General features: G+C 38.5%; 1 protein-coding gene and 1 long non-coding RNA gene across 4 annotated transcripts; one reads left to right on the top strand and one right to left on the bottom strand.

Moving 5' to 3' along the window:
• Positions 1–46,375: 46,375 nt before the first annotated feature.
• etaa1b (ETAA1 activator of ATR kinase b) lies at positions 46,376–57,324 on the bottom strand. 2 transcript variants are annotated; one of them, XM_079855376.1, is made up of 6 exons: positions 56,986–57,324; positions 56,557–56,685; positions 55,608–55,666; positions 55,388–55,494; positions 52,102–53,522; positions 46,376–49,258 (listed from the first exon to the last, which is right to left on the bottom strand). In XM_079855376.1, exons 1-6 carry the CDS (start codon positions 57,149–57,151, stop codon positions 49,134–49,136), a joined length of 2,007 nt encoding a protein of 668 aa, XP_079711502.1. In that variant the 5' UTR covers positions 57,152–57,324; the 3' UTR covers positions 46,376–49,133. The 2 variants fall into 2 exon arrangements, with proteins under 2 accessions (XP_079711502.1, XP_079711503.1); XM_079855377.1 differs by having other exon boundaries at positions 55,608–55,663.
• Positions 56,624–139,802, top strand: LOC307149220. Of its 2 annotated transcripts, none has more exons than XR_013819539.1 (3): positions 56,624–56,697; positions 62,812–62,961; positions 139,702–139,802. It is a non-coding gene; the product is annotated as an uncharacterized lncRNA (long non-coding RNA). The 2 variants fall into 2 exon arrangements; XR_013819540.1 differs by lacking the exon at positions 139,702–139,802 and adding an exon at positions 63,997–64,535.
• The last annotated feature ends 4,377 nt before the right edge of the window (positions 139,803–144,179 follow it).

Below are 144,179 nucleotides of genomic sequence, written 5' to 3'. Positions count from 1 at the left end.
TTACATGCTTAATTTCAGTCATTTTAAAGGTACAGAAAAGCTTATACAAAAATATAAAGTTTTCACAATGAGTTCTCTGCTTTATGAAAACTAATTATTTTTGTATAAATAAGCAATAGATATAAATAATTTTCATCATTTTGAATTCATATGGTTATTTTATTGTTCACAAAATAGTTATGTTTTGCTTAGGTTGTTTCCGTGTTATGTTTCTGACTTCAATGTGTGACGTTGTAGTACCGAATCCGAGGTACACACCGCTATCTCGTGACCAATTCGTACAAATTCGTACGAGTGAGTATAAGGTGGATATTTCGTACGAATTTGTACGATTTGTCTAAACCCCAGTGATGGGTAGGTTTAGGGGCGGGGTCAGGGGTAGGTCATTCATACAAATTCATACTAATTAGCCAACTCGTAAAATATGTACGATTTAGCAAAAATCTTACGAATTCATAGGAGTGAGATCATATGAATTCATACGAATTAGCCTCCTCGTAATTTCTTATGAATTATCGTGAGATCGGGTTGGATTATCAGGTGCACTTGAAGGCAGCGCATGACTGTGGAATATGAGAGAAGAATTTTTTGGGCAGATAATTCAATTTCAGTCTGTTCCTAGCACAAAGCTCGACTCGTATGGATTGCTTTTATGGGGACTCTTTGATAAATGCCAAAATGCCAGTCCACAGTGTTCATCAAGATCATTCAAATTCTTTCATGGGATAAAAACAGGGTTTGGCAGAATTTTTATTTTGTGGTGCAATATTTCTTTATTGTCTCACATTAATACTATTAATCATCCCCTAATACTAAAGCTCATTTAATCTTATGTGGACGTGTATTTGACAATAATACTTGCTTCTACTTTAAATGAATACCGTTTCAGTACAGAGAGGACCTCTGTTGAGCACTGCCAGTTAGTTATGTACTGGCACTGTCTCTTCGGATCAGTGCGGAGAGATTCCAGGCATTTTTAATGGATTATACATTAAACAAAGTGAAGATGAGTTACGTTCTCAAACATGAAATGTCCCGCAGTCTCCTCTGCGTGCTGGATGAGCTTTAGAAGTTGTGATGCTCAGATTACACATTCCCCTGCTCATCAGAAAAGAGCATCGAAAGAATGAGGACTTATTTCTCTTTCATGCACGTATGAATGAACAATCAGTGCAGGTCTTCCTCCTCGACTCTTTGTACTGAGGAATCAGATACATCTCAGACAAATAAGAGGAGCCCCCTTAGTCCCCTCTCTTTGGCCTGGTATCCTCCCTCTCGGCCTACAGTCGCTCCATTCTTCTGCGGGCCTGTCTAAAGCACGGTCCTACCGCAGGCTTCAATGGGCGGCAGTGATGGGGCTGAAGCTCTGCGCTTTAATAAGGCCTGTCTGTCAGCGCTGGATTCCAGCGGTCACACAACCCCACCCTAATCCTGCCAGTCATCTCTTTCCCTCTCTCTCTCATTTCTCAGAAACATGTCTGTTGTTTATGATTTCGCCCGGTCAGTGTAGAAGATCAACTTCCCAATGGTGAGGGATCAAGAACATTTTAGTAGTCTTTGAAACTCCATTTTTGAAGAAAGATATATTGAGAAAATATATTTTGGCCCTATGATATTTTAAGTAGGCTACTTTATTGGCATGATTGTATTTACATACAATATTGCCAAATCATACACAAAACAAGTAATGAAAAATATATACAATATAACAATCACAAATAATATTATTAAAAGTACTGAATAGTTGAATTGTTTCTACTAAAATTGTACTTCTCACCAAAAACATGATGACCCACCATGATATAGTTTCTCAAAAATTTCCTTTATGCTGGTTTGTTCATTTGTTTTGTTTATTTTTTCTCCTTTTGGAGCTTGATGGTAACTATGCACATTTTTTTTATTTTGGGGGAAAAAGAGTGCACATTTAAATTTGTGTCTACAGTGAAAATAAAGTTGTATGTGTTTGGAACAACATAATAAGCACATATGCTATCTGTCCCTGATAGTGCAGATACATTCAAGATGTCTTTTTGAAGTGTTTTTTTTTTTTTGAGAGTCCATTTTCAAAGGATGACAATCACATCTTTAAGAGAAGCTGCTGGGCATGGATAAGATTCAATGGACACATTCACATTCTACATTTAAGTTGTTTATCAGATGTTTGTATTCAAACGAGATTTTTAAAATAGGATACAATGCTATCCAGATGCACCCTTTCATAGGCAATATTGATGGGATTCTTGTTCTATCTCAGCTTCTTCAACTTTAAATACACGCTGGCATAGCTAAAATACCTTATTAGCAATTGGCTTACAGTAACATAAAGTTATCACTTATAACTCTGGCAACAACCAAACAATTTTATTCCAAACAATTTTTATTTCATCTGGTCACAATTAGCAGTATGGTACAAGTGGTATATAGTGAGAAAATTATATAAGCCTGAACCTGAAACTCCATGTAAATGATGACATGATAGGAGATTTGACACATCCTTATATATTCAGTAATCTTCTCAAAATGCAAAAAAGGGCAACTTATCCTCAGGGCAACTTAAGGTGATGTGTTTGTATTTTTCTGACAGTCACTTGATCTGGCATGGTTTGTTGTGGGTATGCAGGGCCTGCTGTTTCACTACCTGTGTGATATGCATTATTCCACAGCATGTGTCTAAGCCTGTGGACTGAGAGAGTGAACACACAGGTGTGTCATCCCTCTTCAGAATAGGATACATCACTCCTGTGGCTATAACCACAGGAAACGTGTGCTAACTTGGCAAAGAAAAACTAAACGTTCTGACACAGGATGTGAGACAGGCAAATACAGGAATGAATCATCACCCTTTCTCATCCCTGACCTCATCCAGGTATCACAGAGAAGTTGCCTTTAGAGACAGTGGAAGATGGATATGAACCACTTGAATAGTAGAAATTGCAACACTTAATATGGCAGCCTAGGAAATGACGTCCTGCCTTAAAAGAACCATTTGTCTTATTGGTAAATACAGCACCTTGTCTTATTTCTCTAGAACACACAAGTGCATTAACTATACTAACACTAAATTGTGTTTTGTCCTCATTTTAACTCAAGAGGATACATTTATGATTCCATTTTGTCAGATTGGACATAAGAAAACATAAGAAATTTTTGTCTTTTCACATTCAAGTAGATAGGAATTTCAAGTAAGTTGCATCATCGCATACCTATTTTTAAGACAGGGGCTGTTTACATGACAATGACAGAACCTTTAGGAACCCTGTTCAGGGTGCCTGAAATATCATATTGTGTTCTCAAGGAAATGCAACATATATGTCAAGTGCCTCAAAATCCTTTCTCTTGTAATCAGGTTACTGGTACAACTATTGACAGTATTTAAAGTTCTTGCAGGAACTTATGGGTTCCATCTTGTAAGTTCTTTAATAACTGGGTGTTGTTTAACTGCACGAATTGTTTGGTTCAATTGAATCAAACTCGAGTTCATTTCCCCCCTTGGTGCAGATCTTTTGGGCAGGTATGAAAACAGCAATCGCACTAGGGTGCGGACCAAACAACCGTACCGAGACCCAGCTGAGGAGGTGGATCTCGGTCCAGTTCCAAACGAACGGTTTGAATGGTTCAAATTTCTGTCCAATGAATGGATGACCTTAACACACGTGTGGTTTTGTTTACAAATTTTGGTTCACTTGCAAAAAGGGCACTGTGAAAGCGAACCACACCAAACCAAAAATAATAATAATAATAATAAAATAAAATAAACATTGTATTTGGTCCAGACGACTTTCCTGATGTGACTACACCCTTCTGTGTGGTTCTCCAAAGGTTTCCGCTGGTGTGGCAATTTGAGGGATCCCAAATAGTGCCAGAGTATGTTTTAGTTTTAACAGTGCATGCTGAGGACCACCATCCGAAACACAATGGATGCTGGTGACTAACTATGCTGGTATATTCTGCTGGTAGTTTGAACCACTAGGAGAAGCCTCCGATCCTTGTGCCTCAGACCAAAGAGAAAGACTTGACCACCGCCAGACTCCCCCGCTACCAGGTCAACCCCTCTGCACTTCCCCAACCGTTAATGTACCTAGCAAAACAGCTATCACTGAAGTCTCACTACTCTACCTGGGACAAAGAGGAGGTTTGAGGGCCACAAATTCCTGGCTTTGACACCACAAAGCCTTCAGATCTTTGCTCCCACAAATATGTCACTTCTAGTGTTTCATGTCAGTGGTTTGTGGTGGCAGTACAGTGTGAACATGATTTGGGGTTGGGTAAGTCTGGACTCATGGTGTGACAAAGCAAAGTGATTTCACAACCAAGTCCTACCCGTAGGGAAGGATATCTAACAAAGTACATTCCCCTCTATACCTCTGGCACCCCGTCAGTCCTCAGAGTAATTGAAATGCGAGGAAGGCTTGGTGGTTAATTAATGACATTCATTAGGCTGCGTCTAACTGATACCATTAACCTTCACAAACAGAGGGACAGCAAGTCTCTTTGCTCCCATAATTCCCTGCATTCCCAGAGTCAACCAGACACATGCCTTCCAGTGGAAACATAGTGTGCCCCCTAAAATAGTTCCACTCCAGATGGACTTTCACTCAGCTAAATGCCACTGAATCGGCTGCTTAAAGGTTTGAGGTTAATTTACACCATTTCGTATCATATCAGAGCTTTTAATATGATTTACACAGCACACTGTGCTTAAACTTCTCTCTGTTTTGAAGGCAGGAAAACACAGGATGAGGGAAAAGGGGGAAATTTATTCGGGTCTCGGCTGACCAAGCCGAGCACTTAGTGTTCATTTATCACCACTGTCCACACGGTAGCTGTCACGCATGCATTTAGTGTTGGAATTTACCTTTGCAGTTTTGCATGGAAGTCTATTTGTCATACTCATTAGCACTCTGCATTCATCTCCCTGTGGTCAGTTTAATGTACAGTGTGGTTGTGGCAGCATGTCATTTTGCCTGCATTAGTTATCAGCGTCAGCCCAAAGACCTATTCTTCACCACAGCCACCAGCACAAGCCATTGCATCAATCTCATGGTTTGAAATGCTGCACATTTTCCAGGCCACAATGGGTTCTGTTTGAAGAAATAAGTGAGTGGAAACTTTAATTTTATGATGTCACCCTGTCAGCACATTTCCATTTTAATTCATTTGTAAGCACCTTTATAGTTACAAAGATAAATAAAAGATCAATTAAAAAAAAAAAATGGAAAAGAAAAAGAAAAAGACACCCATCTACAGTGGGCAGACACAAAAATACTTTCGGTGTTTGTTCTCTGTGTTCTTTAGCAGGCTATTGCAATGCTTTCTAGTTTACTGACTGAGAAAAGGCTTCAGCTGATTCTGTGAGAGAGTGATCTAACATAATGTGAATTGATTCAGACTGTTTTGCAAAGCCGTTTGGTCAATTCATTGAAAAGAAAGAACCAACTCAAAATAATTATTAATTCACAAATGATTGGCATTGCTGGTTGAGTCGACGGCAATGCTGAACACAAATAACTTTTGAAATCCTCCACCTTCCCCAGCTCCACCTGTATAGATCTGCTATGGGTAATTAATGTACGCTATATTGTATACAACATGTCTTACTTGCTCACTGCAGCATGTCGGTATTGGCAGTAGCAAGTCCTGTACTTGCTCTGCAGAAGCAGCAACGTAGCAGATCTATTCCGCCAAGACCAAACATACAACATTGTCATACCCGATTGTCAGTCACTCCAAGAGTTGTCATGACAGAAATATACTTAAAATTGCACTTATGTATACATGACTTATACTGACAGAAAGTATATTTGGCCTGTACTTGTACTCAATCTTTTGATCGAGATATACTTAAAGGTATAATTAAGTATACTTGGCTTGCAGTTGTGTTTACTCTTTTGATTGAGAAGCCTATTAACTATCAGTATACCTATAAGTCCACTTGTAGTATAGTCGCAGTACAAATGAAAAACTTAGCTGTAAACTAATTGTGTACTCAGTTTACTACTGTTACACTTAAAGTATCCTTAAAAGTATACTTGCATTGCATACACTAAAAAGTGGGCCAATTTAGTAGTATTGAAAGTATAGTACTTACAAGTATACTTCTAGTACATTGATATTAGTATACTTACTACATAAAGTCTTAAAAAATATATATATAAAGATATACTTTACTTAAGTATACTTATTTTTGTAAGGGCTGTGCTAAAGCTATATGGGTTTATCAAAGCAAGCTACATTGTGGGTTTAGTAATAATTTGCAGTAGGGTTAGGCTAGTATAAGAATTACGTACGTTCAACATTGTGGGTTAGGTTATGTTTTAAATAAGGATTAAGTCAGTATCAGTGTTGGGGTAAAAGTTAGGTCAAGTTTATCTTCATTGTCTTTTTCATCAGTAGGGCTCAATATTACAATGTAAGGCCTGTTAGGGCTTAGCAAAAGTTTGATTTTATGAAGCATTTAAGATGACAGCATTGGAACCTGTATTGTTTTAATGGCTTTTCTTTATCCAAATAAAAAACTAGGTTAACAATAGACTGCCTTTATACTAAAACACACCTGATTCCAACCCTCTTTCCTATTATGCATCTGTCTCTGAATCTTTTATTTATATGCCTAATACTAATAGTGATATAATATATTTGCAACGTGCTAAAATAAGTCAGGCAACACTACCAGAGCATTCAGTTGAAGGAGATGGAAAACAAAGCATTATAGGATCAAGTCTACAAATACAGCTCCACCACACATTTTACAAATGAAGGAAATAACTCACTTTCTGACATGCAGGAGATCACTCATTGTACACTGAGTTTCGAGCATACAGTGCAGATCAGTTTATACACTATCCTAAACTATAGATGGGAAATTGTATTATGCACTTGGTCATAAGAACTTTAACATTTATTTGGTATGTATTTTTTTTAACCAAGAATCGCTGTGGATCATGCAAAGAGAACAATTAAGATTTTAGGACTTGTGTCAAGTTTTTCTACAAAATGTGAAAAATGTCATTACAATCTCATGTTATTATGATCACATACAATACCAAAAATTAACACTATTGTACAAAAACCACTTGAAGGCTGATCAAGGTCAATATCAGACTTTTATTCCAAGACATGTAGCAAATAATAAATTCTAGTTGCAAAAATTGCCCTTAATGTTGAAGGTTCCAGACCCCTTCTCTAGAGTTTTGAGGATAAAGGTTCAGTTAGTCAGGGTTCAAACTAAACAAAATAAAGGACTTGATTTAAATGAAACAAGGCTTGATTTGTTTAGCTAAGTATATGTGATGATTTTCATGGAGTGCTCAATTTTACGTGTTGTCTCTCTCTCACAAACTCTGGACCTTTTAACACCTTCTCAGTAGCGTCAACAGCTGCCATGCTCTGTGGAACTATGACATGCCTGTGTATGCATGTGAACATGAAGGTTCCACATGTGCCAGAGCGTTTGATTATGCTGTTCCTGTTGGTTTGATCTCCTGTCACTGTCAGGAAGCAGTGTTGATTTTAACAAGTCAGACTTGTAAATCACTGTTGAGATATGGGCTCTACTTCACCCCACACATTCTACCGCCTCTCCCTGTTACTCTTCCTTTCAGACTCTTTCAGCGGATTGGTAGTTTAATACCTATAGCAAGTAAAAACATGAAAACTCATTCCAAGGAGAGAAGGTAGGACAGAACGAAAGAAAAAGAGAGAAGGAAAATAGTAATAAGCTCAAAGCCTAGTGTTGCTGTTCAATGCCTACATAAGCAGTTGGCTTGTAAGGGGGTAAGAGGAGAGGTATGTTTAGCATTTAATGACAGCAGTGACGAGGAACTGTTACCTTCTGGCATATCCCACTCTCAGTATGTACTTTAAAGGTGCTGTATGTAAGTTTTTGACTGTACTAAAGCATAAAAATACCATATTATGTTTGCAGATATTTAGGAAACATGCTGAGAACATACTTGTTTCTCTGAAAAACAATGCTACAGCGTGTTATTTTACTTTGAAACATGTCGGAATGTCTGTTTTTGTTTTGGTCTGTGCGATATCGCACGTTGCCAATTTACCCAATAGTATTTTGCCACCACAGCTTGCCAGTTGGCGGAAAACACAGCATGTTGCAGCCATGGAAGCTAGCGAACAAACTGGGTCAAAGATCGCAGATTCTACCCGACCTAAAAAGCCTCCGCACCCATCTAAAAATCTCTATGAATGGGAGAAAATTAAAACACGATATCAATTCATCATAAATCAATAAATCAACTCATCAACTTACAGTGTGTAAGTCTCCTCGCATTCCATTGTCAATTGCTTTGTTCCTGTTGCGTGTCCTCAATCTGGCAACCAGCGTGAGCGTCGAGTCTGAGCAGGAGGGGACAGGGGAAACAACTCTTTCCAATATTTTAAATTTGGACTGCAGTACCCATTTCAGCCACTAGCTGTCAATCTCGCATACTGCAACTTTAATAAAATAATTGAAACTTAAACAAAATTTTGAAATCGCACCAGTCCATTTTTTGCAAAGTCTTAACGATTAACAGACCTAGATCAGGGGTAGGCAACGTCAGTCCTAGAGAGTCGCTGTCCTGCAGAGTTTAGCTCCAACCCTAAAAAAAAAAAAACCTCAAAGGCCTATAGCCTTAGTAATCCTGAAGACATTGGTTAGCTTGTTCAGGTGTGTTGGATTAGGGTTGGAGCTAAACTCTGCAGGACAGTGGCGCTTTAGGACCAACGTTGCCTACCCCTGAATTAGATAATACTTTGTGTAGCTTGGCAGAATGTTAACACGTTAATACAATGTGGCAAAATTTCTGCTAAATGATAACTGTATGTTGCTTATTGAATGTTACGTGACACTTTCAAAGTCAAATGTCCAGTGCTTGGCTCTAAAAACAATTTAAATTTCCCCCGAAACAGAATGTGAAAGTGGCAGCATTTCATTACCTTGGCTGTCGTAAGTATCACAGCAGTTTGAGATTGAAATGTCAGGTGAGTGGCACTAAAAGGTTAATACTCTATCACGTTTGAAAATGAAGTGCCACCTACACTAAACCCTTCAATAAACCTAAATGATAGCGTTAACAAAAGCAAACGTGAGATAAAAATACATTTGCTAAAGCAACCACGCCAATTTAGCTTACAAAAAGTCTTTGAGCTGTTTTATCAAGAGTCATGACTTGCAAAAATATAGGTAGAGGCATGTGGTTCCAATGAGCCTATGTTGAGCTTCTTGGAATTGGCCTTGCCATTGTTTACATACCACGAAAAACAGACGGGCAGTGATCATGTACACTGCACGACATGTGGTGAAATGAAGTCATGGCTGCAAATTAAGAATTTGCTCTCACAATATATATTTTTTGTTTGCTCCCTCATTTCCTCGCATATTGTGTCTGTGTCATATACTTGGACAGCCAGACAAAGACTGTAGCTCGACTATGCCAAAAAATTCTTTATAAATGCTTTGGTTTTGGTTATAACTGTGAGTCCCTTGTCTCTCATGTCCACTAGAATGTTGCTACAAATGTGTTGCATCACACCTAGAAGTGTTCAATTTTGGTACAGTCTTTGTGACATTAACGCACCAATGATGCATTAAAATGTTGCCTATAGGCAGTTCACTAGGTACAACAGACTGATAGTGTTCACTCGAGACGTGCAGATTTATCTGGTCTAGCCTTGAGAGTGGCGTGTTTTCGGGACAGGTGGAGAAAGGCAGTGAAGAGCAGGCAGCTGCCGAGTGAGTGAGGAGGTCACGTCTGAACTGCTGCCATAACATGAATGTCAGCCATAAATTCTGCTGCTGCCGCTCTCATTTCACACTATGGCCCCTTGCATCTCTTCTCCTCACACTTTTTCTCTTCCTGCACAACCCACCGCTGTTTATTTTCAGCCCGCTGCATACTCCAAAGGCCAGTGAAGTAATTATTTCATAAAGTTACACCTCGGCCCCAGCAGATGACTGATCTTGGCTTGCACTTTAAAGGCTGAGGTGTGATCGAGTGTGGCCGGCAGGCAGCCAGGAGAGAATAACATGTCTACATCAAATTGTATGAACACTCGGCATGGCCAAGCGATGGGTACACCAGCAGGCACCTGACACTGAGACATCCTGCCTCTCAACCAGAATTAATTAATCAGTTATTGTCCAGAAAGGCAACTGCCTATTTTAGCAGCTCTGTCCGCAGTACAAATTATATCCGTATGTAAAAATGTGAAGAATTTCAGGCCACACTGGACATCACAGCTCAGGCCCTAAGAGCAATGGGTGTGATCACATTTTTACATTTATTCCTTTCGCAGACGCTTTTATCCATAGCGACTTACAGTTGAGTAGTACAAGAAGTGATTCATCTTAAGAAGGCAATAAACATAAGAAGTGCTAGTAATACAAAGTTTCAGTCATCGTTCAAGATATAGTAGAAACAAGAACAGGGAGAGATTAAGGAATAGTGAAAGCATAGAAGAAGAAATAGAGGAGAGCAGGATACAGTTAAGTGCTCATGCAAGAGATGAGTTTTCAGCTAGTTCTTGAAAACTGAGGGATTCGGCTGTCCGAATGGTGTTGGGAGGATCATTCCACCAGCAAGGAACGGTGAACGAAAATGTCCTTGAGAGTGATTTTGTGGCTCTCTACGATGGAACCACGAGCCGCCGCTCACTTACCAACCGCAGGCTTCTGGAGGGAGTGAGAGATGGAGAGTGAACAGTGAGAGTGGAGGTGGGAGGTTGCAGAGCCTGTGGCTGTTCTGTAGGCAAACACCAATGTCTTGAACTGGAAGCAGTGCATCAAAGCTGGGAACTTGTGATATGCTTGTTGTTTCCTCCATGAAGGCCAGAACACTGCAGCATCCCTTCCATTTTAGTGCAATTTAGTGGTTGCACATGAAGCCAGCTGCTACACGTTTACGCCTGGTTCCCTTCCAGAGGCCTCTCTCTGCTTTAACACTGCGTTCCATTCAAGGCTGGTTGTGGGATCTCCAACTTCCGACCACAAAGGTCTTGCATTGACTGATGCCTGAATGATATGGAAACAAAATGGCTATGCTACTGTTAGCTTTGCAGTAGTTTGATTATCATCTAAGAAGTTTCCTTGCTACTGAATTGTGCAAGATAAACAATGCCTCGCAATAATATCATTTATTTTGCAGTTATACAATTACATTAGCCTAAGGTGGTTTGCTACTCTTATTAGCATAATAGCTAGCTTATGCTGGTCTCCATGGTGGAGCTTAGCAGTCTCCCAGCATGACCAGTTGACAAATAGACCAAACCTCCGCTTGGTTAAACTAGCTATCTAAACTAGCTTTGGTTGGGGTTTTTTTTTTTTTAATAATTTGCTTTAACGTTAATGTTTATCATTAACTGCACATTGATGCTGTTATGTTTGTGTGACATGATGCATATTGGTGAAATGTAATTTGTCCTTCAAAGTTGGACCAACAGATGTTCTAATGCACTTTTCCTAGATGGAAGCTGGAAATTCGGACTTTCCGAGTTAAGTGGAATGTAGCGTGTGCGTACACCATACAGAGCTAGGCTTAGCTTAAAACCACACAACAGCATGAGGCTCTGTTCTGGAAGGATTACGTCCGACCCCACAATGACATGTATCTGTGATCCCGAGACATGCAAAATTATGAATGCCTCCCATTGGGACTACATCCCATTTCCTACAGGGGAATCATTAGGACAATGTCATTCCAATGGGGCTTTTTAGCTTGGCCACACTCTGGCTCAAATTAGATACGCATACTCGATTTGGTCCTTGAGGAAACATGTCCACTACTGCAACGTCAGCTTGTCACGCATGCATGCACAGATCTTGTGTCATATGCATTTTCAGATGGTTTTTGATGACAGGACTTTGATGAAAGCTTAGGTAGCTGACTTGTTGCCATTACTCTATAAGCCAGGCAATGATTTCTCAGGCAGGATTTGCGTTTGAAGGTACTTTCCCTAAACTGATTTCGGAACGGGATTTTGAGGCAGCATAATGATCTAATGCACTACAACAATATAGAGAGAACTTTGGTGATAACCAAGTGAATATTTACATGTACTAATGTCTGACTAGAAGTGAACTAATTTTATTTATACACAAATTGACAGACAAACGGAAGTTTCAGATGGCCTTTTTTTTCATGGGCCTGCACGCACATGATTGTGGGATATCATCAATGCTGCCTTAAAAAAAAATCAACAAAAATCAGATGACAGGATGTGATATGATCATTTGATATGGATGTGCCTAGTTGGTGTCACTTAATTTAGATGGTCCCTTTAACACATTTTGTTGACTATAAGTAATGTTACACCTACTAACGCGCATTAAAGGTTTGGTATTTAGTATTTGGGTATTAGTAGACTGGTAGGGTTAGAATAAGTTGACATGTAGTTGCAAAGTTACATATTGTGGGGATCACAATAAAGTGTTAGCAGCTATACAGTCTACTAATACTCTAATGAGAGTTAGTTGACATGTAGTTGCAAAGTTACCTATAGTGAACATAATGTTTAAAAGGGACCATCAAAATAAAGTGTTACTGCCTTGTTTCCTTCCAACCTCCTTAATACAAATGACACCCCTCACACAAAGTGCATGATTTTAAAGGAGTTTACAGTTAGCATGTTGCTAAGCTAACAATGCGACACTCTAATAAGTATAAAAATACATGAATATATTTGGTTAATAGTCTGTTTTACATTATATTGAACTTACACTAAAACTTTTAATTGATACTTTTTAGTTTTTAATTAATTATATTTAGAATGGCTTAGTCTGCCTTCTTGGATGGAGTGTCACAATGCATTATGGGATTGAATTATCTGCCAACAATAGTGATGCTACCTCCAGAATCTTGCCAAAAGGAGGTTCCTTACCCTTTAGAATAGACTTTGCATCGCGAGAGTGCCTATTATGCCTTAAAATTCTGCCTACATCAACAGCTAACAGAGGTGCTACAGTATATTTTTTTTTTTGGCCCCAAACTATGTCCGTGCATTAGCTTTGACCTTATTGTTAACTGCCCCCTCAGCTTCTCTTAGAACACACTGACGTGTGAGAACATGAGTATTTCCAGCAAGGTTAACATCTGAAGGAGTGTGTTTGGGGCTGCCCAGAGGCCTGCTGTTTCCTGCTGATGTACAGCTTGAATGATTTACCGGCTCTCAGATAAAAGACAGTCATAGGCCCAGTGTGTCTTAAATCAAATCTGTGCTCTCTCTCTTTTTCACCACAGTTACTGGCCTCTGTGCGGCACAGCAGAGCTCACACATGCTCACTAAGAAGGCTCCAGAGGAGCGGGGCCTGCTATGCGCACAGATCATAAAAAGACCAAAGACACACAGACGCACTGAGAGCTGTCTCCGTTTTTTCAAGTTATAAATAGAAAAATGCTAATAAACATTTATGGTGTGGTCATAAATTCCCTCCAGTATAAATGGTTGACAATAAGTTCCGTTATCTTCTGCAATGTCATTTCAATGCCCTGTGGAGCTCAACACATTACTCATATGGCTGCCATGCGATCACTCCCCATGGCAGTCATGCCCTCTCATCTCCACCAATCAGCTGACTGAAGTGGGACAGGCTATGACCCTGTGTGTCCTCTTCATGACTTCCTAAACAGGCTCATTCATCTGCAGCCCTGGTCTCCAAGCACTTCAAGCAGGCAGATGCAAAACATTAATTTCTATTATTACCTGGCTCTTTGGAATACCCGATTCTGATTGGTCATTGAATTGTATAATTAATTGTTGTCAACTGATTCTTACACGGCTAGTATGCTAATAGATGGCTGGTAGTCTCTTCTCACATAATAAAATATGCACAAATTAAAAACACATGAACTGACCAATTTTGGACTTAATATTAATTTGGAATGTGTGTCATCCAATGAGAATTTTTCGTCATACCTATTCATTTTCTATCAGCCATTTTTGCAGTGCATGCCATGAATAGAGAAAATATTATCTACATGCTTATTAATATTTTGTAGTAACTTCTTGAATCTGATATCTGCTGAATCACTACAAAATCACTCCTTCAAAACCAGCCCAGAGAGAGTTTAGATTCGATTAGACTGGATTACAGGGAGTCTGCATTTAGCATTATAGCCATGCTGAGGATTCTGATAAGTAGAGTGGATTTTACTTGAATTTTAGTGCACATTGTATACCGTAAGTACATACTGTAATGATTTAAACGTTTCTTAATTAATTCGATTTTTTTATGCTGTTGGGGAGAGTAAGAATATACGTTTTGTGTGTATATGTGATTCTGTTTGTGTGTGTCTACGTCTGTGTCGGTGTGTGTCGCTGTAACAATCACAAGCAGTGATGGATTGTGTTATGTTTTTAAAGCTAATTAGCGTCTGGGCCAGTATCTGGCCTCATTAATCTTCTGCCCAGTAAATAACCAAAATTGACAAAATAACTGAGTTTGGCTAATGATGGTGGATGTTGCCTTTGTTTCTAATGATGGTCATTAACCTCTCAATGGCTAAATAATAGCATCTTAATTAATTTGTTTCAAAGGGAAAGTTTTTAGTGCAATTTAATTATATTAATGGACAGCCACAAGGTGCATGGCAAACGGCATCAGAACCCGCCTGCCTACATGAACGCTTGCATACTCTCGCACGTGTACGGTTGCTTTTGCAGCTGACGCACCTGTCGCCTGCCAAACGGCATTGCAGCTCGGCACTGAACTGTGACGAACACACTTTACTCAACCATGAAGCACAAAACACAATACCTCTTTGCACAAGACTGCACACTCTACACCGCAAATCACAAGCTAAGTCTATGCAAGCCTATGCAAGCCTATGTATTAAAGAAATGACAGCATTTCTTACAGCAAGCAAACATTTTTACATTTTCTTCCCCAAATCTGTCAGTCAGTGTCTCTGCAGATTGTAAAACATTGCATTAAGATATGCAAATGAAAGTTCTGACATTGAAATGCAATGCATGGATTATGCAGTTTAACTGGTGAAGTAGTCAATCTAATATTGCATTATTATGCACCATTAAAAATACAAGTCTTGAGCTATATTCAATCAAAAATTCAGTCACCAAATCTACTTCAAGGGTGCACATGTACAATCTGGTAAATATGTCAATATTAAAATACAATAAAATGTCCCTTATTTACATTTGTCTATTTTTTATTAGATAATACATAAAAATTGTGAGTAAACTGAGATTCAGGGTGCATTATACTGTATCTAATCATTTATGTATCGTTTTAAGTAAAGAAAAACAATCAAATTGAATAATTGTCAAAGCAAATTAGCAAAGTAAATAGCAAAGTAAGCAAGCAAAGTCAGCAAAGTAAATATTTCAATTCAAATGAAATAAATGAATGTAAAAAAAAACAAAAAAACAACAGAACAAGGAACCAGTACACATGAGACATAGATAAATAGTCCACAGAGAAGGTAACTTGTGATTGCATATTAATATTTATACATAATATTTATTATAATACTTATAATATAATATAATATCATATTTATTAATACAAAAATAATTATTGTTGGAACATTGTTTTTAACACAAAACAAAAGCACACACATCACTGGCAGATTGTACAAAGTGAGTGCTCGGACAAAAATATAAAAAAATATATAAAATATATTCATCTGATGTGCCTGTGTGCTCAAAACGTCACCTTTGTAAAAGTCTGTCAAATTTCTATATTTATGGAGCAGTGGTGTGTAGACTGTAACGTTGTTGTAATATCTAACATATAGAAGATAATTTAAAAAAAAGCTGGACCTGGGTGTTAAAAACACACATCTTGACCAGTTAAACTCTAATCCTAGATCAGCACAGAAAAGTCTCAACACTGCTCCTAAATAATGCTGTAGAATGTGGCTGCTAAGTGAAATGAAAGTGCAGATTCAGCATTCTCAGAGCGCTAGGCCTCTGTAATGGCTTCCTCTCTCTGGTCTCGCTCTTAACTGGATAAGAACACAGTAATGAAGTAAATCCTGGAGCAATCAGCCCCAGCCTGAATGCTGCACTGACTCATTCGTCTCCTTCTCTCCCCCAACCACCCGTCTCTCTCCGGATGTAAGCGTGGATTTATCATTCTGCCCTGTGGAGTTAAAGGAAGAGGACTTTGATTTTGTAATGCAATTACACTGTGAGAGGAGAAAGGCCCTCGTCCTGCTGTACGAGTCAATAAGGGAGATGAGTCTGAACTTATAACTCCAAACAGAAGTACAAAATCAATCAGCTGATTGAATAATGGTATTACGGGCCATACATTTGGCTGTTTTTATGTCAAGACATGAAGGGCATGCTCTCCCCGTCGTCAATCCTTTGTGACACCGAACAACCTGCGTCTGACATATAGCTCAGTAGATCAACAGTGTTTTATATTAAATCACCAGCCATGGGTCGGCCAATGAGAATCACTGGATACGTGCTAACCACATTTCACATTTTCCTTATTTTCAATTTGATTCAGTCAATAGCTTTGTTCAATTAAGTTTGAAGTGATTTTTGAGAGACTTCAGACTGTGATATGTTATTTGTCGACTGAACACGTTTTTCTCATATCTCTAAAGGAATGCAGTCTGCACCATGGGTAAATGGTAACATTATTCAGCCCAGTCTCATTGGTTATACATAGGTATTCATACATACCATTTACAGGTATGAAAATCACCCAGGACACGTCATGTCGCAAAAGGTGATGAAGAATGGGAGAGCCAATGAGGTGCTAAAATGAGAGCACTGACGTAAGTTTATAATATTCAATAACCAAGTGACCACATAATGGTGCTTATCCCTGTTTGAACCTCCATTTAATTAGTCTCTATGTGTGAAAATTGTGTCTTCATATACAGACACTTAGTATCTATGTGTGGACATTTATCTTCTCTATATGGGCATGTAGTTTTATTTATTTATTTTATTTCAAACTATGGTTACACTTTATTTAACTCTCGTTAGAGTATTAGTAGACTGTTAGGTTAGGGTTAGGTGTTAGGGTTCAGGTTAGTAGAATATGCTGACATGTAGTTACAAAGGTACTTATAATTAGTAGAATGTCAATGTGTGAACTTTGGCAAGCAGGGCTGTCCGCCTGGGTTCTGGAGGCCACCACTGGAGGCTTAGATCCTGCTGCCATCCGCCATGATGTAGTATCCTCCGACATTGGAGGAGTCTAAAGTGTCCACCGAGGGTTGTCCAGGGCCACCGCCAGGCATTGTGAAGAAGTTCTACTGACTGTTTGAGGACAGAGCGGCAGAGCATTTTGGGAACCAGACCAATACGTTTTTTTTCTTTGTTTCTCCTCATCCTTCCGTCTTCTTTTCTCTCTCCACGTCACCTGCATGCCACACAGAGTCCCACAGATGAGCTCCGAAAGGATAAAAGGAGGAGTGATGACAGTGAAGGACGAGAGAGGACCAGACCTGCGACTTTATGTTGCTGTTTTGTTTTAGTTTAGGCGGCAGTCATGCGTGAGGGACTGCCACTTTACTTTCTTTTTGTTATTTATTTTGTGATTAAAGTTTTACGTTGAATGTTCACCGGTTCCCAAATTCACCAGGGTTCGATAGAATCAGGAGTGTGAAACCAGACCAATACTTGGGGCACTGGGAACAATCACAGCAATATTAGTTCTATGTGTGGACATTTGGTCTCCATGGACATTTAGTTGATCCTAGGCTCCATGTGTGAACATTTAGTCTCTATATGTGAAAATTGGGTCTCTATGCAAAGAAGTTTAGTTTATGTGTGGACCTTTAGTTCATCTCAGTTTCAGTTTGAGGACATTTGGGCTCTATGGGAGGATGTTTAGTCATGTGGGCACTTAGACTCTATATATGGACTTTTAGTTCATCTCAGATTCTATGTATGGACATTTGGTCTCTATGGGAGGATGTTTTGTCATGTAATTCCCATATTCCCATATAATGGTGTCAATGCAGGCAGATCAATAATATTGTTGAATATTAAATTATATGTCCCCAACTAAGCAAGCCAAAAGACAAAGGCGACAGTGGCAAGGAACCAAAACTCCATCAGGAGACAGAATGGAGAAGAAAAACCTTGGGAGAAAGCAGGCTCAGTCAGGGCAGTTCTCCTCTGGCCAGCGAACGGACAGTGTGTGATTATGATTCAGGCAGCATTACAGGTCAGAAGTCAGATTGGATCGGAACAATCGGAATATTATCAAGTTCCATCTGGTTGAAGATCGGAGTCATCACGCGGGTATTGAGTTTATCAGGGCTGATAGCTGTTGTGTCGCATCTCAGTCATGTGGGCATTTAGTCTATATATATGGACTTTTAGTTCATCTCAGTTTCTATGTTTGGACATTTGGTCTCTATGTGAGGATGTTTAGTGCCAGATTTACTAACAGCTTGCAGCATAGCAAACCCTCTTTTGGCATTAAAAAAAACTACTGTCAGCATTTACTAAAGACACACAGTGAAAAATTGCAGCTGAAAATGCGTTGACAAAGTTATTTTTGCGGCTGCCTTTATTGCATATGCATTTGTAGTTTCCCTTTCAGACGCAACATTTTTGGGAGGAGAGTACTGAAACGAATCACGCAAGGTTATTTACTAAGGTTTGTGCTTACCAATTTACTGGTATTTGCACCATTATTTACCAGCCCAAAAAAACATGTCTTAAACCGGACGTTAATTTGCACTGCTCTTGGTGGATTGTGTTGGTCATTGTGGAAATGATACGGCTGTGTCTGTTCTTTAATTTGCGTGTCGTCAGTAGATCATGTGTAGAACTTTCCACTCTCATCTGCGCTTTCATGGGATTGCACTCTCACACTAATTTGCCTTTTTTAGGAAATCCAGCATTTAATCTCTATATATGGACTTTCACCATATCTCTGTGCCTTCACCTTAGGGTCAATATGTGGATATTTAGTCTCTATGTGAGGACTTTTAGTGTCTGTTTGGTCAGGTGGTGTGTTTGTATCATAAATAATGCACATTGAAGCATCAGGTGAGCTAACTCATGTTTCAGCATGGTAAATACTGTGGAGCCACTCTTCAGTTCACACACATAAATAGGAGACATTACTAGAAAAAATCCTCAAAAGACTATCACGAGCCTCTCTGTGCCCGTGGCCTGGACAAGGCAGCAGGCAGCGTGGAGCCTTGTCAGGATCTCAGTGCCCCCCCGGCTATCACTTTGTCAATAGAGATGCTGTTCCCATCAAACAAACCTTGCTACTGAGTGAGAAATGTCAATAGTGGAAGGTTCCCAAAGCTACTGAAGGCTAATGAGAGGGTTTAAAGCAGGGCTCATAAAAGACAAGAGCTCAGATACAGAGATAAGGCGTCATAAATGATGCATGATGACTCAATGCGGCACAGGTTAGATATGGTAGCAGTGGGAGTAATGGAACTGAGAAAACTTCAAATGAATGGGTGAGCCAGTTATTAGCACGTCTAATAGTGATGACATCTCAGATTGATAATCCTCTCATAAAAGTGGATGAAAACGTTAGATTCTTTCATTTTAGCAGTGGTATAGATCATCTGGATTGGGTGCCAGGTGTATTTTATGTGAAGTGAGTTTAATTCATTGATGTATTTTGTATGTGACAAGATGGTTTCAGAGTAAATTTAACTTCGCGAAATAGTAGGTCTCTTACTAGGATGGCCGTGATGAGGGCTTTCATTTGAAATTCCAATCCAATTATCTGCAGATCTTTGAGGGGTTGGAAAACGTCATTTTTTTCCACTCAATAATAACGGAAACAGCTCATTATTGAAACAATTTGATGGCAGCTTTTGAACCCTCTCTCCACCAAATTGACTTAATAATTTCCACTCTTTCTTAATAGCTCCCTACATTCTCCACTCCTCTGCTCGGCTTAAGCTTTGATGTCCACATGTTACAATGGAAACACAAGCTTATTCCAAACAGAAAAAAAAAACAATCTTTGCTATTTTCCCTTTTTTTTTTTTTTTTTACCTTATTGCTCAGGGGCTGGGGCTCATTTTATACTGCTGCACAAATTAACTAGGACTTATTTTTTTCACCCATGCAAAAATAAAGTTATCCATAAGTCTCCATGTACTGTAGTCGCATTAGTGGGTTTAGGGTTAGGTAACATTAGGGTCGCATTAGATAATTTCCTAATTATGTGTGTTTGGGAAGGGGGCTTATGTATGCTAAATTGTGAATGATGGCTTTGCTGAGAGCAGAGACACTAAAGCTATCATGACTAATCAAAAAACAAACAGAATTCTGCAGATTTCAAGAGACATGTAAGCTACAGTACAGTATTTAGAAAAACAGGCTTAAAAGCCATTTATTGAAAAAATAAATGACAAATGAGGCCATAGGATAGTCCTGACTGCCAAATCTGATTGGATAAACTGTTTAAAACTGCCATAAAATATACACCGGTGAGACAGACATTAAATTCTATTTTAATGCAGCAAACTGTGATTGTTACGAAGCCCCTTAAGGGATGTGGTGGTGGAAAAAATTTGGGATGGGAGAAAAAAATATTTTTCAAATCTTTTGCGTTCCCCCGAGAAACTTTGGATTTTGCAAGATCCTTTCGGACTTGTCTCTCAGCCGCCTGCGCATAGAGATCAATTTATATTATAAAGCTCGTTTTGAAGAAAATTGGGTTGTAGCTCGTTGTCTATGTTACTATGATTGTAAATGGGTGTCATTTGTGTTTGAACAACGTTTAGCTCGCGAGTTATTGATCGGGGAAGTTCGAATCTGTGAATGTATTGCCAACTTTAACTTCTTGAGTTAAGCACTGACCATGTCTTTATATTTGAGTCCAAGTTCAAACACTATGAAAAGCTCCATTGTTAACGTACGGAGCTGTCTGAAACACTGCCAGCGGGACATTAAAAAGCAATTGTTTGTCCGAGCTCACAACAGTTTTTGCGAAGGAACACAAAGTTTTACAGGGGAATGCAAATATCTACCTTTGAATTTTTTTTTCTCCCATCCCAAATTTTGCCCACCACCATGTCCCTTTAGGGGCTCCGTAGATTGTAGAATGAGGGATTGCTGGAAAATGCCAACACCCTATAGCTGTGATGACTAGCTTTGGCCTCTCAAACTGCATTGCTTCATTGAACACTTTAACATTTTATTTGTTGGTCTAAATTTGTAGAAACTTCATTGCACTGACATATTCAATGCATAGGCATGCATAGACTGAATGTAGTGTGTGTGTGTGTGTGTGTGTGTGTGTGTGTGTGTGTGTGTGTGTGTGCATGAATTTTTATTGGGATGTTGATGAAAGTAATACCTAATTCTAACGAGAGGGATTATTCAAAGGATGTGACATAGTCGTCTTCTAGGTCGGATGAGTAATGTCTGCCAATTTAGAGAACCCTCTTTATTCCCCCCCCCCTCTCTCTCTTCCGTATTTTTATCAGTCAACCCCGGGTTATTTACAAAAAGACATGTCTATCAGTTACAAGGACATGACTTTGCCAAGAGAGAGCTAACAAAGGAGGAAATCAAGCAGTGGCCTCCCCTGAAAAGATGTCTCTCTTTTCCCCTCTCGCCCCTCATCCGAGGCCTAGCTCGCGCTGAATGGCCCTCTTCCTGGCAAGGTGCCTGGCGTGGCCGGCGATAGTAGGCTACATTTATCCTCCCTGATTAGATTAGAAATTATTAATGGAGGGCTGTGAAGCAGAGCAAAGGGTCATTTGGAGTTTAATTCTATTCTCAGATAACTTCATTTTGCCTGATGTGATTGTTATTGCCCGAGTGCTAGATGTTTATAGGAAACAATATCCTCAATAACACATTCAGACATCCTATTTAAAGGGTCAGCCTGGGCAATAAGATAACAACTTCTGGGGAGTCGCATGTCACGGACGATATAAAAAGGTCAGCCTTTGCTCTGATCAGAATAATACTTTAAATTCATAAAAAGTGCATGCGAATATATGCTCTGTTCTTAAACCAAGTGAGGTTACATATTTTAAAGTCGGGAAAAAATAGTATTTTCTTCCCCATTGTGACGTATTTCTGAGTGAAACGGCTTCTCGAACAAGAAAATGTAGGACGGGACTTGATTTTGTCCATCAGGAATTGATTGGATCGTTGAATTGTTGTGGTTTGCTATTGCTGTGATCTCATGTGACAGGTTTTCCCGTCCTCGCATCAGTAAACATCTCATCAGGGAAGAGAAGCGATGTTGTCACAAGAGGGAGAGGTTATTTTCATTAAAAATTAAGGGGGAACATTAATGCTTTCAAAATAATGATGTGCACGGACAAATCATTTATAATAAATACTGCAAGAATGTGATTTCATGGTGACTTTAAACTTTAAAATTCCAAGGCAGCATCTATCTGTCATGTAAAAAGGCAATCCCATAGTTCATTGCAGCAAGATCAGTGGAAGAGTGCTTCTCAAACGCAAGGCTGCATCCTAGTGAGGCAGTGTCCTTCATAGTCCAGTCCTTTGGAGGCTTGAAGGCTAGAGTCCTCCTTAGTAGAGGCCTGTGTGGGACTGTTTTCTTAATCACGTTCCTGCTGAATTTCTGACCATTACTGCCCAGTTCCGCAACACATGTGTTCCACTCCCACCCGCACCCGCAAACATTCCGTCACAGCTTGTGGAAATTGTGAAAAAATTACATTTGGACTATGCTAAACATTCAGAATAGCAAACATAAAACATTGCGCTTAACTAAATTTACCATAAGATAAAATAATGCTAGCACCACACATGACAAGTTTTTCTTTTATTCAACTTATAAAATTCTATCAACTGTTCAAACAAAACTAGTGGAGCCTAAAAACACATTTAAACATATGCGTAACAACACACACATGCCTAAAACATTACATTTAATGGGATAGTTCATCCTAAAAATGAAAATTAATTGAATTAAAATGTATTCCTAATTTACTCACCCTGGTGTTGTTTTAATGCTGTATGCCCTTCTTTTTTTTATGACCACAAAAGGAGAATTAAAAAAAGAGTCCCGCTCCTCTAAATAATCACAGTGAATAGCCACCACCATCAACAATATCACAGAATGATCCCATGTGACACGTGCCATATATTCAAGTGTTCTGGTGATATACAGTATGATCTGAAATTTAATGTATTATTTTAACAAAAATCCTGACCTTGGCCGATGGTCTGTGCTTGTCTGCCCGTTCACGAGACAGCTCCGCAGTTCACTCCGACTCGCCCAGAAAAACACACTGTTTTTCAAAAACAAGTTTTCATTCTCAGACCACCAAAACGCCATTGTCATGTAAACGAACGGCAAGAAAAACGTTAAAAAGTTTTAAAAGTTTTTTTTTTTTCAGTTGATAACGGTGTCGTGCAAGCGGCCCCTAAGTTAATAACTAATGATTCCTACAACGGAAAAGAATCAATGCTGAACTTACTTAAACTGGACAATGACTTTCTTCTAGAGCTGCTGTACAGCCAAATCAATCTTTGTTGCATTCATTTCCTTTTTTCACAGTAAAGCTGCTTTGAAACAATCTATGTTGTAAAATCTAAATAATGGTGACATGTTCATGCCACCATGGTACGAAAATCCTATTAAAACTTAATTTTGGAAAAATACTATTTACATTTAAATAAGTGTTTCTATGAATGCAATACAGTGAATGACAACCGTCTGTGGTCTCCCAGTTGGCTTACATATTGGCACTTTAGTGTTTAAGTGAATAATTTACACCAAAACAAAAGATAACATGTATGCCTTCATCTCCAAAAACATTATTTTTGCTTTACATTTCATGAACTCAGACAAGCTCAGTGCCAACTCATTTTCCATCAGTTTTTTTTTTTTTTGTTCCTGAATTGGAATGTGTGCAAAGGATTTTGGGTGATTAAAGGACAAGGAACAATTCCTGCCTTCCAAGAATCCCTCAAATTACGACGGCCTTCGGCAGCGCTTGATGACGTAGCAGCCGAGATATGCAGCCTTACTAGGACACAGCCGTCCGTTAGAGAAGCACCCCAAAAATAAATCCAAGATGGTAGATAATGCTAGAGAAATTTTATAAATATAATTCATCCAATACTGAAAAATGATTAGTACTAAAATACTTAATGATGAATAATGAATATGCATGAGGGCAGCAAATCAAAGTAAACATGAACAATGGATGACGCGCATTTATAATGCATCATCAGCACGGAGGAGAAATAAAACTGTCTGTGTATCTGAGAAACGAGAGAATGAGAAACGGAGACAAAGGAAGAAAGAAATAGTCATGGATACAGGACCATCTGGACACGGTTAGCCTGTTCAGATAGCGTTTCAGTGGCGCTGATTTGCAACTCTGTCAGTTAGCTACAGTTACACACCTGTCTCTGGACAAAGGGACTCACCTTTCTACTGGCTTGGCTGGCTTTCCGTCGCTACTGCTGATATCTCAATCACAGGCTAGTGCCAGCCAGCTAATGAAGTGCTCTCCAGAGGTCAGCATTCCTCTGGGTCGGGATAGGATAATCAGTCATTGGCGGTACTCTCAACCACCTCATTTAGAGCATAGGGACCGACTATGTTCGGCAAGACTGAGCAGACCGTGTCTCAGTCCCACCTGATCCATGTAAAAGAGATACTAGCCATCTCGCTTTATTACTAGATGTTATCTTTTTTCCCAGAGAAAGCAACACAGAATGCTGAATCATTTTGATTAGAATAGAAAGACAGCAGCTCACCCCAGGTTTGCATGTAAGATGACCTTTTGTCTAGTAACAGAGTATTGTTGACCTTAGTTTATCTGAGCTTTAGCGTCATAACATGGGTATCACTGGCGGTTGGTGCTTTTCAAGTGCGGGGAAATACAGATAGCTGTTAGCAATGACAACTTGAAGAGTAGCTACTCAAACTACTACTAAAATGGTAAAATGACAAAAATAATTGACAAGAGATTAGAGATTAAATTTTTTTTTTTGCAGAACATCCTAGTGAAGCACGGTGTCTGCAAATACCTATTTGCACATAAATAAACATGTCATTACTGCATTTTTCATGAAATTCTAGGCAAAACTATCCTTCCTGTGTTTACATAGAACAATCGCAGAAAAAAAATGTTGTTCCCATAATGTTTTGTACAAGATTTGGTGCAAGAGTTGCAGTTGGGGTATCAGGTTATGGCGTCTAGGTTGTAGGCCCGGCTAAGGGCAGTCTGGAATGGAAGGTTAGCGCTGAAGCTTTGGGGGGTGGATGTAGGGACGGACACCCACTGATAAAGTTTCCCATGATGGATTGAGTTGGCTGGAGGCAGCCTGTGGTGCCACATCACATTTAATTGCATGCATCTTTCATGCAGAGGTGCATGTGTGTATATACCTACCTCCCACCTCTTTCTACATTCCCTTTTGTCACCCAATCAGGACTGCTTGGAGTGAAACGCTTCACACCTGTGATTTGTTTTAGCTATTACAGTATATTGTGTTTTTTTTTTTTTTTTTTTTTGTCAGCTAGTTGTTCAACAGATTTCTGAATGTATAAAATGGAGCGTTTTGTGACCAAATACATCTATATCACCTTGAGAGAGCTATCCCTTAACATTCACAATTATCTCAATGAGAGTTGCTTAGCTTGATGCAGCCCTGGAAGTAAGCAACCTGCATGCTGTCATCTTTGCTTCATGGCCACTTATTTCTTTTGAATGGACCTTAGTGCTTTTTGTCTGCCTAATATGGTATTTACCAGCAAGTGCAAAAACTGCTAAAGCTATCCAGCCAAAGCCTGAGGGTCTGGTTGTGATGATAACATGTGGTGTGGTTTACATGTATGCGTTTACAGTATAGAGTCGCCAAAAATAAACTAAGCTTATAGTATTATAAAATAGACCTTTTAGGTTTAAATAGCGCTATGCAGGCTATCAAAGCCACTTTGATTCTTGTTTTTTATGTACAGAGTATGTGCATGCAGTATTCTCCACAGGGAACTCCAGTGAGGCACATTATGTGGCTCTTTATCGGATCAGGCCAACTGGTTTTCCTGTGGCTTCACACCATTTCAATAGGAGCCTCGGGGTGGCACAGTCATCTTGGATTTGGCAAGCTGTTCCAGTTGTACCTTAGAGATGAAAGTGTTACCAGCCAGCAATTAGAATCTACTGTCAATGCAATGTGAGCCTTATTCTGGCCAATGTTCAATTGCAAAGGAAATTTTCGTGTTAATGGGTAATGACATCCTCGGGGTTACTTGTCTGTTCTGGTTATAAAATGCACGGAGGAGCTGAAGGTTGGGATTTCAAGACATAGCAGAGACGTTACGCAAAATATTGTGCAATGTTATATTTTTTGACACAAAATCCAAACTCTCTCCAATTCAGGGAAATCACCTCTAAGCCAAGTGTATGTGCCATGAGCTGGGGAACATAATCACAAGGTCGTACGCTCACACACACCCAAACACACATGCTGTCAACACCTTCGCCATGATGGATCCTTCTCATTTTCCGAGCTAGGATCCGATAAAAGTGGCAGCCGAGCTCTGGGGCCTGCCTTTCTCTGATTACACCTCAACGTCCCAGAGCAGATGTAGCTGAGGAAGCCCCTCCTGGGCTGGCTTGCACAACGCTACATTTACCCAGCCACTTCTCAGCTGCAACCTCAGCCTCGGGCGCTCCACCATCAAATTTTCATGCGACCATATGGAAGAATATTAGTAATAGAGATTTACTGTCATGGCCGTCCCGCTGGAGAAAATAAGGAAACTGTTACATATTGCTTTGGGTAAATGAGAGGGAGCCAGGCGAGGGAAACGGAGCCCTCCGCCTTTGAGACATCCGATCGGCTCGCTGAGAAGCGAGTGGAGGCACTAAAGAGTGCTTTAAGTGCAACTGAATGGGAAGAGTCCTTGAAACAGCATAGCGCTTTGTTGGTGGGGTCAGGGAAGTGAGTGATGATGTCTTGTCTCGGTGTCTCTTCCGTGTGCGTGACTGCTGCGCACCATCAACAGGTCCGGCAGGTTGGGGCTGTGATCAGAGCGCCGGCCTAAATTACAGCAGGTTGACAGATAAGGAAGCAGCTCAGCTGAATGCACACAACATCAGAGAGAGGGCGGAGAGGGCGGCATTGTCTACCTCTCTCACCTCACACTCTCAGAGTACGCCTGTCCATCAACATGTGTCATTAAGAGCTATTATTGACTCCTTTAGACACTATTGGCAGGAAAAACTAAAGTTTAAGCAGGTTTTACTTGTGTGTTGCCATAGCACGTTACGCATTCTAGTGATTCAACAGTTTGGGGCGCATAGTAATGGTTTCTTCTTTTGTCTACCTGTTAGTTGGAGCTATCTGCATTAAAGCTCCACAGCTTCTGTGGTTTTTCACGAAAGTTATTTACTTTTCACCACCAATGAGGCACAGCACGAAGTGCCTGTTTCGGTTAGAGAAGTTTTCTTTCATGCTGAAATGGTACCTCTCTGCGGGCTCCGCTTTGAACCTGAACGCACCATACTGAATCAACACGGGGGTACAAATGTGAACCAGACTCCAAATTTGGGTTTTAGGATGCAGAGGGTTGTGATGGCTGTTGGCCTGCTTCCTGTAAAGCCTCATTAACATTTATAAATGCAAAATGAGGGGGGCTGATGGGAGGTGTTTTAAGCTGCATTTTCAGATAGCTGATATCTCTCCTCCCTCCGTATACCGCAACGCTGAACACACAACCGCAACATGTCCACTCTCAACAACTTGGTGGATTAGCCATGTGGGCAAGAGGGTCAATTTGCAACCGTACTCTTCTGGAACCAATTAGAAACTGCATCTTTCCCTGGGGCACCCTGGTTGAGTAACTCTACATTAGTTGTTTTATCTTTTGATATGCAGGGCATTAGTGGTGAGTCGTTCACAGTGGCTGTGGTTAGATAGTGACAACCGTGGAAACAAGAATTGGCCCAGAGACCATGGGCATGTTGCATTATGCCTACAAACTCACACACACACACACACACATAGACTTATTCTCCCCTGCTCGTTATACCACAACAATCCCTCTTTTGTCAGGGATGATTGATGATATGTTGGAATTTCATTCATGGAGTTCTGTGTTTTGGAGTTGCTGTGACGACCAGGTATAAACAGGCTCTGCTTGGGTATTGAGTTTCACCTCTGAACACCAAAGAGAAACAACGGCAAGGGCCTTTCAAAGGTTAAACAAACAGTTATTGCTGATATCTCAGAGGACAATGGCTGAATTATCTTTTACAAAATGTTTATTGTTCACACGGACGATCGATCGGAGAATACGCATACCACATCCATGACCTCATCGTAGAATAAACAGTTCCTCTTTTCACAGCCTCTGGATTTGAAAACATCAGAGCCAATCTCAGTTCTGCAGAATTCTCTCTGTCAATTTAACATGTTATTTTAGTGCATTAAAAGGGAATGTAGTGTGTGCCTCGGACTGATGGACAAGCTGGATTGAATAGATGGTGATATGGAAATAAAACAAACTGTATATTGAATTCTAAATAAAAAAATAAAAAACTGTCTTGTTTGGTGATCAATTCAACTAATAATATAATGTAATAAACATTTATGTATTTATTTATTTTCACCAACCACACATTTAGATCAGGGGTATTCAATTATTTTCAAGATGTTTATGCATTTCCTTCCCAGAAAAGGTCTGGATATTCACAGCTTGCATTGTTTCAGTTGCCAGTATGTTTCGTATGGCTATAAAATGAGATCATCAGTTTGCTTGCAGATTAGCTCCGCTGATTATAACAAGAGCTTTACAGTTTTGTTGTGTTGCAACACGTTGATCGCTTCCAGTGTAGATGTGTGTCAGAGCCATGACAATTAATATACCTGTTGGTTTCTTTTCTATGCAGTACAGTATGTTTGTTAATTCATTCATGATAAATCTATATGGAACCAATCCAGGATCTGGATCTGGGCTGGGTTCGGTTAATTGGCGACCTTTACTTTGGGGTATCTGCCTTGCGTTAGCTCTTCTTCTCTCTTGAACTTTTCTTTTCAAGTCGTAGCTGTGAGCTTAAAACCTCCATTTGAGGCAAAGTAGTGGTTCAGATAAAAGCCGCTTGACGCTATGATTTATTAATGCTACGCTATTAATACTGTGGGGCTTTTGGAATAAGTCTTGTTGACTCTCGGCCTTAGACTGCTGGTATTGGGAGGATTTCCACAAAGAAGACACATCCTGGTCATCCTTCACACCCTCGCACGCACACTCGGTCACTGGGCACCGAAGGCTTATGGGGGATTGTACTGATGGGGCTTTCTGTGAGTGAAATCCTCAGTGGATTTCTGCTGTCTCTGCAGGTTTGGTTTATGGCTTCTCACAAGTTTTATAATGTCCCGTCATGCGCAAAAGCAAATAAGTAATTTGTGATGGTGGGTATGAATAAAGTTAAAACTGACATACAGTATGTCAAAGGAAACACATACACATTGGCTCTGTTCCAAAACCTGCCTTGCTGTCTACAGCCCACATATACAGCTGCCTTCTAACACAGCATCATAACTGAAATGGAAGAAATAACAAATCAAATTGGAGATTCAAAGTCATAATTGATATAGTGTTTCGTAGAGATCCAGGCGATGATAATCTATTTATCTTTTTTTTTTCAGACCACTATTTTTTTTTTTAATCATTTTTTTTTTTTTCCAAGACGGTCTGCCATCTTGGAATTTTTTTTTTTTTTTTTTTTTTTTTTACTGAGCTTGTTGCAGTGCATTCTGGGATTACCTTCTCTGCAAAGGGTACATATGATGCTGCCTTAGGATTTGGCCACAAGAACAAATCTTTATGCTGCCTAACTTTTGAAACTTTTTTAAGAGTCAGGTGAAAGTTACAAAGAAAGAAAGAAAGAAAGAATACTTCCTCTTCCCCAAAAACAAATTCAAAATCCATAATATTTGGGGCTGTATAGTAGGGGCATTTTATTGTAAAGAATTTGAGAATTTAATTTTGTTGTTCATAATATGCATTTAAGATTCTTGCTGTGACTCTATTTCTAGTAAAGATCAGTTACATTTTAGTCCGGGAATATAGTATTTACATGCAGAATATAGAAATTCACAACATACTTCATGTAAGAGCATAACATGTCTTTCAAAGACAACTTAGAATTAGTGTCAAATAAAAAGGAACATCAGACCAGAATTTTGAAGACAGATCACAGTTATTAAACAGATGATTTTTATGTACAGAACACCAAGTGCATTTGATTATGGATGTTTTCCTTGTTTGAAATACAAAATATATATGGATTCAACCAGGCTTCTTCCTACATAATTTCGGAGATCTGTGCATTCCAAAAATATTTAGTGTTTTGACCCTTCTGGAACAGTCTTTGTGTCTAGAGTGTGTGAATGATGACGTAGGCAGCTCAGGAGATTTTGGAGCATCAGCATGGAGTGGCATCATCTCAGGAATTTAACCTTTTGTTTTAATGGATGGATAAATGATCGAATGGAAAAGTGCACCATTAGGAACTCTTGCTCTCCGCAAATAACAAAGACTTGATGCAATATTTATTCATCTCTAGTGATCACTAATGCTGCTTCTATTTATGTGCAGGGCAAAAAATGCAATTAGATTAATACTTACTTGAATTACCGAGAACTCCTGCTAATACACTGTATGGGGATGCCTACTCTAGAAATGATAAATAATATATGAGAATCAGTCTTATATAGAGGCTAAAGATTGGTACACAGCGGATGAGTGATTTCCAGTTTTAGCATATTGATTTCCGTTATTTTTGTATAATGTGACTGTACACAGGAATAAACAATTATTCATGTTTATTTACAAATGAGAAGAAATGAGAAGCTTTTAACTCATCATTCCTTTCCTATAGAATATCCCCACCACACATGCAGCAGCGCAGCAGATATTTGATTTTTACCTCCATTAGCAACCCGGAAAACACATGACGTCGTCTGCGAGCAGAAGTGTGTGTTGTGCTCTCTCTCTCTCTCTCTCTCTCTCTCTCTCTCTCTCTCTCTCTCTCTCTCAGCTCAGTCCCTTTCTGCCATTAGTCAGGACGAGATTAATGTATGAAAATGCAGCAGGTCAATGCTTTCCCTCTTTTCCTGCTGCATGAATTATTTACAGCTGCATGGGAACTCCATTATGCATACTGCCCACCACTTTAGACTGCTCCTAACCAGACAACACACACATACACAAAGAGGATCACACACAAACACAAATGCACATGTTTAATACAAAATCTTTTTGTTTTGATTGGTGCATTTTTATTACGATGATAGTTAATGCTTTGTATGTAGGCCTATATGTAAATGTGATAATCAGGTATATTACAGTGTTTTAAAGGTGGCACTGTATTGATTTTCCTCAGCCAATCTGCTTTGCATATGTTCTAGACCTCTGAAGTCTTATTCTGAAGTATTAATCGAATTTAGCCCAAACTCCTGGCCCCCATATGTTTATGAAGCTGCTTTTATCATTTTTTCCCCATTAGTATTGCATATTACTATAATGTCTGTCTGTTTCCCTTATGTGTAGATTTGAATTTACAATAATTTTAGCTAAAACCTCAACACTATTCTTTTGTTACCCTGTCACACTAATATTTTATACAGGAAATTCAAATGTAGTTATTAATATTATTACTCAGGGAGGGATGCTTTCTGTATAAACAGCAGAGCCCTTGCATGTACTTGCTTTTGAAATGAAATATGAACAGACACACTAGATGTCACTATTGTAACTTGATGCAGAGCTTGTGTTACACTCAGACCTTGGGACAGAGCGGGGAAATACAGCACGTCAAACAGAGAGAGAAGTAAAGAGAAACCACATCATAACTAGAAATGTCTTTTGTTTTAATTAAAAATAATAATAATAATGAACATCCCTTTATGCAGTTTATTGGTTTTATGAAATAGAAATATTATAAAAGACACCAATGTTCATTAACATTACATTTTTATTATTAATATTATTTTACATTCATTTATATTACTAATCAGAAAAAGTTCTTCTGTAGGCTGTTTGCCATGCAGGGAATTAGTTACTATACATCATGGGGTCAGAAATGAACTTTTCCATTAAGGGACAATATTTGCTCCCTGGAATTGGGGTATTTTATTATTATTAATATTATTATTTTATTTTTTCATTTATTTTTACCTTTGTATGTCAAATACTTCAATTTAACCAGTTACTTTAATCAATCACATTTCTAGCTATTACCAAATGGATTTTCAACATCAACAACAGCCGTTTTTACACTGGAAAGGTGGAACAGAAGCTGCGTCTCTTCCAGTTTCCAGTTTGTTCATTTTCACAGACTGTTTAATGCTGCTCATGTTCAGGCATTTACACACACACAAAAAAAGCCGATTCGAGGATGAAGCTGCAATATTAAGACAAAATCGTTATTTTTGATTGTTGCTCTTGATATCGTAATGATTATTAATGTCGATTCATATCATTTTTTTGTGGGGAAAAAGCAAGTCATATTCTGGCTACAGACGTTTACAAATTAGTTTATTGCTTTTTATGGATAAGAAAATCAAGATTTCATATGGTTATTTATTTGAGTAGCCTATAGCATGAAAAACAAAGCTGTTATTACAAAGCTAGCAAAGAACAATGAAGTCTTGACTTCAAGCTGTGAGTTATGCACTTCCCCGTTATAAAAAAAAAACTCCCGTTATAATCACTGCAAAATGAATCCATTACTTACATCATTTCTGCACTTTGTTGTTTAAGATGATGAGAGAATTGGAGAATGAAGATCAAAGACCCTATTTTAACAATCTAAGCGCATGGTCTAAAGCGCAGGACGCATTTCACTTAGGTCATGCCAGAATCCACTTTTGCTAGTTTAACGACAGGAAAAATGGTCGGCGCGTCCGGTGCATGGTCTAAAAGGGTTGTCTCTATTCTATTAATGAGTAACGAGTGTGTTTTGGTCTTTAAGTGCAATAAACCAATCAGAGTCTCATCTCCCATTCCCTTGAAATGCCAGTTGCGCTTGTGTCATGGCAGATTCGCTATTTACTTGGCGGAATTTGATAGTGGAAAGACCGAACGCTTCTCGAGGAAACGGAACTGCTCGTGTGCGAGGTAAAAGTGCGCAAGAAGACCATCTACGGGACAAGCCGGATTCCACCATATCTTTATGTACACAATATTAATCTTTTACATTGGAAACCATTTTATTTTTAATATTTGGCATGCCTGTGTGCTGCTGCAATGCCTGTGTGCCCTATTTGGTGCCCTGTGTGTTTAAAAAGCAGAGTGTATAGGCGCACATTACTAACACGTTCTTTAAATAAATAAAAAAATAATAAAATATTGTGCCATTGACTTTAGAGCAGGTTTCAGTTGGTCAATGGAGTAGTCTATTTCAGTTCCTCAAATATAGCAACGCGCCAACAATGCGCCAGACCAGCAGCCCATGGCTGCACTAATGGGCGCAAATGCTTTTGCTATTTAAACAACATATGGCGCATGACGTGAAAAAGATAACGGCATCGGGCTCAAACTGTCAAAAAACACTTGCCAGTCTATTGCACCACGTGTATGATGGGCCCTTTGTGTAGATTCAGAATTCAGCGCGCGCAACGAACAACTCCGGCGTTCTGACCTCAAGACACCTCTGATTGGACATTGCAATTCACAAGCTCAACAGAAACATGTGTGACTGGTTATAATGCTCAACGCTGCGAACCATGCCTGAAAATAAATGTGACGCAACATCAAATCAACTGTAAATGTAGTGCCGCAATCAACACTTTTCACAAATTTCACATTTCACTTTTATCGTGACAATTGCAATAGGTCTAGCTTAACTTACCAGGTGCATTTTTTGCTCCTTACCTTGAATTTGAGGGACATTTTTGTTCATTTTGGTTGCATTTTTGCCCCAAACCCCAGACCCTGATATAGTCACGACTCACAGCCACAAGTGTGAGTAGCCTTATAACAGCTTTGAACAGCTTACCCAATCACAACTATCCATTTATATTGATTTAAATTTTTTCATACATTCAGGTGATGACATTTTTAATTAAAATGGAAATTATGCCGATATTTTTTGACAGTTTTGATTGAAAAGCAATGATTAAAATGTTCTTTAAGAGACCGTAAATAGTTATGCGTGCTACATAATTATGATGGAAAGGCTTTCCATTATTAGCTCATGAATAAATATATGCACACCTTTCATGAGACATGAATGTTATTGTAATGGGCTAAATTTATATTAAAATAAAATTAATTCAACGCTAATATGACACTCATCACTTTAAATGAAAGAAAAGAACTATTGGAGCTCTCATATAGTCATGAAGAGGAATTTGTGCAAAAGCAAATAATGTAGGCTACCTAATAATTTAAAATAGATTTTCTCATATTCTTCAAGATATGACTTATGTCTGGAAGCAACCATTTCCAAAAAATGGTTCTGTGGGTTTGTCTGTAATGTCTTGAAGCAGACAGAACTGAATGGTGGTGGATGAAATATTTTTAAACAGATAATTAGAACAAAGTCCAGTTGTTGAGTTGAAACATCCCAGATTTACTGTCTTGCAAAAGATTTATTTTACTTTCAGTGAAGCAGCAGGTTTAGTGTTGAAAAACAGAACTCCATTTACTGCTTTATTCAATTCACAATTGTACTTAATAAGGATGCTGACATGTCCATGAACCACTGAGATGACCAGATGATAATACTGCAGCAAATGTCATATCCTCGATGAAAGCCATCTCTTTGCTGATTTAGATTCCTGTGTCCTTGAGTCAGTGGCTGCTTGACTTGAATGACAGCGGAGATCAATCTGAGAGCGAATTATGGCCAAAATACGAATACTAGTCTGGTTTGGCAGATAATGACCAAACTATAAAAGACAAAATCATGATAATAAATAATTTCAGTAAGACTATTATATATCTTATTACTACTTCTGGTTTTATGGCTGATAATAACAGTTAGCAGAAAGACACACACACACACACACACACACACACACACACACACATGCAAATCTGAACATTTGCGAAAAAGATTACAATCTGTGGTAGATTGTATTACCATCAGTCCCTGGATCAGGAGTTAATTGAAAACACATCTCTTCTGTCACCCACTAGAATATTTTTGTCAATAATAAACAATTGACATTTTAAGATGGTTGCCTATACTGATGAAAAAAAGCATAATTTAAAGTAATAAAAATAGAAGACTGAATTGTTCTTGCAGAGTTCACTTTTTTTAATAGTAATTTTGAAAGAATAAGATATTAAAAAAAATAATAATAATTGTCAGTCTCTTCTGCTCACCAAGGCTGCATTTATTTGATCAAAATTACAGTAAAAACTGTAATATTTAAAATATCATTACAATTTAAAAGAACTGGGTGTTTTAAAATGTAACTTATTCCTGTGATGTAAAGCTAAATTTTCAGCATAATTACTCCAGTCTTCTATCACATGATCCTTCAGAAGTTCAAAAGAACATAATTTATTTGAAGGAGAAATCTTTACTCTCACCTTTGATCAACTGAATGCATCTTTGAGCAGCAAATCAGCATATTAGAATGATTTCTGAAGGATCATGTGACACTGACGACTAAATAATTCATCTTTCCCATCACATGAATAAATTACATTTTAAATTATATAAAAATAGAAAACAGTTTAAAAAAATGTAATAACACTTTACAATATTGCAGCCTGTTTCCTTACATGACATATTGTTATATACCTACTTAAAGGGATACTTCACCGATTAGCATTAAGCTTTGTATCATTAGAAACCCGGTAGTATTTTAGAATGACCGTGCTTCCCTCCCTCATGTCCCCCTGAGACGAGAGATTTCTGTATTGTGTGTCTGGAAAAAAACCTCTGATGACGCAAAAATCTTCATTTTGCGTCTCATCGGAGGCTTTTTTGACCAGAGGCTAGAGACTACAGCTAGTAGTAGGAGCTAGTTCCACATGTTTTCAACCCACCCGTAGGGGGATCTCGCGATAAAATGGCGTCTTTTCAGTTTCGAGTCGACTAGAGGCCTAGTTGTATAATTTCTTCCGATACTGCCCTCTGTAACCGGTAGGCGTGGCTTGGGAGTGGCCTCGTAGGGCAGTGAAGCAAGTGCATTCTGGGAGTTGTTGTCTTTCATCCACATGAGCCAAAATACATTTTCTGTCTTTTCTCAGTCTAGAAGGCACCAACTTCTAAAATAATTTCACAAATATCCATTTAAACTTCCAAAATCTGCGTTTTTATTTTAAAACGTACCGATAACCACCACGATAATACATGTGGCACAATTGAAAGCCCTGGTCAATCATACATTGTGATGTTAAACCATTTACAGTTTTTCACCATATGGTGAGGAAACTTAACAGTAAACCAATTAACATTTTTACTGTAGATAGATAGATAGATAGATAGATAGATAGATAGATAGATAGATAGATAGATAGATTCATGTGATATTCTGAAAAAGTGAACACTTGAGTTTTAAACAAACTTATAATTCAAGTGTTTACAATGCAGTTGCTCTGAGAGTTTGATTACTCTGGCATTGGGCGCTATTTTTGTCCTTCTATCTCTCAGTTGATCTCAGCATGAGCAGACCTACATTTTGGCGCGTAAGGTGAGTGCTTGTGTGTGTCTTCTTTGTAAGGTTACCGTTGGCAGATTTTTAATCTACATGTACGATGTGCCCTCCCGTGTCTTGTGTCTACTCAGCAGTATGTGGTCGAGTGTGATTTGGAGTGTTGGGCCGCAGCGTATTGATTGGCTGCGCCGGGGTAGGGCGCAGGCGGACGACACACTGGTGACTTTGTTGTAAATGCAGAACGGGTGAGTGGTGGGTGTCAGGCTTAGGGTGCCGACCAATCATCAATCATGTGCTGTCAGGCCTCCCTCTCTCCTCGCAACCCTGCTTTTTTTCTGCCTCAATGATCAGTCTTTGTTTAAATTGCGCAGTAAGACTCCCGCCAGACCACGAGAACAACCGCCAAGTTGTTTGCAGGTGCTATCGTTCACAGCTGCCAATTAAAGTCATGTGATTTCCATTACAGCCACAGGGCATGGTAAACATAATGTATTTTAATACATTTATACTATGCATAGAATGGAAAGGTGGGATTTTGTGGTGGTCGTGGTCGATAATAATGTTTTTGAGGTTGAAATGCACACGTTATGTTAATTCATTATTCACAAAAGCATATGAAGACGGTTCTAAAATGATTGGGTTTGCAGTATTGAGGGTAGTTCACACCAAGAACGATAACAATACTATAACTATAACTATAAAGTTTTAATAATCAGTCAAATCTAGTGGAATAGGGATCATTAGTATCACTTTCAGAATTTTTCCAGCTGATTAAAAATAAAAACATTGAGAGAAAAAAAAAAAAAATGAAAAAGAAAAAATATACTTTAAAGACCTCGAGCATGTATCCCCTGTTTTACAGATAAGGCTTAAGCCAAGTCCTGGACTAAAATGCATGTTTGAGGTGTTTTAATTGAAAGCAACTTTCACTGATATTTCTTAAAATATGTCAGTTCCATTGTTTTGTCTAAAGATGCACATCAGTAATGTTTTTTCTTTTTCTGAGGCATGTTTATAAAAGCTATAAAAGTCCTAATTGAACTAATGCCTAATCCTGGCTTAATCTAAGCCCTGTCTGTGAAACCAGGCCTTAAAGCGGCAGATGACATAACTGCAGTGCGCTTATAATAAACAATGTAATCGTCCGTTGTGTGGATGCTAATATAGTTATCGTTATAGTTATCTTTATAGTTAGCGTTCTTGAATCATGCAAGGTGATTTACTAAGGTTTGCGTTAGTCAATTTACTAGTATATGTGCCATTATTTACCGCTCCAAAAAAAGCACGTCTTAAACCTTAGTGGATTGTGTTGGTCATTGTGGAAATGATACGGCTGCGTCTGTGTTCTTTAATTTGTGTGTCGTCAGTAGATCAAGTGTAGAACTTTCCACTCCCATCTGCGCTTTTTTGGAATTGCGTTCTCATGCTAATTTGCCTTGTTTAGTAAATCTGGCCTTTGGTGTGAACGGGCCTTTAGCATGAATTATGCCGCATGCTCACCTGAAACAATCAAAATCTTAAATAATAGACATCCCAGACAGCAACATAGTGTCGGCCCAGATCCGGGCCACATCTGGTACATGTGAATTCCACGTGTACCAGATGTGGGCCGGCTCTGGGTGAGTTGCTGCAGTTGGGCATGTTGCTGTCTGTGTTGTATCCTACCGCTTTGTCCTAATGGTTATTCTACAATGGATAGTCGCCGTTCTGGATGCTGATTGGTCAATCCTGTATGGTAGCTGTGCTAAAACACACAATATAGTAAAAACTGTGAATATCACTGGACAGCATCAGTAGAGTCAAAGACTAACAGTCTCAAGTGGTCTTGAGTAGTTTTCGAATAAGAACTGATCTTCTATGATCGTGCTTAATTAATTTGCTTAGTCTTTAATATGTCATTAAGCAGTATATCCTTGACTAGCTACAACAGAGAACTTTTTAAATAAAACAAGAAAGTTGGATTTTTTGGGACAACTCTTGCCATTTGTTCAACAGGGCCAACCTATTTGATGTATTTTCAAATATGAGTATATTCCCTGCTAACACATTTTCGAGTTGGTACATTAAATTGTCGATTTAATAATGCATCGTAAAGTGTTTTACTATCCCTGAATTACACTTTTGCTTCTTGTTGGGAAATGACACGTTGTAAATCAGTGGACCTACTTTTAACATTAGGTGAAAGCAGTCACACTCATTCATATCACAGAAGAATAATACATTTCTTGGCCATTTTTTCCTTCTTTAAAATACCATCTCTTGCAGCATGGTGCAGACTCGCTTTAAGGCTGGTAATTTACAACACTCATTAGAGTGCTGAAAGCACCTCAGTCAATCTGAACTGAGACGCCGCAGTCACAAACTACATCCTTACTGCAGTGCCTAGAAAAAAATCAATTACACATTAAACCCAGGTAAAGCTCTAATGTGGTCCTATAGAGTGTGCATGTCTATAAAGCTAAACATAAATTCATGTAGACTCCAGCATATTCCAATGAATAAGGTACTTCTTTTCATTTTCAACAATGTTCAGTGAAAGGAGGCGCTTAAACTCAGAAAATGAAGCAAAATATTATATATACAGTGCTGGGTAGATTACTTACAAATTGTGGTCCATTACTGATTCCAAATTACATGACAAAAAGTATAGTTAGTAACGTAATCCATTACATTACACATTTTAGTCAAATTTATCTGACTACTTTTTGATTATTTTTGACCAAACTAGTTTATAACATTGAATTGAATATAATAATATTGTACCATATTGATATGAAAATATAAAGAGAAAGAAAATATAGTCCATTCTTTGTTATCAACAACATGAAGTGCATTAAACAATGAACATTACACTACATGCAATACATGGTTAAATGACTCAAAGAGTGATCATTATAATTTTGCAATTTCACAAAACTAGAAGACTTGAATAGAAGAATGTATGTAAGCGATATGCTTTTTTAGAAAGGAAAATTTAGAACATGAAAAAGAAGAATGAGGGACAATTAATAAATAATGAGAACTGACTGGCATTATGTGGAGAATATGTAATCATGTAATCAATAAAAAAGTAACTGTAGCCTGATCACGAGTATATTAAAATAATCCAATTACAATACTTAATTTTTGGAATCTGATCACGTAATCCAGACTATATGTAATCAGTTACTACGCAGCACTGTAAATGATTTGAATTATTAACGTTAGAATTGGACATTTACAATGATGTCACTTGTTGGGTCACAACAAAGATAACAAGGTTGAATGTAAAATTTGGGACACTGAAATCACTATCTTAAGGGCCTCAATCTAGTTCTACCAGAAAGACTCGGGAGAATAAATACTGTGACAATTATCCATTTATTAGCAACCCAGCAAGCAATAAAGTTCTTTGGCGTAGGCCCCGTCCGTAGCTCGCAATCTGAGGGTCCGGACTCTGCATATCCTGCCTGAAGATGAAGGCAGGGGCGCAGCCGACCCCCGTGAGGTATGGAAGGGACCATCCTGGTGGTGGTGGTGAGGAGGATGGAGGGAAGGATTCAATTTGGAGGAGGTGGGGAGGATGGTGGTGAATTGAAGCGTCAGCATCTGCGAACTCAAACATGCGTAAGTACCGATCTTTTATACCACAAGTGTTGGAATGTGATTGGATAGATAAAAAGTAGAGTGACGTAACAATTAAGTCTTCCTGGCAGAACTTAATACTAGAGCTTTCATTTCACAAAATAAATAAATAAAAATACAACAATTGTGCCTCTAAAGCTTTTAAAAATGTAATGGGACAGTAGGAAAGTGAAACATATTCACAGAAAGTGCCTTTCATGCACATGAGAAATGATCGCACTCTTCTTAACCTGCTAGTTGTAATGGCAAGAAGTGATTCTAAAAAGTTTCTAACTGAGCCAGAGCTTTTATTAGCATCGCAAACTCGTTTGTTTATTTGTAAATGCATACTTGCGTGAGCCTGCAGCTTGTGTAATTGGCCTGGGAACTCCCGCTTTGCCTGTAAGGCCACGTTCAGGTGCAGAGGCTGATCTCCAGTCAGCAGAGCTCGGCCCAGCCCGTCTCCTCTCTGCTCTGCTCCACTGCTGATCTCATCTCCATATATGAGCTGCTTTGCACTTCTTGTGCCTGACACGATTAATTAGCCACATCCAGGTAAGGGAACTTCTGACAAAGTGCCAAGAGCAATAAACATTGATCATAGTCACAGACTTTTTACTGGCTTGCTTGATGGAAGGGGAATGCAGCCTTGCGTGTGTGTGTGAATAATGTGTCCCTGTGCGTTGGGGAGCGCTTGTGCGCATGAATATGTCTGTGCGTGAGGATGCACTTATATTCAGGCGCCTCATGCATGTTTATTTATTTACTGATTGATCGATTGATTGATTGATTGACTCACTGATGGCTTAGGCAAAATAAAACATGATCGAAGAAAAAAAGTGTGTGTGTGTATAAAATAAGGATGCACTTCTATTTAGGGGCCTCATGTGTGTTTTTTGTTTATTTATTTTACTGCAACTAGAAGTCCTGGTACCATGATGGTGGTTGAACAAACTCAGGGTTGCAAAACCAAACCAATCCAATCAGGCTTTGTTGGTACCATGATGCTGATCATCAACTTTCTCTGTCAACTCAGGCTTTGATACTAAGTTTAGGTGTGACATCAGTAGCAAACAGCCAATCACATGCCATGGAACAGTAGCCGTGTTTCCATTACAGATTGGCGCAAAACTTTTGGGATATTTTCTAAATGTCGATGATAAACTATTGCGAAATGACTGCGTTTTCATTAACCGATGTTATGCGCGATAAGTCATTCCAAAAATCATGGCGACGGATGTTGGTAGGTTTACGTATATCCCAGCCACCGCACTAGCCATTATTTTTAATGGAAGGAGACGTAGGCGTGTTATCCAAGCATTAATGGCAAGGAAAGACCCTTATACTTGGAATGGCTGGTGTTTCTCCCTCATATCTGCTTCGAGATCTTGATTGTGCCATTTCTTTGAGGTTTAGAATCCAGTATTCCTGTAATTCTTTTGTCTTTTATGAATTTAATAAAGAACTCTGTCTCGTATTCTGTCCAAACATACCGCGTCATCTACGTCAGGTGACTGTAAATGCAAAAAAAAAAAAAATGTTTCCATTGCAGTTTGGCACTTTTTTCGAATTGGCTGAAAAACCACCTCATGTGAGCGTATTTTTTATTTTTTTATTTTTTTTGCAACATAGGAGTTTTTGCAAAATTGACGTGTTTCCATTGGGCGTATTTTCAATTCGCAATTTGTAGGGTAATGGAAACGCGGCTAGTGAAACTGCAATTCACTTCTCGCGAGAGAAGCAGCGTGATTCACTTTTCTCTTCTGCAGAATATTACGAGATTAGAAAGTCTTAAGAATTTAAACAAATTTACACCGCAATAAGAGCTGTCCACAGCATGAAAGAGGGAAAATTGCTATATTAGTGCAAGTAAAAGTTATAGATATAGGTATCTAGAGGGCATTGAACATTTAAGCTCACATAGTCATTTTTATAGCTTTACCTATTTATTCTAAAGCTTATTTAGATTACTTTTATATATTTATATTCATATAAACTAAGTGTACATCTATAATTACATGGAAAATTGAGAGGCAACACAGCATAAACAAGTGACATATTTTTAGTAAGTGTTTTATTCTAATCGTTTTCATTTTAAAATGTTTCTTTTTAATAAACAAAAGTAATCAGATTGTATTACCTAAAATGTGTAATGTAATCAAATATATTATGTTAATACCAACTACAATTTTCAGAATGTAATTTGTATTCAGTAATGGATTACAGTTTGTAAGTAATCCAAAAAGCACTGGCAACTAGCTTGTGTAGTGGCATGAAAGAGGACTAAAATGATCATCTATATGTCATATGAATGTGCATTTTAGCCAAATCTAACCTATTTTTTTTTCAAAGATATCTGCACTTGTTTGTAATATCCATTTACAGTCAGCTTATTTGAATGAGCATGATACCTCTAGCTACATAAACTAGTATGCGTAGGTCATCACGATCATGTCGAAGCACGCAAGTGCGTGTTATGACTTTATAATAAACCATAGACCTAATTTTAGGGGGATTTTCTTTTCAAGGTCATACTGCTGGCAGGCAGCAGAGAGCATCGAACACAATCCGCGTCTCTTTTTCCAGAGCTGGACGTCCTGAGAATGCACAGAAAAAAATAGCAAAACCAGAGCATAATGAAGCTGCAAAACAAAAACAGTGTGCCTTGGCCAAAAGGAGAGCAAATACTGAGGGGTGTAATGGAGGCCAGATGAGCTGACAGTAACAAACACCCCCATTAGCTGCCACTGATGGAAGACTGGAGAGGTGGAAGAGCTTTCACACGGAGGTGTTACAGGATGTGTCATGTCCAGGTGGGACATGGGAGTCAAGTCGACCTGAGCGAAAGAGGACCGGAGAGGAAAGCAGAGGAGTGCAGACGGGAAGCCCACGGACCTGAGCTCTGGTGCATTTTCCATGGAGTTTGTGTGTGTGTGTGTGTGTGTGTGTGTGTGTGTGTGTGTGTGTGTGTGTGTGTGTGTAACGGACAGCTGGGATTTCAATCAGAGACTTCTTTATGCAGTCTTCTAACACATAATGAACTGAAGCACTGCTCAGCATGAGCAAGCCTTAATCACACACACCGCCAGTGTTTTAGCATCATTACGGAACACACACACACCACAGCTCACGCAATCAAAACCAAATGTGCATTGGAAAGACACGTCAGAAATGACAATGTGCTGAACGGAAAGTGATTTGTCCAATTCGTTAAAAGTTTATATCAACAATTAGTTCATAATAAGTCAGTTTGATTAAAAGCTGAAGGCCACAGGCCTGCTCAGTTCCTCAGGGGCTGATCTGGTGTATAAAAAAAAAATTACCTCACCCTAAACCTGTCAGCACACCATTACAGCCCACGCCGCCATATGATGGCATGCCAAAAAAAAAAAAAAAAAAAATACTGAGGCCATTGTAGCGAGAAGGTGTTGGCAGATGTAGGCTTAAGGAATGCAGTGACAGGGTTATTTGTTAGACAGAGTTTGTGCAATGGAGAAATGTTTAAGGGAAATAGGCTTCGGTCTGTGGGTTCTTATCAGTAAGCCTAATAGAGTTAGATAGGGGAATATCTTGATGAGAAATCAGATAAAGACAGAAAGAAAAACATAAACCTCAAAACACTAGCAACCAAAAGCTACAGTCTAGAGAAGCAATGACTCATGCAGGACAGGGAGCCAAAAAGAGGTTTGCAGCCCATCTGCAGGAACATGCACCAAGAATAAACTCTGAAAGTGACACAATGCATGCCCTGTAATCTGTTGAGGAAAAAGTTCAACTGGTGCCAAATATTTGTCATATCCCCAAAAATGTTTTTTAATAAAAATGGCGACTGGGGTCTTATCAAATCAGGGGATTCAACATGAATCCATATGACTTGTGTGCACTATATTTAAGTCTACTTAAGTCAAACAATATGTGACAAACTATTATCGTTAACTATATATATATATATATATATATATATATATATATATATATATATATATATATATATATATATATATATATATATATATATATATATATATTACAATATATAACTATATATATTTAGTTTTAGTTTAAGTTGACTAATACTTAAAACCAAATACGTAAAACTATACCAAAAGAAAACCTCTACCCACAAAAAAAAAGACAAAAAAGTTCAAATTATTAACCAAAACTATAAATAGTATTAGTATATCAATGATACAAAAATAACACTGGACACAATTAAGTATTTAATTAACACTGAAAATATTCCCCTCATCTGAATCTCATTTGATAAATTAAATATTTTATTTTATTTGTGACAAACTAATTCATGATACGTCAATCCCTCACAGCGGGTTTGAAGGCATTGCCATTGGACGTCAACACCATGCGCTCTCGCTTGTCATAACAAAACACGACGTGCCAGTTCGAATATGCAGAATGCAGGATGAGAATTAAGAGATGCAGCAGATGGAAAGATGTTCAGTGAATAGAAACTTAGGTCTGTTTTTCTCACACAAAGCTTTAGTGTGGCTTAGAAGACTTTATAGTGCATATGTAACATTGACCACTTTTATGGTAATCGCATGAACATACTTGACCATTTCTTCATTGGTCTTTCACAAACAAATACCAGCGCAGGTTCAGAACTACATAATGTTGAGTAAAAAAGGCCAGCATTTGCATATGTGGGTGAACTGTCCCTTTAAGCTCTGTAATTCCCCCGGCCGTTGAAGTTCTAAGGAATGGTAAACTTGGCAAATGTCATGCTTACTGTGGCTTGATGTTAACATACAGATAACACACTCTGTCAGAGGTTACACTAGCACCTTTTGGCAACTCTTACTGGATGATTTGACTTGCTCAAGTCGCACAAATCTTGTTGTGAAAAAGAAGTGTTGAACATGCACTTGTAAGGTACTTCGATTCTTTTTAAAGTTTATATTTAAAACAACAACAACAAAAAAGTACTTGCAATAATATAAAATGAATGAAATAAAAGACCACTTAAGTAAGAGTACACTTTTATGACTGTTTCTTACACACTTAAGTACCCTTTTTAAAAGTGCACTTTGCAATAACGCCAAATCAAAAGTTTTATATTAAAGTACATTTTAAAACATTTACATTCAAGTTTACTGTAAATGCTTGTGAGGTCATTCGATAGTTTACTTTTGTTTAGTTTAATTATGAAATTACATATAAAGAAGTTAAGTGGGTCAAAAAAGCAGTCTAAACTGTTTGCATTTAAAATGCATTTAAATGACTATATTTTCATTTAAGTGTGAATAACATGCAATTAAGTGTCTGAAAATATTACATTCAGTTCACACACGTTATTTTAAAGTATATTATTTCCATAACTGCTAAAGTATACTTCTTTTTCCACAAGAGAAGACTTGGAATATAACACACAAATCATATTGACTACTAATATCTCACAACACTGGCAACCCAAGGTTATATATGCAGAAGCAATGACTCATGTATAATTAGGATCCAAAAAGAGATTTGCAGAATGCATTCAGAAAGCAAAGGCAAACGTTAGAAACAAAAACTGTTCACCAATGGCAGGTTTGTCATATCCTAGAAATGTTTCCAGAAACATACTAGAATAACAGCTATAGGGTCTTTTCAAATGAGTGAATTCAGCATATTCCTTGTGCAATCTGACCGACCTGTCTGCGCAGGAATGCTCTCATAATGGAGAAAACATGAGGCTTCTTTCAGTTTGGAGAAGCCTGTGGAAGGGAGAAGGCTCTGCTTTAGTGTGTGCATTAGCCCACTCATACCTGGGGGCCAATGAAGAGAGCCCTCAGGTAAGCCTTGTTGAAACAAATCTGAGCTGCTAATGACACGCACTGTGAAAATATTCACAGTTCATTTAGCTTGATGACAACTGGAGCCCCCCTGTGCCCCCCCCCCGCTCCGCTGTTTTGTGTATTAGTCATACCTTTGTGTCGTAATCTGCAACGGACGATGGCATAATGGATGGGAAATGGGAATACCATCTAATTGTCTATTGTGTAATGTTTTCTTTACATGTTCAATACCAAAAAGAAAAGCTCACTTGATATGATGATTTTGGCATCACACAAAAATCTAATTTCATACTTTATTTTTTATCCTCATGTCATTCCAAACCTTTATGCTGTTTGTTTTCTTCTTCTGTGGATCACAAAAGGAAAAATGTAAAGAATGTAATGAGGTATAGTTGATCTATAAATACACACACACACGAGTACTCTTTCATTTTACCTGCACCCAGATCTTTTATTTGTCAGCAAACTTTTGACATGGAGGAAGAGTACACATTTTCCATTTACTTACTACTGACTCCATAACTATACAGAGCTGGGTAAGAATTAGCGAACATGTCGTTTAAGTCACTTGAAAGATTTGAGGGACAAAAGACTGAAGGCTGCAATTTAAATCGACTGATAAATCTTCTCAATTTTCATCTTCTTAGTCCTTATATGGGCCACTTCTGGTCAATAAACTGTAGTTTTATAGAAGAATACAAAAACTCCTCATGTCATTCCAAACCCGTTAGACATTCATTCATCTTAGAAACACAAATGAAGATCTTTTTGATGAAATCTGAGAGCTTTCTGTCTCTCCATTGACAGCTATGCAACTGACACTTTGATGCTTCAAAAAGTTCATAAAGAAATCGTAAAACTAATCCATATGAATTGAGTGGTTTAGTCCAAATTTCATGAAGAGACATGATCACTTTATGAACAACTCTCAGATTTCATCAAAAAAGATCTTCATTTGAGTTCCAAAGATGAGCGCGTTTGGAATGACATGAGGGTGAGTAAATGATGACAATTTAAGTAGTTAGTAAAAAAACTAACCCTAAAAAAAAAAAGGGTTCCAAAAGTTTTTTTTTTTGCAGCAATGCATAGAAGAACCATGTTCCCAAAAGAACATTTTAGCAAAGTTCTTAAAATATATATTTTTTTGTATGAAGAACATGTTAATAAGAACAACCTTTTCCCACTATAAATAACATTTTGATTAAATGAAAGGTTCTTTGTGAAGTTCAAAATGAATGTATAAAATGTAATTTTATAGAAAAGCACTGCATAAAGATTCTTCAAAATCTCTTTTCGTGTTCCAACAGCATTTTGGCATCACATGAGAGTGAATGACAAAAACACCATTTTTTTTAAGATCCATAATTCCCCAGGCTGTCAAAGTTCTATGGAACTTTAAACCTGGTCAGTTTTACCCATACGGCGTCCTAATGTTGTGAACACACAGATAACACTCTGTCAGAGCTTTCGTCAACTCCCTCTGGCTGAATTGACTCTGGTAAGTGGGGGCATGACACTACATTGGGCACTATTGAGTGAAAGGGATTAGGTGTTGTTAGTGTTTGAGAAAGCACAATGTCATCACTGTACATTAAGCTTTAAGACACCATATTAACATCAGCTCAAGAACATTTTAGTCTCCGGACTCCAATTTACAGTTAGAGTTTCCTTCTTTCTTAGTCTGAGAACCGTTATCTTGTTTCTTCCCAAACCAACAAGTATGCTGAAATGCAAATTGCATCTGGCACCAAGACACAGTAATTTGACGTAATTACTACAGCTTGATACCAGAGTACGCTCTCGCTGCATGGCATGGATCCATCACAATAATCAGTAATTGCTCTCCGTTTTTTGACGCAAAAATACAGAAACACCCATTACTCTGTTCCACAGCAGCTTGATAATGCCACATTACAGAAAAATCCTTCACCAACTTCTATATTGTATGAACTCAACACCTGTAGGGCCCAGCATTTTCATCATCTGCTTGGAATAAATTGTAGTCATCATCATAACCATAATCACAGTAATAAAAAAGTCCTCATCCTCTTGCCAAATTACTGTGGCATTTGATTTACAGTAATTGTGCGGGAGAGGAGGAGGAGGAGGAGGGGGGGGGGGGTTACGCTACAATACGCTTTGCTGCGCCTCGACCGGCGGAGTACAAACACACACACACACCTGTGTGGCTTCCACCTGAGAAGGGCCGGATCCCAATGATATGCCGACATTCCCCGAGGCACACAATGACTAACATTGTGACATACAATAAACCAGGTGTGGATGGGCTTTTTTATTATTAGCATAGAAAGTGTAATTTTTAAAAGATTACATTTTAAGAGCATTACACATTAAGAAGGTAATTAGTTATGAATGAGGTTTTGACATCTGAACTGCTATTTCTGGATGTAATTACCGATTAAATATGACTGATAGAGACTCAAAGATTGCAGTCAGTCAACATTCAAAATGTTTTATTCGAGACTTTTGGAAGCAATACACTATTCTTTTGCTTCTTCTTTGTTTACTTTTTTTAATACTGACACAATTGTGTTTAACAAAAAAATGTAACAAAGACAAAAAAAAAAAAAAAAAAGATCTCCAGGATCTTTAGCTTGATTGATGAAAATTCAAGTATTTTTTCCCCATTAACAACAGGTAAAGACTATGATCAGAGGACTAGACCTAATACTGATCAATTGAAAGTGACCTTACATTTGTAACTGCATATAATGAGGCATAATCCAAAGTCTGTTCCTTTTCTTTCACGATTCAGATGACACATGGTTAGAAATGCTTCATCAAATTTTGAAAAAAAAAAGTGTGAGGACTTGCAGACATCAGCCATAAATTTTACTGACAATACTGGGTTGTAATAACGGAACCGTAATGTGCGAGAAATTGCTTTCTTTTGTAACTCTAGCCATTTAGTTTGGCAGTTAGACAGATATGACACTGCAGTACATTATTCAGAAAAGCATGAGGAATCTTCAAGTAACATTTCCTTCAAAGAGACAAATTAGTGTTCAACTCTAAATTAGTAATGGATTTGGAGGACTGAAATATGATCTCCAGGCTATATGCTTCCCAGCCTTCATTGCTACCATTACTGTGTCATAATCACATAATTTAGTTCTTTGCAGGCCAGAACATCCCTGACATTCAGTACAGCACAAGCTTCTCTGTGGTGTCCTATGTCGGGGTTCCATCTTTTTGACTCGCCTGCATCCGTAATCTCCTCCTCGCAATCGCTTCCTGTTTCTTCCTCTCAATCTCGGCAGCTGAACATTTGGCTGTCGTGTGGGATGAAATAAAAACTGCAAAACAACAACAAAAAAGTTGGGTTACGGTTCTGTGGAATGTAACTGGGACATGTAAAACTTTTAACGCTTGAATTGTAATCTCGGAGTTTCAATGTTTAATTCAGCCCTCATAAACTTTCTCTACACCCTTTTTCTATAACAGCAAGTACATTAGAAGACAGTCAGAGCCAATGTGATAGTTAAAGTACCAGTTCACCCCAAAATAAAAATATCATTTTCGCATCCTCATGTCTTTCTGCAAAGGAAAAATATTTGAAGAATGTTTTTCATTGCTCTTTTCCAAGGACATAATCAAGCAGGGCTGAGTTAAAAAAAAAGTAGATTTTTCGATTCTCATTTTTATGAACCGATATCAATTCTTAAATCCAGAGAATGTCTCTTTTAATCTAATTCGCTTTACTACTAGTTATAACACAAAATAAACATGAATGAACACCAGAAGGTATGTTGAAAAATACAATACAACTTACTGAAATCTGTATTCGGTGAACGCTACGCAAAACTTTTCTGAGAGAACGCAAAAGCATTGAAATAGCCACACTAAATCTTTATGAGAGAGACACATGAAAAACAATTACACTGAAAATATTAACTTCCTTTCTAAAATTTCAGTCCCGTTCCCAGAGTCCAGCCAGGTTTAACGTTAAGGACACCAACGGCATTAGAGTATCTCACAAACATTCAAGAACAGCCATGTTTGAATATGCGCAAGTGAAAATAAGATTTAAAGGACAATTCCGGTATTTAACACTTTGAGTCTATTTTATAGTTTGTTTTGGATGAACAAGAGTGGTGGACAAAGAAATTTTGTCAATGGTTCCTGTCGCGACTTTTTGACTATTTTAGAATTGCCCATGACCGCATTTGAATGGGAGTCAATGGCCATGCACAAACATGTCCTTAAAACAACCCTTAACGTTCGTTTTCAAAACTGTGCAACTCACCGAGTGGTTAGTGGTGTTCGTTGATGTTCCAAAACAAGTAGCGTAGCGAAATACAGTTTCTGTCGTGTTTTATTTGGCATTTTGTAAAATCCATTGATTTCCATTGGAGGACTAATTGCTCGTTGATATTACTGCGCTAACGGAAACGGAAAGGATGCTGTTTACATTTGATTGTAGTCTTTTAGGTCTTTTCGCTCGGTTTCCTGTCTCTCAGAAGCTATGCTCGCCTCAACGCTGAAATCCTATGAATTCCTGATAAGAATTAAACTAGTAAAAACTATAATAATTCTTGAAAAAAAAAAAAAAAAAAAAAAAAAAAAAGGCTATGCTCGCCTCAGAAGGCTAGCGTGAGCAGAGCAACGGAAGTTGCGGAAGAGCGGAAGTTTATACGCGGTTGTGAGGTATCTGAAAAAATAGTTCCACTATAGAAAAATAAACGGATTGAAATCATACATTGCGCCGATATATTTGTTTTTAATCATCAACGAACACCACTAACCACTCGGTGAGTTGCACAGTTTTGAAAACGAACGTTAAGGGTTGTTTTAAGGACATGTTTGTGCATGGCCATTGACTCCCATTCAAATGCGGTCATGGGCAATTCTAAAATAGTCAAAAAGTCGCGACAGGAACCATTGACAAAATTTCTTTGTCCACCACTCTTGTTCATCCAAAACAAACTACAAAATAGACTCAAAGTGTTAAATACCGGAATTGTCCTTTAAGAGTGACGCCAAGGCCAATATTTTCAGTTAATAATCACTTGGGCCCAGTGTTTAAAGGGATGGTTCGGAGTAAAGGAGTGTAGTAGGGTCCTTTGCACCATGACCTCGAGCCAAACACCCCCCAGAAGCTTTTTATACCTTGGCCGAACATTATTAAAGTTAGAGCTTATTTAGAGATATCAGCCGAATGACTTGGTGCAGGCGCTAATGGATCCTAGGATGTATCCCGTAAATTACCCCACTAATAATGCCCAGAATGGTACCAAACTTCTACAGTAGTACAAATAGGTCCTGTACTCATAAAACGAGCCATTGGAAAGTTTGTAAGTACATCAGGAGTTTATTTAAATAACACTTGCCTGACTCATGCTACCGCTAGCCCGGATGTCGACGTCACTTCCGTAATTTGGGAAAAGCACTTAAAAGTCCTGGCAGAAAGCGATGCATAAGGATGTAGTGTAACGACGCCCAGTTCCAGGATTGCACTAATATTTTGTTGGTAGTACCAGTTTGCAACAATTATTAATTAACACTAAGTTGTCAACACTTTGGAAAAAAATACTAATTCGTTGTTACGCTACATCCTTATGCATCACTTTCTGCTTATTTATTTTATATATATATATATATATATATATATATATATATATAGTATATAATGTATTTGTGCAATGTCTATATCTTGCAGTGTTATTTTTTTCTTGTAATTTTCATAAACAGTACGGTTTAATTAAAATGTATTTAATTATCGTCACTATGCATATTTTTCGTTATCTTTGTTCTCGCTGATAAAACAAAAAAATGGTTCATTAAACAACATTTTTAGCAGTTAACGACTTGGAATGTACCATATATATAATGTACAAATCTATTGGACTACTTTTAAGATAATTTTATGGTCCTTTGGTTTGTGCTTTCGTTGAATTGGTAAAGAGTAATGTGAATATTCTCGAAAAAAAATTCTCATTTTCCACGGAAGAAAGTCATGCTGGTTTGGATCAACATGAGGGTGAGCAAACGATGACAGATTTTTCATTTATGTTTGAACTATTCTTTTAACAGGTTAAGCAAACTTGCCCATTACAGTCATCTCCTGTAGGAGTATTCTATGATGCAATTTCAGAGCTAATGTGCTGCAGGTGCCAGTGCCACAACGTACAAAGCTTACCTTTGTTGGTTAGCGTCATGGAGTCCGACAGATGTCTTTTGAACGTGTAATGGTGGGAGTTAGAAGTATTTCCTACTGCTGCGCTGTGTGGCATAACAGTCTTTGAGGTGTCCATGGATCCGGCAGAACCAGGCCTGGATCCTAAGGCACTTTTCACTTGATTCGATTTGTTTTGTGCATGTCCATAGTGTTGAGCACTATGACTCCCTAATACAGAGCTGGAACTTTTAGTTGTCGGTAACACACCGTAGCCCTGTGCAAATCCAGAGCTGCCACTTGTACACGGTACTGAGTTTGAACGAGCAAACACGCGTGTGGATTTTGTGTGTTCTTGTGGTTGGCCCCTGCTGTTGATGCCCATGTTCTGAGAACAAATGGTGTCAGAAGAGGAAGGTGCTTTAGATGCAAAGCTTCTTGATTTGTCATGTGCAAGATTTTTGTACTTTTCGCTGCGTCTTTGCTGTTCTTGACTGGCCGATAACTTTTCCACATCATCGCAAGCCTGAAAAAGGAGATCATCGTCGTCTTCGTCATTCCACAGACTATCGGAATCGAACAGAGACTTCATGTCCTCCTCTGAAACCCCATCAAACTGAACAGACGAGGACTGACTTGAAACTCCACCATCTTTGGTCATTCCATCAAGCTCTCCTTGTTTTGTACCCTGGGATGGCTGTGTTGGCTGTTTTTCTTGATTCACAGGTGAAGTCTTTAGCAGCTTCTCAGTAGTGTGATTCTGGACAGAAGCAGGTGGCTTCGACCTAAAAGTGCTTCGATTAGACGTTTTGACATCAGGAAGTGTCTTGGTAAAGGTGCTGCTTTTGCTTGTGCTCTGTTGAGTTTCAAAACAGATGTTTCTGCCATTAGATACAGAGGGATTAACCTTGGCCTCAAAATTACATTTCTTAGAGCAAGACTTGGGCTGAGCAGTGCTCTGTTTCTGAGCTACATTCAAAGACACTGGGTTCTGTGTCATTTCCAACACAAATGTGTCATTCAGAAGGTCATCATTTTCCCAGTCATCATCAAACTTCGCCTCAGTGGCTTTAGGTGCGTCCACAGGAGCATTCTTGATTGCTGCAGAACTTGACCTCTGTCCAGCCTGAGCTCCAGGTTCAGTACCGCTTTCTGGTGTGCAGTTTGCTGATGGCGGGCTCAGTCTCCCACTTACGTGCTGAGTGGGACCATCAAACAGTGCCTGAAGCTCTTCCTCTTCCTGGCGGGCTAGAGATGAGCAGCCAGGTAGTTGTTCCAACGAGACCGGGATGGATGTTGATCTTTCTGTGGTCGCTGTACCATCACTTTGTAGCTTGAGTTTATTTCTTTTTTCTGTGCTCTCCTGTTGTTTCTCTTTGTCCTGACGAGTCATATTGATGTCAAACTGCTTGGCAAGTTTCTTGAGGTCCTCAACATTGCTCTGCCTAAAGGAAAAAGATGGGGAATTAATGTAAATTTGAAGAATCAAAAATCTATGATATTAGTGTGTATGCCAAAACAAACTAAGGATTCCTCTAATTGATTGGGCACCGACTGTTATCGGCTGATAATAGCTTTATATAGTTTGATCGGTGGTCTCTACAAAGGCTGATCAGAATGACGCAAAATCCGCGGTTCTACCAGGCATCTGAGAAGGATAATACATTTGCAACGTCTTGGCAGAGAGTGGAGACATTGCAGCGAAAAGCAGCCCTAAAGCAACGACAGCAAGAAACTAGGACTGTGATATTTTAGCGCATTTCTTTCCTTCACAGCACATTCTTTCCTCCCTAAAAGTACAAACTTGACGTACAGATCAGCTGGATCAGTGATTGTTGTAAAGTACAGTCTACTGTTGCTAAACTGCAGGACATGCTCGATTATAAAAAGTGTTTCTAAAACTGCATTAAGCCACGAAAGTGATACTGTTCTGTTAGCTTTCTGCGCGTGCGCTCCAAGACGGAGTGGAACAGGGACAAGAAAAGTGAACTTTGAGCTTCGGGTTCGCCGCCTAAACAGTTAAATACACACAGAAATATGTCCCGGCTATTCGCTTAAACACTGTCAGGTTATGTCTGATGTGAGCATAAAAAGTTGGGAAATAAGTCGCATGTGTAACAGTATATTTGATCCATGCATTGCATCTTAAAGAGACAGCAGCGTAATATTCCTGCTGCCGTCTGTGTCATTAATGTTAATAACCAAAAGACAGAGAAATTCACTCACTGCTCTTTAGAAGATTTAGTAGGATTAATCTATATTTAATGTATACAGTGAAGACTACATTAAAGACTGTTCTGTTTTTTTATTATTATTATTTATTAAAACAGGAATGCTATATTTGTTGAGCTCCAAGTTGTTTCTAATCACTTCTAAGAGAGGGAATGGAATATATTGCACATTGCCTGCTGATAAATAATGAGTTTAGGCTTGCTGCGATAGTCAGTGTTACTGGTGTGACAGTGTTCAGCCGCACCACCGGTTACATCACTTGCCCACCGAGGCACCGCCCCACATCCTCGTTTTGATTCTTTTATAGTAATCAAAATCATTTAGTTCAGTTAGAAAACAGACACTACAACTAAAAACTGAACGCATATGGTCAATTCAGCGTGAGCCGAACAAGACTCGCAGCAGGAATCAGATTTCACCTCTCTTTGCCTCACTCTTGACTGACAAGACGATGGCGGAAGATTTGGTTTCAAAGCGAAATGTAAAAACAACTATTTAAGTGAGTTTGTCATTGTTTTGTTGTTGCATTTTTCATTAAAAATAATAATGAACTCACCATTCAAGAAATTGCTGCTAATTCCAAAGTTGAGCTTCCATAGGAATTAATTGAAAGCGCTCACTCTGCACCAGTGGACACACACCGTAAAGGATTTAAAAGAGAGGTGGAAAAAGAGGGAAAAGTACCATATCCGTACCGGTTGGCACGGAAAGGAACGGTTAGGAAAAGACAACGGTTTGGCCCAACGAGGGAAAAACGGCTAAAGTGGATTCGCAGCACTGAAAACTGCATCTTCTCTCCATGTTGACAACACAAACCAAACTCTTACAGTCTCAGCCACAATTACGACAACACGATCTTCATGTTTTCTAACCTTATCTCCACTTTTTTTTTTTTTTTACTTTTTTCAAAGTCACTGTGAAATGGGAAACCAGTGGTAAAATGGGAAATGATGGTGAAGATGGTCATACAGTTGCAGCATATCTGACAGGTAATAGAGACATTTTATGCATGATAGTCAAAAAAAGATTTGCGGCACGCTTTAAGGATTGAGCCTGTTAGTGATCAGAGGACACGTACCGTGCTGAGATTCTCCTGACTCTGGGCTGTCTGATCTCTGGAGTGCAGGGTATGGCACTGTCTCCAATCCACTGGAGCACTGAGTCTCTTTCTTTAGACTTCTCAACCTTAAACATAGTATAACTATAAGATTCAAATTACCATTACATGCATAATTTCCATTCTATATGGATATTATATATATATATATATATATTTTTTTTTTTTTTTCAATACTTACTTTTGGTGCAATCCTTTTGACAATTTCTGATATCTCAATGACTTTCGCATCTCCTCCTCCTGTGAATGGTTACAAATATTTAGTACTGATTAAGAAAGCGACATTTATCTTTTTAAGGTGGTATTATGCACAGTGGCAATCCACTTAAAAATATATCTACAGTTGGAGTTTATACGACAATATACAAAGATGGAGTAATGCAAACACAGAGCTGGATGTAAAAAGCTTGTAATTTTACAATTTTGAACTTCAAGTCAGTGTGAACTGGAAGTTGCACCGACTTTACTTCAGTGTTGTCGTGACATTTTCAAGTGAAACGGAATATTGAATAGAGGACAGGGTTTTATTTTATTTTATTTTCCTCCTCTCTATCCCTCGCTCATAGAAGACTGACGGTTGGAGGAAAGTGGTTAAGGATATTCTAGCCAAGCCATCAAACTGACATCATCAGAGAGGGAACGCCATTCCAGAGCGGAAGCACATTTTTAGATTTTGATAAAAGATTATCACAACAAACTATTTTTTTTCCTGTGTATTAACTTGCATGGGTTAATTATTCACCACAAGAATAGTAATGTGCACTAACAAAGTAAATAGTGCAAAGTTTACTTTCATGATGACTTTAAGTTTTATGTAATGTGCAACTGTTGCTGCATTGATGTCACATCATTAGTTATGAAAAATATTTTTTTTGCATCCATAAATTTAAAAGGAAAATCAAATGAGGTAAAGTCTTCTATTCATATTTTTTGTTCATTTAAATCAGATAGTCCAGTAATAGACATTACCAGATAGTTATTTAATATTTAAACAATTCATTGAATTGACGAGGGGGGAAAAAAACATGCCATAATAAAAGTTTTGCTCATACCACCAACCCCTAATCGCTACACAAGTGATTGAAAAAAAAAAAAAAAAATGTAAGTGTAAGTTTCATGATCACACTTGCCATTCAAGTTTTGCGTGGGTGAGTTGGGATCCCAGATGATGTCTTGCGGAGATTCAGTCTCATTAGGCGAATCCCCGCTGTAACAACCGTTGAATCTGATTCTTGGTCGACGTTTTGGGGTTGTAAAATCTGAGAATTAAGGTAAAAATGTCAACAACACTATACTTTGTATGGAAAAATTCACGTGGACACTAACAAGTAGTGCTAGCATCATGAGTTTTTGGACATGTACCACTGTAGAATAACACTATTCTTTGAAGCACACTGGAGTGCCATGCAAATAACATTATACATAAATAACGTTATCGTTCAGTCGCACGCTAATACACCATGACACTGTAACAGTAAGTTACTTCTGTAAGGATAAATCAGCTGCTTTCCGATGCGTTGTCACGCGATCTGGTGTCTTACAAACTTAACTTTACTTACCTTTGCGACAGCTGTATGAAGTGTGATAAGACGGAGACTGTGACTGTTTGAGTCCGATCATTCGCGTCTTTGTTTTCACTTTCTTCTGGGAAAGTTTGAGAGTTCTGCTCTGATTTTCTCTCGCATCTGATATATGTCGCACACCGATGTTTCTCTTGTCGGTCATGGCTTATTTGAACTAATATGAACAATACCGCTTCAGTAGTCATAACTTGGTTGAAATAGCAACGAAACGTTAGCGATATTTGGTTTAAACACTGAAAGTGTTTGGCTACTCAGGTAAGAGTGCTCTCCTGATCGTCGCCATGTTTTCTGTACGTTTACACGAAGACGCGTCTCTGATTGGTTCTTGTCATCTCGCGACATCTCGTGAGACTTTACATTCTCAATGCACTTTTTGTTTTTGATGTCCACAAACAGTTTGACCACGTACCGAATTCAGTACAAAAGTATAGTTTAAATATTAAAATAAGTAGGCCTAATAATGAACAATCTATCCTGTAAATGTAACCTGTAAGGTAAGTTAATATAACGTGCATACACTCCTTTGGGCTTAGAAATAGTAAAACGGTGTATTATGAATGTGATACCAGAATGTGAAAAATATGTATCAGAATGTGAAAAATATACATATTTCTTATTATTTTTAGTGTCAGCTTATCTGGTATCACATTCATAATACACCGTTTTACTATTTCTAAGCCCAAAGGAGTGTATGCATAAAATGCAAGGTAATGATGTAGTATCATTGATGTAGGCTTAGTAAAAATGGTGAGTGATGTTTGCTGTAATTAATATATAGGCCAGGCCTACATAACATATCACCTAATTAAATATGCTATTATTAATAATAATAAAAACAGTAATTGCTAAATAATAAAAAGTAATTGGTAAAATATGACATTGCTTTAATTATTTTTAACTTAAAATAATCAACTGAGAGTAATTTGTTGTAGAATCAGACAACAGAACACTATTTGATTCATTTGCAGTGTTAAACATAATATCAATATGAGAAGGGTTCTTTACAATTATTAGTTAAAATGGCATTTCCATCCATTTGGTTGTCCTCAGTAGAGGATTAGCCTACATGCATGTTCGACACACTTCAGACATTGAAATGTTTATCCCTCAGCAAGTCATTCAAGTCAGGTCACCTTTATTTATAAAGCCCTTATACAATACATAATTGTACAGCTTTACATGGATAAACAGAAAATAATGGTGCAAACCGAGCTTATTTCTGCTGTACAGTAGATCTAAAAAGAAAATAGTGTCATTGGTCAGCTGAGGTCAGTTCGGTGATCATTCAGTTCAGTTCAGTTCAGTTCGATGACTGTGTAAAGTTCATCAAATATGCCATCATACTCTCGCTGGTTTTTACACTTTTACACCAGAAGTTATACGATTTATTTAGAAGCTGGATTATTGTAAAGGACGTTACACTGCTTCTGTTTTGTAAAAATTGCTGTCTGAATTTATAAAAACAGCTGTTCTCTCTCTATACTGATCTTTATTTAGCTATTCAATAGATAATTTAGTAATTTAGATAGATATATAGATAGATAGATAGATCCTATATCTTGAAGTTTGTATTATTGTGCAATATGTATTTTTGTATTTATAAGTCTTTGCCAATTGAAAGCACTAGATGGTGCCTGTATTCTTTATTAGAGGTGTGTGTGTGTGTGTGTGTGTGTGTGTGTGTGTGTGTGTGTGTGTGTGTGTGTGTGTGTGTGTGTGTGTGTGTGTAATGTTGTGGAGGCTGCACACTGAGTGTGCTGCTGATATAGAAATGCTGTACGGTGCGGTCGGGCTCCCCTGCTGGAGTGGTGTGTGTGAGGGCCAGACGCTGCTGTCAGCACTCACAGCTGACACACACACACACACACCTCAAACCCTACCTGCTGAGAAGAACCACTAGTCAAAATAAAAACCTTTAGTTGAGACATGCTCCTCAGGAATAAATGGACAAGAAAAGGCCTCTATGAAAGCAAGGGACCTTGTAGTAGTAGTGTGTCATGGACAAGTTCTGGTGTTGTATTTGCTTTGATGTTAATGCACTGTAACAAAATGATTTGTCAGATTACGCAGCATGGATGTTCCGGCATTAATATGTGCCTCTGCAATATGTGACTGATATTAAGTGCCTACAACTTTTCGCTTTGTAATAATATAAGGAAACACTAGTGATACAATATTCGGGCCTACTAGAACCTTGTAAATTAATCTCACAAAAATAAGTCCAGGTAAATTTTTTTGCATATAAAATAAGGCTTATTTTAGTACCAGTCTGACATAATTTAAGCACACAACAATTAATTACACAACTTTTTTTTTGTTGTACTGTCTCATTTACCTAAATATTTGTAAATACTTTACAAATGAAATAATCTTTTATTAAATAGGCAGCCCATAATGAGAATGTAGTAATACAAATGTATGGAGAAACATGTGCTTGTCACAATGCTAAAAAGTCTTAATGGTTCTAAAACAGGCTTTATTTTCTTAATGTAATATATAATTAAAAAAAATAATAATAATAAGGGGTGAAATATGATCCAAATATGTTCTTGACAGATTTGGTGCAATTCACCCATATGTGTTCAAATACAGAAAGCTGTATAAAACTGTTAAAATCATAATTTGTAGTGTGGGTCTAGACATTAAATTAATGTTAATTAAGGGATGATGAGGAATATGCTCTATCATTCTTAGCAAGCATCAGTAATTAACAGATTAGAATTGGATCCCCATATGAAGATATATATAGACATGGTTATTGTTCTGTCAAGTGTGCTTTTTGGGTCATATAAGCCATCTTCACAAAATCATGAGGCACTGAACAGTGTGTTTAAAAGTCACCATAACACCCTCTGTCACACGAAATGTTAGCATTTCACAGAGCTGGATAGTTAAATAGGAAGTAAAGGGCAAAGACATGTCACTTTCAATCTGAATATGAGGCGTCACGCTGAGTTTCTTGTTTTCTTTTTTTCATCCGCAGTGTTTTCCGTCGCCTTTCCGCCACAAACGGCAAAATGCCAAAGGCCGCAGAGGGAGAGCATTCGGCTCCTGGAGCTTCAGCCGCCCAACCCCTCCGCTCTCCTCCGCTTTTTTATTTATCTGTTCCGCCTTGGTTGTTTAGACCCAATTAAGAGGCTAATTGTGGAGATCAGGGAGGATTGCATTGTTGTAAAAGTACGGAGCGCATGGCTAATTGCCGGAGCAGCTGCCAGTGTTTATGAAAAGCCGGGCGGATCTGCGGTTCTCTCGGAGGAGAGCGAGCTCTCGTCCTCCTTCGGATGTGGTAGGGAGAGCCAGGTGAGCGGAGAGCATTCCAGGGCGGGACAGAACTGAAGCTGCAGAAATAATTACCACCACCGAGGGCTTCTCTTTCTCTAATCTTGGGCTCTCGCTCCCCAAGGCAGGCGAAACCTTGAGGATGACACCAAGCATGTGGCAGAACTCGGCGATATGGAAGGGATCCAGGATACAGATCCTCTGCCAGCTTTTATCTAAATGATCTCACTCTTGTCTGTGCCAGGTGTTTTGGGTGGGAGTATGTGAAATAAGGCACGCATCTTTGAGTCACCGCTGAGGCTGTTGTCGAGTGATGCTTTCTCCCATAGCAGATGGGTTTTTCACAAAGTAAACTTTAGCAACGTTGTTCCGCATGGTAGCAGCTTGTTTTGGATGGATGAATACCTTCATGTCGCTTCTCAAAAGCAGAACATGATATAATGGCGTGACACCTCTTGAGCCAAGTTTACTCTTTTGACATTGTCATTCTTTTAGCATTACTAAATGCCTTTTTATTTTAAGGTGTCCTTGTTACAGTGTAATTCTACATTGTACTGAGTAATGTGAATTAACAATATGTACTTACTATAGGGTTAGGGTTAGGGTTGGTTTAGGGTTAGTTGCATGTAATTATGCATAATTACTGATTATACTACAGTAAGTACACGAAACATATGTAACAAGGACTTTTACATTGCATGTTTTGACGTTATGAAAACTGTGTGACTTTAGAACATTATTTTGACATTACAGCATTCTTGTATGATTATGACAATCATCTGACACTGCATCATTATTATGGCATTTGTTTAGAATAATGAAAATCGGTTACACTTTATTTTACATTGTCCTTGTTACATGTTACATGTACTTACCATAGTAATAACAGTAAATTATGCATAATTACATGCAACTAACCCTCAACCAAATCCTAATCCTACCCTAACCCTATAGTAAGTACATGTAGTTGCTTAATATTACTCAGTACTTAAATATATAATTACACTGTAACAATGACACCTTAAAATAAAGTATAACCTGAAAGTCTTTTACTATTGCGACATTTTGGCGTTACAACATTATTTTAAGAATGTGCGATTCTTAACGTTACACTATTTTGTCATTACAACCCTTTTGTGCAACTTTCTTGGTATTCAATACTTTTTGGTATTACAGCATTTTTTTCGACATTCTTTGGCATGGCAATATTTGGCATTACAAGTTTTTTGGATTATGACAGTTTTGACATTATATAATTCTTCTGGCATTATGACATTTATCTGACAAAAAAAAATCTAAGCATAACAGCATTAAACATTATTGTGAATTGAGAATGTATATTATTTTACTATTGCGACATGCTTTTGACATTAACACATTATTTAAAAGTTTGCACGATTCTTGACGTTACAAAACGTTGTCATTACAACATTGTTGTTTAACTTTCTTTTATCAATATTTTTTTGACATTACAATATGTTTGACATTATTTTAGCATTATTCTTGGCATTATGCCAACATTTTGATGATTCATTTTTATATATATATATATATATTACATTATTCGTTTGACATTTCGGCATTCTTTTTGACATAACATCAGTAGAAAAGGTTAGAAATGGGTGATGCAATTAGACAGAGAGAACTGTGGGTAATTTGACAGTTGTGGAGGTCTTCTACGTGCAACATTTTAGTGCACGTAGATCAGACGAGAATCTCTGGCGTGGATCTCAGTCGTGCTTTCAGCTCTTCCGGTATCTCTTCTCTTCTGTCCTCCTCTCACAGTGCTTCCACCCTCTCCCCTCCAAGGGAGGCCCAACCTGCCCGGCTGCCCCATCGCTCCTGCTCTCTCATTAATCTGTCCACAGGAACGTCCGGCTGCGCGGCAGCTTGACTGCTCATTTATTCTGTTTAGAATAGCGACGCCGGTGATAAATGTCCCGCAGAGCGCACATGTGCTAAAATATTCATAAATTGGAACTCTTAATTTGTGAAGGTGGAAAACCAATAAATTTCAGGAGTGGTGACAAGTCATGTTATATTTATATGAATATGCAGGCCATGGGTGAGACATTGAGATTAATACACAGTGTGCTTGCTATTAACCAATTCTAATTGCCTCTTTGAGAAATTAGCATGTCGACTGATGTGTGAGGAAACAATAACGTGTTTGATGCTTTGATGTGGTTTCCTACAGAAACAGACCCAAATTTGAGAATTGTCGACAGGCATATTAAAGGAAGGAAATCACAATCCCAAATCTGAAATCAAGCCCCTCTGATTAAAGACAATGTGCACAGCTGTTTTACATCACTTCCATTTTCTTTTGTTCTTTGAACAACCCTTTAGGATTATGAAACATTATTATTTTTCAATAAATCCAGCCATTTTTCTCTGTCGAGCAAACAGATGGCAATGAAAGCAGCTCACTTTTAAAGTTACTCTTACTATTGCACATCCTAAAGTCTACATTGTTCTGTTTTGCCAACGAAACTTTCGTCACTATGTGTGGATTCCTTGCAGGTGAGCACAGGGTGGCAGCTGCTTCCTGCAGTGTTTTCCTGCTCAGGTCAGTCTCTCCTGGGGAAGCAATGACAAAAACTAGGCCAGATGGTGCAGGAGAGTGAGGCAGAGTGGGCTGCTCTCAACCCGACCAACTGCACTGCGTTCAAGGTGAGTGAAAACGGTCTCAACAGGAAAGAAAAAAAGCAAAAAATTACATTTCTTTAATATCTCAGTCATTACTCATAGACAGCATTGTGGTTAAACAACTTAAATATTTAGATCATTTTTAGTTTACAAGTGTTCAAGTTCAAGTGTTCAAGTAATTCTTCCAAAGCAGCATAGTTGTATTGTATGTCAATAATTGCTTAATGTATTTCTATGTTTATTTTTATTTTTATGAGAAACAAAATTGATGCTTGAATGAAGATCAAACTTCTTTGAGCAATAGACCTTAGTCGTCATCTATTATTTTGACCTAAAAGTCTTTATAATGGCATGCATTGTATAAATGTCCTATAGATCACGCATCATTTTCTAAACTGTTTCATGGATTTTTTGTCACCTAGCAGTAAACCAGAACAACATCCACCTATTAACACCATAGCAATGCCCCAGCAACTGCCTAACGCTCTAGCAACCACCTAGGAACGACCCAGAACAACAACCACTTACTAAAACCATAGCAATGCCCCAGCAACTGCCTATTAACACTCTAGCAACCACCTAGAAACGACCCATAACAACAAGCACCAACTAACACCATAGCAATGCCCCAGCAACTGCCTAGTAACACCCAAGCAACCACCCCGCAACAAACACAGCACAATTACCTACTAACACCAGTGCCCCAGCAAATGCCTAGTAACACTCTAGCAACCACCTAGAACACCCCATCAACTGCATAGCAACTCCTAAGCAACCATCCAAAACACTTTAACAACCACCTTGCAATGCCCCATGCAAACTGCTAGAATATTATAGATACCAACTAGTAATGTCTCCGTAACGACTAGGTATAGTGACCTGCTATAAGAAGACTATTATCTAAGACTGAGATCTTGTTTTCTTTCCTTTTTCAAGGGAATAATTTTCTTTCATTGTCTTATTTTGTAAGACTAATTATATTATTTCAAGCAAACAGCACAGCACAACTTATCTCAAATTTCTCTCTCCTCGTCATCTGTAACTTTCTTGTCTGTTCAGGCTTTGATCTAAAATTGGCCTCTGTAGAAGACTTGTGTACAGTCATTTTCATATGGGCTTTGAACATATTGAAAAGGCTCGTAGCTGCTGTCGCTTTTATCCTCTGATTCCTTTTCCCTGGGAAACGACGAGCATATGGCAAACACCCTCACTGGATTCTCAGACAACGGGAGGGACCGTATTCCGATTCCTGCATCCTGTCATCGGCGAATCCCAGGGTGCTACCCGAACCCACCCTCCCTCGCACATGCACAAACACACCGTCTCCTGTAGACTTTGAAATGCGCTCTGCACTTGTCTGACATCCTTAAACTGGAACACAATGCTCCAATCCCTCTATAATTTTGCCTTATTTTTTACCTGAATTTACTTAAATCACCTGCTTTTGACTGTGCTTATTTTGTCAAGTTAAAACAGTTAACATTAATCCCAAGATTATTAACAAACAAATGAAATGTAATGAACATCCTCTGAAATCTCATTTGCATCCATGTTCAAATTGAAAAATAACACTCTGAGGTGTCGCACCATGTATTATGTCACTGACAACTCTGTTAGTTCTTGCATGTACCTTTTTGGAGCTTGACAGATGTGGTCGGAACATAAAAGTGCTTAAAATAGAAATACGGATTTAGAATTATGTGATTGTGTAAATAACATATTTTCCTTATTGAGTGAATTAAGTTTTATGTAAGCTGGCTAGACCCCTGAATAGGGGGAAAAAATGGATGATCCTTTTTCATTCATCCTACATACATCCTTGAAGCTTTGTTTGTTAATGCAGGGGAATTAAGGCACAGTAATAATGATCAACATGTCCTTCAATTGATAAATGAGCATACTTGATTTGAGAGCCACTTGACGCCATTGTCACCTGAGAAGGAGTGAGAACACGTATAAAAGCCATCAGAGCCTCGTAAAATAACAGATTTGACAAACTCAGCATTTGTTGGGAGGCGGTCAATGTAATTTATTGTCTTAATTGGAGTATCTCCTTTTTTTTCTCTTGTAATTAATGTCAAGAATGTCTCCTTAATATAGGACAATCACAGTAATTGGTATTGCTTAAAGAAGGAGAAAGATCAAAGCTTAATTTGCTCAAGTGAGAACACTGAATCGCTGAACTCTTTCAATTTAATTGGCCAACTTGTGTTTACTATTAGTGGTGTTTGCTAAGGCAAATATCATTGTAACTATTGTTCAGGGGCACAAATACCCATTTGTCGATGAGTGTACAGCATCTGCACCAATCAATTTAAAGAAAACCCTATTTGAGAGGTGTGCTATTAATTTACAAAACAATCAAAATTACGGGTTTTGTCAAAAGACTGATAAAATGGGCACAAGTATCCCATAGACTTAATGACAACAGACCTGAGCCAGCGGCAAGAATATTTTCATTAATTACATGAATTTACATAAAATACCTCAGCTGAATCAATGCATGAATTGTTAATTAGAACAACTGTGTATGTTACTTATAAACTCAAATCAATATATTATTAGACAAATTAATAATAATAAATAAATAATGCACAAAGGTATTGGAGCGCATCCTGATTTTGCAGAGTTCCTGTAGATCAACAACATATTTTGTTGATCCTGGAATAACATTCCTGCATGTCTGAAAATTTTATCTGAATCATATCCCTACCCCTAAACCTAACCCCACCCACAAGGTATCCCTAAAATCAGAGGGAAATGATAGTTGAATAACACTGATGTAGAAGCATCTTGTACAAACTAAAAAATGCTGGGGAAACAATGTATGGACAAACCCAACCGTTGGGTTTAAAAATTTAAAGCAATGGTTAGGTTTGCCCATATTTGACCAAAACATTTTTTTTAGAGTGTAAGCCTAAATTTGACATAAACTGTAAACTTGTTTGGTTGATTGGAATGTTGTTCCAGGACCAACAAAGATGTTGATCCAGGGAAATGTTGTACTTGGTGAAATCAGGTTCTGCAGTCTTGGAAATCACCCAGAATTGTGGCGGTGAGTTTTGCACAGGTAAGCACCACTCACATTATCATCAGAAAATTGTGGGTTGTTCCTCTAGAGCTTACATAGGTATTAAGTTAAGTGTTGTTATGCCATTAATAGCAATACGAACTGATCTAATTAAAACGAACATATCTAATCTAATTTTGAATTAAATTAGAGTGAAGATTGCAATGGTGTCCACATGGACGGCATTTGTTTATTGACCGCTTTTTCTGATGTTTTCTACAAGGTGAAACAATTACATCTTCAGTGCAAGCATCATGCATTAAGCATCTCCAAGGATGTGTATCTCGTTCTTTCATCATAAAGAAAATACATGTGGCGCTCAAGCTCAGAAATTTGCAATTACCATAGATTATCACCAACACAGCGGTTTGAAGTAATTATAACAGGTCCCACATCGTCCATATAATCACCTCTCAATTTGAGCCTGTTTAGAGTAGTTTTCTGCAAACATGCATTAAATGGTGCCTGTAGCTCTCCCTTGGAGGCATATCACCGAGCTGGGGAGAACGCTCAGCCAGACGTTTATTACAAATCGCCACGTTGTATGCCATAGTTTCTTTGGATATATCATTGTAGGCTTTCAAGCACAGTGGAGGGCAAGAGGATGCCAGCTCTTGTTAATTTATTATTGGCAATTAGCTCAAATTAGTTTTAGAGGATTCAATAGGAGACAAAATACTGTAAGAAATCTCAATGAAAGTATGTTCATTTCAAGGAACTAAAACATAAATAATAAAAGAAAGTGTGTCATTTTTACCATAGCATTCAATTCACACACAGTCTTAATCAGCTGTGATGAGCAACATGACATGTAGCTGGTCACTTGGTTTTGATTTCTGTGCTGTCTGGGTACCTCAGCCTCCTGTGAAATTTCATTGGTCCAAAATCATGATCCCTAAACAAGCAAAATGGTTAAAGGCGTACTTCACCTCTGGCAAAATAGGCTTTCGATAAAACTTAATTGCCAGCCTATACAGTAGAAAAGCAAAAACATTTTTAAAATCGGTGCTACCTGACTATAGAAAAGAGAAAAGAAACCCTTAGTGCACCAGGCATGTTGCCGTTCAAGGCCACTCCCACCAGTCTGCAATGGAAAAGCTTGTCCAGGCTCCTTGCTTTATAGGAAACACTTCTTAGCAAACTTTTAGTCATAATGGTGTCGACTTGTATTGTTCCTGGGTGCAAGAATTCAAAAAGTAAGCGTTTAGCGGGAGTGAGTTACTTTCAGTTTCCTGTGAAGGATCCAGCGGTGGCTGTAAAGGCTGCAAAGAATACGGAGGGACGAAACAACGGGAAATCTGAAAAACCTATGTGTTTGTGCTCAACATTTCAAACTGGATGACAACGATCAGTGTTTTAGGCCAAACAGAGGGGAAAAGCTGACAGAAGCTGATGTTCCGTCAGTTCCATCCAACCTTGAAGCAAAACGTTGTCGGCTATAATGCTTCTTAAAGAGTCGACATAGTACGATACAATTTTCAATGATAAACCTACCATTTCAATAACTGTTAATTTATGCTGCCTTCACATGCTATCGGAATTATCATAAATATGCTTTCCTAGTTAAAATTTGTACATGAACTCCCTCTCAAGTCGTATTTTCCACTGGGATGCTGGGAATAATAATTTAATAATTGATACCCCAAGTTCCTGAGTTGCGCGGGCCATAAACTTCAAACATGGCTGAGGGGAGAACAACTGTTGCTGTGACTGCTATTCTTTATTTATTTATTTATTTTTTCTTCACAACTGCTACATCGCCTTGTCTTGTCGTTAAGGTAGTGCATATTTACACGTATGAATAATCTGAAGCATATTGTATGTTTTATACACTGCAAAATAGCCTGTATTTGGCTGAAATTCTAGAATCATCAGCAAGATGATGAGCGTGCATGGTGAATGTTTATATAAATGTCAGTAAATGAAATGCTAAATATCTGTTTGGCTTTAATAAGATTTTCCCAATAAATAGGCAATAATAAACCTGGTGTCCGAAATGAGTCCTAAATTTCAGATAGCACATAAAGGCAGCATTAATAACCCCCTGTCGATCCGACTGCCCATGGGATACAAAAATGCTTAAGTTTTCACAAAACTGTAATGTTTTTTTATAAAAATGTATTGTTGATAAATATTAACAATGATTAATGTAAAGTAAAATTTGACATGAAATACTGACTAAATTTTAAAGAATATTTGTGTCAAAAAACAATAAGGCTAAAACAAAAATATGGAGAAAAAAAACAAAAACAAAAAACACTGCCTGTCATTGTGATCATGGCTGGATAGAACAAAAACTCAGAATGACATCGAAGAGAGAGATTTATTCAGTTGTCACTTAACTGTGTCATGTCTGGTTAGGAAATGGTGCAACTCTATATTAAACATCAAATATATTCTGACTCCCTTTGATTGTGTAACATTTTCACTTTCGGTGTGAACAGACACTTTCCGTTTTGATGGAAACTTGTCACGGCCACATCATGGATGATGATGGAGACGGCCAGTGTTCGAATTTTTTTTTTTTGTCTATAATTCCACACTTGCTGTTATTTTTCCTCTACCCACTCGGAGCAGCTGTTGAGTTATTTATATCTGAAGCCACTCCAAATAGGCTGGTAATTAGTGGCAGGAGCCCTGTTGAACAGACACTCCAATAGCAGGCGGGCTTTGAGAGGGACATGGCCCACAATGCCCCTCTCTCCCAATCCGCACACCATCCCTCTCAGGGCTGGGAACAAGTGGGAGATAAACCAGAACTTGACTTCACTGAATAATTGAAGCCGTTTTTACAAGGGCAACAGCCCGCTATCTGACCTCATAAAGTGAGTACAAGAGACTATCAGAGCCTTGCAGGAAGAGAGGGAGAGGGATTCAACGCGGCACAAATAACACAATGTTTGCATTTGGTAGACAAGGGACACAATGATGATTGCTTTTTTTGTTTCATGTTATGCTTGAGGGTCATAGTTCTTTTACCACATTATTCTTGGAAAGATTATGTATAATTTATATCATTTGAAAGCATATGCCTTTCTATATTGTCTGTGTGTAAGTTATGAACCATTTTAGAGGCAGAGAATAGATGTAGTTTTCACACAAAGCTTAGTAACTCTAGCATGTTGAGTGAAAAGTCCTGTAGTTTAATGGTTTAGTCTATTTTTCTAAATAAATAAATAATAATTTTTTTTGCTGAGGCTGTTTAGGTAACACCAAAGACTTTATGTAATGAAGGGACTTTGGTAACACGTAACATGGTAAAACACACTGAGGTAAGAATTGCCTTACATGACTAAATAATAAGGTAAATTTAAAATTTGGGCATGTTGTTACATTTTATGTCATATTTAGGCAACTTGCCATGCGTTTGAAATCATAGACTGTAAAAAAAGATGGACGACGCCCCTTCGCTCTCTTCCATTGATGAGAACTGAAGCCGCTGTGGTGAATAATCCGGTCACTTTGGTGTGATGAGTCCGGGCTAGGACCCAACCAATCCGATTGGTTCAAAGCACGTTTTATGGGTAATCGCTTTAGTGCCTGGTTACAAATCATACAAAATCATTTTATTATAGAAGACGTTTGTACTACGTTATAACGAGTCATTAATGTATTTTAAATTATACGTTTCATATACTAGTATTTAACCGAATCTATAGATTGTGAAATTAAACATTTCTCGTTGTTAGTGTGTTTTTTAGTTAGCTTAGATAATCGGATAGTACAAACGTCTCCTATAATAAAATTATTTTGTATGATTTGTAACCAGGCACTAAAGCGATTACCCATAAAATGTGCTTTGAACCAATCGGATTGGTTGGGTCCTAAGCCCGGACTCATCACACCAAACTGACCGGATTATTCACCACACTGCCAGTGTCCCGATATGGCACTGACATATTGTAACTTGAGTCTGCGCAGTAGCGATCTCGGGACCAGACCTGCGCAGTCGTGAGCAGGAAGTAAAGCCGCGAAATCAACGCTCCGCCCTCACTCTCGGAGAATGCACTCAGGGAGAGTGCATTCTGCACACTTTTTTGAAAATTGATTGCAGTACGACAAGAACCTTGTTAAAATAAAGTAAATACAATCTCCTCAGTCCTCCGAAGATCCCGAAAAAAATGTCCGTTGGTGCTTCAGTGACTACTTCGCTCAGAGAACCTGTCAATCATGACGTTACACCACCGCATCACGTAACTAACTAAAAACCAACTTATATTTGAAACAGACACTTGAACTTACATCAGGGTGATAAAAACGACAGCAAATGAAAGATATTTGAAGTGTAATTTAATTGTTTAGTTGGTCTCACGTCCCGTTGAATAACACGGGGAGGTGGGGCTTATGACCTATACTAGGACCAGTCACCAGGGGGCGACCGAGACGCTTTGGCTTCACTTTTCAGGGCTTGTGCGGCACACTTGGTTTGAAATAGTGAAAGAACCATGTTATTTATTTTAAGAGCATTTTTACAATGGTCTGATTGGGGGAAAAAACATTAGGGTCTTTTGAAGTTGTCATTATTTAAAGTAAGTAGTAAATGAAACATTGACTAACAAAAATGTTTTTAGTTTTATCTTATGTGAAGCTTCAGATTTTATGCTTTATGTTTAGCTTTTTTATGGCAAAATTAAGTTGTTAAAATTAAATAATAGCATTTTGGCTTATGTCTAAATAAATATATTAATCAAGTATGGGAAGGTCTTTATAATAAATCATCTTTTTACTTTATGAATATTTTTGTCTTATTGGATACAAAATATTTTAATATTATTTTTGTGAAAAAATATGAATTTGGCAGTAACAAATTACAGTATTTTTTAATGGCAACTGTGACAACAGTGCCCTGGTTTCCTCTAAATTTGGCATTACTATACCATGGTACAGTAAGTTAGCAACATTATTTATTTAGAATAAAACAACATTACAGTCGATTAAATAGGAGACACTCAAAATTGTCTTCTGTAAAACAGTTTCAGTTGCATTTTCCCTCCTCCTCGAAATGATAGAGGAGAGAGGCGGAAAACTACTCCCATTGTGGGACTCTGGCTCCCAGGTGAGCCCTGATGCTTCATGCTAATTTCCAACTTTCAAAGCTTGTAAACTTTATCTAATTATACACAAGAACACACTACTGCGCCCAGGTTTTGGCAGGTTGCGGCTTTAATTTATGAAAAACAAATCTGAAATATGCAGATGTCTTTTGTTTGAAGCAGATGTTTAGTTCTGTTTGCCAGAATTCAATCAGCGGTCTCGTGGGGGTCCTGCATGCGATACATGTCCAAGGGGCTGTTTGAAGTCTGACGGGGACACGGTGACGCGACTCAGTCACTGAAGTTCACCCCGGCCTGCAGTCGCAGCCTGCAGCGGCATTTCGGCTTGCTTTGACATTGCTTTCAAGGAAAAGTTATGGAAATGCAGGCTGATCCAATAACGATGTGATATTTTATCCAGCTGGCTTATTTGTACCAGAGTAAAATGGTGAAGCTCATGTAGTCCTTGAGGCCTCAGATGCGATTCAGATGACCCCTTTTGTCTTCATGTCATTTACAGAGACAAGCTAGTTCTGAGCCTGTCGTAGGATCAGATAGATGTGCAGCAAAACTGATAGCAGAGAAATGAGGAGAAGTGTCGAGGAAGACGGAAGAAGGATTTATTCCCAATGTAGAGCTTTTTGTGTCTCTGCCACGATGTGTTTACATCAGATGTGTTCCGACAAACACTGTCAGCTGCATTCATTTTTAATTAATGGGGCTCATTAAATGATGGGTTCGAAAAACGCAGCAATTATCATTTATCTTGATATATTATTTACAAGGTCTCATTCTCCTGGATGGGGAGGTAAATGTGTGCCGGGGGAATTCTGGGAGGTTACAGGAGGTTGGAGAACAGGCCGTTGGGATTTTGAAGCACCTGGCATCAGAGAGAGAGAGAAAAAAGGGCAGCGTTTGACTTCTAAGCGGAATACCAAGGACCATTGTTCAGAAGCTTGTTGTTTCGCTCCTTAATGAAGCTACATGAGGATATTAATGAGCAGTCGCTTCTAAACCCAGAGCTCATCAATTATTTACCCTTTCTTTACTCTCATCAGTTTGTTTTATTCGTCTGTTTCTTCCATTTGGCTTCTCCATTCATCTCTTCGACGCGTTTCGTCTCTTCAACAGATGGGTGCCGGTCTGAATTTCCGTCTAGCTTTGGTTGTTCTTTCATCTTGGGCCTTTGAGTGTTACCTAGCCTATTGTCAGCGGGACGGCAGAAAAACAAAAAGCTGGAAACGCAATATGACAGATTCACACTTTTATTGGATGTTCATTGGAAGAGCAAAGCTGGGAATGCAGAGAGATTTATAATGTTGAAGTTTCACTTTTATGTTGGAAATTTTAGTCGTCGTGTCTCTGCGTCGAGATGGAGATAGAAATCATTACTCAACATCTAAAAATTTTGTCATTATTTTTCACCCCTATGTTGTTCCAAACCCGTATTAGTTTCTTTTTACAGTAACATCTGCTTTACTATGTGCACATAACATTTACACGTAGCTTGAAAAGTGAAACGTCCAATATGGATGTATCGACAACATCTAAAAGTGTTTATGTGTGCACAGCTTTAGAATATTTTATGCATACTTTATATTATATTTATATTATGAGGTGCATTTTACAATTCTGTAGATATGTTTGAGTCCTTCATCATAGTTTGTATATGTATCTTTAAGGTTTTCTTGTGTTTCTTGTTCATGGAACTTTTTTTGTGGACTCATATATGCGACCCTTGACCCTACACTCTTAAATGGAAAGGTTCTTTATTGCATCCATGTAACCTTTCCATTGTACAAAATGTTTTTTTTTTTTTTTTTTTATGGAGCAAACAGTTTCTTCAGATTATATTTAAAAAAAAGAAAAAAAAAAGTAGAAGGTTATTTTAAGAACTGATCAATGAAAGGTTCTTTGGGGAACCCGAAATGGATCTTTTAAGGCATGCCGCTGTAAAAATACCCTTTTGGAACATTTATTTTTAGGAGTGTATCCTAAACCTTACCTCTTCTCAACAATATAAAACATTTAATAGGCATATTAAACCAGATAAATACATTAAATAAACGTGCTTATTCTTCTTGAACCTTAAAGCACTCATAAACAATTGTTTATGTAACAGTGTTGTTAGAGAGCAAAATTCTAACATTTTAGATGCTTTCAATAGATTAATTATGCATGTTTCAGTATATGCAAATTTCTTTAGTTTATTTTCCTTTCTGTTATAACTAAAAAAAAAGAATTTGCAGTTGTATTTTGTAATACGTTGTGATTGGTCATGTGACGCATGTGATCCAATGGCGCTTGGTTTCAGTGATGTCATCCAAAGCCGCCATTTTGTATCTGAACATAAGCACAAATGACTGGAGGATTATCAGTGGGTAAAATGTTTCAAACACTCCCCCAGTCTTCTATTGTTTGGAAAAATAGATAGCAATTCGGCTTGGCACTGCTGATGCTGCACTTATGCATAAAAAGGTAAAAGAATTTCAACTTGCCGTTTGAATATCAATCTTTCAAATGAGGGGATCTATATTTCACAATAAGAGTCAATCTGACGACAGAAGGATCCTTCATCATAGTTTGTATATGTATCTTTAAGGTTTTCTGGTGTTTATTGTTCATGGAACTTTTTTGTGGACTCATATATGCGACCCTTGATGTCAGCCTCATTATATAACAGCTGCACATCAGTCATAACACTGTCATTGCCATGGCATTGCAATTAACTCCCTCAATATTGTCTTCTCTCGCCCCCAGACTTCAGCTATAAGTAGATTTTGTCCCTGTCCCTGCTTTTCCAAACCATGTCTTGGCTTGGAACTTTCCCCCTTTTGTGGATTCATGACAGATGCCTAATTGAATGATGAATGTTCCTTTATTACGCTGTAATTGAAGTGCCACATCTGTGATTGGTTGTGGGGGCTGCGACCCATCTTTGATTGGTCGGGGTTCCATGTGGCTGGCAGCTACGGCCCACTATCCATCTGTCTGCACATCCTCAGACCTTATTCTCACCTCACAGATCCATCGGATGGGTGGGGGCTACTCAGCGAATCATAATAAATTATGCAAACGAGGCCTTCAGCTGACAATAAGAACTCCGAGGTTTTGTTCGGGGGCCTGCTCGTCTCATCTTGACCCAGGCCTGTCTGATGCGGCCCTGTCCTGTTCTCCTATACTCTTCTTCTACTCGCCTGCCTGACCTGACAAGCCTGCGATGAAGATTAATGACCCCACCCTGACTGACAGCGGCGGGAATTGAAGGGCAAAGGAGGTCGTTTATCATCCGGTGACAGGTGCCATTCAGTCCCGCAGCCGGCCCGGCTACCGACCACATGCCTTTTCTTTTCTGTTTTGTTTCTCCTTTCCTTAATCCCACCCCTCACCCCCAACCCCCGCTCTCCTACTTCAATGCGAGCTGAAGGCAATGCCTTAATAACTCACCCAGATTTAAAACTCATTCTTTGGAGCGAGCCTGACATGAAAATAAGAAAATCAATCCCGCACGTGTGCTGGGCCGCTACTTGCTGACTCTGAGGCACTCAGCTTTAATTTGGATCGGGAAGCTAAGGGCCAGCGCAGGAAGACATTTACAAAGCATCATCCATTATAATTTACCAATAACGCCAACTTTGGGGATCATTACTGCCCGAGCATTAATGATTCATTCTTTCATCTGCAGAGTTGTTCCCTCTGGGCTCCACTCTTAGCAAGTGAGGAATGCTTCTTGGAAATGCACCTCGTACATATCAGCTCTGTTTGAGCCGACTCTCCTTGTTCAAGATGCCTGATGCATTACTAGCAGTACATTGGACATAAAGTGGTGACTAGACATGTGCCGATATACTGTAATATGACAACATCACGATTATTAACTTGCACAGTGTTCTAATCATGGGCACTCCAAAATACTGTGAATAAATATTGCAAATTAGCCTTTTTAAGAATGCATTTTAAGAATACTTTTCCAACAACTGGTTAAAATGTACAACACTGCGTGTATGTGAACAACCTCAACATACGTGAGAAACATGGCGGAACAAGTGAAGGATACGTGATGAATGGAAAATGCACATTCACTCTCTCACAAGATGGCACTAATGGAAGAGCAGAAATGCAGCCGTTACCCCGGTAATCCCTGTAAACAATGTTATAGCTGTGCAACCTCTTGTTTCTGAACAGAATTTAAATATTTCAAACAAATATTTGTATTTGCAATGGTGTTCATCACAGCACCAAATTAAAGACTTAATAAGTTTTTTTGTTTTCAGACATAAACATGTTTTACATTTTAATCTGGACTAAACCGTCCTGTCCTAGCTGATAGCAACATGTTGCACAGACTGATGATGAAGAATATCATTCCAAAAACATGTTTTAATGATAATCCAAAGGGTACAATAATAACAAAAGGTAGTAGCAAACACTCTTGACACAAACAAGACCAGACACTGAACACAGGATAAGGAGGAACTTAAGTACTGACACAAACAAGGTAAATTAATGACACTCAGGTGAAAACAACAAATTAATCATGTGCGTAACCAAAGGAGTGGCAGGAAATTCAAACAAAGGAACCCATGTGACTGATGAAAACAAATTAAAAGCCCATGAAAACGAGACTAACAAACACATGACGACGTGACACTAGCCTGGACATTGATTGAAAAAGTTGTTATTATTGTTGCAACACTTTACAATAAGGCTACATTAGACAATGAAAAACAGCATTTATTAATCTTAATGTTAATTTCAAAATTTACTGATACATTATTAAATTCAAAAGTAACTATTATTTAATGGACATGAACAAACATAAGCTAACAATGATCAGTTGATTTTTTTATTTATTTTTTAAGTTAACAAAGAATAATAACTTCTGCAGCAAATGTAGCTTATTAGTTAAAGGTGCTATAGGCGATTCTCTACAGAAAGTCTCCTCATATCCTGATAGCAATCACTGTGTTAAAGGTAGGGTAGGTCAGAATTGTCTAAAAAAACTTTTATTCAAATTTGTTTAAACTGTCTTTATATACCAATACATAATTAAAATGCAAGTACTCTGAAATAGAGAGTATAAAAAATTGAGTGACTCTAGTGTATTTAATCTTCAATAAACACAGCTCATTAATTCCATTCACTCCCACCTAAAAACGGGTGCGCGACTGCGCGCACGTGGGCAGAGCCAGTAATAGCAGCGGTAGTCATGGCGACGGAGAGTGACAGTCGCGCAAGCCAATCACTTGTTTCGTCCCGGTAGGAATTAATGAGCTGTGTTTTTTGAAGATTAAATACACTGTAGTCACTCAATTTTTATACTCTCTTTTTCAAAGTACTTACATTTTAATTATGTATTGGTATATAAAGACAGTTTAAGCCAATTTGAAAAAAAGTTCTTTAGACAATTCTTACCTACCCAACCTTTAAGTGGTCTTTAGTATTTTTTTTAAATATATATATATATCTCATCTGTGGAGTAGGACCATAAAATGTTCGTTCAATCATTGCATTCGGTCCGAATGAAACGATAGCATGTGTTCCCTGTCGGTCAATGTGTGTTTGCACACCACTGCGCAGCCTGTTCACGCAGACATCTCACGTTTCACGTACACTGTGCAGACAGAGCGAGAGTGGCAGACAAACAGCAACAACCTAACAAACTTTTCTTCTGAACTAATAACAAGTGGCAAGTATATTTCAGGTTTGACAGTGCAGTTCTGTGTACCACTGACTTTGCCCTATGCAGATTCAGTGAGATTCGACTGTCGGTTCGGATATCAATGGGTGATTTGTATCAGTTCGAATGAGCTCATTCATACGCTTTCATATGATCTGCTCAAACCTCACTGACAGTTTAGAGATGGGCTTTTATCTACTTCAAAAAAAGTATATTTCGATACAAATCACATTGTGCTTTTCAAAATCACTACCTTGTAAAATAGTTCTGTTTTCTCATGAGATCGGGCTGGTAATGACATGTTCAATGCACCTTGAAAGCATGTGAGTGTACACATCTCAATCATAAGTTTTAAAATATGACCTTTTAAAAACTGACCTTGACGTACAGTGCTGAGGGTCTGCAACGGTTGCATTGTTATACATAGGTTATATACATGTTTTTTTACATCACATTTTTTTCAGTCAAGGTGGCTGTAGGAACATTTGCGTGTCAGATAACGCCTATAAATGAGTTTTATTTTGAACAAATTCAGTGTTGATTTTCAATCTTAGTCTTGACGCAGGTGATACACTGATTTTATTTTGGACGTGCACTTTTCTCTGGTATCATTTAGACATCCACTATATTTCTCTGTGGGAGTCTTCTCCTGTAGCTTTATCTTCAATATTCCGTCGCGGGCTAATCAATCTCTGACACATTAGCACTGAGCTGAATTAATGAAGTCACTGTTGCATTCTATCATTTAGCTCCAACCAATAAAGCAAAGAGAGTGTGTCTTTACCTGTCCCACAATGCTCCAGCAATTCTGAATTATTTTATGCACAAGGTTTATTAGTTAATGGAGCTTAATAATTCATGAACGATTAATGCAATCTTACCCAGTAATTAGCATTGTGTTTGAGAAATATGGGTATGTATCTTCATTAAGTATCACAGATAGTCTTTTCATCTTAATTACGGCCTCTCGTTGTCATTTTTCACTTTCTTATTATTCGTTTTTTTTTTTGTTTCTAGATACACAAATGGCTAGCACTGAGAAATGTGCTCATTACGGATAGCTCAGAATCTGAAGCGAAATGTTATTTGAAGGTGTAAAGAATGACTCTGGAGAACGCTCTGAAACGGGCTCTAGCTGCATGCTTGCAGCAGCACTTAACATGATTAAGAATCAAGCCGCAATTCGTATTTTTGGTCTAATATAAATAAATCGTATAATGAAGCCATAAAAGTGCCTCCATTATTTCAGCAGGGGCACGGGATTAATTATCAGCGAAAGCTCCATTGATTGAAGGATCCTGCCGAGGTATTTAGTGTAAACCTCCAGACTACATTAAAGAGTCTGCGGTCGTCATTGAGATATGTGATCCTTTGCTTCCGGCAGGTATTTAAGTGAAAAAGAGGTTAAAGTTGGGATTGACTTGGCAAATGTTCAGTTTTGCTCTATTAAGTCTAATACTCAAAGCCACATGGAGTTGTGTGTTTGCCGAGGATTAATTAGTTTCTACACAGTAACACAGTTACCAGTAGCTTCCCTTACCAAAAAAAATACTGTGGCGTACCGTAGTACAGTGATGGTTCTGGAATGCAGTGGAAATTAATTCTAACTTCATTTACCATGTATGAAATACAAATACTATCATGTTATTATTATTAATAATATTTAATTCTGTTAACGATACACGTACAAACAATATTTTGAAATCATCATGATACCTTGTGCGTGTGTGGCTATACTTGTTAAAATATATAGTGAAACAAACAGCGTGTGTGTGTGTGTGGTCCTGGTAAACCCTACATTATAGGGACAAAATGTCCCTACAAAGATGGCAATATCCAAAATCCTTGTCCTTGTGGGGACATGTTTTGGTCCCCATGAGGAAAACAGCTTATAATGCATACTAAGTGATGTTTTTTGAATATGTAAAAATGCAGAAAGTTTTGTGTGATGGGTAGGTTTAGGGGTAGGGTTAGTGTAAGGGGAGAGAATATACAGTTTGTACAGTATAAAAAATCATTATGCCCATGGGAAGTTGTGGGGACCAAAAGCCCCCTGAAATATAGTAACACCAGTAATTTTTGACCTTGTGGGGACAATTATTGTTGGTCCCCATGAGGAAAACGGCTTATAAATCATACAAAATTATGTTTTTTGAAAATGTAAAAATGCAGGAAGTTTTCTATGATGGGTAGGTTTAGGGTTGGTGGATAGAATATAAAGTTTACAGTATAAAAATCATTATGTCTATATGGAACGTCCCCATAAAACACAGAAACCCAACATTTATGGGTTTTATGGGTAAACTATTGGTTAAATCAGGTAGAAATAGCTCTTTAAGATAACAGTTGCAGGTTAATACTTTTTACAGTGTATTCTTAAGCTAACTGTGTAAGCTTTGTCCAGTTGTTGATACTTATAAATTACTCTTATATTTTGTTCATACTTCATGGTGAAGCAAGAGGCTTGCACATTTAGCAATATGATATAATTGTTGTCTGCAAAAGTTGTCTGCCATTGGACAGACAAGCAGATTAGCCCCACCCTAAACAGACGCCATTGGTCGAGTCAGCATTGCTTCGTCACAGTATTTGACAGGTTTATACAGTTGGAATACAGTTTTAAGTATTATAGTAAAATAAAAAGAAACGCAAACATTTCCTTCATCTGTTTTGTGCAGTCAGTATAGTCATGGCAGTCACATCTTCACCTTTATCTTCAGCCAGCTCTCTCTTCTCCCCGCCGAGCCTCAAGGGCATGTGTGTGTCATAATAGCCACATCGCTCCTTACGCCGGGATTCATAGGCCCTCTTTTTCCAGTTGTATTATCTTAATTGTCCTGGCAAGTATGTTCGGTGGTTATATTACCAATTTATTGCCCCTCTTGCCACCCCATTAATCCAGCCGTTAAAATACTGTAACCATTGGGTCTGCATAAAGCTGTCCCTGTGTTGCCAGTGGCTGTGTAAATGCCATTGACTGAGTTGGAGAGTTATTTTTTGCTCTTCCTGGTCTGGCTGGTTCTCTGCTTTTGCACAATTGTAGCCATTACTCTAGGCTTGACATTATATCTTCTTGTAGGTTCTGATCTTTTTATTGGCCACTGTCAATATTGAGTGTCATCGGTCCCATAGGACCAAACAATCTCAAACGACATCTTTTATATCGTAGTTGTTTCTACACTGCAGTGAGAGTCAGTGGAGACTTTTGCTTAACATGAACGCACTGTTCACAACTATTCTGACCCATGATACCATTCATTCCTTCATTCATTTGCTCGTTTATTCAGCCATTAATGAAACTCATTCGATCATTCATTCATTCATTCATTCATTCATTCATTCATAATGCAATTCATTCATTCATAAAACTCATAAAACTCATAATGTCATTCATTCATTCATTCATAAAACCCATAAAATAATTCATTCATTCATTCATTCCTTCATTAATTTGCTTGTTTATTCATTCATTAATGAAACCCATTCATTCATTCATTCATTCATTCATTCATTCATTCATTAATAAAACCCATAATGCCATTCATTAATTCATAAAACTCATAAAACTCATAATGTCATTCATTCATTCATTCATTCATTCATTCATTCATTCATTCATTCATTCAATAAACCCATTCATTCATTCATTTGTAAAACCCTTAATGTCATTCATTCATTCCTTCATTAATTTGCTTGTTTATTCATGCATTAATAAAAATAATTCATTCATTCATTCATTCATTCATAAAACCCATATTGCCATTCATTCATAACATGCAATGGTGAAATATTCACAAAATGATCAGAAATGTGATTAATTAAAAAAGTAAATAGGGTCTGGTTTTTTATGTTAACTGGCATTCTCTTGTCTCTCTGAGAAATATTTAACCCCTATATTTATGTCCTCTATATAGAATTTTTGAAGAGTCTGAAATTGTGACTGTTGTTTTTTTTTTTTATTGCAATCAAAAGTCAAAGATTTCTCAGCAAATTCCACTAATGCTATGCTGTACACATTCATTTACTAGCTCTCTATTCATAAATTCATTTTGTTTCTTTTTTTATTGCAATAAAAGTGATCTGAAAACTCCATTAAGCCTTCTGAGCTTAGAAAGAGCAACCTCTCTGCAATAAAATTAGATTTTCATATTAGTTCTCTATAGTTTTTCACTAACTGCACGCTATGTTTTGTTATGGCTTTCAAGGTAATGTAAAAATTAAAAGTAGACTTTTTTCACATAAAGAATGTGCCATTGAAAAGTTACGCTATTGCAAGTGTCTAGATAAAATATTGTTAGCCATTAATGCATCAATCAGCCAGAAGAAGCAAGCTGCCAAGGCTGGGTGAAATGTAAATGGATCTGTTCTCTCTGGCTCGGTGTGTGTGGCATTAATGGATGTGCATGCATGGGTTATGTTCTTCAAAGGAAATGCTTGCAGTTATGTCACATGAAGAAATTAGCGCTGGTGCCATCAGTGCCAGATCTGTGCTAGAGCTCTATGTAATGCTAACAGGCTAACGGCATGGGGGTGATGTCATATGTCAGAGGTTAAAGGTTTAACACTGATCCTGTTACAGACTTTGGCAGCGAGCCTTTATGTACCACATCTGATCTGATGACTAAGAGAGCACTTGCTAAACGCCTGATCTCCCTCACCTGCTCCTACCAATAAATACTGCTAAATAACAGCTATGATATCATATTTGCTGACATTGTTACCTTTAAGAGGATAAGACATCATTTTCTGTGCACGGCAGCATCATTTAATCACTCAGTTCATGTGATCTAGCCTCTAGAGAGATGGCAATACAGTCATTTAAAGATGACAAGACTCAACAAAGAGTTTCTCATGCTGTAATGGCACTATACCGTGGTTTTTTTCTCTAACTTATTTTTCTCTCTCTAATTTCTCAATTTTGTCTTTTAAATGTTACGCCACTCATCTTTTAATTAAACTGCAACACAGAATGGTTGAAATCATTTTTTTAATAAATTATGACTGCTCTAAAAATATTATTTTACAGCTCATGAAATATAGACAGTTCATATACACTACAGGTCAAATATTTGGAATAATTAGGTTTAAAAAAAAAAGTTTTTAATGTTGTTGGAAAAAAATCTCTTATGCTCACATTTAGTCAAGAATAAAACAGTAATATTGATTTATATTACTATATTGTATTATATTGAAATATAATATTGAATGTATTTTAAAATGTCATTTATACCTGTGATTTTCAGCATCATTACTCCAGTCTTCAGTGTCACATGATCCTTCAGAAATCATTCTAATATGCTGATTTGGTGCTCAGTTTTTATTAATTATTATTGGTGCTCAATTATTAATAATGGCTCTTTGGTTCAGTTTTTGTTGCTTTTGTGTGTGTGTGTGTGTGTGTGTGTGTGTGTGTGTGTGTGTGTGTGTGTGTGTGTGTGTGTGTGTGTGTGTGTGTGTGTGTGTGTGTGTGTGTGTGTGTGTGTGTGTGTGTGTGTGTGTGCGCGTGCGTGTACGTTTTTGTGCGTGTGCGTGTGTGTGTGTGTGCGTGCGTGTGTGTGTGTTTAAACTGTGATATTTCTTTCCCCCCATGATTCTTTGATGATCAGAAAGAACAGCATTTATTTGAAATATTTTGTAACATTATAGACCTTACTGTCACTTTTGATCAATGTTTGATCAGTCAGTCCTTGCTGAACAAAGCATTAATTTCTTTGTAGTGGATCAAGATTTCCACAAAAATATTAAGTAGCAAAAACTCTTTTCAACATTGATAATACTAAGAAATGTTTCTTGAGCAGCAAATCAGTATATTAGAATGATTTCTGAAGGATCATGCGACACTGAAGCTTTTTCAAAAATTACATTTTTAAAATATATTCACATAGAAAATAGTTATTTTAAATTGTAGGGTATTTCACTCTTTTACTGTTTTCTTGATCAAATTAATGCAGCCTTGGTGAGCAGAAACTTCTTCTTTAAAAAAATCTTATTTATTCCAAACTTTTCACCTAAGAACTGATAAAATGTGCACCTTGGATAAAAGTGTCTGCCAAATGCATATATGAAAAAATAAAAACCTACATGAAAAATGTTTAACCTAGAAAAAGAGGAATTCCATGTTGTTTATACACTGATTTAAAAAAAAAGAAGAAATCTTTATAGAAGAGCTGACCTGTTTAATATTAGACTGGGCTTATTTTCTTCCATTTCTTCCACTCGTATGTTTGTACAGATCCACTTTTTATGTTAATGTAACATTCATTAAATGTAATTGAATTGGAGAGCCAAGAAAAGTGGCATTACCTGCTCTTGAAAACCTAAAGGTCTGTGCGTTCGAGAGGTGCTGTGCTGATTGCCTGAACACTGTCATGGCTGCATTGCCACTACCAGTGTGTGTGAGTGTGTGTGTGCGCTGAGAGAGTGTGTGTGCATGTGTGTTTGGTTTTATCTCCCCATTTTAGCTGCCTCTCATGGAAAGTCTCGCACACAATAATTGCCTGACCTTTACAGCAGTGGCATTGTCTCATTAAGGCTGATGGATAATGATAGCACCTCTGCCGAACGTGAACCTCGCTGATAATGAAACAACAGAGCAGCCCCGCCGCTCCATCTGGGGTCGTCAGATCATCGGCATGTTCTGCTCTCCTCTCATACGAGCCCCCCCGCGCACACACACACGTTCACAGCGCTCGCAGACAAACACCACAGCTCATGCTTTTTTTCAATTCTCATCATTCCCCTCCATCCCAGAATTCAGTGGTGAGATGATCCATGGAGGTTATCAGAGGAGAGCGCTGTTGGCCGCAATGACCACAGCTCCATTCACCGTGTTCCCAGGCTGAAGTAAACAGACAGTGGACACACACTCTCTTTAAAGCAGTGTGCTAGAGGGGCCTGTGCTCTAGGGTTGCCCAGGGCAGATTGGAGGGTCGTGGGGTCAGACGTTTTAGCCCAGGGTGTTACAGAACCAGCAGGGGGTGCTGACACTCTGGGAACCATGTTCTGCTCAATTCTACCTTCTTTTGCTCTTTCCCACTCTCTTCCTCTTTCCCACTCTCCTTCTTTCAATCCTTTCCCATGCCGTGTCTGTCAATGGCCGTATGTTTGAGTAGAGAGAATAAAAATTGAGCTCGCCGAAAGAGATGCGGATAGAGGCTAACGCTAACATCTCTGCACAGAAAATTCACATTCGACAGATATTTCAGATATTTATTTGATATATTTCTGATATAAAAGATAGTTTAATTTTTTTAGACTCGTATTGTGAAAGGCTTGCTGTTTACTTGTTTTTCCCCAAAAAAATATGTGTGCAAGGAATAATGCATTGCAAATTAAATTCAGAATGGGTTTTTGAATGGTAATTATGATAATAGACACTAACATACAAATGCAGTGCATACATGAATAAATAAACACAATACATTCACAATGTTAATAATTTTAGTATATTTGCAAAGTGCACACAAATCTGATTTGATTTAGACAAATAGCAAAATGTTTAAACGATTATGACATTGGTTAATTTTATTATATTTGAAATCAACTGCTACAAATACAGTATAGTATGAGCCAACATATATAATCTAAACAATAGTTTGTTTATAATAAGCACATTTTGTTTTTATTTAATTACGTGAGTTTAGTATTTTTATAGTTTCTGTATATTATTATTTGAATTGTAAGACATAAAATGGTGAAAAACATTCATAAAATGCAAATACATTTATATTTCATATTACTGCTACTAAATCTGTTATGGGCCATGTCATAAAAACAATATATTACGTTATTTTGTTTATAATTATGCTTGTGTGAATTTACCAATTGTTAGTTATTTGAATTTTAACACATACGTTCGTGAAATCAGATCACAACATTTAAGTAATTGTAATTGTATTGCCTGATTTTAATCTACTATTTTTTTTTTCCATAGATAAGCATTTTATACAATGTATTATGATAATTTGATTTATTCCAGCGACATGCATTTAAATACAGTACATGAACTGTAAATGGCATGCGTGTATAGTGAAAATGTATTCCAGTGTTGTGTGTGTGAGAGTTTGCCGGGCCGTTTGTAAGGATGGCTGGAGTAGATGGGCTCTGTGATTCTGCTGAAGCCTCAGGGCCCCCACCTCGGGGACGGGTCAGAAGTTCAGATCCCTCGTCTGCTGTTCACACAGGAACAGCAGACCCATAACCACACACACACACACACACACACACACACTGGAGCCAATACAGAAATATCATAAATAGAGCTTGCTTTTCAAAATGGTCTCACAGACACAGAGCAGTGAACATAATAATAATAATAATAATAATAATAATAATAATAAGCTCTATTCAATCCCTCACAAATTCACAGACTATGAATTAACACATAATAATGTTTAAAGCACAGCTTTACAAGACAAGTCAAAAATGAAATCTCTTTTGCATCTTGCCTTAGTCTCCTAGATGTCAATAATATATGTATCATTTGCATCTGTTTTAATTTCTCCAAAGGTATTTTAGATCAAGACAAAGGAGATTTTTAAATGAAACGTCAATAAGTCTCCTGCAAGAGCAACCAACGAACAATTCAATTTTCCTCTAGGTTGATTGTTTTGCAAATGCATCTGTTTGCAAATAGCCACAGTAGTTCACGAGGGCAGTGCAAGTTCAAAGTTTGAATGCACAGTCGACAAAAACCTCTGCTCTCACTGGGTCGTTGGTCTTGTTTGCATTGCAGATCATTTCCAATTTATTTCGACATGTACCGCACGTTCATCATCGCAGGGCTGTCACTGTACTGTTTTTAAATACCTTCATCCCCCAGAGCAATACATGTAAAGCATGTCAAAACGAGTGTATATGTGTTCAGCTTCTCCAGAGATACATCAAGAGGAGGAAATGCCATAAAACAGCCCTTTCAAACAGTTTCATCTGACTCAAACAAGGCACCCACAAAGTGCTTATGGCGTAAGTGCTGTCAACAGCAGCAAACAAGCACCCCACTCTTATTTACTCACTGTTTAAGATCATAAAAGGAGGATTCAGATCAATAATCCCTCCTTGGTAATCTTCCATTTGATCATTGTGCCAGAAAGTGCCCTTGTTGCCCCTCAACGGCCGTGGTTTCCTATGTAACAAAACATATAAACATTCACTCACAACATTTGCGCTAACGCTAATTGACTGAGGGGCTGCCCGGCTTACCAAACTGTTAAAATCACATTTTTAAGAACAAGTTCATTTGTAACTTCACACACACATGCATTCAGAGACATTTCTCAAATGCTGTGAGGATTTGAAAGGCTTTCGATCATTCCCAGCCCTGTGCAGCAGCCATCTTGTGCTCAGGCGGAGCTCTCCCAAGGGCTGGAATGATCCCAGTGCTACAAGGCTCTCTTTCATGGAGCTGGTCGGCTAGAGAGGAGTACATCCCCTGTGACGGCAAGCTGGCTCCAGCCAGGCGCACAGAGGAGCGGGTGTCAGACCTAAATGTATTTTTCAAACTCAGACGAGACACAAATGGCTTGGTTAGCTTCCCAGTCATTTTTTCTTAACACGTGTCAGTATTGTTTTTGAAACTTTTCATTGTGATGTAGACATAACTGAACACACAACATAGATCAGGGGTATACAATTACAGTTCTTGGAGGTCTAGTCTAAATTTTCTTCCTAGTAAAGGTCTGAGGAGTCACACTTAACTGTACAGTATTGTAATATTTTGATGGTTATGTTTCCCACCATTAAAAAAATAATAATAAAGAAATGTACAGTTTAAATTCTTCAGAAGAACAAAACAAAAACACTTCCTTGTTTAGGTTTGCATGCTTGAGCTTGTGACAGGGCTATGTATTCGTCTGACCAATAGAAGATAGTGGGAGTGGTTGGAAAACCTGTTTGAAAACTGGTCCATAGTGGAGCAGAAATTACACACAGTAAAGGGATAGTTCACCCAAAATTGAAAATTCTGTCATTAATTGCTCACTCTCATGTGGTTCCAAAACTGTAAGACTTTCAGCCATCTTCGGAACACAAACATAAAAACATTAATCAACTCACACATCAGTTGCGGTAAACAGAAGATCAAGCATGTTTGCTTGATGTGCGAGAACCAATGAGGTTCTTTCTCGTGTTACGCAGCACGTTTGAGCTTCACACAAGAACCAATGAGGTTCATTCTCGTGTTATGCACGTTTGAGCTTCTGTTTATGTTCGCTGATGAATGTTTTAATGTGACTAAAAGCCTGAATTCAATCTGTTCATTATATACAGTAAAGAGATTGAGTCTCTTCAGAAAATTTGGCCTAAACCGCTCAATTCAAATGGATTCGTTTTACTATCTCTTTATGAACTTGTTGAAGAGTTAAAGTTTCAGTTGCGTAGCTGTCAATGGAGAGTACAGAAAGTTCTCAGATTTCATCAAAAATATCTTCATTTGTGTTCCAAAGATGAAAGCAAGTCTTATGGGTTTGGAATGAAATGAGGGTGAGTAATTAATGACAGAATTTTCATTTTTGGGTGAACTGTCCCTTTAAGAATTTTTTTTTTTTGCAGTGGAAGCAAACCTGGGTCTTGTTATAGCTACACCAGTTGTTGACCTCTGACATGGATTCTTCACTTGGTATTTAGAAGTTTTTGCTGTACTCGTAAACATGAAAATAATGGGTAACGTTGATGCAATAGATTTACATGAAGCATCTTAAGGCTTTGGACTCTCAGCGCCAGCTTGAATGTTGTGACCTGTAACTGTTTTTGTCAGTGAACATGAATCTCTTTTGCGGTAGTGTGTGTGGCCTCTGTAGCAATATGGCAAACAGTCTGAACTCTTCTGTTCCTTCACCGAACCTGTGAGCACAAACTTTCCAATTGCTCATCCCTCTGCTAGCGCCATTTAACATCAGCGCCCAGGTTTCACCTTGTACTCATTTGTGCACTGCTGGGAGTCAAGGAAAGCTGCAATCTCCTACAAATGCTCCCTTTTGGAATTGCATAGCAGTGGCATCTAGCCAATGATAGATATGCATAATATTTCATGGGGAGACCCAGCAAATAGAATACCCTGCTGTGCTAAAGAAAACAATGTGTTTCTAAGCACTGAGATATAATCCATCACTGTGCCGTCAGAGAAGAGGAGGCGAGGGAAAAAAAAACACCTACCTGTTTTTCACATCAGAGGAAAAAGAAAAATGACAGGGCCTCACTTCCAGAAATATCTCTGTGCATTCATGCGTGATCCAAGAGGTCTTCTCAGACCCTAATCAAAGGATTGCTCTGCCTTCAGTACTGAAACGCAAGCTAATTCAAGCCATGGCATCGTTTCAATCAGTCATCGTCCCCTCAAGTGAGAAGGCCAACATTTTGTGGGATTAATTGCACCCTAATCCAGGGGTCAAGGAAGTCACGCCTGGTCTTCATAAGGTTTTACTGCTGTAAAGACTTTGCTTCATGCTCTTCTTGGTTTGAAGAGGCTTGGACGCAGTAAACCTGAACGTGGGAGTGATGTGGGTGTCAGAATGTAATACATGCTGTAAATTAGATCCTTCATTTCATTCCTGTTTTACTCTTGAGCAGTGTCAGACAAAAAAAAAAAATAAATACACCAAAACATGCAAGAAATGACATCAGCTCTGTCATTCACTGCTCAGTGAGGTGCTTCATTGTATGGCCCATCGGCTTTTCAGCCCCATATCTTTCCGAGTTGCCCTTGAGTGCCATTAAAAGCTCTGGCGTGGAGAGCAGCAGTACTGGGGGCCAGGGGAGCAGAGCACGGGCCTGCCAGCAGCTCTGGCCCATGGCCGAATCTCCGACAGGGGCCTGATGGATGTGGTTGAAGGACTGAGGCATGAGTGGGGGTTTGCTGGCCCTGCTGGGGGATAGACAGGTGTTTTGTGAGGACGAGGCCAGGCCGTTGGATCCCTGGATCTACGGTGATGTTTGTGCCATCACCGGCTTTTGGCTCTGTCTCCCAGCCCTGGAAGGAAACCATTCATTTTCTGGCCAGGGACAGCCAGAGGACCTCTCGTTCACACAGGCGCAGTCTGATACCTACATTATGCAAAGTGACTCTCGCACCACTTCGACCTAAGGGAATGGCAAATGACATCAAAGTCATTACTAATGATAACAAATCTATTAATGTTGAATGATAGCCTCATTAAATGGTTCAAATATAAGTCCAAGCTTATGTGTTAATGATATGTTAATGATTCTGCCAATTATTAGAGCTTAATGGCACCTGCGGAAATAACATTACCGGCTGGAATCAAACTTCCAGTGTGGTTCTCTGGCACAGTGTGAGACCTCTGCCATGTGATGAAAGCACTCAAGACCAAGCCCTAGAATGTCAGGGGACTCATTACCTGTTAACGTTGAAGGAGGAGATGTTATCACACTTACTGCATGTTCGCAGGAAATTGCTCGGATTATATCCTATGGGGAGCATTGCTTTGCTTTTCTGTACTGAAATCTCTTTCAACAGAACCAGTTTCTTCTTTGCTTTCTAATTGATTATTAAGCTTTCCAGTTTATTCCATGGAAATCTGTTGCAACGTCTAACTCCTCTTCAGAATTTACTCTCTCTGAATTCTGTGATGAAGATCTAAAACGGATTACTTTTGAACTGACAAAAAGTGCTGAAGGAATAGTTCACCCAAATATGGAAATTTGGTCATGACTTAGTCACACACATGACATTCCATGTGTTATATTCTTTTTTCCCATGAAACACTTGATGTTAGACAAAATGTTGGGACTTCTGTTTCCCATGCTACAAAACAAAGCACTACATACATGTCATAAAATTATTTAATACAACTGGTTAGCTGTATTGTAAGTGTTCTGAAGCCATTCGTTACATGTGAGGATTTGACAAATCTGGCAAACAGTTACATAAATTAAGCCCGAAGTATACTTCGGCCGTCCACGTTCTATGACGATCCGCACACTGGGCCCTATTTTAACGATCTGAAACGCAAGTATCAAACGCGAAACGCAAGTAACTTTTTTGGCGGATCTCGGGGCGCTGTTGCTATTATACTGGCGGGATAAATGACTCTTGTGCCCGACGCAAATCTAAAATGGGTTGGTCTGAAGTAGCTTCATTATTCATAGGTGTGGTTTGGGCGTATAACGTGAAATAAACCAATCAGAGCATCATCTCACATTCCCTTTAAGAGCAGGCGCGTTTGTTCCATGGCGGATTGCTATTATAACGGCGGATTTGCCAGGCGCACGACAGGAACGGTTCACAGCTGAGGAGACCGACGTTCTCGTCAGGGCCGTAAAAGACAGATAAGTGACATTGTATGGGGATGGGAGAAACCCACCCAAATTAGCTTCGGTTAAACAGGAGTATAATAATTTTGGTAAATGTGTTAGCTAGATTTATGCCTATTTTTTCACTTCTTCATGGACACAACAATGATTTCCCTCATGTGGAATATCTTTCCTTGTAATTATGTATGGTTTGCAAAAATGGCAACTGCTGCGTCTGTGTGTAGATGAGAGAAGCAAAGTGTATGCGTGTTGTGCACAAGCTACATTATGGCCAAGCATGGCCCTTAAAATAGCATCTGAACGCGCCACTGAAAACGCGCCACTGACTTTAGACTAGGTTTTTCCTGGTCAGTGGCAGAATTGTTTTCTGGAACTGCAAAATAGCACCAGTCCGCTGTGCGTCGGGTGCAAAATAGGAATGATACATGCGTCGGTGTACAAAGTCAAATGCGCTGGGTGCAAGATAGGGCCCACTGTTCGTGTGATGCAATTTTCTGCGTGGACAGTGCTTGTTCAACAGCGCACGTGCGAGTGACTTAAAAATACTGTCCACTAGATAGTGCGCATATGTCGAACGCGTCTTTCCGTGCTCACGACCAAAGGAGTATTCTTTTGAGAGGGTTGCATGCTCAATTGTGCACGAGACAGAGTGGAACACGGAAAATTAAGTATACCAGGGGTATACTTTAGCAAAATCTCTCACAATTGGCCATGTGGCAATCTGGAACCAATGAGGCTTGGTGTTGATGACATCAATACTAGTTGCAATACTGGTTCCAAAATTGCTAAACATTTTGTGTCTTTTTTGGCAATATGAATCAGCCTTTCCTTTATTTGTATGGTATGAGGTTGAGTAAATAGATAACATTTTCATTTTCAACTTGCATTAGAAGCCTTAATCCATGCAGATGTTAATCATCATCCATTTAGATCTTCTCAGACATATTCTAACTGCTGCTGGGAACATCTCCTTGGTTCAGCTGTTGTGACCCCTATGGAGCCTTTTGGGAAGGCTGGGGCAGGGGTCAGGCCTACAGAAGGTCACTGGAGGTGTACTGGTCTCTCTCTCACCCCATCATCAGAACTCCACCTGTCAACTACACAACCATGGCAAAGCACACATAACATCAGCTTGTACATTCCAGACCTCCTCTCTCTCCAACCCTGCTGACCTTGTTTGAGATAGACCCTCTAAAAGCATGCGGCCATGACGCATCAGAGAGCAGAGCGTATGGATGTATGGAGAGCATGCAGGGATAGGTAAGCATAATGGCAGACGAGACTCAATGCTCTGGGACTGCTCTGATTCTAGCGGGCTTTAAAAAAAAACAAAAAAAAACAGATTTGACAGTGACGGTTGCAACAGTACGAAGGATATGGAAATCACAGTATCCCCAGAGATCACATTGACACATGTCAGAATGAGCTATTATTCTCAGTATTGGACGTTTTGCACCACCAATCCCCAATGCAATGACATAAACCTCGAGGGGGCATCTACAAAACTAAACAGAGATTCAAACTGACAGGAAGTTTTGAAGTTTAGGAGGATGGAAATGACAAAGAATCTTCCATACTGACGGTGGAACGCCGGCTGCTTCCTCCATAAGGTGGTATGTGGAATCTCTCTAGACCGGTGCCAGCTGTGTGATCATACACTGATGTCTTGGCAGAAGGGGCTTCCACATTTCCCTCTTCAACCCCCCTACCCAATCCCCACATAACCCCCTCTTGTCCAGAACCACAGAGAAATCACTCCAAATGTGCCATGACAATCTGACAGGACAAGCATTGCGGGTCCGTTCCATCTGCTTCCAATTTAATTTTGTGGAGGGGGAAGCTGTTAGATGAACAGGGAGCTTTAGTGGGTGTCAGGCCTGTTAGATGAAAGTTGGATGGGTTATTTTCAAATGGGCCGCCTCACCATCTCCACAAGTGTGTCGGCACTTGCCCGAATCTTAGAACTCACCGCTATGATCATTCCATGATCAAAGACCTGCAGCCATGAAGCAGACAATGGCTGAGCTCATTTAGACCATTATATGAAAAGACTGCATCAGGCTGGATTGGTTGATGGTTCGGAGCTAGTGACGGTAAGTGGGGTAAGAGGTAACATCTTATTGTAGTTTACTCTTGTCAGAGGATGGGAAAAAGAGAACCATTACTAATTTAGGTCTGCAAAAAGCAATTTTCCTAATTATGTGATGAAGGGAGTCAAAGGTCTGGAGAATGTCAGACTGCTAGCAGTCAGAAAACCATTTAAAATGGTTCTGAGTTGGCAAGTGGTCTCCCTTTCCCAGCTTACTAAGTCACACTTTACTTTATTTATTAAGCAAGGTGTTTTAAAGTTACAGTAATAGCTGCATGTAATGAGATTTCAGTGCTATTCACTAAAAGAATAATGCAAAGCAAATAACAGCTGCAAACATGGGCAAAACATTTGTGATGAACACAATTCACACACACCACAACTGCCCATCTTGCAGGTTGGTTTTGTCAGACACAGCTGATAGACTACTGCAATTTGACATACCTTACTGGGACTCTTCACCATCATATGATCATTATTTGATAAATCACAGTTGCCACAACCAACAATAAGCCTATTTTACATGTTTGTGATGTAAGAAATGACAATGACTTTAAACCAACACCAAAGATTCTTTTGTACCTTAAAATAATGTTTCCAAAATCGTTTCAGGGGTTCATCAACTCGTAACAGGGTGACCGGCACTTCTGCATTCGCTTTGCGACCTTCTATCGGCTATAACCGCACTATGCAAGTCTGCCAGATCGGGTAGCGGATCTGTAGTTCAAATGAGACATAAGAAACTACAAATTTGACTTGCTTTACAGCAAGCGTTACTATAGCCGATAGGTGGAGCCTATATGAAAAATAGACGTTTTTGATGTCGCAATACATCATACTTTCATAAAATCATGCAACATACTGTACCTTGTCTGTGGACATCGTTATTTCCAAAGCCGGTGCTGGATAAACAAATAGCGTGCGTGCGACAGTAGGCTGCGGTAGGCTAAATTATTTACAACAGCGGTAATGGCCAATTCACCCTTCGCAGGGAGCTTGATTGACAGGCGATCTAACCAATCATAATCCGCCATCCGCCATTTTGTCCGACAAAGCAGTCAGGAGAGATAGCAGATTAACATGGGAGGATTTGAACTTGAAAAATGGAATGTACTGACGCCTTTCCGCGGTTTAAAACAACATTCCTTCTTATGTTCATTCATGTTTATTTGATGCTATAAATGCACAAGAAGGAAGAGATGATCGGTTCACGAGCAGCTTTAACTGATGCTCTACAGCGATCTGTCAGACACATTTAAGAGCCACAAAACGGTATGTATCGTTTAAATTTCTTTTAAAAAATGACTAAATTTGAAAGGTGAGACTTTGTTTAATACGTTTAATATCAAAAGTAACCTGGTCTGTCCTGTCCTGTCTGTCAGCGTGTTGTCAGTCTCCTCTGCTCCGCGATGTATTTTTCACTGCGTGAGAACATGGTGTGGCGTGAGAGCAGCGTAGCTTGTCGGACATAGCGACAGTAACCAAGGGGGGCGGGTCTTTGCGAAGGGTCAATTACACCTCCAACCTGTAGGGGGACCAAAGAGGAAAAGTGCTTTGGTGTTGCTTTAAGGCCACATCTACATTAATCCAGATACAGTTTACATTTATGCATTTGGAGACTCACATTGCATTTCAAGGTACACATTTACATTCTTATCAGTTCTTGCTTTCCCTGGGAATCGAACCTATGACCTTGGTGTTGCAAGTGCCAATGCTCTACTGTTTGAGCTACAGGAAAGCTGTAAAGCTGAAAGTTGAAAACGGCGTTTTTGTTTCAAAACACTCTCCATATCGTCCACACTGAAACGTCAGAAAACTTACTGCGCATACGTAAGCCCTCATTAAAGCTCACTGAAATGATACAGACGGAACAATACATAATAAAGTTATCACACAAATCTTCTGGCAGGATCTTTTTTTTTTTTTAACAAAATATCTCATAAACTGATCTCATATCACCGTACACTGATCGCACTCACTCACAATTATATGTTTGGTCTAAAACGCAACTGCTCTCATGTTTTGTTGCAGGACAGCAAATGCGAGTACATTTTCTGTCATCTTAGCAGGACTGTGATATGAAGAGTGTGCAAAGTAACATATTTTAGCAACTGTGTGAAAGTGAATAGCACATAACAGGCACAATACCTGGTATAAGCATGAATATCTATTGGTACAATATGCGTCACATGACTAAACATGCGTCATCGTTTTCAAATGCCTCCGTTTTCACAGTCCACACTACAATACGAAAACGTCTCAGGGTGGACGGAAGGCTAAAATGGAGAGAAAAATATGCGTTTTCAAACTAAACTGTATTAGTGTGGATAAGGCCTAAATGTGGATGAAACAGCACTATATCAGTGCAGATAGTGTCTTCACTATCAGAAAAAAAGGTACATTTATGGGTACAAGAAGTTGTTGCTGGGCTGTTACCTCAGCGGCACATTCGCTGTTCCCTTTAACATCAATCTGAAGCGTATTTGTACCTTATTTATTTCTAAATGTTTAGAATATTTGTACCTTAAGGTGTACTACTAATGCTTCTAGAAAAACATTTTATGAGCTGAAGTACTCACGCAACTGTTAATTTGCCCCCTGATGTTCATCTCCTATCTGCTCAGTGAGCATCCCAGGAAATTGCTTCAACCTCTTTTAGAAGAGCAGGAATGTATCTACCCAATACAGATGGTATGAGTGTGGGTGGGGGAAGTCTCAGAGAACCTTGCGCCAGTCTCTCGCACCATCCATCACCCTCTCCCTGTTTTTCTTCCAGCTTTCCGTCTGTCTCAGTCCAGCTTTATACGCTTTTCTCCAGGCGTGATTGGTGAAGGAAGCGCTTGAGATACCTCCGGAAGAAATTAGCCCATGTCGGTTTTCATTTATGAGCTGTGGAACTGGCAGATGCCACGGAGAAGAAAGAGTTTTTCGAATTCTCCGGCTCTTACTCTAGCTTCCTCCTCCAGTTCTCAAGCACGTCCATTTAAATCACGGGTTATCGGGTCAATAAAATCCCTGACCTTGCCCAATCATAAAACAGTCACAGCAGCAGAGCGGCGATTGGTCAAGTTCATAACTCGATTTGTGGCATATTGAGTGAGAACAATAAACATCAAGATATATAATATATGGGAAAATAAATAAAATGGTCAGATATAATTCTAGAAAATCCAAATGTAAAAGCATTTTTAATGGCCTCAGTTTTCAGATTTGAATCATTATCAACTACTTATTTTTGCCTTCTAGATAATTAACAATTTTTCCAAGATGACCACAAAAGTTTTGTGGACGATGCTTTGAGAAGGAAAAGCAATACACTTTGATGCTTTTCTGTGAAACTACACTCAGTCTTGGAAGTGGCCATATGGTTGTAATGTAAGCCTGAGTAAATGGGGACTTAGCTAGTCCAAGTCTCAGCTACTCGAATGACTTGTTCAACTTATTCAATTTGTGGAGGTCAAAAGTTGATAGCACTGTTTCTCCTTTCTAATGGGAGATTTCTTCTTAGCTTTGAATAGGCTTAACTTCATATCGCTGGCTCATTAAACAGATCCTAGCTAATCAAATAAGCCACCACTTAGCGGAAACACAAAAACAGAGAATTTGGCGACGACATAGCTTGGCATTAGAGAGCTCAATTTGACGCTTTAATGACAAAATTTATGAGCAGCCATCCCGAGTGCCAAAAGATGTCTATAATTAGACCTACTCACAGTTTCTAATTACTCTTACAGGTCTCAAAGTCATCACAACAAATATGGGAACATGCTACATCAGTGCTGCTATAAAGGGCTTGTTACATTCATAATTTTGGTGCCTGTTTAAAGGCATCTTTAATGACAAATTACTAGTGCAACAAATACATGACACATGATTAACTAGACTTGTTTTAATACCGTAATGTATTTTTGGAGTATATTTACCATCATTAATAATGTCCTAAAAATGACCTTGTTGATGAAGTGCATGTCAAGAGAATGTAATTTTTGGAAGCAGGTGATGGTGATGGTGATGGTTCATGCCCAGCATCTCAGCATCCATATGCCCTTCTGGAAGTCTGGCTGTCCAGGCAGATGGTATGGACCAGGAATTCGTTTTTGGTGTTTAATTACGCTCATAATCAGGGGAAATAAAGATCAATTAAAACAAAAGAGAAATTAATGAAACGAGAGAGCCATAAGCATTGCACAGTTGTCTGGGCAGTCTTGAAATTTTACAGCACAGCATGCTGTTCCAGTGCTGGTGTAAATTCACATTCTCTGCAGGGATGAGCTCCAAACGTTGTTACACTTACTGTGGAAAGCATAATGCATGGATCTTATGTTCCTTAATGTCCCTCTGTGGTGAAAATCAAGCTTTTAATGTTGTTTATGTCGTAGTGTTTTTAATATGCTTTAAGACAAACCATGTACAAATGCATAAGTCAACACCATTGCTGAGTATTTTCTCTTTAAAACTGCAGTGAACCAAAGACAGTCTCAATAACACGGTTTGAAATCGCTGGTGTTTCTGACGTCACAAACTACCTCGTAACCAGTCACGTCAGTGTGTGATTGTCAATGAGTGGATCTGTGAGCTGGTGTGAGTGAGTAGAGGCGGGGCAAATTTGTAAATTCATAGAACCACGTATACTAAATGAGGCAAGGGTGAAGAGTTACATTCAAGCTATTTTAAAGCATGAAGAATTTTTTTTTTTTTTCCCAGGGAAAAAACATTTAAATATGTCATTTTTGTGATCAAATATGAGTTTTAAGGGATAAAATTGACTACAGGGGGACTTTAAATTTCTAAACTTGCATAAATATTTGTATTCAGTTGGTTTTACATTAATTTAAGACATATTCAACTCTGTTTACATTAACACCCATCAGACAATGCATTGCAGTGCTTACCAAATTGATCTGAGCTGCGTAGTTGCAACCCAATGGATCATGCAATTATTATTATTTTTTGGCTCTTTTAGCTTTTTTAGATTCTATGCCAGATCATAACAAAATAATACTGTCTATAAGACAACAAGTAAGGGATCATGTAAATCCAGCCGGTTGTTATCGCAGAATATTCCCCCGAAAGTGTGATCGGAACCTGAGTAATTCTGTGTTGAATTAATGCAGTTGCTGTCCATGCATATTTGGAAATACAAATATTACCTTCATTATGACCTCTGGTGTTGTTGTTCATATGCAGTTACACTACATGTTTTGATTTGGTTTTTAGCCAGCCTTACATGTTTCAACAGACTTTGTAAGTTCAAATCCCAGTGATATGATCAGCAAACAAGGAAGTCTGTCAAGTGATGTATGATACATGCTCTAAAGGAGTGCTTGCAGAATAACATTAATCCAATGAGTAATTCTAGGGAAAAAGAGAGGGAAGACAGTGAATAGTTTTTAAAGGTAACGTGTGTAATTGTTGTGCCAATAGCAGCAGTAAACCGAATTGCAAAACCTGTAACTGTTTCTTTGTCACATCAAGACAATATCAGTAAATGCATAATACTTATAATAATCAATCAAAAAGTAAAATAAAACATGCCATACAAGATCTAAATCGAGGAGCTGTTCTGTTCATTGGCGCTTGTCTTTTGGATGCCTGGCACGGGTTCAGCTGCCCTCTACCAAGCTGTGTTTGTCATACGGTAGGGCAGTGCCCACCACCTGAGCCAGAGAGGCTGTCAGAGGGTTGGGAGCGCTTGGGCACTGGCACACAGATGCCACCACACCGACTGTTACCTTGTCAGTTATAAATAGACCATGAGCCATGCTGTGCCAACCCTCAGCTATCTGAGCAGCGGACTCCAGAGTCAAGAGAAGAAATCAGATTGAGGAGTTTTATTGCTTAATGCAAATCACAAGAAACACCCTTTGACTTTAAACCAAAGCGGAATAAATCTAATCAGATGGTTTCAAGTATATTCCAGCATTGTAGGAGTGAGGGCAAGAAAAGAACATACTCGATTATAAAAGTAAATTCCATATGCTTGGCAGGCCATTTTTTAATTACATTAGCATAATTCCACCTTTACTAGGCTAATGCAATTTTCACAGTGAACATTTAAAAGGCTTACAGATAACCACAGATCATTAAACAGCTGAAGTGTTGAAGCCGCACATGGAGTTTTATTGTGCGGCTGTATTGGCTGTGATAAACTGGAGAAAGAATTAAAGGAATAGTTCACCCAAGAAATTAAATTCTGTCATTATTTACTCACCCTCATGCCAACTGCTATGCTGCTATTTTTTCCATGGAACACAAAAGGAGGATCTTTGAATGAATGAACAGTTATTCGTCAAGATTCATTACGTTTAGTCACATGACTTGTGAGTGCTTAGGGCTGGTTCACACAGAATATGTTTTTGCTGAATGCGAGACGCTGGCCAGTTGAATGAAAAAAAGGTCTAGAGACTCGTTCTTTCTCGTTCTTAACTTAGTTGCTGCAAAAGAGTCGAGATGCCAGCACAACGGTTGAAGACGTCGTTCTAGAGCGTTTACACAGTGGAATGGAAAAATGTGTTCTGTGTGAACGGCCCCTATAGTTGTTTGGCTAACACCTGTTAGCATGACGCATCAATGCATCATTTTTAAATCTGACACTGGAATTATTAAGATTCCAGAGTTTCGACAGACAGGAAGATAAGGGAACATCAATTTACTTTCCTGTTCCTTATACAAAGCCAACAGTTTGGAGCTTTGTCATTGATTATCATTTGTTTATCAAAACTGCAATAAACTCTTGCTTTAAGAACTATGATACGACGTCAACATGTAGCAATTATGTGATTAGCTCTAGTCATTTACTTGTAGAGATGGTTGCGTTTTAGCCCTGGGAGAATGCGTGGGTTGAGTACTGTGGACATGCGCTCACTAACGTCAAGCTAAGTATGCAGTGATGAATGATTCAATGATATTGTCTCAGACAACAGACTGCTAATCGTTCAGATGTTCTCCATGGCTACCAATTTCAAACATTTAAACAAAGCAACGTCAATAGAACTATTTTCTTTTCACAATCCTTCGCTTCTGATCTCAGTTACCTTGTCCATAATAAACACTGGAAATGCAGTACGTCAACTCTCCGAAATCCCGCGGACTTGGCTCGTCTTTACATACTGTCTGTTTTACTAAATAAAGCTTACAGCTGTAGTCCCACTCCTCCCTCGGCGGTATAAAAGTGGGTTTACATTATGGCTTTCGGCCCCTTCTGATGTGCCTCGGAGGACTCGCTTGCACCGCAATAAAACTCCGCACACACTGTCAGGCCTATCCACTGCTCCGTCTAAATAATTCACTCATGCATCACTGCTCCTCAGACACTGTTTTTCAAATGCTGTAATGAGAAAAGCTGTAAAAGGGTTGATGGTGAAAAAAGGCGGATCAAGAAGCTGAAAGACAAGCTGGCCCACGCAGTCTTTCCCATAGACTTAAGTGCTAAAAAAACAAGCGACTTCAAAAGGCCGACCTGCATTCCTCTGCGCAATTAGATATTTCTAATGTTACTTGTAAGGTGCGATGTTCAGTCGACCTTGCTGCGGCGAACAAAAGACAAAGCAGAGGGGGACAAGAACGCTCTCCTTGATTGTCGATGTTTTAAAGGTGAAAACATGAGGCTGTGCAGGGATAAATTATTTGGATGGAAGGAGCTGGCATGAGTTCAGAGGGCTTTTTTAAAGTAAACCAGATTGATTCTGGAGAACTGCGATTGGTTTATTTTCCTAGTCCCCGTGGTCTTTACATTAGGCCCACTTGTAATTGTCCTTGTGTTTCAGCTAATCCTCTATTTCCAGGGAGGAGATTGGGAAAGAATTTACTAACTGAAGAAAAAAAGAAAAACGAAAAGAAAAAGCTTCCTTTTTGATAAGGATTCATCTTATTCATGAGTTTTGCAGTTCAGGAATATAAATGCAACAATGAACAAACTTTGCAAGATAACAGTAATATTTTTCTTGTTTTCAGGTTTTAAAAGGCGCAAAACCTAAATATCCTTAAATAATATACATGTATTTGAGAAACAAAATAGTATGTGATATAAGCCGTTTTTTTATAATGTGTTGGAAATAACTTTTGTTTTTTCCTATCACACTGATATTTTTTTCTTCTTTTAAAGTTGCACTAACTTTTTTCGTTCGGAATTAACAAAAAATTTAAAGTCGATACATCATCAATCCTTCTTCTAAAATGTGTTTTTGTCTTACCCTGATTCACCATAGTAAGCCTGTAATAAGTGTTTATATTTCAGACCTGTTGGGATGGTTTTCGTGGAAAATTGCGTACATGCGTCCCTCGCATACGTGTCTCTACATATCTGTAAATAGAGAAAAGTGGCTCTGTATACCTTGTATATTTTGAGGGATTGACATTGGTTAGTTGTCACAAAAGGTTAAGAAAGGTTAAAGGTGCATTGCGCAAGTCTCTGAGTTTTTGCAGAACTATGCCCCCTCTGGCGACAAGCGAAACTGCAACCAGAGGTGTGCACGCTCATGGACCACACGCATGTGTCTTTGTCTTACATGGAGTTTGCTTTGGGGTTTGGAATGGACTACAAGCTGGTCTCTTTGAATCCATCTTCTACTTTTGTCGCTCGAGTTGTCTTCGCTGATACGGAGAATGGCGGCGAATACACAAACCTGCAAGACATAGCCAGGTGAGCGTGAACACGCATGACGTCACGCCCAGTCTCAAATTCCGTCCCGAATCCCTCTTATTTATTTTACTGTACAGGATTATAGAGGCAATCGCAGTGATCAGAGAAGGGCTCATTCAGCCCATCAGGCAATTGTTTAAGCATGTATGGGTTAGAAAAACGGGTATTTTTAACATGAAATGTTGCGCAATGCACCTTTAACATGGAGCAGCTAAATTTTTATTTATTTATTTATTTATTTATTTATTTATTTATTTATTTATTTATTTATTTATTTTTTATTGTCATTGCACATTAAATGAACAACGAAATTTTAGTAGCAATTTCACCTAGTACACACATAATCTAAAATTTTACAGACAAAATTATAAATAGTAAGAACACACAAGATAAAATAGAATATTTGTAAATTAAAAAATATCTGTAATGTTATTGCACATATACCGTATATTATGAAAGTGTGTGTGTGTGTACATGTGGGGGGGAAACAGTCAGTGACCGTGTGTGTTCAGTATGGTGATGGCTTGTGGAAAGAAGCTGTTTCTGAGTCTGTTTGTTCTAGTCCTGATAGACCTGTAGCGCCTGCCTGAGGGCAGCAGGTCAAACATGGGGTAGGCTGGATGGGAGCAGTCTTTAGTGATGGCCTTTGCTCTGTTGAGGCAACGGGATAAGTAGATGTCCTTTAAATCTCCAACCTCCGTGAATCACCCATTTTAAACAAAGCCGAACAGAGGAGAGTGACAAAAAGAGAGCGTGACAGAGCTTGTAATAAAACAAGAATCAACATCAACAGAGATGGCGAGAACTGAGGGATTTGAAAAGTTGGAAAGGCGACGCAGAAATTTTATTTCAAGCAAGTACCGTGTCTATCAATGAGTAAAGCTACAGTAACGTCTTCAGCTAGTCAGTTTGAGATACTTTCTAAACTGGTTATCTCTCTTAAGCCTAGCAGTGAATGTTTTATGAGCAGTAGGATAATCATATTGATCCGCACAATCACGCAGAGCCGAAGCACAACCGTTCCGCTACATGCATGCAGTTTTGTTCTGTATCTGCTAGAGGATCAAAAGTGTACCTTTTGAGCATAATTTATGTTTTGTTAGATGTATGCCTTAAATATGAAAACAAAAGAGTGTTCACTAGATTAAAAAAGCAACTTATTTAAAAACTTTACTATCCCATGCAATTTTGCTTCTCAAGTAAATTTACTCATGCAGTCGGTTGAAAATAAGGTATAATTAAAAAAAAAAAAAAAAAAAAAAAAAAAAAAAAAAAAAAAATATATATATATATATATATATATATATATATATATATATATATATATATATATATATATATATTATTATGAACTGACTTTATTCATGTTTCTTACATAAACTAAAGGATATGTATATAGTTAGTTTATGTAAGAAACATGAACCATGATTTACTACTTGCTAATCAGTGGCAGGTGGGAGGGGGGACCTTCTCATTATCAGGAGCATTTGATTGGACAAAAACTTTTATAAAGTGGGATTAGGCATAAATATATATTTTTTTTTTTTTTTTGTGTGTGATTTCTGAAAATAAAATAAAGATAGATGACCTCAAAGCTAAAAATGGTGTTTAAAGTTTTTTTTACTAGAAAACATGACAAAAGTCTGATTAAAAAAAGAAATCCAGTAAAATTATTGGTTTCAAATTATAGTGTAGTATAAAAGGAAAGAATGTTCAAAACCATGAATGGTGTGAGTATTTCTAATCCGAGCGAGGCATGCTTTGAAATGAAGCCAAGGGGAAAGGCACTAGAATGTTACAAAACTTTAAAGATCGACTATCTTTGGTTTCCTTTGTTCATCTCATCTCGCTTAGCAAACGCCTGAACATGAAACTTAATGAGCCATAGGAGCAGGTCTGTCACATAGAGAGCCAAACCTTTGATGACAATTGCTGTAGACATGATGTAATAAGCGTATTAGAAGGACAGTTTTTATATAATAGATGGTATAAGGCTTTCAACTGCGAAACACTTGGCGTTGCATGAAAGGACCCCAGCAATTAACACATTTGTTGAACTTCCCATGCTGATGCAATGTAACAGCATACAGGCTTTAGAATATTGTGTTGCCAGTGACCCCGCTAGATTTCCATGGTGTCTACTTAATGTGTGTAATTGACTCTTATTAAAATTTCATTACTGGCACATAAGCTCTGCAAATGCCAGTTTGGACACATAATGGTATAATAATAAGTTCTTTTAAAGTTTGCGTTCTCTCACTTGCACACTGTGCTCTTCCTCATTTACCCAATGACATTCTTCAGAGGAGGATGTTGGAGAGCATTTATTGCCACTGACTGTTAGATTGTAATCTATGTCAGATGTCTGGACTGCTTTTGTGTTGTAAGTAATATGTGTGATCATCAGCGTGCCAGAAGGTTCCAATCTGTACTGTGCCTCATGGGAAGAGGCTGGAGTAGTCGAACCCTCACATCTCCAGCCTCAGTCTGGGGTAACAGCGCCTTTAAAGAGCTCTCCAACTGTCCTTAAGCTAACGGCCTTTAGATTGGTTCAAGCTCTGCGCCCAGGCAATTGCATCATTACAGACTGCGTTTGGTTTGGCTGAGGGAGAATGCATGTTAAGATTTAGCTGGGCATGTGCAGGACACTATCCCTGTACTATGCTAAACTATTCTACTCCACTTTTTAAATTAGTGTCCTGCTGCATATTTTGATCCAAACCACAATAAAAAATATTGTAATATAGTAATGTATTGGAATCTAAATACAGTAATAATATTGCAATACAGTAATTTTGAGATATTGGGGCAGATTTACTAAACAGGGCAAATTAGCGTAAGAGCGCAATTCCAAAACAGCGCCGATGGGAGAGGAAAGATATTTCCATAATGACCAACGCAATCTACCAGGTAGCGTCTGGTTTAAGACATGCTTTTTTTTGGCGCAAACACCAGTACATTGATGAGCGCAAACCTTGGTAAATCACCTTGCATGATTCATTTAAAAACTCTCCTCCCATACATTTTGCATCTGAAAGGGAAACTCCTACAAATGCATTATGCAATATCAGCTGCAAAAATAACCCTATCCACGGCTTTTCAGCGCAAATTTTTCACTGCGTGTCTTTAGTAAATCCTGACAGAAGTGTTTTAACGCCAAAATAGGGTTTGGACTGGTACAAGCTGTTCATAAATCTGGCCCATTGAGTATATAGTGAGATATTTTTACAATTTAAAAGAACGTAATTTAAAAAATGCAGTTCATTCATGGCAAAGCTAAATTTTCAGCATCATTACTCCAGTCTTCAGTGTCACATGATCCTTTAGAAATCATTCTAATATGCTGATTTGCTGCTTAAGAAACATTTCTTCTTATTATCATTGTTAAACTGAAAACAGTTGTGCTACTTAATATTTTTATAGAAACTATGATATATATAGTTTATATAGAGGGTCTAAAGAACAGCATTTTTTTTACGATGTAAAGTTCTTTATTAAATGCATATTAAATGCAGCTTTGTACAATATGACTTAGAGCCAGAGACATTTCGGATGGTTGAAATTAGCATCTCTGCGCTATAACACACAGAGCTAATCCCTCTGGGAGTGTGGGCGTCAAGAGACACAGACAAGAGCGTACACACAGCAACAGAGAGGATTACGCATGTTAACGCTCATTACGTGCTGTTTTTGCCGGTTTTTAGCATATGAACAAGGAGATGAGAAACCTGGTGAGGTCATTTCAATCACGCTAGGGTTTGTAATACAGTCTTTTCTCTAATCTTTCAAATAGTTTTCACCCCTTAATAACTGTAAGCAATTTCAGACATTTTGCTTCCTCCATTGTAACCTAGCGCCCTCTCTTCACATTCTAAAGACTTGTTCAAATCATGTTCCAATGTCAGCAAATCTGAACACACACATTTATTGATAGGCAGAGAGTGTTTCTGATTGGCTTGTTTTGTGTGCTGTTGCTGACTCTTTTTTTTTTTTTTTAATGCTGTTTACAAAGCCTGTTTACAGGCTGTTACATATTGCCTTCAAGTGGTGTCGGAATGATTGAGCACACATGAATGGCACAACAATGTCAAAATTACCAGTGGGAAGACTGTGGATTTTCTCCCTGACTTGGTTGCGGAAATAATATTAATAATAATAATTTTGGATGCAAATTTAGTATTGATTATACTAATAGCTCATCAGAAAATAATATATATTTATGATGTGACCAAAACTTCCTATCATTTTCTGTGGCAGCAAAAAAAATAATAAAATACTTGGACTAAGAATAAATTACACAGGTTATGCATATAAATCACACAGGTAATGCTAAAATGTTCCTGTCTTTGTAAGACTGTATAAAAGAGTGAAACATATAGGCCACATCTGATGTCGCATTCTTTTCTACTATATAGTAGGAGATAAACAGTATGTGAAAAACATTATTTCCGAATGAACAGTATTCATAAAACAGCAGGCAAAAATGATCCAGATGACTTCTAGTGAGATTCTGCAGTGCGCATCTGATGGACACTTCTATCCCATGAGGCCATGGGAGAGGATTTGAAGAGCCTGGGTTAGGGTGTGCTCTTTGATACCAAACTTTCATTTGAAAGCCAAATTTCTAGATTCTGTAAAACCGCTTTTTTTATCTTAAAAATATATCTAGATTACGACATATGCTCTCAAATTACCAAAGCGCAACCCTGAATGTCAACAGTGACCGTGTCTACTAAACAATCCCCTGTGAAGGCCTCGTCGACATGACAGTCATCGGCACAGATACAAAAAACAGACAGACAGGCCCTCCACACAGACCCTACGGCCAGCTTCAGCTTCAGCTCCATACCGGCGTGATGAATCGATCTTCAAGCAAAAGAAACTGGATGAATATTTGAAATGCTACCGATCCCAATCTGAATTCTGACTTGTGATGCAGCCTGAATCATAATCATACACTGTTTGTTCGTTGGCCAGAGGAGAACTGCCCCCGACTGAGCCTGGTTTCTCCCAGGTTTTTTTTTCTCCATTCCTGATGGAGTTGGAAGAAACTCTGGCTTGCTTAGTTGGGACACTTAATTTTCAACAGTATTATTGATCTGACTGTACTGACGCTGTTGTGTGAGAAGTAACTAAACTGAGCTGGACAATGACATCAGTTTTTGTAGAACATCTTTATAGATGAAATAAACTAATTTAATAATTGATGATCTTTACAACGAAACTGAATCGACGCTGAACTGACTTCAGTTGAACAACAGCTGAAATGCATATTTTTTTCCTGTTATCACTGTAAAGCTGCTTTGAAACTAAACCCCAAGAATTGTCAATTTAGATTTCATGGGGACTTCCCATAAGGACTTGGCTTATAGCAGTTTCTCAAGACACCAAGATATCAGGGGCATTTCCTCTGAGGAGGCAAGGGAGGTAGTGCCTCCTCAAAAAATTAGATGAGAAAATAATTCATATTACAAAATTAAACCGTACACAATGTGACATCATTTTTTTTATAAATCACTGTTTTTTTAAAGTAACACTGTCACCAGTGACACCAACAGGTAAAGTTACAGCCCATTGAGTTTAACGGAGCCCCTGAAGCGTGCGGTGGGTTTGGTGGGGGGTAATGGAGAATGAATGGGGGAAAGTCACATGAGAGGAGGCAATGCCTCCAGCGCGCTATGACTGGTTATGATTAGATATGATTGGTGCGTGCGATAAATCCTGTCTTCTTATTTTAGTGCGTGTTTCGCATTCATGAATTGGTCTATATGAAAAAAATATATGCCGTTAATGGGAAGATTAATTAAAAAGTATGTAAACAACTCATCCACTTAGATATCAGGGTTTAGTGAACAATCAGCTTGGTGAAATTAATGGGTTCATCTTCGTGTCTGTGACCAGTGTTTGTAGAGCTTGATGACCGATGATCCGAAAATAAGATGACTAAACATGAGTTCACAAATAAAATATATGTTTAAATTATTACTGCCTTTAGTTTTGGAATAAATGTAATAATGCTAAAAACTTAATGAGATGTATTGGTTTTAATAAACAGAATATTAATGACATTTGTAATGTAAAAATACAAAATAGAATGTATTTTTTTTTAGATGTAATGTAATGCTTATTTAAACAGAGAAACAAAATGTTACAACATTAAGTTTAACTGTGACAAAAAAAGCAAGATATCTGTCAGGTATAGTAGGACATTTTTGTATTGAATAGCAGCTTTAATCATGATGCTTCTGCTGCAACATACGCTTGATTTTATTATAGAGTAAAGCTCTAGCATGTGCACCTCGATCGTTGTCGCTTTCGCCCTGTTTGACCTAGTAAACAACAGTGGAGGAGGACTCATGTAAAAGGCTCACTAAATTTGCATGCTGCCCCATGTGTGCTTTCTGTATGGGGCTGTTTATTCACTGAAGGTCAGGCTTTTGTAAAGAAAAACTTCTTGCCCGATGAGATAAGAAAGCAAATTGCAGATCTATCATTTCTGAGCGTCTCTCTTGCTGTCTCTGTGCTCCTGTGCGCTGTTGACTAGCAGGGACTCTTGTGTGAAATCAGTGGAATAGCGGCTGGTTGACTTGATTTATGACTCACTCTGGGCTCGGCCTTATCAGGTGCACACAAGCCCCTCTTTCTGATGCAGCCTGTGTCTGAATGACAATAGAAGACCAGCAGCATTATACTCCAAATTTTGCCCCAGCTTTCTGGACACCACAGATTACATCTAGTTTATTGATTTACGGCGGCCATCTTGAGTCGCACACAGACAGAGTGGCTCTGTGCCATTGCAGTGATAGACTCGTTTTCAACTTGGCAAACAGCGTTTTTATGTGAACTTGCTCTTAACAATAAAAGGAACATTTGCAAGGGCATTCTCGCTACAGTTATAAGCTCTTGTAAAGAATGGCCGTGGGTGACTGTTTTCGAGACAGAAGGTTGGAAATTTGAGCGATAAAACGGCAGTCTCGGTACCATCCCGTGAGACGAAACGTTAATGTTTGATGATGGAAGGGGGAAAAGGGTGGAAAAAAATAAAAGTGAAATCTGGGGCAAAGAGGTTTATTCTAAAAGCTCTGAAGGGGGAAGCAGTGCTCCACATTACTAAAGTGTTTCTTCCACTTTTTCCCTCTCTCTGTAATTGAATCATTGCCATCTGTATCTCTAGAGATAAGATATGTTATTTGGGAAAATTATTTAAATTTAAGAAATGTGTTAGCTAATGTAATTAAGTTTAAATTACCACAGCTGCACTTCGTTGTTGGAAGTGTAATTATGTAATCTAACACATTAAATGATGGAAATGAGCATCACTCTGGCGGACTTAAACATGGAACGCCTTTTGCACAAAGCTGAAGATTGAATTTGTTTTTGTTCTGAAGATCGAATGGATATGACTGGAGCAATGTTGCTATTAGGGACTTACTGTAAAAACTGCTATTGCACGGCACTTGCTGTTAGGAGGCAAAGTCCCTTATCTACGTCTTTTTAGTAAAAAATTAATGCTCCAGTTCTGTTTGATTTTATTATATTTACTATATAAGAATATTTACCACATTCTTCAATAAGAAAACAATATAGATAGTAATATATTTTAATATTTAAATACTTAATATAATTAACATATATTTGAATACTATAATATTTTTTGTTTTCATTATACATTTATTTTATGTTTATATTATCGTTAAACGTGTACTATGTAACTTTCTTTTTTTTCTGACCCTAATTCAATATGTTAAACCCGTTGTAAGTGTTTACATTTTATACCTAGCGGGATGGTTTTCACTGGAAATTGCATACACGTGTCTCATCATATTCGTAAATAGAAAAAAAAGTTGCTCCGGCTACTTTGACTCGTGTCTGGGGTTAGTTGTCACAACGAGCGAGAGAGGTTGACATGGAGAAGCTAAATCTTCAACCTCGGGGAATCACCCACTAGAGCAGCCTTTCTCAAAGTGGGTGCCGCCAAAAAATTACGTAGGCTAAAAAAAAAAAAAAAAAAAAAAAATCTGACATTTCATATATAAATATATTTGAATTTACATAAATACATTCTTCTTCTTTTTAAACATATGAACGGATTAATAAAATTGTAAATTCATTTTAGATAAATATATATATAAAATTTGCATTTACATTTGGGTTATGCAGTGTTTTTAAATGATATTTTACACTGGGGTGCCTTGAGATTTTATGCACTTTTGAAAGGTGCCCTGACTGAAAAAAGTTTGAGAAAGGCTGCACTAGAGGGCCAAAAGTTACATAATGTACCTTTAAATTACATATGAAATACATTTAAATGGACAGTGGTAGTTAGTGAGTATGTTACACAATTATTTGGTGAATTAGCCCCACTAGTCATCAAAGACCAATAAAGTTAATATGTTTATTTATATTTTTACATCTCTTAATAAAATAAATCATAGGCCTACATTAATAAATAACTACAACAATAGATTTCAAAGCATATTTTATGTTGCCTTTTTATGTGACCAGAAGTTATTAACCAGAAGTTTGGCTATTTTTAACTTATTTTTCCTGACCATTGGTCAACAAATCCTCTGTAAACACTTCAAGTGTCATGAAGGTTGCAAGCGTAGAGCTTCACCTTTATATTGAATGAGCTTAGTGGTTGTGAAAACTGGATCAATCACAGATCATCAGCAGTTCATTTCAAAGTTTGATGCGGAATGACAGTGGTGATATTTATATGTGGATATGTGTGAACTAGTTGCTATCATGATATCGATTATAATCACTATTGTTAAACTGACAGAATAATCAGCCAATCACAGTGATGTGGAGGCACTGTTACCACTGTCAAGTTCATGTCACATTCTGCCTCTCTCTGAAACTAATATGCATCTAAATTTTACTTACCCCAAATGTGTGAATGGTAGCCTATTGTTTTACAGTTTCCACAAAAATATTAAACAGCAACTGTTTTCAACATAGATAATAGAAAGAAAATGTTCCTGAGCATCAAATCAGCATATTAGAATGGATTCTGAAGGATCATGACTGGAGTAATGGCTGCTAAAACATTTTTTAGTTTTGCAATCACATTAAAAAAATGACATGTTAAAATATATAAAAATAGAAAACAGTTGACTAATAATAATAATAATAATATTGTAATAATATTTTACAAAAACTTTAAAAATGTTAAAGATTCCAAACTTTTGACCGGCAGTGAGTCTTTAACCATCTTAAATGAGACCGAAGAGTGCCTTTATTTATTAATAAAGACAGGGAAAGAGCATGCAAGCTGTTCGCGGATCGCATCTCTCTCTCTCTCTGCAGGCATTGTTTGTTTGTGTAAGCACTGACACAGGCATCTTGCTACACTTCCTTCGGCATGCCATATTTGCAAACTCCCTGGCTCCCAGTTGCGTATGTCAAGTGTAACCCAATCTAATATGCCTGGCTGCCTGTGTTCAGATGGTCTGTTAGTGTGAGTGTGTGAGTGTTTGTGTGTGTGTGTGTGGGTGGGTGTGCGTCTGGGTGGCTGCCCGCTCTGCGCAGGCTGTGTGAAGGGCTGTCAGGGCTGGCTTCTCCTCCCAGCTCCCCCTTGGCTAAAGGAAATCACCCACACCTCTGCCACAAGTCCTGGACGCCGGCCGAGACACTGTCATGGATACGCACGTCAAATTGCCCTAGGATTAAACAACAACAACAACAACAACATATGGGCCGTATAACAGCTCCGAGAGGGAGTGGAGCTCCCCAGAGGGAAAGTGAATAACAGGAGACAAGTGACCGGTGCCTTGGCAGCCAGGGCCAGAGGAAGCTAGAAGAGAAAGCTCAATAGCGAGGGATTAGAGCGCAGCGGAGCAGGGATTAGCCACTGTGAATACAACAGAGGCTGCTGCGCTAATGTTCTCCTTCTGACACACGTCGCAAAACGTGCGCACTCGAGATGTATAGAACGAGCTCGGCCGAGTGCGAGGGGTAGCCTGCAGCAGATGTTGTTGGTTTAAGCGGGGGCATGTGGCGGTTTGAGAGGCATAACCCCATTATGAGCACAAAGAGTCCATAAAGAGCCTCCACTGACTCGCTTCAGAGCTCTGTGTTGAGTAAGGCCCGAAACATATGCTGATTTAGGGAAGCGCACGTGAACGCCATCACACTTACCAATGGGGAACTCAAATCGTGGATGGAAGCAAATTGCTATTTGTACTTTTTTAATGTTTGTGAATGTTGGCTGTTTATTTGGGATAGCTACCGTAGATTAAAAACATTGATCAATTTTGCCAGAAAACTGTTTGTACAGAAAAACTAAACTTCCCATAATTCTTGGTAATACATCAAGAATAAAATACAAGCAATTACCCAGCTATGCACAGTTTTTGGTTTGTATTTTTATAGCATATTGTTGCTACAAAATGCCTTTCAGTTTTCCTGATGAGTGAAAAGGACATGAAACATGAAATTTTCCCTATCAGAACCATACACGTCATTTCTTTTATTTTCTTTTTTTCTCTTCTCTTTTTTATTTCATTATTATAGTGGTTGTGAATTTGGAATTTTTCGATATGAACTCAATCAAATTCTTCTGAGAAAAATGTATGTCCATGCTATCCACTTTAATTTTATAGCTCCATACTTGCTGTGACAACAATTGTCATATTTGTGGAAATTATATATTTTTTAATCTGTGTAAGGTATATCACAAGAAACATCATATTCCTTAAAATGGCGTTGTAAGTAACAGAAGTAGAGGCAGATCTTTTCCTCACTATGACAAACATCAGAGTGAAACAGATTATCGAATAATACAATAAAATAAGGTAGGGAACTTGGGAACTATACATCGTTCGTGTATTGGATGGAGGCAGATCCTAATGCGAGCTTGCGGTCGACTATAAGACGGCCCGGGTTTAAGTGAACTACGTGAATGAAGTATGGCAAACTTCTCGAGATGTATCTTTTCACTGAAAGAATGAATTATGCCATTTTAATGCATGAATTCATTTTTCACAATAAGAGCAATAACATGTATTTAAAAAAAAAATAGATTAGGTGAATTTTCATTTCATTTCAACTTTAAAGGAAAACACTCTAAAGAATCAGAAAAGTATCCTAAGCTATGAAAGAGCAATACAGTGCCCATGCGCAAGAATATTTCAGGTTTCATTTAAAGATAGAAAAAATAAGTAGAGTGAATTCTAGCTGACACTGGTCTGCCACATTGGTCAGACTTTACCCAGTTTTCAAGAACTAAGAGGCAGTAGGAAACAGAAAGTAGAACAAAAAGGGTGAGTGAAATGCTCATACCGTAATTGCAGCTTGTAAATGTAATGAATTGCAGTGATGCTGTCAGCAGAAGGTCAGTGTGGTGGGCCTTCTTCACTCCTGTTGACATGCCTGTCGGGACTTTGTGGAAAACATCCCAACTGCGCTGTTTGGCTTTGAGGCCTGGGGTTTTGGCAACCTGGGAGATATCTTTCCCTAGAGCTCCAAAGAGAGCTTTCACAGAGTTCTGCAGACCAGAAAACAAACCAGTATTGCAAAGCGGTCCAGTTCTCCTTAACAAAGTGCGGAGATCTTGTCAAAAACTAGCTTATCATCATCATCAGCCAGCAGTTTTTGTTCTAATAACAATCTATAAGTTCACAGAGTTCCCCTTCTTGAATGATCTTTAGAATAGCTTTAAGTTAACTGGATCATCAATAAGGAAGAAAATTCTATTAGGGTATCTTTAATATCCGTAATGAGATTAAATGGAGAGCAAATGGAGGAAAAATGTCCCTATCTTCTAAAATTTTGATCATCAGTTTGAAAACCCCAGTAATCTCAACAAAGTTTTAAATACCAAAGACTTCCATTTAAAGACACAGCTTGTTTTTCAACAAATTCACCATAGGGTAAAGAAATTCATTCTTAAGAAAAAAATCTTAAATAATATTTTAATTGTTTATCATCAGCTGCAATGAATTGAGACTTTTTTTCTTATGTCAGTTTACATTCTTTCCTGTGCTTTCTTTCTGTTTCCTATCATACTGCTTATGCTCTAGTTTGTTGCCATGGTCACTAATTGCTTTGTGCACATATTTCTTGTTCAGTTTGTTATCTCCTGTGTATTTAAGCCCTCAGTTTAATTCTACTCAAAATAATGTCATACAGCTGCTTTCAGATTATGTTCCTTCATCGTCACTGGTTCCGCCCAGTCTGCTGTCTCCTTCATCACTGTTGGTTCCTCCCGGATTCCAGTCTCCTTTGTCACTGCTGGTTCCACACAGCCTCCCTCCCCCTCCTCTGCCAACTCCCTCCAGCCACTCACCTTCTTCTCTGCTGACTCCCTTCAGCTCCTCGGCGCTGCCTATGGTGGCTCCGCCCACTTCTTCAGTTCCACCTCTGCTGGCTTCTTTCAGTGCCTTGGGCCATGCTCTTTTGCTTTGCCTTGGTCTTCCCGGTCTGCAGCCCCGCCTTGATGGACGGACCCCCTGGCTCCACCTCAGTCCTCTGAGCACCATGATTCCACCTCAGCCTGTTGATCCATTGGTTCCACCTTGGCTCCATGGTTCCTCGCCTCCACCGTGGACCGTCATTCCACTGGCTTCGCCGGGCTCCCTCGTGCTTTGTCCCTCTAACTTCACCACAGGCTGTGTCTCAGCCCCCACCCCTTTTGCTTCACTGGGCACCACCTTCCCTCCTGCTTCACTGTTGTTCTCGTTTGCTCCGGCTCCATCGCGGTATTCCGAACCCCTGTCTCTACCTCAGTGCCATGAGCCGTTGGCTCCGCCTTGAACCTTCAGACCTGCGGTGTCACCCTATGTCTTCAGCCCCTCGACTCAGCCTGGTTCTCTAGCTCTCATGGTAATAACTATGTCGGAATCCGCTTGGTTCCGCCTGGACTCACTGCTGAGGCTCCACCCTTGCTCCTTCCTTCATCAGTTCTGTTGTGGGCTTTCATCCTCATGGCTCGGATCTGGGTTGCTCCCTGGCTCCTCCCTCCATCAGTTCCGCCATCAATTTTCCTCCGGGTCCTTATCTGGGTTGCTCTGTGATCCCTCCCTCTGCCAGCTTCCCCGTGGACTCTTCCTCCCATTCCTCCATGGACTCTTCCTCCTGTTCCTCCATGGACTCTTCCTCCTGTTCCTCCGTGGACTCTTCCTCCTGTTCCTCCATGGGCTCTTCCTCCAGTTCCTCCATGGACTCTTCATCCTGTTCCTCCATGGGCTCTTCCTCCAGTTCCTCTGTGGACTCTTCCTCCAGTTCCTCCATGGACCCTTCCTCCTGTTCCTCCATGAACTCTTCCTCCTGTTCCTCCATGGACTCTTCCTCCAGTTCCTCCATGGGCTCTTCCTCCTGTTCCTCCATGGACTCTTCCTCCAGTTCCTCCATGGACTCTTCCTCCAGTTCCTCCATGGGCTCTTCCTCCTGTTCCTCCATGGACTCTTCCTCCAGTTCCTCCATGGGCTCTTCCTCCTGTTCCTCCATGGACCCTTCCTCCTGTTCCTCCATGTGCTCTTCCTCCAGTTCCTCCATGGACTCTTCATCCTGTTCCTCCATGGGCTCTTCATCCTGTTCCTCCATGGGCTCTTCCTCCAGTTCTTCCATGGACCCTTTTGCTTCACTGGGCTCCACCTTCCCTCCTGCTTCACTGTTGTTCTCGTTTGCTCCGGCTCCACCGCGGTCTTCCGAACCCCTGTCTCTACCTCAGTGCCATGAGCCATCGGCTCCGCCTTGAACCTTCAGACCTGCGGTGTCACCCTATGTCTTCAGCCCCTCGACTCAGCCTGGTTCTCTAGCTCTCATGGTAATAACTATGTCGGAATCCGCTTGGTTTCGCCTGGACTCACTGCTGAGGCTCCACCCTTGCTCCTTCCTTCATCGGTTCTGTTGTGGGCTTTCATCCTCATGGCTCGGATCTGGGTTGCTCCCTGGCTCCTCCCTCCATCAGTTCCACCATCAATTTTCCTCCGGGTCCTTATCTGAGTTGCTCTGTGATCCCTCCCTCTGCCAGCTTCCCCGTGGACTCTTCCTCCCATTCCTCCATGGACTCTTCATCCTGTTCCTCCATGGGCTCTTCCTCCAGTTCCTCCATGGACTCTTCCTCCTGTTCCTCCATGGACTCTTCCTCCAGTTCCTCCATGGACTCTTCATCCTGTTCCTCCATGGGCTCTTCCTCCAGTTCCTCCGTGGACTCTTCATCCTGTTCCTCCATGGACTCTTCCTCCTGTTCCTCCATGGGCTCTTCCTCCAGTTCCTCCATGGACTCTTCATCCTGTTCCTCCATGGGCTCTTCCTCCAGTTCCTCCATGGACTCTTCATCCTGTTCCTCCATGGGCTCTTCCTCCAGTTCTTCCATGGACTCTTCCTCCTGTTCCTCCATTGACACTTCCTCCCGTTTCTCCATGGACTCTTCCTCCTGCCCCTCCTCCAATTGACAATTTTCTGTGTCCAACAACAACCAAACCACCACAATACTATGTGTATACACTACATAGGTCAATAGTTGTCATATGTGTACCTATTTTTATTTTTGAGCTATGAAAAAGCATCTGAGCGATAAAATTTCCTCTGGGCAACTCTCAAACTGGAAAATATAAAACGTCACGTGTCACAAACTTACATGAAGCACCTGCTGCTTGTTTGATATGCCAGCAAACAGTCATTCTCAATTTCAGTCTATTTTCACCATGTCTGTCCCTCCCAGATCAGCAGTAAATCAAATACTTTCATTCTGCTGTGTCCTTCATTGTCCTGGCCCCTCTACTATAATCTGTCCTCAGTTTTACAATGTGCCTGTATGCGTACTTGTGTTTGCTGATAATGAGAATCCATTTCTCCCCCCCTCTAAAAATGACCGTTGACAAACAAAAGGCAGGAGTGTGTTCCTAAATTCCCTGCAAGGCCATCAGATGGGGATTATTATTGTTTATGTCTCTGGCCTGCCCGGGCTGCTCGGCTACCCCGCACTGTCGAGTTGGATCTCGCCTCGCCCTGCCTCACGCACCTCCATGATGGATGACCATTAAGGCAGCTTATTGGAAATAGCTTGATTTATAGCCTACCGCTGCCTCAGTCTAATGGCTTCATTTCTTTCTACCGGCACATGATGTCAAAGCCAAGGTCATTGTAGAAATGGCCCCTTTGTTGTGTTTTTTTGCTTGCTGATGACCAGAAGAGGGCGGGAGGTGAGGCGTGTAGCTCAGATACTCTGTTTGCATATTTTGCAGTGAGGGTGAGTGAAAACAAGGTATATTTTACTCTGTGTGGTATGGATATATGTATTAATGATTTTTATCATTCAGACTATTTCATATTCTGTTTCTGCTCACTTCTCCTGACCTGAATGGGTAGTACGTGACATCTGCTTCTTTCCGCTAGCTGACTGAGGCTTTATGGTCAGGTTTGATCTGTCTTTTACTCACATCCCATTTAAATGAGCGGCATCAAATATGCCCTGCCTCCATTAAGGGTCTGGCCAATAAAAACGCCATTAGCACTGTAAAACCAGACGATATTACCCAAACGTCCAAACTAAATATTTTATTTTTCTAGATCAGGCTTTATCAGGTACCTCAATGACTTTTTCATCAGAATGTGCTTAAACTATTGCTAAGAGAATGAGAAAAAAACTGCCTCATTGTAACTCTGACTACTGAATAACATTGAACATTCTAGATATATTTGCAGTGAATTGCAGTGCTGGTGATATAAATTAAACAACATTGTGAATATCATAATGATTTAAGGCACAATTTGGCCATTCAGTTTGCTGTGTCAATGGACTAATTTGTGTACTAATATATTTACACACAATTGTGTGTGTGTGTGTGTGTGTGTGTGTGTGTGTGTGTGTGTGTGTGTGTGTGTGTGTGTGTGTGTGTGTGCGTGTGTTATTGTGAAATAAGTGCATATAAGTGTCACAAATGTCACAATGCAAAAAGCCTACATTTTTTCCAATTAAATATTGTAAATCTTGCAAAGATGGTTCCTCTGAATTTTTATTTTTTTTAACCAATTTATTGAGAAACATATTGAACATCATCAAGAAACAAAAAACAACAACAAACACAAGATTTGAGATTACCAAATACCAGTGACTATCGAAGTAGCCAGTAATATCACACTTTTTTAACATAATTATGTGAAAATCATACTAGGTCTTTCTGTCTACAGTATGTGCAGTTTCATACTGTATGTTAATATGCAAGTATAGCACTTGGTGAAGATATTTAATAGCAGCACAGGGTCTCAACAAGGTGTCGGATACATTGTGTTGCCTGGTATCAGTTTTAATGTGCGTGCTCTTACAGATGTGAATATTAATTAGTCCACCATTCTCTCTTTCACTCTCGCATTAAAATAGCACCAGTTCACCAGGTTCACTTGTCATTTTGCACAACCCACAATTACAAACTTGACATATCCACCTAATCACCGCCCACATGCACACAATGATTCATTTGTCATTATTTGTTATGATATGTATTGGCATGTATTTAATGAGTTTCATGAACTCTATAATAGTTTTAATAGTTTCAGAGTGTGTGTAGACGTGATTGTGTGGGTGATGCATGTGGATTCCCACATGTTGGGCAGTTTAGTAGCGAGTAAATCATTAACAGGTCTTGATGGTGTCCCGTCTCATTAGGTTTTTGTCAGCCTTGGATTCGCACTCTTCCTGGTGCTTTTTAATCACTGAACAAATACAGAAGCTCACGCAGGGCTTGATTTATAGCAGGAGGCCCTCAGATTCGGTTGATGTGTCCTGGGAGTGTCTAGCACACAGACAGGTGTCCTGCAGGTCAGGGTCAGGGCCACAGCCACACCACCACGACCCATCTAGTGTTTTCACCTAAACACCCACGGTCAAGGTTTAAACTGATGCTTGATTTACACAAAACTTATCTCCATCTGTATTTTTGACTTACCAAAATCTGTAAGTTATCTGTTGTCAGGTTTTCTTCAATGACTGATTGATGTTTGCATATTTGTTCAAAATTCTGCCATAAAACAGCTTTAAACTGGTGGGACATTGCTGTTTTTGGCCAAAAAAATAAAATAATAATTGAGTCCTTTGTCTTTAATTATCAGGAAAAATCCTTAAAACACCTGCAATTCTATGTAACTGGACACACACACACACACACACACACACACGCACGCACACACACACACACACATATTCAGTTCAGCTCAATTCACATTTATTTGTATAATGCTTTTCACAATACACATCATTTCAAAGTAGCTTTACGGAAAATGCAGAAAAAGTTACAATTTACACATTACAATTGTTTCTGATATTAAATAAGTTAAACCCTTCAGAATACACTTACTTTACACCCTTCATTACACAAAAAATATTTAGGCCTCAATTTAAGATTTATGTATTTGAATAGCATATAAAATTTGGAATAAGCAGGTTTAACATAAACAAACAACTAAACTTAATGTGATGCATATTAAAATGTCTGGAAAAAAAGGAAGGATAAAAAATCATGGCATACTTTTTCATTAACAATTTGCATCTATTTTATTTAATTTAAATCATATAATCTCATTTTCATATCTTTGCTTAGAATCAGCGCAACTCTGTTCGTTGTGAAAACAAGTACATTTATTTGTTTAAAAAGTATGATCATGGTTAAAATATAGATGACGGCATGTGTAACAAGCAATTTTCAGTTGATAAATGGATAAATATATAAACCTGGTTATTGTGTATTTAAAACAATTCGTTTTTTAGTACTATTGCAAAAATTTTACCTGTTTCATTTATGAATATGCATCAAAATAAGTTTATTAGTTTGTTTATGTTAAAACTGTGTAATCCAAATGAAAATTGTATTTGTAATGTAAATGCATAAACCATGAAATGATAAAATAATGCAGTTATAAGGCCTAAATATTTTTTTTGTCAAAAACGTTACATACAAACATCATTTAAATAAGTATTTCTATTAAACATGGCATAAAATGCTGCCCATATGAATCTACTTAAATCGAATTTTCCAACACTATATGTAAATACAATGTAGTTACATAGTTCCTCCCCGACACCGACACCATGGTATTCCTGTATGGTAATGATTAGCATCTGATACCTTCGGTGTATACTTCTCATAAGGGATCAACTGTATTTAAGCAAATAAATAAATAAATAACAGCAAGTTCACAGTAGAACATATAAACTGGCGGTTTTCATCTCTGCATTGTTCTCTACACAACAGACTGTGTGAGCATAAGTGTGAAGCAGTGCTGGGATTTTGTTGTTTCCCAGGGGATGGAAGAGTGGAGCTGTAGCCTGAACCCACTCTTAAATCACGTCTGCGCACCAGGCAATTCCTCTGCAGGCAGGAGAACACTGCTTTTGATTTATGAGTAATCCCCATCTCAATTTGTCACTGAGGCAAGGAATATATAACTCGAAACACTTTTTATTTACAAAATTTCCTTAGGTTTGTTTTTAAAGTGTGGTGTGTAAGGCAAAACTACTAACTGTGTGTTTTTGCCAGTTCACAAAAAAGATGGTATTTATTTTAACTAGACAATCACTGCCAGTCAGATCTGGCAGATTTAAAAGAATGTCATGTGTGCAGTTTAAGGGAATATGTGCATACAAATGTTTTATTTTAGAAAATGAGTGTAATTTCTGCAAATGTATTATTTTATTTATTTTTTGCATGTTTGAAAAGGATTAACTACTTGCTTGTTGTCTTATTTGCCTGATTTGCATATGTTAATGGAAAATCTCACAAAACCTGTCAAGAACATTTCCAGTTATAATTCGCCCAATTTAAAAAAAAATGTAAGAAATTATATTTTATAAGGAAATAGACCTTTTTTTTTTTTGCATTGTGATATTATTTCCACAACAGTTAAGCACAATTCCTCCCAGATTGTATTACTGTGATGCAAAAATATAATTGACATTATTAAAATGCTCATTGTTTAATATTTTATTATAAAGATTATAGGATTTGTTTGAATTTTCTTATTGAAAGAAAAAAAAAAATCTAAATCTAAAGAGAAATACTACTGAGAAAAGTACTCAACTTTTACTCAAAAGTCAAAAAATAAAGTTTCATAAAAGTCATTAAAAATATATATATATTTTTATACAAGGCATAGTTCTTTTTTAATTTAACAAGAACACACATGCACACTTGTGTATATATATGTGTGTGCGTGTTTTTTCTTCTTCTTGAGATTCACCCTATAGTGCAGCTCACGTGAATTGCAGCACATTGCTTTTACATGCGAGCTGAGACCCCCTCCTCAGACATTCAGCCGTACCTTGATGGCGAGCTGAAGATTGATGCTGTTCATCTGTTAGAATGGGCAGTAAAAAGCAAACTGCACGGTGACTGCCCTACCATCACAGCTCTCATCTCAGACGCTGTAAAAGCGGCGTAACGCTCTCAGAGGTGAACGCTGATCTCATCCAGGCTCTTTGTTTCATTAACGCTGCCCCAAACAAACACCTGCCGTGTTAAGTGCTTCAGCGAGAACCCCCACCCTCCATCTTTACATCCCTCATCTGCATGAGCCGTCATCATCATCTGTATCTGACAGACAGCAGCACACAAATTAACCACAGCATTGGGGAGAAGGTTCCCTCAGTGCCATTTCATTCATTTAAAAAGCTCAGTTGACCGGTTTATTGCTGGTTACAAGTACAAGGCATATTTTGGCTTTTTAATGGTGGCTTAGCTGGTCAGGTGGGTTTTACCTGTGAAAAAGGGGGTGCTTTTCCCAATATGGTCGCCAATTCCATCTTTACCAACATAGTTCACCGTTTCAGAGTTTCCTGAAACCAATGTTCTATCAAACATTTGCAAACAGCATCACAAACTTACACGGTTGGAACTACAGCTCTCGACCTGTGGTGAGATGCATTTCTTGCAGAATCATGTGGACTTCAAGAGATCATGCTCTTGGGCACAATAAGCAAACTAGCAATACATTCTATATATTTAATTCCATTTACTGCCATTTTTGAAGAGTGTGCGTGTGTGAAAATATGTGGGTACCTCAAAGTATGATAGGGAACCCGCTATGAATCAAAGGTTGAATAAAGCTAAGCGACGGGGAATAAAAATATTGAAGCAGCTCTCAGATATCATGTTTGTTACAGCGGCATCTCAGAGAAATTACATTGTGGAAAAAGCTTCTGACTGAACATGTGTACGGGAGTAAAATGTACAGCAGTTAATTACTGCATGCCAACATGATTTAAAAAAATGAATGGCTTGTTGTTGTTCATGTAAATAAACTATGATAGACATCTGTCATAAATTGTGATCTTGAATTTATTACTTCACCACAATCTTTAATTATTGAACCAATGTAGTTCAAACAACTAAGGTGCGACCATGTTACTACATTTTTGGGAATCAGTAATTACTAGCTTGTTCATTTATTCAACAATGCATCTTGGTTAGCAGGGAGTTAACACCCTGGGGTGCATTTCCCATTCAACGACGTAACTCGCTGGTTCACTAACATTGTACGAGGCATCGTTGAAGAAATCAACTAGGTGGTCACGACTGTTTCCCGAAACCATATTGTCGCAAAGTGGTCGTTCAACCAAGTTGGTTTATGAGGTCACGCACGTGGTGGAGTAATGACTTCTTTTAATGAAACTGTTTGAGATTGAATTAATGCTAGATGGTTTGCTATAAATTACAGACATGGCATCTGAGGACTATTTCAAATTTTTCTCAGTTATTTTGCTTTATTTCCAGATTCAATTATAGGCTCGTTCTCATAGTAGAGCAAGTTCGCACATGCGCAGTCTTCAAAAATGGTGCTTTAAATCTCTTGACAGACTAAAAGACGTAAATTATATTTATATGTATTCTAAATAAAAGATACAGATTGTACTGAATGGCAGCTTGCTTATTTTGCTCAAGATAAGGATTTATTAAGGTTGAATGTCATGCAAACTAGAAACTCTGCTTCTAACCACAGGTCGAGAGCTGTCGTTCCAACCACACAACTTTGCGATGCTGTTTGCGAATGTTCGTTGGAACGATGGTTTCGGGAAACACCGACTCGTTGAACTATGCTGATAACGACAGAACTTGCGACCATAGTTGGCTAACGATGCTTTTGGGAAACACACCCCTGGTCTGTGCCGTTAAAGGAATAGTTCACTTCAAATGAAAATTCTGTCATCATTTACTCACCCTCAAGTTGTTTCAAACCTGAGTAAATGATTTTTTAAGTGAACTTATACTTTAACAGGCCAGTGTTGCCCATCTAAAACCAGATAAGACCACCATGGAGTTTAGGTTGAATTTTTCCAGCAGGACAAAGGATTTGGATTATTAAAGAAGCAATAAGTGGTTTAGTCCTTTTAAAAAGAAAGGCACAAACATTAAAAGCGAGTCATTACCAGCAAAACAAAAGAAAAGAATAATGTCAGACAGGAGAAAACGAGTTCGGATCGTGTTTATTTCCCCTGGTAGCTGATGGGTCAGTTGCCAGTGGGCTTTCCTGGGAGCGGTCCAGCCTCGGCTCGTTTTGCATCTTTTAATATTGCATGCAGTTCATTTAGTGGATGGGCAGAAGCCCAGAGCCACTCCTCTCAGGGGCGTACTTCACCGCACAGGGGAGCCTGGGATTGATGGCTCTCCACTCCCTGCAAGCCGCACGAGGCTACGTCTCCCCCACCTCTCCCCCCTAAAATGCTGCAAACATCCTTTCCCTTGGCTGCTAACTCATCAATCACACTGTCACTTTAATTTATGTGCCACTTCTTGTTTCGGTATCATTTATTTCTGGGCAAGAATATTGCAAGCTACCACACAGTTCTGGAGGGAGAAGCTTCTGTTAGTAGATAGGAAGAAATGTTAACCCTTCACTCTTAAAAATAAAGGTTATTTATTGGCATTTACGTTTTCACGAAGAACATTTAACATTTCCGTTGCACAAAAGATTCTTTATAGTGGAAAAGGGTTATTTAGTTTATTAAAATGTTCTTCACACTAAGAAAAAAAAATGGTTCTCGTAAGAACTGTTCACTGAAAGCTTTTTGGGGAAACCCAAAATAGTTCTATGATCAATGCAAAAGGCAAAGAAAAAAAAATCCTTTTTGGAACCTTTATTTTTAATTGTTCTAGCTCCGTAATGGTGTTTGGTTGTATTGGCATGTATTCATTTTAGAGCCTATGTACAGAGTGCCAAGCTTATGTTGGGAGGGAAACTTTTTTTCTTTTTTTTCTTTTTTAGTTTAATAGAGGTCAAACAAAGATTTCAACACAAGCAGGCCTTGCAGTTAATACTTATTAATGTCAAGATGCATAGATATACAGACAACTTCACTGCCTTAACTGATAATTATAACAACCATTATTAATACTTGAACACCAATAATAAAAGAGCACCAAATCAGCATATTAGACACTGAAGACTGGCGTAAATTCAGCTTTGTTCACAGGAATAAATTACATTCTAAAACATTTTAAAATAGTAGACAGTTGTTTTAAATTGTGATAATATATTCAAATGTTTTAATGTGCTTTTGAGAGCATAAGAAATGTTGGTTACACTTCATTTTTAGGTGTCCATGTTACAGTGTAATTATACATTTACCATTTATTTTTACTGAGTAATAATAATTAACTACATGTACCTACTATAGGGTTAGGTTTAGGAATAGGGTTTGTTGCATGCAATTATGCATAACTTATAGCTATTACTACAGTAACTACATGTGTAACAAGGTCTGAAAACTTCTTTCAGAAACATTTTTTTAAAATCATCTTGCTAACAGAAATGCTGTATTCAGGCCTACTGTTATCTCAACTCAAAATGACTTTATTTTTTACTTTCAGCTTTGTTTTCATTTGTCAGATGCTAATTGAGGAGATTGGCCAGGGTTCATGCAGGGTCACTCTAATGTAAAGTCAGTGTGGGGTAACGTTTGCTTGCACTTCACTGATTTGAGGGCATTCCAATCCTCCCTGTGGGGTAACCTCAATCTCGTTCTACTCCCAGCAAAGTCATGACCCTGACTCGGACCCTGTTCCCTGAACTGCCTCAGTTACCTGACTAAGATTCCATAAACACACACAGATATGGCACCTCCTTCCCAGCTCCATGGGTGGCAGAGAGCTGAATTTACCCAGAGGCAAAACACAAAACCCTTACAACATAATAAAACGTGACAGCTGTTTTACCTCATTAAAGCTCACCTCAGAGTGAGCAGCGTAACATCGTTTTTCCGAAGCTAAAGCTGGTGTCACTAAATGACTTCTTTTCTCCAAAATGTGAACCCGTCTTCCAAGGTTCACATTATCATATCAGGAATACCCTTCCATTTGGCCGAGTTTGCAGTAAACACTGTTGCCTGATATCCGCACTCAGCTCCATTTACTGCCCTGACTGGTGAATACACACGAGAAAACTGAAGACAGCAGACACTGGAGGCTGTGAGACAGTATGAGTAACAAGGTAGTGTAATTTAAGGTGCTATCGAGATGTAAAACGTGGCTGCTGTAATCTGCAGAACGGTCGGAGCGTGGCCGCAGGGTGCTCTTTTAGTTTTCAGAGACACAGGAACAATCAGCCTCCATGCCAACAGAGCCTTGTCGTTAGCTTCTAATCTCCCGTGAGTTAAGCCAGATAGTGGACAAAGCTGATTTCTGCGCCCTGTTCTCTGGATCCATCTTCGGAGCACGATTCAATTATTTCCTTACTCAGCTGCTGGAATTAAGTTACAAGAGCCTGTAATGCAGTTCCAGAGACTGTTCCTGTCCAGAAAACACTGCCAATCACCATGTCAGAGCCTGAAAGTTTGTGTAGTACCTGCCCTGAGCAAAGGGTTCAAGAGCTGACATGAAGAATGAAAGGATTTTAGGGGCGGAAGAGTGACACCAAGTTTTTGGATACACGTTAAATGAGTGTTTTCTCTTTAAGCGGTATTGATTTTCATGTACGGTACATGGCGCCGCGAAAATGAGGTCTGTCCCGTGGTTTTGTGTTCCACACCAATCGAATGGAAACTTGAGAGGAGGTACGACCAGGCCGTCTGGCAGACGTTTGACTGAAATGTTTGAAAACTGAGTCGACGAATTTCATGGAAGGACGCAGAGCCCTAGCAAGGACACTGTCACTCTTTCATGGGGTTCACCACGTCTGCCTTTGCTTGATTGGGAAAGGTCTGCTGTTTGTGAAGACCATACATACAGAAATGTGTTTAAGCGGGGAACGTGGACCACGTCATGGTGGATTGGCAAAAAATCAGACTCGCATTGCCTTACGCACAGATTAGCATTGTGAAAGAACCACCAAGAGACTGTTTCCTGCAAACACCCGCACACAGCTGTACATTCAGCTGGATTATCCCCTTATCTGTTTAAAAATTTATCTGCACAGCTTTTTGCCTTGTAATTCTTTTGCAAGAATGTCATAATCTCTGATTGCACTACGTAGATCTTAGCAATAACAAGCTAGCTGAGAGTCCAAGGGCTTGTTTGGTCGTGACTCCCACCGTGCAGGGGGTTCCTGTACAGGGGCCTGGAACAGAGAGACTCTGAACTGACTATGACTCCGAGCCGGACCGGTCCACACTCACCTTCACACAGCCCTTTGTGAAATATAGTCTGTACATAGACAGTCACTCTGAATAATAGGCCTGGTTGCTGTAAATGTCAGCTCTTTAAATCACATCGGAGCTTGGCGGCCAGGCACAGAATGCTTCATCACTGCTTAAACTACAGACGGCCATTTATTATGTGTATGTTTATAAATCACTAAGGAGACCCCGCGTTCCTCCCACCCATAAAAGAGAAAAAGTGAACAGCGAGAGGGAGAGGAACAACATATAGGACGTGGTCTTTGGGGCTGAATGTCAAAGGAAATATGAACGGGCTGGCTGTGAGAAAGATAACAAGCACTGCATATTGGACATTGCTGGAGCACCACCTGGTAAAAGTTGATTAAGTGCCCGCCTCCCAGAGACAGCAGTGCGACGGAAGAATCCATTCTCCTCCTCCTAGACCCCGTTTTTTTCCTCTCTCTTCTTCTATTAAGGGCTCATATCAAGAGGAATCAAGTTTTCTTGTTCATTTGTGAAAGCATACCATAGTTTCATAAACATACTGTGGATATAAGATTTCAAAACTTCCTCCCCTCTGCAAAAACCAAGAGCATTTATTGAAGAAAACTGCTCATAACCGCCGACATATACACTCTATTCAGTGTTCATGGTGAGGTGATAAGGATGGAGTTGGATATATACTATTCCTATACACTAGCCGATCTAACGGTAAGAGTAAAATGTGTGTAAATCTACCCAACTTTGTTCTATTTCTGGCTGTGCAGCACCTAAATGAGCAGCTGAAAGATATTTTTAACAATATCTCCAATCATTTCTGTTCATTTTGACAGTTGTGCAAAACATTTCAAATCTATCACTATGTAACAACTTTGCAAAAAGACTTCAAATATTTATAAGGACATGGACAATTCCATCATGATGAATAGGTCCTCACAAAGACTCATTTACATTATTTTTTATAATATTGTATAAAACAGTTAGGCCAGATTTTTATTCTAGCATTGCATGCAATTCTGAAGATACTGTACATATCAGATGGGCTTACTGCAATTCAATACATACATGCACATACAGTGTCATGGTTTTACTTCTGTTCTCTTGTAAAATATGTCACATTCCTTTTTCTCTATTTTATTGTTGCTTCTTTTATATTTTATCTGCAGGGAGAATGTGACCGTCTGTCTGTCTTTCTCTGGCACTCATTTCCAATCCTTTTATGTTTTCTCTGCCTTTTCATTCCCTTCTTTCAATGATACTGTACACTACCCGTGATCTGAGAAGTTATTACAGTAGCTTATAGGTAGATCCGGATATAATCTGTTTTTTTTTTTTCACTTATTTAGGGGTAACTACTTGAATTCAACAAAGCATTAAAATTGACCATTCAGTTTCTGAATACACACATCTGATCTTACTGGGCACAGTTTATCAGTGCATTTTATTACAAAGGAAAACAGTATTTGTCTTGGTTATCTTTCAATATGTAACAACTTGCTTTGCCTCTAAAACAACTTTCCTGTTTGGCTGGCGGTTGTATGGGTTATTGGTTACTGTTAATTAATAGCCAAATAGCTACAGGTATTTAGAAATTGTTGTAGGTTAGGTAACGCACCCTTTCTAGCATTTTGATAATGTTAGTTCTGTCATGACAACTCTCAGAGTGTTTGGCTTGGTAATGGGTGTGACAATTTTGATATGTTTGGTCTTGGTGGAATAGATCTGCTACGATGCTGCTTCTGCAGAGCAAGTACGGGACTTGCCACTGTCAATACAAACATGACACACTACTGTGAGCAAGTAAGACATGCTGCTGCTGTACAATATAGCGTACATGAATTACCTGTAGCAAATCATACAGGTGGAGCTGGGGAAGGTGGAGAGTTTCTGAAAGTGTCCTGCACTGCTAAGGCAAATGCTAACCAAGTATTTGAAGGTTGAGCACGCAAGCCAATTGAGCTAGTGATACAGCAGGAACCAATCAGCCCTATAGAGAATGATGTGATTGCAAGTGTTTAAGTTAAGGACCTATTAGCCTAAGCAATCTAGAGATACAATATGTATAAAATATGTTTTATTTGACGTCTTTCGTTTCTGAATTCACCAAATGTGTCGACATTTGTTGTTGTTTTGAAATAGGTGTCCCAAACACTTAGGACAAACAGACAGTCCCACCCCAGAATCACGTCATTGGTTGAGCCAATGTCAGTCCACTCAAACAAACAGCAAGTGCCACAAAGCCACAGTGTTTACAGTCTTTGGGGAAGTCACCCTACGAATGGCTTAGTTAAACCCTTCCCAGTACATTAAACTACAGAAGTATTTTTAGATGAAAAGCTTTAAGAATCAATGCGTGTGTTTGTAAAAGGATGGCAGCTGCAGACCCACTGTGACTTCATAGCATAACCACAAATTAACATATCCGTCTCCACAATGCCACAAATATCTTAAAGTGCCTATGGTTTCTTTTTTAATAGTTATAGTTTCCTGTTGCAAAGATTCTCCCTTTCTCCATCTCTTTTTTCCATCTTTCGGATAGAAAGTGCACAATTACACCAAACCAAACTTCCTCCATGTCCCATCAAGTCATTCCCATTTATTCTCTGCACGAACCATGTTCTTTGTGCCCTTGGACCAGAGGAAAATAGCTGTCTATTCAGGGGCAGGAAAGATGAAGTACACAAGTGAACACTGTGGCCACCATGTCATGTTTGTAAATGATCCTCTCCGGTCCACAAGGAAAAAATGCTGAGCGGCGCAGAATGAGATCTGGAGCGGTGATATACAGTCCTCCAAGGCTGAGAATTAATACACAGTTTAGTTCTGCAAGCTGAGAGAGTCTGTAATTAATAAAGGGGAAGAAATGTGCCAAGAAATGAGTTTATAATTAATCTCAATGTTAATACATCAGGGCTCAACACTTAGCCTGTTTTTTGTCATTTTTATCTCCCCTTTTCTCTACGGGTGGTTCTGTGAATCTGCAGGCAGCTGGGAAGCCCACCCTAATCCGTGACTTCCACCCCCGAGAGCTCCTGGGTGAGGCTTAATTGAGACGTATCTGTATTGACTGATGCAATCTACAAGTCGCTCATTGAATATGAAAAATTGAGTTTGGAAGGAGGAGGAAAAATCAATCATATGGATCAACATGTACGGGTTCCGCCCGCATCTCCATCCCCTCCCACGGCCTTTATTGGATATCTGCATGAATAATGGACTCCTCACAGACGGCAATTACCACAGCTGCTTCTTTATTAAAGGAGGAAGGATGGCTGCAATATCTACCCGCTTGGATAGCCGCTGACCAATCAGACGCATGCTGAGGTCACCATAGTCACCACGGTCAGTGTCCTCAATGTGGCTGCAACATTCCCGTTATCCTCTTTTCTGCTCTTGAGATACACTTTGCTCCGTGTGATGGTTCTTTTAAAGAGGTTTTAACATAAAGGATACAAATCCCCTTGATCTTTTGTCAGTGTAAATTTTACAACTCAAAACTTGCTGTCCAGGGAGAAAGAAACACATTTATTGAAACTAAGCAGAAAAAAAATTGCTCATTCAAAACTTCAGAAATGTTCTGACGTCGGAGAGACATAAGAACATGGCCTTTCTGAAGGATCCCAGTGTTACGAACAAACAGCTGAAACTTATTTTTTTATAAGATTCCTGATCATTTCAGTCCGATCTGACAGTATTTGCAGCACATTTTAAATTCTGTCATGAGCCTGTCACAATGTACAGTAATGCCCCATAGAAGACGGAAGAAAAAATATCTTGAGATCTCTTGACTAAGAGCAGAACCGTGGTTTAAAAAGTTTCTCAAATTGAGTTCCAGTTGAGCCAGGAGTCCTTTATGAGTAGGTTTAGCATATTCTCCCTCTATTGGCACCCTACAGGTGCTCATGTTTTCCTCACAATGGAGGAGTTGTACACAGTAATTTACCTGTACAGTTTATGTGTTAGAATGGCCATCCATCCATGGTATTTCCCTACCTTTGAGACAAGATTGACCTGTGAACCTTGACAAGCAGATTTTTTATTTATTTTTTATTTTTTGTATACAGTAAATGGGGATATAATGCATTTATGTATGTATGAGAGCATAATGAATTTTCAGCAACATTACTTTTATTATGTCATAATTTGGCAGCAGGTATATTAGGCTGCTGTCACTTTAAGACCTGATGCACAGACCCATTATACGGTTACACATGCACTTTCTTTCTCAACTGTTTACATAACTGACTGTGTTTATGTGAATGCTCACCAAGAACGGTATTTTGACATTATTTTGTGTGTATTTGACTATTTAAGCGCAATAAGAAGCAAAAAATAACTTGATTTAGTACTGAAAGGCAGCTTTATGTGCGCACACTTTAGGTGTGAGTACAAAATCTGTGGGAATTAGTAAAATTATGTGCAATACGTGCAATCCCATGGCAAAATTCAAGCCCTGCAACACCAACTATATTCACCCGGAACAAATAAAACAAGTGAGTGAGGGGAGGCGGGTTTGTGTGTAAACTTGCTCTCTGAGAGATGATAGAGAGAGAAAGCACAGCTGGTGTTGTGTATATATTCTGCGAAAAATAAATATTGGAAGCGTTTTAGTTATTTCAGTATCAATACTTACCGAAAAATCTATATTGTTGACAACACTACATAGAACTTACTTTATTTTTCAGATGCCTTTTTAAAAGTCTACAATTGAAAAATGTATATATTATATATAAAATGAATCCAGCCAAAGTGGCTAGTACTAAATGTTTTGAAATACACCCACATTTGGCAGTTGTTAATGTCAAGCCCTGAACATGATATAAATGTTTTTATATTTTAATTTTATTTTTATGTAATTTTAAAGTTAAAATGCTGAAATAAAATCAGCAGAAATAAATAATCCAGAAATAAAAAATTAGGAGAAACATTGATAAAAAGTTGACACTTAAATATATCACAACTGTCATAAATATATGAGATAGGCAGGATCTAATCGCAGGCAGTTTGTTTAACTTTAAACTCAGAAACCAAGACACAAAGAAAGCAAATGGGAACAGAACAACAGAACTAACATGTGATGAGAACGGACCAAGAATTGAAAGAAATGCAGAGCTTGAATACACAGGGCAAACCAATCAATGAAATAGAGAACAAGTGCAAAACTTATTCAAACAATGAACATCCATGGAAACAAACTGAAACACAGGAAACTGAACTGAAACGCATATCAAACCCAGCCAAAAACAGAAACTGACACAGATGAACAATGGTTATAAAGCTCCATGACTATTTTGGTACAAGAACCTGGACTTTGAGGAAAATAAATAATTACGTAAATTATATAGCTACTTTAAACGCAGTGCTCTAGACAGCAAGCTAGCCAAAATGATTGAATTGTCTGGCTGGATTTGTCCTTGAGACTGAACCCTGTGTCTTTTCTCTTCACTCTGTCCTCATGGCTAAACTCTAAAGAAAATATCTGCAGTATTTCAGCTTTGCTGAGAATCAGTCATCGGCCCCCAATGATCAATGGGAAAGAAAACAAATCTTGTCCAGAGGAATTTGGCTGTCCGACACCATGGCCTTTAGCGAGTTGCTCGGCTAATCATAAATGACATAACGCTGCAGAGGAATAAGTGTGAAGTAACTAGGCTCTGACAAGCTAACGGATGGGTCGCTGGAGTCTGCTTGCATGACCTTGCCCATTTGAACCCTGCACTTCCTGTGTGCACCCCTCTATTACTAATGGCCCAACTATTCCCATTTTATTTGTGTACACAAAAAGTATAGATAAGTGTGACATACTTGACTGCTGAATCACCGCCACACATTATAGGCCGCCGGCCCGCCGGCTATGTTTTCTCTTCTGGTGCCACCACACACAAAGTGCTCCGTTTCAGTGTCACGGACAGGCACAGAAAGCACATTGTCCCCCAGTGCTTGGGAAACGTCTGCGTTGGGACATTAATAGCGACAAGTGTAATTTCCCCTCTCTGACTTCCTTCCAGTTGAGCCTTTGGGAAAGCCAGAGGATGTTACTGGCTGGGAATGGAGGTTTATCTCAAAGGGACAGAGGTTAATTTACTAGTACAATGGGAAGTCATAATCTCTAACTGATGTGCTTAGGCTAACATCACTATTACCATTCCTCAACCTTATTATTATTATTATATCAAATCATATGTGTAATTGAGGAAAGGTGTGTGATTACTTGTCTAAGCTATCAGACAAAGCGATCATAAATAGAGTAGATGGCCTAATAAGGACTATGCTTTCTTCAAATTTAGATTTCATGGAATATGTTTTCAATTAAATCAGTCTCACTGAATTAGTTTACACCAACAAAAGTAATTTTTGAAAAGTCAGACCATATATAAAAAAAGCACTTTAGCTTACATTTAAAAAGAGTACTTATTACAGAAATACTACACTTTAAACTAATATAGTGTGAACTTAACTGAAGATGTGAAGATGAAGATGTAATGTAGGACTTTCATAATTACTTCTATTGTCTTTGAAAAATGGTTATATGATAAACTAAAATCTCACAGATAAATCTTCAGTGTTTGCTAAGCATTATGTTGCATTTGTGTGTTGATAACAACTTTACATTATCCCGTCAATTGCTTTTACCTGTGGATAGTTCTACTTACATAAGTGAAGCCTGGCATACAACCTCATGGCTTGACCATTGTATTATTACTATTAACATAGAGTTAATCATCAAAAGTTGTTTGGTAAATTAAGACAAAGGGGTGTGCCTAATAGCATACTAAGAATTTTGCGCTAATTAGACAATAAAATGGGATAATAGTGTCTCAGCCTTTTGGGGGTGGTAATGGTGTTTATATGAATGAATTGTCCGAACAATAGGTTGTTTGCATATGACGTCACGTTACTGTGTTGCCATGGCGCGAAATGCAGATGGAGGGCAGGAAGTGATTTGCTACATTTAGGAAGCACTATAACAAACTCAAAATGCCTATGTTTTGCGTCGTTTATGGTTGCTCAAATCGATCAAACCGAGAAACCATGAGGAGTTTTTATCGTGTACCAAAAGTTGTTGTTCATAAGGGGGAAAAATGCAAGAAATTGACCTAAAAAAATGCCAGAAAAATGGCTTGCAAACCTAGGTCTGCGGTCGGGAGGAGCTGAATCAGAAAATGCCCGTGTGTGCAGTGATCACTTCGTCAAAGGTGAGTTAATACAACTTATGTGGCTATGTTTGTGTAACGTACCAGTTTCCGAACTTTGTAAAGTCAAAGTAATTGTTTCTTCTTTTCTTTGAGTTTGTAAGTTACCCCCTATAACTGAAGACAAACGCTAACGTTAGCAAAGCTACCTACAAAGTGTTTTGAGGGTGCTGCCTGCCTTCAGTGGTTTAGTGGTGTTTCGGCGGACCTTTGAGAGTGGTTAACCTAATAACCACGTAAAGTAAACAGCCGTAAAAGTAACGTCGAGAAGCGCCGCAGCGTTGAATGGTTGTTAGGGTTAACGTTACGGATTAATCCACAGGACAAAAAAGAAAGAAAGACAGCCTCAATGACAGGCAAATCTTTCAATTCAGTTGAAAAATCACTCCTCTTCATAACGCAAGGATCACATCCAACATGTTTTGATTTTTTGTCTTTATCTTTCTCTTGTAATAGCGTCTAAAGTAGTAAAGTACAGACTTTCCTCCATCTCGTCCATTCCGCTCTTCACTTCCTGCCCTCCATTTGAATGTCGCGCGTCATCACAATCACGTGACTGCAAACCACCTATTAAGTGATTGTAAGACTGGATGCGTGTTGGGTAATATTTTAATCAATCATCTTATGTATGCTGCGACGATCTGGTCATTTTTTCTCCAAGTAGTGCTGGCTTTCAACAGCTGCTAAATGTATGCTCTGATTATGGGATTAAATATAATGTTGTGCAATATAATGCAAAGAAGAGAGTGTTGCCATGATATGTAGAACAAAAGGACCTTAATTGTCCTGATTTTTATTTGTCAGGGCAAATACTAAATGTATGCACTAAAACAAAATATTTGGGACATATGAACGAACACATGATGAAATGTATGATGTATAGGCAGCGCCGAATGTTATACGCCAAGCTAATATGTTGGAAATGAAAATGTTTTATATGTGTTCGGATCAGGTTAAGATAAACCTTTTTAGAGCATACTGTACTTCATTTTATACTGCTCCTTTGTGGGTTCATTTTAAAGAAGTAAGCATATGTAAGCTTAAGGTTGCCTACAATGATTGTATGAGGATTATATTACAAAAACCGAGGTGGAGCAGTGCAAGTAATCTTTTTGTATGTCAATAGTAAAAACCTTTATGGCTTTACTGAGAAATTTGATGTATAAATGTATTTGTCGGCTGGATAATTCACAGAATGCTGTTGTCAAACCCTAAGCTAAGTGTGGTGCGATACCAGTCATCTATGAGAAAGTATTGACATAATTGTCTATTTTGTACTGTATGTAATTTTGTGTAGGTTGATGTTTGTTTTCTCTCTAATGGACCGAAAATGAATTTTATTCAATTCAAAGTTGAATTGAATTGAATAAAATATACTTTAATGTCATTTCTATGGAAACTTGTTTGCCATGTATTTAAATATATATGTAATTACACATTAACACATTTGTAATTCAGTTATATTAACTTTAAATGTAAATTTAAATGTACTTCTTTAAACAACAAAAGATTATTAAAACATAATGGTACAAATAAAAAAAAAATAAAAAAAAGCACTTTCTTGTAGTGTACTTATTGTCATGAAAGCGTAGAAATATACTTTTAAGATTTGAAGTACACTGCAAGTGCAAATTCAGTACGATTGCGTGCACTTCTTTTCCGAGAACAATCTTCATCCTCAAGCTCACAACAGGACATTTTCACTTATTACAGTGTTTACAACTGGTATGCATATTTAATACTTTCAGTTCTACCTCAAGTCCCCTTTGAAGTGTACTTTAGTGAGGAAGATTTTGTTACATCAGCTTCTGGTTTCCACAGTGAAACTCATTGTTTTGTATAGAAAATGACTAAATTGCATGTTTTGAGGTTCAGGGGTAATACAATAGGAGGACTGACAGCATGCTAATACATGACATTGAGATTATGTGCTGTACTAAAGAACTGCTGAAGGTTTCTATAGCCACTAGAATATACACTCTCCTGTGATGCTATAAGAAAGCTTATAAAATGATAAACACATGCATAATATATTAATGTGTGGTGTATTTAATTTGATATGTTGCTAGGCGGCTATAAACAGCCTTCAGAAGTAATCCATGTTTTGCATTGATTTTATCAAGCTTATGCGGATTTTAAGCTTTTACATTTGACCCCTCATCAGATTATCACGTTAGGATCATGCACATCAGTGTTTATAGCAGACTGCTTAGGTCACAGTTTGCATTTCACTCTTGTACCTTTTATGAAAGTATAGCTAATGTGTGCATGTTCAGGGCAGGAAGTGCGGTTCATTTTCAGTGCAGTACTAGCACATTCTGTCTATCTTTTGTTGGTCAGGTTTGTCTCAGTCCATCTGTCTCTCTCTCACTCTCTCTCAGGCCTACAGCGCACACACGCACACACACACACACACACACACTTTACGTGCCCTTGCAGTGCTGGTGATCATTACCTTCAGCTTGCTCCCTTGTTAATTACCAAAGCCAGTCTGACCTTGGCCACTGTTTAATTAGTTTTTCAAGAGGTGACAATTATTAAGGATTCCAATTACATCTGCCCATGCGCTGTATGCGAGAGGTTACTAAAGACAATCTATCTGTAATGGAAGACATTCTCATTTTATTGCTCGAGACAATTGTACAAGTTATTTAATCAAGAATAGGTTTATGAGGTAAATAAGATGTCAAATCAATCAGGCACAAGTTGACACACAACAGCTTTTGTCACCTCTCAATAACTTTTTTACAACAAAATGAAACATCACTGAACTTAAGATGGACTGTGATGCTATTTTCTTCTGGAAACAAACCTTGTTGCATTTTCCTGTTATTTTTGTAAAGCTGCTTTGAAACAATCTGTATTGAAAAAAGTGCTATAAATAAATGTGAATTGACTTGACTTGACTTATATAGCTGCATAATCTCTTCTCACACATTCTTACTTTAGATCTTTCTAATGTGACATCAAATCAGTTTCTCTTCTACAACTATGAATTAGATGAAGAGCAAATAGAGACTTTTGCTTAGCTCTTCTGGTTCTCAGAATTATTTATTTATTTATTTATTTTTCTTAGAAAAATTCTTCAGAAGATATTTCAGAAACATATCAAACTGTTGTCAGATCTACCAAAACTGAAAACAAAAGGCAGAGGTTTCAATATGGCCTCAAACATTTCTCATCAGATTTTCTCCAAACCTAATATATTTTTTTTTTAGTTAATGGTCACCTTTTTTACAGGGTAAACGTCTGTAAAAACCTTCAGAAAATAGATATGAATAAAACAGGAAAGTTCTGAAGTGGTGATTTCTGACTAATGGAAAGAACACATTTTTTGAGAAAATGCCTTTAAAGATATGTATGGTAATTGAACTTCAAAATTTAGTCAAAATTTTGTCAAAAGTAGATAAATGCCCGGTTTCACAGACAGGGCTTTGATTTAGCCAGGGTTAGACATTAGTTAAATTAGGGCATTTAAGTTGCTTTAATAAACATGCCTTAGCAAAAAAAAAAAAAAAAAAAAAAAATTACTGGTGTGATTCTTGAGACAAAACAATGGTAGTCACATTTTTTTTAAAGATGTATCAGTGCAAATCGCTTTCAGTTAAAACAGATCAAACATACATTTTAGACTTGAGCCTTGTCTGTGAAATAGTGGCATAGTGTAGAAAAAAAAAACTTAAATGTGTATTTTGGGCAACACAGGCTCATTGGAAAAACGTTCATGTGGCAAGGTTCATCCTTGCACAATTATGTTATGACCTCAAAACACTTTTTACCATAGTACATGATTTGTAAACGAATATATTTTGGAGTTTGCATACCCTAACCAGCTCTATATATTTAGTGTTACTGACTTATTAAACTTGCTCAGTTGGTACAGAATTGTACTTGTGATGCGAAGAGTTCGGGTACGAATCCAGTGTAAAACGAGTCATGATAAAAGATCTCAAAGTTCAAGACAAGCTTAAATGCCATGATTATGATTACGTTTTTATGACGCATTTGCTTTTGTTAACACTATCGGGTAGGTTTAGGTCAGGGCATTGTGTAGGTGTAGCCTACATTATTTTAAAACGTAATGCAGCATTAATCTTTTAGCGCTACTCACTGGACATTTCAATTCAGAACTGCGGTGATCCGTACGACGTAATAAAACTTTGCCATATTCACGTTCATCTGTTCCGGAAAAAACTAAACACTTTTTTAGCGCCACTCACTGGACATTCACTTTGAAAGTGTAGCGAAACGTGCACTAGGCAACATATTTTGCGCTTTGCAAAAATGTTGCCACAGGTACGTTTTTCGAATGAGCCGTTTTATTTCCACACTAGTCTGAAAGAAGACGTGTTATGGATGCAAAATAGCCCAAAATCTCAAAATTGATCAGTGCATGAAAAGAAAAGAAAAAGAGAAAGACAAAGAAAAAAAATTGCCTTGCCTTAACTGAAAAATAACTGAGAGCTCAATTAAGTCTCCTGAGCAATGAAAGAACAACCTTTGTGTAAAGACAATTTCCTCTGGGTTTTCCAGAACGGATCCTTTTTTAAATTGTTGAAATCAAAGGAGATTATTATCTACCACGTTCCTTTACAAGATATGCCCCAGACGCACACAGACAAGCTCAGTGGGATTATTTCATTAAGGCGTGTCAGAACCTGAATTTTAAATCAGTACCTCCACCTCTTGTCTGTCTTAAGGCTAACCCTTTCTCTCTCCATTATCCCCCAGTTAAATCCACAGAGTTAAAGGTCAGGCCAGGCACAGGGGAGTCGCTTCATGGCAGTGTTAAAGCGCCGCCTTTATGCAAGCCAAGCTCAATGAGGAGCCCCGGGCCCCTGTGCCGCCAAGTGGGCAACTGCCAGAGAAGGAGGTCACATACATATTCATCAAATCGGACATGCACATGTAAACTGCTTTTAATAGGCTTTGACAGCAGAAGTTGTGCTTGCCAAACGTGCGCGCATCAAAGTTAGATCACACGGTGGGTGACCCACTGATAGGGCGGCCCATCTTAACTCATGCCCAGACCCACTTCCTCGAGCATTATTGGAGTCTTTTAACTTTTAGCAGCTTAAGGTCAAAATGTAGTCAGCGTAATGCTAAATATTGACTCTGCAGAGAACACATTCCCACAGTGCATTGCAACTAGGTCAAAGAAATAATCAATTCAAGATGGTAGACTAGGGAAGTGTTGATTATACAGTACAGTAAATACAATTATTTTGATACCAAAATGTATTGCTAAATTGTAGGCTATTACTTATTGGAGTTTGTGGTGTTAGCTTAGCAACATGCTAATAGTAAACTCTATTAAAAATCATTTGTGTGATGCACAGAGATGCTGCCTATGTAGAGTGTTCCAAATCAGTCGCTTATGAGGTACCAGTTACACTCTAAAAAATAAAGGTTTCAATTAGGGGGGTTTCACAGCGATGCCTTAGAAAAAGCATTTTGGGTTCTCCAAAGAACCTTTCAGTAAACTCTTTCCCCGCCATTGATGGAAATTTCTGGCTTTCTGTGTTTTCACTGTTATATGGTAGGGGGCGCTATTACACATCTTCTGAAAGAGTATTGAATCTCCTGATCAAAACACAGGCGAAGAAGAAGCAGAAAAAAGCGATAGCACATGTTATATGCATATGTAAAATTATGTGATCATCAACAATACTGTAAATGGCATAGAAATCAAAACTGCCTTACCGAATGAAATGTCGACCCAGGACGAGGTATAGGATTGTACAAACTTTGGGGGTGTTGATGGACTCAATCTACTCCATCTATGTTTTGATCATCGTTCTGAACCCAATCTGAATGTAGTCTTTGACAAAAATGCATTTTTCTCAACTTTTTGCTCAATATGTTGCTTTTTTATGAAAGTTACCCACATTCAAGTGTTGATAACAAAAAAAAGAATGCATTAAGATAGAATAATAATAACAATAAAAAGTAGAGGCTCTGTTCTTATATATATATATTGCATGTTCAGATATTCATACAACCAAATATTCTGGGGGCCATGAAACATTTGTGAAAATTATCAAAAATGCTGGCTGTGGCTGGTGACTTAAAAAAAAACGCTGGAGGAGAAAGAGTTAACAGTTCTTTAGTAAAAAATTTTTTTTTTTTTTTCATGTGAAGAACATTTGAATAATCGAAAGAACACTTTCCCACTATAAAGAACCTTTTGTGCAGTGGAAAGATTCCATGGATGTTATAGGTTCTTCATGGTTCCATCAATGCCAAAAAAAACTGTGTTTTTAAGAGTGTGGCTGCCTATGTAGTCGGTGTACAAAAAAACAGCTTGCTGTTTTAGGCTTTGGAACAGAGCCAATGTAATTCTTAATTTAGTTGTCTACCTGCTATTACTTTGCGGTGCATTGTGCATGTCGAGGCATTCTCAGTCTGATGTTTTCGCCAGTTAATCTGAATGAAGCATCAAATCGGAGAGCCTTCAAACATCCCCCAAATAACACTAGAATTATTGTAAAAGCTCTCTGGTAATTGGATCAGATGAGGCAGATAATCAAGACTGAAGTTTTTTTGTTTGTTTTCCCTTTTCGGCCAAGCCGTGCAGTTGTGTTACAGCCTCCTGTTCGGCATTTCAAAGACGAGGGAAGAAAAAGCCTTTGACGTGACACTCAAAACCCAGTGAGCTGCCAGCACTGACAATGCTAGCGTGCTCGCTGTCTCGCCATCATAAAGCAGTTTGTTGATGGGTTACCTGCCCTAGTCTGTCTGGTGCGGGACCGGTAATACAATCTGTCTCATTCAAACAAGAGGAGACTGCCCGCAGGCATCGTACCATGCCCTTAATCACGACAAAAGCTAAGATGGGACTTAGATAGCACATCAGCCTTCCCTCAGATTGCTAATTATGATATCATTTTTCAGCCACGGAGGCTGGAATGGGCAGTTCTCTGGTGGAAGAAGATATTCCGTGCTCCGAGGGAGTCTAGGAGAACAAGTTTACGGTCTCCAGCCGTGTCGTGTGCTGCAAATTATCCTTTCAGCGTAACCTGCATTTGCCACTCGCAGTCGGCAATAGTCCTCAATCTCCGTAAGAAGCACTCGAGCCCAGGCGTATTTTAGCTGGCTTCACATGCGGCGCGAGGCTCAAAAAACTCCCTGGAAGTGAGTCAGCCTCTGTAACACAAGCACTGAATCGGCCTTTGACAATGTAACCAATGTTGTTCTAAGAGGGCCCCCCTGAAAAAATGATTTAATCATTTTTCTCTTTCTCACTTATTTTCCCAGCATGGGAGCTGAGCAGCATTCCAAAACAGTGAGGGAAAGACATTACAGCAGCCATTTCCTGAGAGGAGGGGAGGAAAGCTCTTACAAGGCACTTCTTAATAGGATCGCCGAGCGCTGAGGCCTTAAGCAGACTACTCGTCTCCAAACATCTTCAGGGATAAAATACAACCTTGGGTTTAGACCGTGTAAAATATATTTTCCACAGAATGCGTGGGAAGTGTGCGATGTTTCAATGTTAACAGCGCAGGTTTATAAATGCAGTGACTTTTTGACCGAATAATAGATTTGTTTGAGAAACCTGTATGGAAACAATCATTATTTTTGCCATTCCGTTTGCCATTATAGTGCATAAATTGTTCTCATGTACTAAAAAAAAAAAAAAAAAAGGGATAGTTTACCCATTCATGAAAATTATGTTTACTCACCCTCATATCAACCCAAATCTGTCTGATTTTCTTCTGTGGAAGTCAATGGGGTCCAATGTTGTTTTAGCCCCTTTCTCCAAAACACTTTATTTAGTGTTCCATGGTAGAAAGAATATTAAGTCAAGATTAAAACCCATTACAAATGTCTGAGGGCCAAGAATAAAACCCAATGGTCATGTCTCCAGTAGACATTCTCTCCACATTGAATGGAGAGGTAGGACAAGTTGTGCTGAACCTGTGTCTCTTTGGAAATAAAAAGCAGCCTTTGAGGTCCAGCAGCGTCTCTATTCTTCTTCAAGCACATGTATTGTCTTCTGATCCAACCTCCATCAATAGCTGACATCCACTTGAAATCTTTGAAGTAGTGTGTATATATGCCACAAGTGGTCTTCATGTTACAGTAGATCGCTTTACCCCGTCCCATTACTTACAGGTTTGACGGGGCAACTTGCATTAGTGCTGCACCGGTGTCAGGGTTTGAGTGGCACATTAATAGCGGCCCCTGCATGATACTTATTGTATTCAAATGACTGCAGAAACTGAGTACCTATACATTGTAATTATACACCCGATGTTGATGGACGACTCTGGTGTTTAAATAGAAGAAGAATTTCCTTTGTAAATTAACACTGCTCTAATTGCATCGTCCTTAAAATAACTGGGGCACTGACCCTGGCCAGAAGAATCCAGCAGTGCGAACCTCTCACTGATTTAATCACTTTGCCCTTAATAACGTCTATTTTAAGAGCAGGGTAAGTGTGTTCCTTTGGAGGATTTCCCAGATCTATCAGTCATAGAGATGGAACGGCTTAAACCCGAACAGGTTCAAATGCACAGCCAGATGGGTAAAAACTATAAATGCAATTTGTTTTTGTTTTTTTTCAGATAATGTAAGGGACATGGGTTAGTCCTGAGATGTCAACAAGTCTTGAGTCACTCTAAAAAAAAGAAACAAAAATCAATCAGTGATGCTAAATAAGTAAAAATACATACATACACACACATGCATAAATAAATAAAACCCAAAGTTATATTTTACATCAATTAAAAGGAATTGTACAACATGTTAGTACATTGGGATATATTAAGTATAGAAGTAATTGTAATCTAATGATAATCTTCTTTGAAAATAATAAGAATTACAAAAAGAGAAAAGAAAAAGGTAATTAGACTATGAGGAAAGCGTGTCATAAAAAATAATGCAAAAAAAAAAAATCTTAATGCATAAAGCATAATGAATATTTCAGTATAGTTTTAGATTAAATCTTACAGAATAAAACGTACACTGATATAACGTTTTTGGTAATGATGATATTTATTTTAAGTTACGATAAGATGATATTATTTTAAGTTACTTTGACACCATATAAATGCATGGTACAATATATGGATACCATTTTTTACTATCACATTCACTTAATGCACCATCATAGTACTTTCTTGTAATGAAATGTGCGAGTCTTGAAGTATAAAGAAGGAATGTGACCACATTCTTTGGCATAGTTAATGATTGTCCATTTTCAGAGCGGCTAGCAATAGCAAGTTAGCTTTGAAAGCATGAGATCCCACCCACTGACCTGTACCACCTGACTGCAGCAGTTTATTTCGCCGTTGATAGTGTTGCCATTCGAACGCATAAATTCTATGGCGTGAACGCAGCATATGCTCATTGTTTTGGTCCAGGAGGAACTGTAAGAGGCGGCTGCTGTTTCGGTTGTGGTGCTCAGTGACTGACGTCTGTCTAACTCTGCGTAGCATGAAGCACGCTGGTGAAGTGTGATGTCTGCGCAAACAGGTGTGCTGAGGTATGGAAATACATATGTTGACAGGCAGGTAGGACATCGGACCGAATGCAATGATTGGACAAACATTTTATAGTCCCACGCCTTCCACAGATGATATATATACACATAAATAAATTTAGACCACTTAACTTAGTGATTGCTATCATGATGTTTCTGGAACAAATCTCCTACCCTGCTTTTATTGGGCAAAGCTGATTTGTGTATTCATTCAGGATATCTCTCCAACATTCTCTGTGTCTATCCTGTGCTCATATAACCTGCGTGATAATTCCATCAAACATCATTTATGTAAATGTAATTACTGGAGAAACATGATAGCTAGATGCAGGAAATTTATTGCTCAGAGGGGTTTGGCTCTAAACATTCAATTAAAATAATAAGTTTCGATTTAATCAAAACCTAATAAAATACAGAGGACAACCGGTCTACCAGTGAGGAGATGAGTTCCTCTCCAGAACTGAGATTCTGTGCCATGTAAACCGGGGTGTGCGCCAGGGGACCGTACCAGCTTTGGCCAAGTTCGACACTGATGATCTACAGCGGGAACCTCTGGATTCAGACGTACATCGAGGAAAAGACCCGAGCTCAGGTTTCATGCTCATTCCGTCCACCTGCGCTTGCTTTTGTCTCACAGCTTCAAAGCTGTTTTCATTTTTCTTAAGCCTCATAAAGGAATTATGTATCTCAATGTTGTCACAACACAAGAACTTTTGTGGCTAAGCAGCAAACATCACAGATGTAACTCGAAATTTGCGAGATATCTCTTCCCAAGCAAATTAAATAAACACAATTAAGCAAGCCAACTGGTACTGTAATTAAAGGAGAAACACACCATATTTACTTACTATTCTGTACACCATTTCTGGATGTTTAACACGCCAGACTCGATGCTTACAGATGTGTTTCCAAGGTGATAAACCTTTCACTTTGGGAGGTGACGCGTGCTCAGACGCGGGGGTGCTTGATTCATGTTGTCATACGCAGATGTCTCAGAGGCAGAGACCTGAGGAAGAGGAGGGCATGCAGACCCCAACCCTCCCTGCTGACAATTTACCAGCACAGCACCGAGAGGTGAACCGTGCCACCTTTTTAATTACAATAGCTGTTTTTCATAGTATATGCAAACCAAAGCTTTGTAAGGTGATGAAACAACTGCAGAGTGAGAAGAGAAAAACTATTTATCAAGTTACCCCCTTGTCAAGCGCTCCCATATGTACCTTCCCAGGAGTCACTGCTGTGCTTTTACGCACGTAAGTTCTTCTGAGAAACAACAAAAACATCCATATTCAGTGTGCATGTAATACTTGGCTCTTTTATTTCATGACCCATGACTAATTATGTGCACTGTATTTAAAATCAAAACCCAATCTGTCAAAATTATAAAAACTGTATTGAAAAACATGCATACACATGATAAGACATAATATGACTGAATCAACAAATAACTCCTTACCCTAGTGAGGATATAAATATATACTAAATAAATATACTAAAATGTATTTGAAATACATTTATTTAATTCTAAGTATACAACAAATACATTTAAATATTCATGTACTTAATATAAATACCCTGCAATTATACTTTTAGTATAGTAAATTGGTATACTTAAAGTCTGCTAAATTTGAACAACTAATTTTGTACTTAATGCACTTTAGTCATCCGGAAATAGTCCTGAGGTCCAACTAAAGATATACTTTGACTGTGCTAAAGTGGAACTATTGCAAGTATAATTTAGGTATACTTTAAATATATTGAATTTAAAGACTGATATTATACAAAAATAGTAGACAATTACAAATAGTGACATTAAACACATTTTATGCTTAATATTAAGAAATAAAGAGGTACTCCAAATAAAGTTGAATTATAATATATCAGTAAGTCTCAAGCTGTATGTCAGTAAATATGTTAATGAATTTGTAGTATACTCAGCATTAAAAAAATGTATTTTAAATGCATTTTGGTTTTTAGGTTGTTGTTTTTTTGTTTAGTTTTTTTCACTATAGGGTAGAGTCTCTTTTTTGAGAGGCATGTTTTGGTTAAGTTGTTAAAAAAATTATAATAAATAATGGCGTGTGTGACATTGTGATGTAACAAATAATTTATATATTTATAAATATTTGTGAATTCTTACAGTAGTGTGATTTAAAAAAAAAAAAAAAGTGCTTTTGGACCCATTTTGCATTTTTTTTTTCTTTCCACTAAGGAAATAAGCTATTCTCATTCTTCTTGTTGAGGATAATGA

Source organism: Squalius cephalus (genome assembly GCF_949319135.1).
Source record: "Squalius cephalus genome assembly, chromosome: 21".
NCBI lineage: Eukaryota > Metazoa > Chordata > Actinopteri > Cypriniformes > Leuciscidae > Squalius > Squalius cephalus.
This window is presented reverse-complemented; position numbering and strand designations above follow the sequence as displayed.

Bases quoted from the DNA above. Each gene is read 5' to 3' on its own strand.
- etaa1b (XM_079855376.1), bottom strand. From the start codon at position 57,151: ATGACCGACAAGAGAAACATCGGTGTGCGACATATATCAGATGCGAGA. The intron at 56,686-56,985 runs GTAAGTAAAGTT...CTTAATTCTCAG, and splicing joins TTCATACAGCTGTCGCAAAG to ATTTTACAACCCCAAAACGT. The intron at 53,523-55,387 runs GTACGTGTCCTC...TTTTTCCTTTAG, and splicing joins GTCAGGAGAATCTCAGCACG to GCAGAGCAATGTTGAGGACC.